Source organism: Mizuhopecten yessoensis, unplaced genomic scaffold (genome assembly GCF_002113885.1).
Source record: "Mizuhopecten yessoensis strain PY_sf001 unplaced genomic scaffold, ASM211388v2 scaffold11177, whole genome shotgun sequence".
Lineage (NCBI taxonomy): Eukaryota > Metazoa > Mollusca > Bivalvia > Pectinida > Pectinidae > Mizuhopecten > Mizuhopecten yessoensis.
The window spans coordinates 1-116919 of NW_018408918.1; the positions used below are offsets into that span (position 1 = coordinate 1).

A 116919-nucleotide genomic window follows, 5' to 3' on the forward strand; every position below is an offset into this window, starting at 1 on the left:
GTGATACAGGTATATCAGTTTGATCAGACAGATACTGGAGGTAATAAGTGGTACAGGTATGTCTGTATGATAAGATAGATACAGGAGGTAATTAGTGATACAGGTATGTCTGTATGATAAGATAGATACAGGTGGTAATTAGTGATACAGGTTTGTCAGTATGATAAAACAGACACTGGAGGTAATTAGTGATACAGGTATGCCAGTATGATAAGATAGATACAGGAGGTAATTAGTGATACAGGTATGTCTGTATGATAAGATAGATACGGGAGGTAATTAGTGATACAGGTATGTCGGTATGATAAGATAGAAACAGGTGGTAATTAGTGATACAGGTTTGTCAGTATGATAATTTAGTTACAGGAGGTAATTAGTGATGCAGGTATGTTGGTATGATAAGATAGATACAGGAGGTAATTAGTGATACATGTATGTCAGTATGATAAGATAGATGCAGGAGGTAATTAGTGATACATGTATGTCAGTATGATAAGATAGAAACTGGAGGTAATTAGTGATACGGGTATGTCAGTATGATAAGATAGATGGTATGATAAGATAGATACTGGAGGTAAATAGTGATACAGGTATGTCTGTATGATAAGATAGATAGAGGAGGTAATTAGTGATAAAGGTATGTCAGTATGATAAGATAGAAACAGGTGATAATTAGTAACACAGGTATGTCGGAATGATAAGATAGATACAGGAGTTAATTAGTGATACAGGTATGTCAGTATAATAAGATAGATACAGGAGGTAATTAGTGATACAGGTATGTTGGTATGATAAGATAGATAGAGGTGGTAATTAGTGATACAGGTATGTCAGTATGATAAGATAGAAACAGGTGGTAATTAGTGATACAGGTATGTCTGTATGATAAAATAGAAACAGGTGATAACTAGTGACACAGGTATGTCGGTATGATAAGATAGATACAGGAGGTAATTAGTGATACAGGTTTGTCAGTATGATAAGACAGATACATGAGGTAATTAGTGATACAGGTGTGTCTGTATGATAAGATAGAAACAGGTGATAATTAGTGACACAGGTATGTCGGTATGATAAGATAGATACAGGTGATTATTAGTGATACAGGTATATCAGTTTGATCAGACAGATACTGGAGGTAATTAATGGTACAGGTATGTCTGTATGATAAGATAGAAACAGGAGGTAATTAGTGATACAGGTATGTCTGTATGATAAGATAGATACAGGTGGTATTTAGTGATACAGGTGTGTTAGTATGATAAAACAGACACTGGAGGTAATTAGTGATACAGGTATGTATTAGTGATACAGGTATGTATTAGTGATACAGGTATATCGGTATGATAAGATAGAAACAGGTGATAACTAGTGACACAGGCATGTCGGTATGATCAGATAGATACAGGAGGTAATTAGAGTTACAGGTATGTCAGTATAATAAGATAGATACAGGAGGCAATTAGTGATACAGGTATGCCGGTATGATAAGATAGAAACAGGTGATAATTAGTGACACAGGTATGTCAGTATGATGAGATAGATACCGGAGGTAATTAGGGATGCAGGTATGTTGGTATGATAAGATAGATACAGGAGGTAATTAGTGATACAGGTATGTCAGTATGATAAGATAGATACAGGAGGTAATTAGTGATACATGTATGTCTGTATGATAAGATAGAAACAGGTGATAATTAGTGACACAGGTATGTTGGTATGATAAGATAGACACAGGAGGTAATTAGTGATACAGGTATGTTGGTATGATAAGATAGAATTAGGTGATAGTTACTGACACAGTTATGTTGGTATGATAAGATAGAAACAGGTGATAATTAGTGACACAGGTATGTTGGTATGATAAGATAAATACTGGAGGTAATTATTTGTACATGTATATCAGTATGATCAGACTGATACTGAAGATAATTAGTGATACATGTATGACAGATACAGAAGGTAATTAGTGATACAGGTATTTCGTTACGATTAGACATATACTGGAGGTTATTTCTGATACAGGTATGTCAGTATGATGAGACAGATACTAAAGGTTATTAGTGATCCAGGTATGTCGGTATGATTAGACAGATGCTAAAGGTTATTAGTGATGCAGGTATGGCAGTATGATGGGACAGATACTGAAGGTGAATAGTGATACAGGTATTTCGTTACGATTAGACATATACTGGAGGTTATTTCTGATACAGGTATGTCATTATTATAAGATAGAAACTGGAGGTAATTAGAGATGAAGGTATGTCAGTATGAATAGACAGATACTAAAGGTAATAAGTGATATAGGTATGTCAGTATGATAAGGTAGATACTGAAGGTAAATATGGATACAGGTATGTCAGTTTGATAAGACAGATGCTGAAGGTAAATAGTGATAGAGGTATGTCATTATGATAAGATAGAATTAGGTGATAGTTACTGACACAGTTATGTTGGTATGATAAGATAGATGCAGGAGGTAATTAGTGATCCAGGTATGTCTGTATGATTAGACAGATACATAAGGTAAATAGTGATAGAGGTATGTCATTATGAGGAGGTAATTAGTGATACGGGTATCGGGTATGTCAGTATGATAAGACAGATACTGGAGGTAATTAGTGATACAGGTATGTCAGTTTGATAAGACAGATACTGAAGGTAAATAGTGATACAGGTATGTCATTATGATAAGATAGAAACAGGTGATAATTAGTGATACAGGTATGTCAGTATGATAAGACAGATACATGAGGTAATTAGTGATACAGGTATTTCAGTATGATGGGACAGATACTAAAGGTAATAAGTGATACAGGTATGTCAGTATGATAAGACAGATACTGGAGGTAATTAGTGATACAGGTATGTCAGTATGATAAGATAGAAACAGGTGATAATTAGTGATACAGGTATGTCAGTATGATAAGACAGATACATGAGGTAATTAGTGATACAGGTATGTCAGTATGATCAGACAGATACTGAAAGTAAATAGTGATACAGGTATGTCAGTATGATAAGATAGAAACAGGTGATAATTAGTGATACAGGTATGTTAGTATGATAAGACAGATACATGAGGTAATTAGTGATACAGGTATGTCAGTATGATCAGACAGATACTGAAAGTAAATAGTGATACAGGTATGTCAGTATGATAAGATAGAAACAGGTGATAATTAGTGACACAGGTATGTCGGTATGATAAGATAAATACTGGAGGTAATTATTTGTACATGTATATCAGTATGATAAGACTGATACTGAAGGTAATTAGTGATACATGTATGACAGATACAGAAGGTAATTAGTGATACAGGTATTTCGGTACGATTAGACATATACTGGAGGTTATTACTGATACAGGTATGTCAGTATGATGAGACAGATACTAAAGGTTATTAGTGATACAGGTATGTCAGTATGATGGGACAGATACTGGAGGTAATTAATGATACAGGTATGTCAGTGTGGTAAGGCATATACTGGAGGTAATTTGTGATACAGGTATGTCAGTATGATCAGACAGATACTGAAGGTTATTAGTGATCCGGGTATGTCAGTATGATTAGACAGATACTGGAGGTAATTAGTGGTACAGATATGTCAGTATGATGAGATAGATACTGGAGGTAAATAATGATACAGGTATGTCAGTATGATAAGATAGACGCCGGAGGTAATCAGTGATACGGGTATGTCAGTATGATCAGGCAGATACTGTAAGGTAATTAGTGATACAGGTATGACGGTATGATAAAAAAGATACAGGAGGTAATCAGTGATACAGGTATGTCATTATGATAAGATTGATACAGGTGGTAATTAGTGATACAGGTTTGTCAGTATGATAAAATAAATACTGGAGGTAATTATTTATACAGGTATGTCAGTATGATAAGACAGATACTGAAGGTAATTAGTGATACGGGTATCGGGTATGTCAGTATGATAATGCAGATACTGAAGGTAATAAGTGATACAGGTATGTCAGTATGATGAGACAGATACTAAAGGTTATTAGTGATACAGGTATGTCAGTATGATAAGATAGATACATGAGGTAATTAGTGATACAGGTAAGTCAGTGCGATCAGACAAATACTGAAGGTAAATATGGATACAGGTATGTCAGTATGATAAGATAGAAACAGGTGATAATTAGTGATACAGGTATGTCAGTATGATTAGACAGATACATGAGGTAATTAGTGATACAGGTATGTCAGTATGATAAGACAGATACATGAGGTAATTAGTGATACAGGTAAGTCAGTACGATCAGACAAATACTGAAGGTAAATATGGATACAGGTATGTCAGTATGATAAGATAGAAACTGGAGGTAATTAGTGATGCAGGTATGTCAGTATGATAGGATAGAAACAGGTGATGATTAATGATATAGGTATGTCAGTATGATAAGACAGATACATAAGGTAATTAGTGATACAGGTATGTCTGTATGATTAGACAGATACTGGAGGTAATTAGTGGTACAGATATGTCAGTATGATAAGGTAGATACTGAAGGTAATAAGTGATACAGGCATGTCAGTATGATAAGACAGAAACTGGAGGTAATTAGTGATACAGGTAAGTCAGTACGATCAGACAAATACTGAAGGTAAATATGGATACAGGTATGTCAGTATGATAAGATAGATACTGGAGGTAAATAATGATACAGGTATGTCAGTATGATCAGATAGACGCAGGAGATAATTAGTGATACAGGTATGTCTGTATGATAAGACAGATACTGGAGGAAATTAGTGATACGGGTATGTCAGTTTGATAAGACAGAAACTGGAGGTAATTAGTAATACAGGTATGTCTGTATGATAAGACAGATGCTGGAGGTAATTAGTGATACGGGTATGTCAGGTAATTAGTGGTACAGATATGTCAGTATGATAAGGTAGATACTGAAGGTAATAAGTTATACAGGCATGTCAGTATGATAAGACAGAAACTGGAGGTAATTAGTAATACAGGTATGTCTGTATGATAAGACAGAGACTGGAGGTAATTAGTGATACGGGTATGTCAGTTTGATAAGACAGAAACTGGAGGTAATTAGTAATACAGGTATGTCTGTATGATAAGACAGAGACTGGAGGTAATTAGTGATACGGGTATGTCAGGTAATTAGTGGTACAGATATGTCAGTATGATAAGGTAGATACTGAAGGTAATAAGTTATACAGGCATGTCAGTATGATAAGACAGAAACTGAAGGTAATTAGTGATACAGGTATGTCAGTATGATAAGATAGATACTGGAGGTAAATAATGATACAGGTATGTCAGTATGATAAGATAGACGCAGGAGGTAATTAGTGATACAGGTATGTCTGTATGATAAGACAGATACTGGAGGTAATTAGTGATACGGGTATGTCAGTTTGATAAGACAGAAACTGGAGGTAATTAGTGATACAGGTATGACGGTATGATAAAATAGATACAGGAGGTAATTAGTGATACAGGTATATCAGTATGATAAGATAAATACTGGAGGTAATTATTTATACAGGTATGTCAGTATGATAAGACAGAAACTGGAGGTAATTAGTGATACAGGTATGACGGTATGATAAAATATATACAGGAGGTAATTAGTGATACAGGTATGTCAGTATGATCAGACAGATACTGGAGGTAATTAGTGATACAGGTATGACGGTATGATAAAATAGATACAGGAGGTAATTAGTGATACAGGTATGTCAGTATGATAAGATAAATACTGGAGGTAATTATTTATACAGGTATGTCAGTATGATAAGACAGAAACTGGAGGTAATTAGTGAAACAGTTATGTCAGTATGATAAGGTAGATACTGAAGGTAATAAGTGATACAGGTATCTCAGTATGATGGGACAGATACTAAAGGTTATTAGTGATAAAGGTATGTCAGTATGATAAGATAGAAACAGGTGATAATTAGTGATACAGGTATGTCAGTATGATAAGACAGATACATGAGGTAATTAGTGATACAGGTATGTCATTATGATCAGACAGATACTGAAGGTAAATAGTGATACAGGTATGTCAGTATGATAAGATAGAAACAGGTGATAATTAGTGATACAGGTATGTCAGTATGATAAGACAGATACATGAGGTAATTAGTGATACAGGTATGTCAGTATGATCAGACAGATACTGAAGGTAAATAGTGATACAGGTATGTCAGTATGATAAGATAGAAACAGGTGATAATTAGTGATACAGGTATGTCAGTATGATAAGACAGATACATGAGGTAATTAGTGATACAGGTATGTCAGTATGATCAGACAAATACTGAAGGTAAATAGTGATACAGGTATGTCAGTACGATAAGATAGAAACTGGAGGTAATTAGTGATGCAGGTATGTCAGTATGATCATAATGACATACCTGTATCACTATTTACCTTCAGTATCTGTCTGATCATACTGACATACCCGTATCACTAATTACCTCATGTATCTGTCTTATCATACTGACATACCTGTATCACTATTTACCCTCAGTATCTGTCTGATCATAATGACATACCTGTATCACTAATTACCTCATGTATCTGTCTTATCATACTGACATACCTTTATCACTAATAACCTTTAGTATCTGTCCCATCATACTGAGATACCTGTATCACTTATTACCTTCAGTATCTGTCCCATCATACTGAGATACCTGTATCACTTATTACCTTCAGTATCTACCTTATCATACTGATATACCTGTATCACTAATTACCTCCAGTTTCTATCTTATCGTACTGACATATCTGTATCACTATTTACCTTCAGTATTTGTCTGATCATACTGACATACCCGTATCACTAATTACCTCCAGTATCTGTCTTATCATACTGACATACCTGTATCAGGTATGTCAGTATGATAAGACAGAAACTGGAGGGAATTAGTGATACAGGTATGTCAGTATGATAAGGTAGATACTGAAGGTAATAAGTGATACAGGTATCTCAGTATGATGGGACAGATACTGAAGGTAATAAGTGATAAATACTGAAGGTAAATATGGATACAGGTATGTCAGTATGATAAGATAGAAACTGGAGGTAATTAGTGATACAGGTATGTCAGTATGATAAGTTAGAAACTGGAGGTAATTAGTGATGCAGGTATGTCAGTATGATAAGACCGATACTCGAGGTAATTAGTGATACGGGTGTATCGGTATGATAAGACAGATACTGGAGGTAATTAGAGATATATGTATTTTGTAAACAAAAGATACATACTGGAGGTTAATAGATAGGATATTTACCTTTTGATTACGACAATAAAAGCTTCATTATACTGAAACCCTGTGCTGTTAGTTGGATCGTCATCATTCGAAATTTATCATGACAGCCATGATATTTGGAGTAAGCTCTTGAACAACTCGGGTATGCAAAAAAAAAAGATGTAACTATCAAGAAAGGGAACGTTCACTTCTGCAAAGTCGAAACTGTGCAGCTTGGAAGGAACTTGTCCCTGTTGGTCACGTTTTTAGTTAAGATCGAGGAAAACGGTTTAAGCAGAAGAGACTGTAGTGCCCTTGATTTTCAAACTCCGGAGGGTATTCACAGTACGATCGAGATGGTAAAAATATCTTGTCATTTAAAGACCGCCCTTCTACAATTTATCTGAATGTGAAACTGAAAGACATGGCTAGGTTTTGATAATCTTAATTCAGCGACCTTTGAAAACAAAAAACAAATTGGTCAGAAGAAAGCACATTTTTTTCCCAAAATTATTGCTTGTTGGAAATTCTTGCCACCGAACTCAACGAAGCTATTGTCGTTCTTGTGCTTGTCAGAAGGTTTCATAATAAGAATACGAAGGCGTTCCATCAGTTTGGTATCAGGTACTGTATGTAGGGTAGTATAAAAGGTCGAAAAGTCAAGTGTCAGCTCTCTTTTAGAAAGAAACTTCGGGTAATAATAGCACAAAACAGCAGCATAATTACATTTTTAAGGAGGTACATTTGCATTGGTACATACAGCATGTAAATGTTTGAATAGTTTGTGGCATATGTCAACTGGGTTTTAACGTATAAAGGAACGGCGAGGATATAGATAAGATACGGGCCTTGGTAGACTGGGTATAACATTTATAAATGTATATGTATGGATGATCCAAATTTAATTGAAGAAACAAATTTATTTTTCATGGACTTAAGATAAGGTACAGGTGTGTAAACATTTTGAGTATATTTAGTGAAGCGTTCAAGTCACATGAGCTAATATACACATAATAGAAATTCTCATTCCTTATAAATGTGATGTTAATGAATTATACAGTCAACTAGCAATACTTATAGTTAGAGTGCAAGGTAAACCTTAATCTCTTAATCTTTAAAATACTGGTGTATATTTTTAAAATGTATTGTCGTTACTTATTATATGTTATACGATTTAACAATTATTGGGAAATTCTATTTTTAAATTAACTCTCATTTACATAATTGGACACTCAGATATCATCCTTTAGTATTATAATATTAATGACATTGAATTCTCAACCCCGATCTTAATATACCATTGAGCTGTACAACAAGTATGACGATTTTGATTATCCGATATTTAACTTTCCCTTTCTTGAGAGTAGCTTTTACTGCTTCCTAGAACCCGGTTACATGTCATGTCATGGCACTGTGTTGTATCTTTGAGCAAGATACTTGACTCAGCTTGTTCCAGTCTACTCAGCTGTAGATGAGTACGTGATTGGGCAGTGCTAGAATTGTAGAATGCTAGCTGTGAGCGCCGAAACGGCAGCACCGGCTGTATGCTCCCCAGGGAGTTGAGATAGATATTGGCTGGTTGCAAAGGCCCTATAACCACTGAATAAGCGCTAAATAAGAACATCGAATTCTTATTATTATTATATGTGGATTTCTGACGGACAAACTTACATCACATGGTTAACAAAGATGAAGGTTGATGTTGACAAGTTGTTTTGCTGTTTTTCTGTCTCTACCCAGGTTCTCGTTATTAGAACGCGGGCTACTTGGATGTGACCAAGATTTTTATGGCAGCTGTCGTCCATGAGACAAAATAGGCTTGCCCTTCCGGAACACATGGTCTTTTCAAGACTCTCTCTATAACATATTTCTTTGTTGACCTTTTTTATAAACCCTCTTGAACCTTACAACATTAATTGACCACATCGATGGTGTATACCCTCTTGACCTTACAACATTAATTGACCACATCGATGGTATAAACACTCTTGACCTTACAACATTAATTGACCACATCGATGGTGTGTACCCTCTTGACCTTACAACATTAATTGACCACATCGATGGCGTATACCCTCTTGACCTTACAACATTAATTGACCACATCGATGGTGTGTACCCTCTTGACCTTACAACATTAATTGACCACATCGATGGTATATACCCTCTTGACCTTACAAAATTAATTGACCACATCGATGGTATATACCCTCATGACCTTACAACATTAATTGACCACATCGATGGTATAAACACTCTTGTCCCTAACAATTCCAAGACATTACAGGCTAGTTCAGCGCTTTTCTCGATCAATGCTTTCAATACGACCAGCGCTGTACGATGTGCAGGACAATTTCGATCTTTCTATCAAGAGCCTTTCTTTCCTCTTAGTTACAATTTCCTGATGTCCAAATCTGCAATGTTTACAGAACATGTCGCAGTAGATTCGGTATTCAAAATCTTGCTCCAAAATTCATGATTGCCTTGCTGTATACAGACAAACTTTAACACACAGAAATGCTCGATAAAGGATATGGTCAAGTTTGGTGATATGCTATTTTTCGATGTGATGTGAATGTCGACGATTTTGCTGATGCTCGTTATTGGCCCTTGGTGTTCCGGTGTCACTACCCAAGTTCTCGTTATTGGCCCTTGGTGTTCCGGTGTCACTACCCCAGTTCTCGCTATAAGGACGGGACACTACTTGGATTTGACCTAGATTTACATTACTATAATCGACATTTCCCTTTCCGAAATATCTTTTTTGTTCTCCATCTCCTTTTCAAGGGTCTGCAGGTAAATGTTTCCTTGTTCACATTTTGCCCTTCTTTTAGATAACGAGTTTGAATTCCGGTTTTTCTATTGTTTCGGTATTCTTTTTTTTTCTATGATAGCAACTGTTACTCCTTATATTATTGTTTATTTTGATACCAGCATTCAATCCTTACTGCCAATCCTTATATTATACTATTAATTTTACTATTGAGTGTCATTTGTTGCTGCCACACTATTTATGATATGGAAAATTCTAAAACCGTAAAGTTATGATATTTATATACAGTATTAACCCTTAATCGCCATAATCATGATGTTATGAATTAGCGATAGTTATCTTATTACTATTAGTACCACTGTCAATCTTTTTAACTATTGTACTAATTATGCCATTGGATATAATTGTATTGTTGATTATATTCACAACTCTTAATTCTTATATAAACTATCAATCCTTATAATGTTACTGGTAATTATAATACCTTATTTGAGTCATTAAAGTCATATTATAATGTTAATATATTTCAACTGTCGGTCTATGTTTCTAGTATTGTATATACGAGGTCTTGGGAGGTGCGAGGTGTTGTTTTCAGGATATATATAATTTAGAGTGGTTTGGGAGAGTACCTCAAGTGTATATGAGTTTTGAGGCGGTTTGTGGTATTGTTTCGAGAAAATATGATATTCGAGGCGATGTGGAGTAGTACTTTAGTATATATGAGGCTTGATGAGGTGTGTGGTAGTCTTTCGAATATATACATGTTTGATATTTGAGGAGGTTCGGAGTAGTATTTCAAGTATAAACAGTGTATGAGGTTTGAGGTTGTGTCAGGTGGTGTTAGGAGAAGATATTATATTTGAGTCGATGCGGGGTAGTGTATCAAGCATGTATGATATTTGGATTATTACGGGATTAGCAATGCAAGGTATACAGTATATGAGGTTTGAGGATGTGTCGGGTAGTGTCTTAGGAAGATGTCATATTTGAGGCGGCGTGGGGTAGTGAATCGTGTATACATGAGGTTTGAGAAGGTGAGTGGTAGTCTTTTGAATATATATGATATTTGAGGAGGTTTGGGAAGTTCTCAAGTCTATATGAGGTTTGAGGATATATAGGGTATTGATTTGTGTATATTTGTTATCCAGAATATTTGGGTAGTTCTTCAAGTATATATGAAGTTTGAGTAGGTGTAGGTAATGTTTTGAGTATAATTGAAAATTGAGGAGGTGTGGGTAGAATATCGAATATAAATGTCATTTGAAGCGATTAGTGGTATAAACGAGGTTTGAGATGGTTGTGGGAAGTCTTTCGGGTAAAAATCCCGTTCGAAATGATGTGGAGTAGTGTTTCGGGTATGTATGAAGTTCGAGGTGGTGGGAGTAGTGTTTCCGACTTATGTGATAGTCAAGGAAGTGATGGGTAGTGTTTCGAGTATATATGGTATTATAAGTGTTTATAAGGTTTGAACATGTGCTAGTAGTATTTCATGCATATATGAGGTTTGAGGAGTGTTAGGGTAGTGTTTAGAGTATATAATATATTTGAAATGTGGGATTGATATTTTTGAGGAGGTTGGAACTGTTACGAGTATAGATGATGTTTGTGACATGTAGGAACATTTTCAAGTATATATTAGGTTTCGGCAATAAAAGGAGTACATTGTAGAACGTGTAAACATGAAGTTGGAGGCGGTGTATCGTTACATCAGGCTTGTAGCTCTGTTGTGCGGTAATACATAAGGTTTGAGATTATATAGGGCAATATTGTAGTAATACATAAGGTTTGAGATATCATAGTAATAAATTATGTTTGAGATTAAACAAGGCAATGTGAAGGGCATGCGTTATGTTTGAGGCGGTGTAAGGTTACGTTAGGTTTGTGGCTGTGTAGGCTAATGTTGCAGGTATCCATAAGATTTTAAGCGGTGTAAGGTAATATACCGCGTATACATGAAGTTTGAGGGGGGGTAGGACCATGTTTCGGGTATAACGAAGGTTTTAGGTGGTAAAAGATATTTTTGAAGTTGTGTTGCGTAGTATTGCAAGTACATGTATACATCAAGTTTATAGCTGTTTTGTGTAGTGCTGCGAGTATACGTTAAGTTTATAATTGTGTGGGGGAAATGTCGCGGGTAAACCTAAGTTTTATTATTGTGAATGGTAATAATGCTGGAATACTTATTTTTTTCGATTGTGTGGGGTTGCCGAGGAGAAGTTATTGTTATTTATGTACATGTTTCATGAGGTCTGCTCGGTGCGGGTGATCACCTAACCGGTACACCTTGCAGTACTGCGACCAGGAGTGTCAGTTGCAGGGTACATGTGATTGTATTTTACTATAGCGTGTATGATGGGTATACGAGGCGGTGATGAGATCATGACAACATTGTTAATTCACCGTAAACCAACACTATAATAGATAAGGTCAAGTGAAATATATACAGGGGTTACGAAGGGGGCAGTTTCGGGTTTGTTAGGAAGCGCGGTAGTCTAGTTGTAGAACGCATGGCTCGTGACCGAAGGGTTGCGGGTACGAGTCACGTCACAGCATTGTGTTGTATCTTTGAACAAGATACTTTACTCCGCTTGTTCCAGTCTACTCAGCTGAGAAATGTATTGGCTGGCTGCAAAGGCCCTATAACCACGGATTATAATTTGTAAACCGCTTTGAGACGACCTACGACCTAGATTGTGATAAAGCGGTATATAAGAACCTCGAATTATGAATTATTGTTATTATTATTTGTAGGAAAAATATTGCATTCGGTTAGTATGGGTTGATCTTTCACACTGCGCAGTGGACACTAATTTCGGTATAGGACTCGTACAACTAAACCCTTTACTCTATGCTATTACTTAGTGTTTGAGCTAGTAGTTTAATATTTGAAGTTCAATAATAGTGATATCTGTCTAGATTCATAGATGCATACCTGACATAGGTTTCAAACGGCACTTTTCTTAGGTTAATAGCATATAAGTGCGCTACAGGCTTCTGTTTTTGTCAACCGGAAGTTTACAAGCCAAACCGATGAAGGGGTACGGGAAATTCTCCTGACGTTTGACCCACTATAAATCCGCCAATACATATTAAAATCTACTAAAACCATCAAAGTTGAATATCTATAAATTTCATTCAAAAAAATATGCCAACAATTACACATTTAAACTACTCATTTTCGGAAGAACTGTTTTAACTGGAACAAATGTTGAGTAGGGATTGCAATTGTATGAAACACTTGCTTATTGGCTGATTTAGTTGTGTGAGTCCTGAATGAGTTTGTTTCCGGATTTTGGTTTATAATATAGACTTTATTTATTTCACAACAATTATGAAACAAGTAAGTTCAACTTGGCCCGGATGTTAGCGCCCGGTGAGGGATTTATCTCCTGTATGCTATACATTGCTAACTTTCGATGATTATTTGTGATTGTTGAGATCCGGTTCTAGTTTAAGATTGAAGTATTTTCAAACAGGACTTTGATTTAAGGTTTGAAGTGTTTAATGTTAGAAGCAAAACCGGCGTTAGACCTAGATTTATTATCCTGTTTACCAATATTTTATTTTTGAAGGATGTTACAAATGTGTGCAGGAGGAGAAGAGGATGGGGGGATTTAAAATCCCATAAATATTGCAAAATTAAGAAGTCATTAGGGCTTTTCCTGACATTATCAAGTAAACGATTTTGATCCGCGTTCTGTTGTATAGATTACATAACCCCCCTCTGTTTATCCCTCCCTTTCAAACTCCCTAATCCTCACAAGAGAGTGCTTATTCGTCCTTAATCCTCACTAGAGAGGCCAATACATTCCTAATCTTCAGATGTTTCATCAAAAGGTAATTAGACAGGATCTAATACCTTTCTTAACCTGATCATATTCTGTGTTGCTTATAATTTCAATTTTTTTTCTCTCCACATTTTGAGGTGACCTTTGTTTTCTAAGTTCAGTTTCTTGCAATATCTGATTATAATCCGATTGTCAAAGGTTGCATTCTGTCATTAAATTGCACAAATGCATTTTTTTTAACAAATTCAAACGCAAAGACGAGTTAAAGCGTTTGCGAGCAGACCGGTAGGTGCACGTGGTAGTAACTTTGTCTTATCTTCCTTTGAAAGATTCATGGCGTCTACTGTCGAACATTACCACGTAACAGTGGTGAAGCGACTATCCAAATAGCTTGGAACACACACGGATATTTTGCAAGTTTTTACATTTATTGGATATTTGTGTGATGAACACACACCGAAGTGATATATATAGTATATGTGTCTTCAGTACGACGCGATATTTAGCTGTGCAGTTAAAAACTTATTGTTATTATTATTGAAATGCACCGGAGAAAATGTAATGTAATATGCATTTGGTTGTTATTAAGATTTGAGAAGAAACATATGGTTTACGCTATGCACGTGTTTCACGGACATTTCGAGGGAATAGATTTCACGATGAGAAGCCATCGACCCAGTAAACCAAATTTCTACAGCCATTAATAACAACGATCATCGCTTATTATTATTATTATTATTATTATCATCATTAACATAAGTGGTCCACTTCTCCATCACTTTTAGGTGCCCAAGTTTATTTTTTTCAGAGCTTTCATCTTTGGTCTTTCATTTGCAGTATTAAATATGTGCAAAGGGCACGTTCAGTAGAATACGTTTATAGTTTGAAGTATAATGCGCATTTGGCTTTCGAAATCCATATGCATATTTTTGAGAACCACGTTTGGTAGAACTATTCTATAATTTTAAAGTACAATGCACAATTAAACATAAGGATATATTTCGTTGCAATGTACAGATCTTTACGAAGCTAACTTTCCATCTATTGAATGACGTGTTGAGGTCTGCCATCACTTCACTAAAAGTTTCATTTAATATTGCTATGGTATGAATCCCTGTTAAATAATCAATGGAAATACACTGTATGAAGTAAAAACACATTTTTGAACAATTGATAAATCGATGCAGAAAGCCAAACATAGAACACATTTTAAGGATCCCTGGATTGTGCTTTTTCCTATCTACGGTAACCTCCCCTTAACTTCCGTTTGGAAATCCGCTGACCAGGTAGCTCAAACGGTTAGAACGATAGTATAACAATTTGAATTCCATGGTTCGAATCCCGCATCATGTGGCATTGTTACCTATTTAGGAATCATTGGTGGTACTTAAGACTGAAAAAATAAAAAAATAATCTTTTAAGTATTACGAAATGAACAAGAGAATACCAAAGTGTCAACAAATGCATGATTCGAACTCAAAACCGATTAACAAGAAAGATTGACAAGGAAACCTTTGAAAAATTACAAGGAGACCAGGTGTTCCGGGAGGAAAAGCGCCATCTACTTCATCGACGACATCCGCCATGTAAATCTGGGTCAAACCAACGTTATGCCACATTATCACATATAAAACATATAAGACCCCTTCTATAATTGGGAGTTTATTCTCTGCATATATGTCTTCGGGGTATAGCAGAGGCCAATACTAATCTTATACTATACCACCATTGCGTTATTAAGGACTTATGTATTTTCCCTTCGCTCTTGCATACCCTTTCTGTTCGTTGATGTCTTTCAAAACGTATCAAGCTTGCAGCTGTCAGAAAACAATCGCACCAGACGGGATATCGTGCTTTCGTAGGAATAAATGAATGAATGAACGGAAGAACAAACGAGCGAAAAACAAACAGACAAAGGAATGAATGAATAGTTAATAATGTGAATGAATAAATAAAATGAAATAAATGCAACAAAATGAATGAATAAATGAACGAGCAAAAGGACGAATGGATCGATTAATTAATAAAGTAAATGAATTAAGTGAGTGAATTAATGAATGAAAATAAATAACATTAATAAATACAGAAAACCCTCTTGCATGATGACAGTTTTATCAAAATCCTGAAACAAGGCCGAAACCATTATTTAAAAAAGTGCCGTTGGGAAATACTAATTAAACATATATATTTCGTACTCGTTCATGTATTCGTCCACACATGAACTTGATAATATACATGATATTGGTTATTCAAGTGTTAATGTAATTAGTAACATTACCGTTGTAATTATTAATATGTATTGAGGTGAATAAAATATTTATGAATCAGTTGATGATAAAGTTATCATCCGCTCCGGATCCTGGTCTCGGGGGATATCGTCAACACTTTTTATTATACAAAATGAGATTAAGAGATCTTTAAAATTATTTAAAGGTAATGAATGATGCATTAATGATATAACAAAAAAACTGTAATTGGACATATTCTGATTTTAACCATTGCATATTTCCATTGAAAGTGTGACGTTTGTGAATATAGCTATCAGGCAATGGTCTCTGACAGTTCATAGCTCTTCAACGGTGGTAACAGCCCACCAAAGGAACTCATTTGACCTCATGAGGACAGCAGACGACTTGAAGCGCGTAGATTCCCGCCAGACAAGGCCAAGTGGGATTGCCATTTTCCCAGTCTATATCGGAGGTAGCCTGAGAGTGCGACCACGGGGGGACGTATATTACCGATAGAAGATAAACGTAAAACAAAGGCACGAAAAGCCATAAGACTTGCGGTGTAAGACCTACCTCAGAGTCGGGAGAGTGAGGCATAGTACTCACGCTCCTGATCACTCTACAAAATGAATAATTCATAGACAAGATTAAAGCCTTCAGCAGAACTGTGTTTCTCCCCCAGGGGTTCTAGAGGTAGTAGCCTAGCCATATCGTCATCAGCTTCACAGCACGAGGCACAGATGAATTATCTTCTGGATATATGATGTCATCCATTTTTCATCAAGCAATATTCAAATTTCAGAGTCAAAAACATGAATAAGTCAAATTGTAGGAACTGTACCTAGTTATATTTTTCATGAAATTGTAAAGATATAAAATACAACTTTCTGTTGGATATGGTATATTAAGCTGACTCTTCTGAGGCAGTGCAAGATTGTTGTACTCCACTACTCATAAGCGCTGTAATTACCGTATGTAAGGGGATGGGGTTGCTTGACATCGGGAAGGAGTTGACGAACTAATGTGAATCATGTTCTGTAAACGAGACATAATACCTCAACTTTTACACACCGATGATTTATTTCAGTACTGATCCGACGTATGCACGTTATTTTTGGTACATTCAATCGACTTGACTGGACTTGTACCAACATGAACCCTCGCATGTTTTTGTGGGACAAAGATTATACCACCTTTTTGTTTCAATCTGATGCCTCAACAATATTTGTGGTCCTCGGAAAGTATAGTTTGTTTTATGCCGACCTGACGCATCGTTAAAGTTCCTGGTAAAGAGACTCTACCGCTATGTTTGTACCGCTATGTCTCCTCCACTATATAGTTTGGTTTACCGACCCAAAGCTGCTTCAATATTGTTCTCCATCAGTATCATAAGATAAAATATAAACGTCATACATTCAGTGAATGTTCTTGTTTCAGGATTGTAATCCAATACCAAATACAACGGTTTCACAGTTTATTGTAATACATAGTCAATATCTGCCAAGAAGTCAATTTTTAGAATAGCTGATTTTATATATAGATCATTCAATACAGTCCGTATTATGTCATATGGGACAAAAATGATATTATCAAATCCCAATTTATCAAAACCGTTAAAAAAAGAATAAACAAAATGTAAACCAGGCAAAGTTATAAAATAGAAAACAATATGGCAAAACTCATCTTAATAACTCTCGCTCGAACATGTTCTTTTTGATTCGTCTAAATAGCTGTTAGTAACTCTTAACTTACATGTTTTTGTAATAATCGTATTTAGGTCCTTTACGCACTTTAAATATTGCGCGAAATTATGATTGCGCCCATCGATATGCCTGTGTATTGTTTTAATTGCATACTTACGAGTGCGCAAATTCATCAATGCGCCAATATGTTAAAGCTCAATAATTCGCTGAAATTTGAGTGAACTAAACAAGCACGTTTATACAGTATGTCATAAAATGTATAGCTTTTTCTAACAAAAATAATTCAGAACGTAACCAAAGATTTGTAAAGCGCAGTGTGAACAGAGTTAACAATACTGTAAGCCTCGAACTGACGGAATCAGAAGACCCGTATCGGATTCTGTTGGATTCGCAGTTCGTATGTCTACGCCCAAGTCTAAAAATAGCTTTGGGAATCCCCGATTCGTTTCACCACACTACAGATGAGGTTTTCCAGATGTAAGCTATAACCATAAAAACTGAGTATTTCTTTATAAAAACTGACAAAAAAGCTTGAAAGAACAAAATACAACGGTATGTTGAGATTTCTATGGGGTAACGCTTCAAATAAACATTTACAGTAGAAATTCACAGTTCAATGTAAATATTAAAACAAAGAATGACATTGAATGATATTGGAAGGGTCAAGTTTTTGAGTTATAAAGTTAGCTGTCAATATGAAATTGTTATCCCTTTTGGAGAAGTAATATAGTTTATGAGAAGTTCTTTTTACACAACTAATAAGATTTATTTGGAAAATAAAATCTTATTGGTTGTGGAAAAAGAACTTCTCATAATCCATACTTACCAACGTGAAGAAATATTTAGAAAAAAGTAATATAGTTATCATAAAAACTTACACACAGCTTGATAATTATTTAGCGTTCATCTTAGTTATATTGATATAATTTAATGTATTCGTATTATATCAGTTTATATATCAATTATTGATTACCGTCTGCAAAAAAGATACTGTTGAGGCCAAAATAAGCGCTTGGTAGTTTTCTACTTGTGTGCCGACTTTCCTCAAAATTGGACGAAACACAAAGTCAACATTATTTATTGAAAAAAAGGCAAATTAACATAGAATCCAACGGTAAAATATTGTAACGTGGAACATTTATGGCAAGTCACTGATGCATCGAGTGAAATGCACAGTTATCTGGCAGTAAGTGACAAGTATTAAATTTACTTTCACAAAAACGAGACCTATGTGCATTGCATAGTAGGAGCCGAGGGATGTATACCATCCTAATAGACGCCACACTATGTTATCGTTGTCGTCGACACACTTTTAAAAACATGTTCTATTTTTGTTTTCAACAGAAATAATTCTATTTGTTCATTCACGTAGCATTGCACGTCTAGAGATTATCATGTGAAAAATGCCAATACCGATTCAGTATTGTACAATAGAGCGCCTTGCTGACGCACACAACTGTCATACATAAACTGTTGAAAGGGAGCAGTTTGAAAACTATATTGAACAGAGCGCTTGGTTTGTCTTCCCAAGGGCGTAGTTTGAAAATTTGAATTATCATATTTGTCTTATACGTGAATAACGTAAAGTAAGGAAAACCACATCAGCAGTTACAACCGCTAGAACACGTTCAATTTCAGTTTGTATTTCGACTTCCACATATAACAGAGTCCACTTAAAGACAAATTTTTGGCTAAGTATTTCTTCTGTTATCAAGGCGCTCATGGCTCATTTTGATGCTACGAGTTCAAAATTAACTGATACATGTAATACCAGAGGTAAATTAAACGACTACCAGTGGCTACGCTTAACTGTTGCTCTTGTAATTCATTTATTGTGTTTTTGCTATCCAAAATATGTAGAAATGACTTCAAAATAAATATTTTATAAAATTGATTAAGACAATATTTTTTTTTATCATGGTTGTACTTATTAACCTGCAATGTATAGGTTTGACAAAAAAAATAAAAAAAATCCACAGCGTCAGCATTCAACGACACAATCTGAACTCAAAATGGGGAAAAAAGCAAGAACAGGTCTAAGGAGACAACACCTAAAATGAATGCACACAAATAAATGATTAAATCAATAAAAGCTAATAAATAAATGAATAGGAAATTAAGCGCTCCGGAAGGTTGTGCGTCTCTTTAACCTTGTGGTATCTGTCAAACTGTGTTTCATACTTGGTTTATTACCAACAGAAGTCGATTATTGGTTATATGCTACAAGCACAAGAAAAAAACATTTGAAGTATACACCTCAGATGTACAAATATAACTGTCATATATTATGAATAATTTTTCATTTTTGGCTTTCCTAATAGGTGCACGTTCTATCAAAGCTGCCAACCGGCAATGTTATTATAAAGTCGTAATGAAATGATGCTTTTGTACTGTAACGTCTTAATCAGTCTTCGTGTCCTTTTTTTTCTATGAATTTTCACATCATTTGGTGCTTTCGGATTGTTCAGTATACTGTGAAAAATGATAAATGTGTTATTCATTGTACAACAGACATATACATATATATTATCTTCACTTTAAACAGTACTATAACTTATGCGTGCCTCTTGAAAATAGTACCGAAACATTTGTTAAGCTTTTAAAGTCAAATCACAAACTATCACTGCCGACGAGCTGATAGGACGGAGGCCATTGTTCGAGGTTGAGACGAGGATCAATCATCGCCCAGCCACAACACGGTGGTCTGGCAATGATTGACAGCTAACTACCTAACTGTTATTAAACATGACAATAACACGTGTAAGCCTGTCCCGCCGACAGTAATACAACGGCACCACCGAGCTTCATTAGACCGAACGTCAACACCAATCTCTGATCGTTGCGTCAGAAGAACAGAAAAAACAGTTGCGTTAAGACGTAAATAATTAAACTAAGTTATTTTGGAACAAAAAAAGTATATATGCTGGTGATAACTTATGCATTTCGTTTGTAATGTCGATTCGACCATATCGAGATTAGGAATCAAATGATATCAATTGGATATATTAAGGCAGTGCTGGCTATCAATGAACGTGTTTACTTACAACACCAGTATACAAATATACAAACCTATTCATGCATGTGTAATGTATAATAGTTGTTAACACCTAATAGATTCAGACGGTAGACTCAAATACGTTGAGACAACTTGATGGCAAGGTCAAAAAACAACATGGTATTATACCTTTGTCACATAACTACATGATTATAATTATACGTGCATTCCTTCTCGCGGGGGGTCATATCGTCAGTGTGCGGTCTTGTATCTCCGTCCTCATTAAGCATACGACACGGCAAGTAAAGAGGTTAACGTTTATGAGCCTATTTTGAATTGATGTTAAAAAATGTGTATAGCTACATTATTTCTTTGTTTTAAGTTATTTATTAAAACGTATCTAAGAAACAATAAGCCTTATTAAATATAAGAAGCAATAAAAAACATTCCAAACAAAGGTTTTTAAGTTAAGGAATTTTCGAAGGGGGCTATAGCTTTGTCACATGCAAAATGTAACAATTTATGCTGAAACAATATATAAGACATTCTTGAACAATGCCAAGTGACCCATTTTATGATATTCCTATCACATTTAGCAAGTTGTTAAAAATCTGCATAGAAAAGGTAGAGAAAGGAATGTGTCTCACGTTTAAGTCAATTCATAAAAGTTTCTATAACTCCATTTATTGAAACCGTGCAAGAATAAATTCTAGCAATATTGCTTCGACAGTAAAATTTTCTGTGATTCTGACCAATAAAAACACAGAATACAAAACAAATGCATAGAATGACAAATCAGAAGGCTTGAAATATTCCTGTTGACCGTTGTCATTTAATGTGACGTAATAGAAATTTGACATCATAAACTGAAGTCCTGATCCATATTTGTAAGACATGTTGACGTTCTGAAGCGCTCTCACTGTTTGTTATGATGTTTTATTTACAAATTCTAAAAATGCAAGTAATATAATATGAATTGTTTCGAATTAAATATTTGATGTATGTCTTACTGTTGTGGAAGAATACTTCAAATCTAATTAAACGTTGGATTGTTCTGCCACACTTGTGAAATGTAATTAGTTATGGATCCATTTAAGCTGAATATGTTTCATGTTCAGTGGTGTGTATATAACTGGTAATCGATGGAATAAAGTGTGAAAACTTCATCCTGCATTCCTTCTGTTCAAGTGATGTTTTTTTTTATGTTGTTTATTATTTCAGGTGGTTATAAGGTACTAATTCTTTAACATTGTCATAGACATATAACATGCAATTACTAGACATACCCGGTAAGATGGCACATGTCGATCATTAAGTTTGCCTGTGCGAAAATCTTAACAAGGTAAACATGTTCGTGCACCAAATGGCAATGTCGTCCTTTTAAGACCCATCAGTGATACTCTAGTTCAAAAGGATAAAAGTCCATGTCTTCAATGTTTCGAAACATGTAGAAATACCACAACAGGGAGAAAAAATGGCATCTAAAATCTTGTATAACGTTACACAACAGCAGTGTTCGACTACAACAGTTCCCCCACCTATTCATTGGTGCCTCGCAGAGCAACATAAGAATGCAAAACCCATTTTGTCTGTATCATTATTAATCACATTATGTTATTTAAGTACTCCAACGACCAACATACTTTTTTTAAGCAAACAAACATATTTATTCTTAAAATAGCTTTTGTGTTGACTGTATTTCACAGAAGTATATTTGACACATGTTCTTTTTTTCTAAAGGTCGTATTTCCCATTGAACTTTCCATGCTACATGTTTTTTAAACAAGGTGTCTTGGAAGAATAAAAGCAATAGTTCGATCCTAGACCGAACGAAGTTAAAAAATAAATGTTAAATTGATGTAGAATTTCGTATGCCCGATTCCGTTGGGATTCCATAGGCTAAATAACACGTGAAGAAAGCTAATGTCAGTGATCGTTTTAATAGCTTGTTTTAAACTCCACTTTGAGAAGTACTGAACGAAGAGCACTTTGTAATGCAATATGGGGATTCGGGAATCGCATAGAAGACTGTTGTAACATCATCTTAGGTAAAGACTAGCAATGCACTGAGCTCTTTAAACCATATGCACGAGGTTCGTCACATAGTTCAAAGATAACAAAACTACTTTGAAAATTATCACGGACAACTCATGTTTGGCATACAATACTAAAATTGCTATCAAAGAGTTCATACAATACTAAAATAACTATCAATATGTACTCGAATGTCCATATGCGTTTCAGTTAAGTGCATGACATTTTGATATTCATAAAGATGTTGTTTACTTCGATTTACCATAAATTACTCGTCATTACTAATAAAGAGCTGAAATAAATGCACAAAAACAGATTAATTGCATCACGTCTGTATTAATTGCTAGATAGCGCCAGTCCTACTTAATTCTATTTTTTGACTCGCAAAACATTCTAGAAGTAATTAGGGGCTAACACAAGCATACATCACTGATTGATACTTAGACGAGGATGCTTAATTAGTGAACTGTTTTAGTAATAAAAAAATATATATATATCAATCAGACAGCTTATTAAACTTAAAATTAGGAGGAGCATTTTTTTTATAATTTCACACGTACTAAGATAAATCAAAAGAAGGTAGTAACTTGGCTTAAGATAGCTCCCTAATGATAAGCATTACAGATCCTGCCATAAAAATCAGCCTAACAGATCGGTAAAATCCTTGAACGACTTAAATCGGTTTATTTTACAAGTCAGAAAATAAAAAACAAATTGCAAAACATGTTTTCCAGTTAAACCTAGAAAAATATGTTGATGCTAGTATACTCAATAGTGTTTCACTGCGACATGGATTTTAGTAGACCCTTGAGAGCATGTTTATTACACCCGAAAATGTTTTTTAACTTTTCGGTTTTAAAGGACAGGCATATTTGACATATGTTTTGACTCCGTAAAAATTCAATATGACTTCTGAACTTGCTAAATGTCAAGTGTCAACTGAAGACCCGAGACAACGGAATAAGGATTTTTTTGATTTATTTTAAAACTGACTGACGTTTTTTCAGAACATTGCTATTGTACGTATAGACATATGTAATTATCTTTTAAACCAGATGAAAAGAAATATACTTATATTGAATTAACAATAAATATGTCCATATTTGAACATTCTACCACGACATGTGACCACGCTAGATGAGATATTCTAATTGGTAAATTACATGATAGCAGCTACGATAAAGGTATACCCTGGTCGAATATTAATCCATATTAGAGGTTGCTGTACAAGCTGATGTTAGTACATTGAAATGGGGAAAGTCGATGCAGGAGTGTGTTGAATAATAATACATATCACATGAAATGATGAACACACAAAATGGAAGTGATTTCTGCTATATCGCACATTATCACTTTGAAATACCATGCACAAATATTACTATATGTTTGAGGTCATTTATGCTGTGAAAATTAGGGTAAGTACATTGAAATGGGAGAATTGAAAGCAAATGTATGTCTTAATACATATCACATGCAGTGATGAACACACTGGGTAAGTGACTGTTCACTTCTACTATAGCGCTTATTATCACCTTCTAATCGTTATTTCTCGCGGCTATTTCAAGCCGGCCACCACCGTCGTAATCTCCAGTCGAAGCGAAATAGCAATTTAAAATGAAACATATGATAGTGTGTATCGGATCAGATATATTGGATGTTCAGCAACGTATTCGCATGGAAACTCTTCACAGCGATTACCCGCTATCACCAGTCCACGCCTGTAATTGACAATGCGCAATACATCAAAGGCACTGACTTAGGAAATATCACGGAATGTGTGAAGCGATTTGAAATTGGGTGTAAATTACAAGAAAAATTGAATATTTGTGATATCAGGCCACACCATCGCTGATGTAATCTTTTAATAAATCTCAAATACGTGGGTGTGATGAACTTTTGATTTTTTGTTAAAGCAAAGTTGTATCAATACTGTCATAAACTTTACCGAGACGGAATTTCTACAGTTTTGTACTCTTAATGAGTAGAATTGGTCGATACTATTTTCTCCAAGCCTTGATCATTCACACGCATTCACAGTTACGTTACGTCATCATTGGCTCAACATATTTATCAATTATAGACTTTTGTTGAGGTGAATATGTGGTTATAAAAACCCGATAAAGTGATATTACCTGATACTAGGTCAGTATCACTTTTCAGATCCATATTACGCATATTCATCGAAGTACAAGTCCTTAATTGTTATATAATGTATGTAAATCGTCAAGAGTAAGTGCTGCATTTTGCAATGAGCATTGTAACGGTACAGTTGAAGTGACTTCATGGAGTGAATATTAACCTGATGTTTCTAAAAATAATTACACCGAGTCATTATCACAAAATACTGCCTTCAACGTGATTTTGATCTAACCAATGAGGATGTATAAAAATGAAATCATCTAATATAATCTAATAATATACTCCTGTTTGAGAATTGATTTGAAGGTTTTGATATTGTAGTGTGTATACGAAATATACGTCAATTTGTCTAATTGTATGTTGCACTCATTAACTTAACTGAGATATTTGAGTCTTGGATCCATATCTTCCTTGTGGTACTCAGCAACGTCTTGAGAAGCCTTTCTGCAGAAGATGTTCAGGACTTGCCTTAAGAATAAATAAGTTATGGTATTTTTTAATTACTATCCCAAGGCTACTCTTTTGAGAAAAAAGAAACCCTGCTATATCCGACCGTATGTTTTTCCTAACTGCTTTCTGCTTAGGTGCAATGGAAGAGACCAGGGTTGACCTGTGGACCCCATATTAAAACACGGTACCTCTGTCTCTCTTTTGCTCAATCTTCTTTCCCTTTTCTTTGGTGTCTCCCTAAGCGTTCTTCGCGATGTGTCCCGAACGTCACTGTACCCAAATCGGGACACCTTTTTAAATAAATATCAATGTTCTTTATACCATACTATCAGTTCCAAAATTTTGTTCATTTTTTATAAATAGATACTATGCACTTTTTATTTCTATTACAGTTGATATTTCAGGCGCGTGGTTCTATAAATAAAACGCAAAATACCATCAGGGTTACGTAGGTCCCCTTTTGGGTACTGTCCCGATTTGTAGATGTTACATAAAAAATGATAGCGGATATTAATTTATCACTAAAATAGTATATGTAGTTAAGGATCCCTGTCCAAGTGAAGGCAAACACTGAAGAGTTCCACCATAGTTTCCTCGTACAAAGAGTGACCTCCCTTGATTTCGTTTTTGCTTAACTGTGACTTGACTGGACCACAACACTTCCGTTGATCAGGTTAGCTCAGTTCGTAAGGACGACAGTGTGAGGATTGGGAACCAAGACTTAGATTCATTATATAGTTTTTTTGCGATATTATACAATGTAGATTTTTTTTTTCAATATTCAAATTACAATTCAAATTGTAGCCAACACTTGTAATTTTAAACGTGTATTTATAGGGTTTAATAGATATCTTTTCGGTGAATACTATGTATGTTTTATTATTTTGACCTAAAATACCACCGATGAGTCAAATGGTGATGTAAAATATTTGATTTGTTCAGCTTTCTGCATCTACAATCAAAATAATGAATTCATGTTGCTATATACAATGTATGTTGTATTTGAGTGATTGTTAAATTAAGATAAATGTTATATACTTTACGTCATTTAAGGCATATTCATATCTGATAGCCCTTATAAGGCCGTACTGATATAATCTCCGTGTTTTGACCGATTTTTTATGTATATATTTGCTTAATAAAACCGGTCATTGCTCCCCTCTGTTCATCTATGGTGCGAGTTACTAGCAATGCTGCACTGCAGGCTCGTCACTGTGGCTTCGTATCCTGTTTATAAATAAATTTAATTAATGCGCAGTATCTCAGAGAGCACAAAATGAACTCTTACATATGGCTGTCATGAATGAATGAATAAATAAACGAATAAATGAATAAATGAAACGCTGTGTGGAAAGACGGACGGACGGACGGACGAACGAATGAACTGGTGGAGGAATAGATGAATGAATGAATGAATGAATGAATGAATGAATGAATGAATGAACTATCAATAAATTAATTGAAAAAATGGATGAATTGAATGAATGAATTTAATGAATGAATTTAATGAATGAATGAAGAAATGAATATCGTTATTTTACCTCTTTCGGGGAATATGGCTATATGGGAAATTACATTCTCGTTGTATTTGATGCATAAGACTCATCATTGACTTCCCCGGACTAAGGGCGTTACCTTTCTTTTAAAATACGTCATTTTACGGTAACAGGATCTCGGTCAATTGTTTCATATGTACCTGTTACTTTTCTAGTTTAATTATTAGGCCGCATCGTCCGAGTTATAAAAAAAACAGTACATGTTTGCGAATAATTAATTTAAACATTAATAATTTATTGTCTTTATATTGGCTATATGTTTCATGCCTTTGCACAAAATGCTTGAACTTTGAATATTGGAATTATACCCTAACGCTGTCGTTAGGAAAATAAAGTTTGGATGTGAATGTCATTTTTTTAGACAACTGAAACTTGACGGCTCACTATCGTGTATTTAATGTTCATCATAAACGTTCATCATACAGTGGAGTGTAAGTGCTTTCTACTATTACTGTCATTACGTGAAACCTATTGATTTTACGCACCGCTGTAAATTTGTCTTAAAATAACAGCTGGGTGTCAACAACAACAACAACAACAACAACAAAAGCAACTGTGCAAAAGTATTTATTTTCCCGTTTTTGTGCGCAGTTTATACGACATACATGTAATAAAAGACTATGTGACGTCATTCGAGTTAACCTCTAACCCGTTTGCCTCCACGCGTTCCTTCATCTTATCCCATATAATAAACTACATTATCGATTTGTTGATTTTCTAAATTGTAAACACTATAACATGTACAGGACAATGCTACAAATAAACACTTACACATCGTTTTTGTCTCGCCGCCACGAAGTAGCGGAAGCGAGACTAAGGTGTTGCTTTTCCGGGCGACGGCGGCGTCAAAGTATAAGTGCTCGACCAACCAAACTTGGACCATACATATATCTTAGTTAGTACATCTCAACCCATGCATCAAATGATGGATGCGGCCTACCTTTCATGGTCCATTGACTTTGTCAGCATCTCCATCATGATTAAGTTTTTGCGTTTTAGTAAGTTTCATTTCAAATGTCGTCTGCATTGAATATATTTCGCCGATATGTGCATTGATGGTCAAAGAGGGGCACATGCGAGACACATCAATCCGAATGGCTTGTTACATTAAGGTACAACACATGACCAAGTCCTTACTGATTAAAAACAGTCAATAATAACCACGGAAAAGTAAAGGTATTTAGTTACAATTTCTAACTTGAGGCGATCAATATGATGGGAGTTAATGAGTAGTTAGAGAAAGCTACGGATAAGAATGATCAGTAGAGTTTGTTTTCCATTTATAATTTCTATTATCCTGTATAACCGACCTAAATACATTCTAAGGTATCTACTCGGACTGTTTTGTCGCGGACTAATATCAAGTAGTTCAAAATGTCGTCCTGAACTTATATCCCGTAGGATTATTAAGCTGGTCGGGGTCTGACCTCCGGTAGTTGCAAATGGTGTGTAGGCAACACATATCCGTTAGACGTTATAATGATAAAATGATGTAGCCGTGTAGGTGAACTGTACATAGTACAATCATACTACAGTAGTGTGGGAGTAAAGAGATCCTGTGGTTCAGTACTGTGTTATTGTAACGTGTTATTTTTGAACTTTTAAAAATACTTCAGTTCTCTATTAATACAGAGGGAGAGAGGGGTGGGGGTGGGGGTGGGGGGTTACTTTTTTACTTTCTATCATATTAAAGAACTGTGGCCGTGTTTTGGGGACCACTTCACCATTTGGCTGCCATACGATAGTATTGTAGTCGTGCATGGGACAGTACTTTAGCACTGATAATGTAAGGTATAATTATATAACATTCCGTTATACTACTATACCCAGGTCGTGTAGACAACCACTTAACAATATTGCTGTCATAATCATGCTATAGTTCTGTGATATTGTAAGGGTCTGCTTAGACCTTTCCATTTACTATAGTTCCCTGGTCGTGTAAAGGGGATACTTTTCAGTTTGATACTGCACTGTAGTATTTAGGTCGTGTAGGGCAGTCATCATGCTATAGTTCTGTGATATTATAAGGGACTACTTAGAGCTTTCCATTTACTATAGCATATGGTAATAGCTTAACTACTTTAATATAATAATATAGGATTAGACTTAGACTTAAAATGCAATAGTTATGAGATATTGGAAGGGATGACTTAAAACTTTCCCTTTACTATAGTACTCTTGTCCTGAAGGGGGCTATTTTATAAAAGAAATCTAACATTCACTAACGTTATAGGAGACTGCTTAGAACTTTCCCTTTACTTAAGTTCTTTTGTCCTGAAGGGGGCTACTTTATTACAGAAATCTAACATTCACTAACGTTATAGGAGTCTGCTTAGAACACTCCCTTTACTAAAGTACTATTGTCCTGAAGGGGGCTACTTTATAACAGAAATCTAACATTCACTAACGTTATAGGAGACTGCTTAGAACTTTCCCTTTACTAAAGTTCTTTTGTCCTGGAGGGGGCTACTTTATGACAGAAATCTAACATTCACTAACGTTATAGGAGACTGCTTAGAACTTTCCCTTTACTAGAGTACTCTTGTCCTGAAGGGGCTACTTTATAACAGAAATCTAACATTCACTAACGTTATAAGAGACTGCTTAGAACTTTCCCCTTTCTAAAGTACTCTTGTCCTGAAGAGGGCTACTTTATGACAGAAATCTAACATTCACTAACGTAATAGGAGACTGCTTAGAACTTTCCCCTTTCTAAAGTACTCTTGTCCTGAAGAGGGCCACTTTATAACAGAAATCTAACATTCACTAACGTTATAGGAGACTGCTAAGAACTTTCCCTTTGCTAAAGTACTCTTGTCTTGAAGGGGGCTTCTTTATAACAGAAATCTAACATTCACTAACAGTAGAAGAGACAGCTTAGAACTTTTCCATTGCTAAAGTACTCTTGTCCTGAAGAGGGCCACTTTTTAACAGAAATCTAACATTCACTAACGTTATAGGAGACTGCTTAGAACTTTCCCCTTTCTAAAGTACTCTTGTCCTGAAGAGGGCCACTTTATAACAGAAATCTAACATTCACTAACGTCATAGGAGACTGCTTAGAACTTTCCCTTTACTAAAGTACTCTTGTCTTGAAGGGGGCTTCTTTATAATAGAAATCTAACATTCACTAACAGTAGAAGAGACAGCTTAGAACTTTTCCATTGCTAAAGTACTCTTGTCCTGAAGAGGGCCACTTTATAACAGAAATCTAACATTCACTAACAGTATAAGAGACTGCTTAGAACTTTCCCCTTGCTAAAGTACTCTTGTCCTGAAGGGGCTACTTTATTACAGAAATCTAACATTCACCAACGTTATAGGAGACTGCTTAGAACTTTCCCTTTACTAAAGTACTCTTGTCCTGAAGGGGGCTGCTTTATAACAGAAATCTATTATCACTAACGTTATAGGAGACTGCTTATAACTTTCCCCTTTCTAAAGTACTCTTGTCCTGAAGAGGGCTACTTTATAACATAAATCTAACATTCACTAACGTTATAGGAGACTGCTTAGAACTTTCCCCTTGCTAAAGTACTCTTGTCCTGAAGGGGGCTACTTTATTACAGAAATCGAACATTCACTAACGTTATAGGAGACTGCTTAGAACTTTCCCTTTACTAAAGTACTCTTGTCCTGAAGGGGGCTACTTTATAACAGAAATCTATTATCACTAACGTTATAGGAGACTGCTTAGAACTTTCCCCTTTCTAAAGTACTCTTGTCCTGAAGAGGGCTGCTTTATTACAGAAATCTAACATTCACTAACGTAATAGGAGACTGCTTAGAACTTTCCCCTTTCTAAAGTTCTCTTGTCCTGAAGAGGGCTACTTTATAACAGAAATCTAACATTCACTAACGTTATAGGAGACTGCTTAGAACTTTCCCTTTACTAAAGTACTTTTGTCCTGAAGGGAGCCACTTTATAACAGAAATCTAACATTCACTAACGTTATAGGAGACTGCTTAGAACTTTCCTTTTACTAAAGTACTCTTGTCCTGAAGGGGCTACTTTATAACAGAAATCTAACATTCACTAACGTTATAGGAGTCTGCTTAGAACTTTCCCTTTACTAAAGTACTCTTGTCCTGAAGGGGGCTACTTTATTACAGAAATCGAACATCCACTCACGTTATAAGAGACTACCGTAGTATATTCATGATATGGTACATTATGGTAGACTAAGTACACAGCTACACGATTACCTAATGCCTGACAGGTAGCCACTATACATCAACCAGACCTCCATGTCACGTGACTGCGACTGTGGTTTTTTCATTGAGTGTTTATATAGTGATACTTGTTCCCGCGCTGACTAGTTCGGCTGCTAATGCTGAGGCGCGTGCCGCTGTGATACTCAAGTGCTGATGCAGATTTTGTCTATTTGGACTGCTGCGTTAGAAGACATAAAGATTGTTCACAGGTAGCCGATGGGCCGTTTTGAACGATTTAATCGGGATAGGATATCAACAGGTCGGAACTGGGACTCTATAAATTATATCAAATTTCCTTTAACATCTTATAGTGGTACATTGTAAGATATTGTTAGATTTTGCAGTGTTGTGCTGCGGATAATGGCTTGCCAATGCGTGTCTACATAGCATATTACATACGGACGGAGATAACCTTCTGATAAGGCTAGACTTTGTCCAGGCCAAGAGAGCCTGTAATACACCTTAATATAAATAAGATATAAAATGGTTATTCACTTGGCAATGCAAGTCATATGCGTTGTAAATATTGAAATGTACATGTTATCTGAATGGAAGAATAATTTTCAAATTAATGATGCGTAGCAATACTGAAAGTAAAAAGCGAACAACAAAATGTAAATCGTTAAGAATACAATTTTGTATGTATTTCAAATATAAACTTTTAACAGTAGCTACTCGTAGAGGTGAATGCTAACAGAAAGTCTTGTGGATGGTTCTACCATGTTTAGTAGATTGTTAAGTTTCATTTAATGACGTTTTTAGGTTTCTTCTTCAGCCAGTAATTCAATTGTGGCTAAAAGTATAAGCTTACATCACAAAAAAACTTGAATTGTTTTGCTTGTCTGTTCACAAAAATAAGTTAGATAGCATTTTTTTGTGCATTCTATTTTGGTTAAGACACACTGGTGTCACTACGTGCATTGCCCATTCTAATATAGAGTTGTAATATAGGGTCTGTGAGGTATCGCTACACTGCTTTAACTTTGTATCATTGGGATGTCGCTACGCCCTCTTTTATTATATGAAGCTTTACATACCAAATTTCCAACAGTTATGGTCGTTTGTTTTTATTGCCATTGTCAGTGTAAGTGAAATGGTATAAATTAGGGTAACTTTTTGTCTTCAATTTACAATCTCTTCGTAAATGTTTATGGTATCTTGTTCGTGTTCAATATCACTTTAGGCAGTGATACTTTGATTAAAGCATTCAATTCTGTAATGATACTATGGTTAACTGTATGGCTATATTGACGGTAACAAATTCAATTTTGTAATGGTATTATGGTTAACCGTATGGCTATATTGACGGTAACACATTCAATTTTGTAATGGTATTATGGTTAACTGTATGGCTATATTGACGGTAACACATTCAATTTTGTAATGGTATTATGGATAACTGTATGGCTATATTGACGGTAACACATTCAATTCTACAATGTTATGATATTATGGTTGACTGTTTGGTTATATTGACGGTAACACATTCAATTCTACAATGTTATGATATCAAGGTTGACTGTTTGACTATATTGACGGTAACACATTCAATTCTACAATGTTATGATATTAAGGTTGACTGTTCGGCTATATTGACGGTAACACATTCAACTCTACAATGTTATGATATTATGGTTAACTGTTTGGCTATATTGACGGTAACCCATTCAATTCTACAATGTTATGCTATTAAGGTTTACTGTTTGGCTATATTGACGGTAACACATTCAACTCTACAATGTTATGATATTATGGTTAACTGTTTGGCTATATTGACGGTAACACATTCAATTCTGTAATGATATTATATTATGGTTGATTGTATGGTTATATTTACGGTAACACATTCAATCATGTTATGCTATCATTGTTAAACTGTATGGCTATATTGACGGTAACACATTCAATTCTGTAATGATATTATGGTTGACTGTATCGCTTTATTGACGATGAGATTCAATTCTGTAATGATATTAAGGTTAACTGTATGGCTATATTGACATGGACATTCAATTATGTAATGTATAATGGTTAACTGTATAGCTTTATTGACGGTATCAATTCCATTTCTTTAACGAAATTGTGGCTAATTGTATGGTTATATTGACGCTGATATTTTCAAATCTGTAATGATATTATGATACATGTGTAGTCGTTGTAGTAACTTTATAGTTATAATGATGGTGATCTGGAAATTGTCTGATGGTATTTATCAAAAATGGACTTTTGGTTAGGTAAATATGGTTTATGTGGACCGCAGAAAGTGATATTAACCCAAACGAACGATCTAGATGTTTTTCTTTTTCATGTTAGATGCTGGTTAATGTTTTAATTATTAAACAAGAAGGAACGCATGAAAAAATGGTCATTGGGACGTTACAATTGAAACAAAGTCATAAAGGGAATATTGACTTGATGTTGAGTCAACATCACAGATCATCGACCTTCACCTCCAAGTCAACATCTCAGATCATCGACCTTCATCTCCGAGTCAACATCACAGATCATCGATCTCCACCTCCGAGTCAACATCACAGATCATAGATCTCAACCTCCAAGTCAACATCACAGATCATCGACCTCCACCTCCGAGTCAACATCACAGATCATCGACCTCCAACTCCGAGTCAACATCACAGATCATCGATCTCCACCTCCGAGTCAACATCACAGATCATCGATCTCCACCTCCGAGTCAATATCATAGATCATCGACATCCACCTCCGAGTCAACATCACAGATCATCGACCTCCACCTCCGAGTCAACATCACAGATCATCGACCTCCACCTCCGAGTCAACATCACAGATCATCGACCTCCACCTACTTTTCATGTGTTTTAAAGCGTCTTTGAATACTTTTGCAAATAATATCATGACAATTATAAGTCTTATCCTCGCAATCACTGGAGTTACGCTCACCTGCATGTAAGTTCTCTGCATCCCTGGAGTATATCGTAGTACAATCGCAGGCACGCAGGTAGCTATTTTACAGGCTCCATGTAAAAACAACCTGTCCAATCGCTTGTTTAACACATGCTATATTCCTTTGAAGATTGGAGATGAGCAACACCTGACTTCAAAGTCGTACAATTTTACCGTTACGCTGCCACGCGATTCTTTTGATGTACCACAGCGGATTAAACTAGTCTACTTGTATAACCCATAAGGTGTCGTGTACAGAGTCTTCGATTTTGTCATGACATAGGGATGTATAGAACGTAAGTGAGCGTCATTTCTGGAATTTCGAGGATTGATACTCATCGATATTGATGTATATTGCAGTTGAACATATCTATTGACAATATTGTTTTCTGAATAAATAAAAGCACCTTTCTGAATGTCATACTGGTAATTACCTTTTTTTTGCAAATATTGTCACATAAGAAGCAGAAATATGTTTTGAACTCCTCAAATTGTCTCATGCTAGGGCAAAAAATCGACCCTTTACAATAGATGTGTTGAACCCATACATATATGAAATCAAATCTTACCGAAAAATCGATAGGATTTTTCGTTCATTCTGTCATGTAAAACATCTAATCAACTACAAAATCGAAGCACTATACATATATCACCTTGGGTTCTTATAGGTGCAACGCCTGGTAATGTTCCTCCGATGCAGATAGTATTACATGTGACCGATAATTGTTTTCCAAAAGTGCAATTTTTCCTTTGTTAGTAGGGAATATATATATAAACTAGCCCTGTCTAGTTTGTTAACAAACTCGTACTTGTTGTATAGGCAACAGACTATATATTGAGTTATCAAGTTATGTATTTTAACTTACGGAATTTGCTTCGACACAGTGAGTTTAACTTTAAAAATACACTTACTAATTGGAAACAATTTCTTTTCTTCTACTACATATGCAAACATAAATTGCGATGATTGTGCAAGTCACGTGACCCTGGACAATAAACAGTGACGTGCTATGCATATTTTCTACACCACGCTGTTTCACACGTGGGATTGCTTTTTTTCCCCTTCAATTTCATTCGGTCATAAAAGAACTCATTCTAAATCTTAAAATACTCAAACAGGTGCCCCCTGATGCACTTGCACTTGCATTTTCCACAGTATAATCATCATGCAAATCTGTCAATCAAACATATTAGCATATATGTTCGTATTCAATCGCTTCATTTCCAATGTATTGAACAAATCAGTGATATTTATACGGATCAACGAAACTGTCTGGTCACTGAAGTAATTCAAGTAACGAGGGGGATGTAAAAGTTCATCATCGTCCGATTGAGAGTGGTTTGACAATGTTACTTGGGTGTTTTGGGTTTCTTCTCAATATGGCGTTGTGTATTCCATTCACTTTTGCATGGGAACAGGAATATGATTGTGGAAAGACTGGCAATGTACCAGGCAAGGAGATATGTAAGTTTGGAGATACTTTGTTATATCTATTACAAAACATCATCATTAATTTTTAGTCAATTTACTTAGGGATATATCGTATTCTAGCTACCATTGATTCATATATGATGCTCTGATAAATCTATATTTAGATCGGTATTTGGAACAAAGTAAAACGTTGTTGCATTGGATCTGTAAATAAGTTTCAAACAAAAGTAAATATTCGTTATCCTTGAACAGTTCTGTGCACATCATGTAGATCTTCCACTGTAAATTAGGATAGTGGATATTTCTTTCAATTCATTTCGTACATCATTTGTATTCAAAATACTTCAACAAAGGTATAATTTAGAAATGCATACAATGACAACTGAAATTATCAGATATGTTTGGAAGCAGTCATATCGTATAACACGAATTTGAATTCTGATAAAAAAATATCTGTAAATATTCGAAAAAAATCTTTCTACACGCTTTCTTTCTTGCACATATACTTATTATACTGTTGCTTCTATCGTTAGAATATTTATTAAAAAATAACAACAACAACAACACTTTCCATTTTAATTGTTCCTTAGATTTCTGCAGTTGCATTTCAATCGTTGTGGAATTATTTTTCCTTTATCGTTAAATATGTAAAAAAAAAAAAAAATGGATTTGGTTTCCTGATAACACGTACAATGTAGACTATGATGAAGTAAATAGCGATGATGTCATTGAAGAGGAGCACCATTTATGACAAGGTTATTACATAATCCACATTTGTATTCACTGAATCAGACACCACATGGTAGATTATTCATCATTTCTGTAACGTTAACTACCGACTTTAAACCATTGATTTTTTATCTATCTTTTATAAATATATATATAATGTAAAAAAAGAAAACATCTTAACAACCCGTCTTTGGCGCTTTCATCTCATCAAGGAGGTTCTTCAGACTGTTTATTTGAAGCAGATATTATGACGTCATAAATACACACATATGTATATGTATTACTATCATAAAAAAAAAGTCTGTTTTCCCCTATATTTTTAATATGGCGACAAAATTAGTGCGTTTTTGTTTAATTTTATTTATTTCCATTTTTTTTATCGGAATTTAACCGCCTTGTAATAGCCAAGGTCATAGGAGGACAAAACTGTTTCGAAAGGTATTTTATAACAGAGCGTTTTGTGGTGGAACATAGCTTTTTGCCTTTCAATACTGTTTTACTATTTAAGTTATGAATCCATCCTGAATTTTTTCTCTTGCTTAATTGAAAAACGTTTGTTTTAATGACATTACTTTCAGAATCATCGTATTGATGGTGTAATCAATAATCAATCATGAAAAGGCTTAGGTAGTTAGAAGAATTTTTGTCAAGAAGTTGGTTTAAAACGACACGTTTCCTTTACCAGTATTGTTTCATTGGTTTGATCCTTTATGTATTTATATTTTTTATTGTCACAATTACTTTTTTATTCGTAATTTGAATATCTGAATAGCTTTGCTTTACTTGCTTTAACCGTTTTCTTTTTTTCTTTAAAAAAATTGTTTATTTATACAATAACGGTCTGCTACAAACATAGATTAAATCCGGCAAAATATCAATTCTTCTCAAAATATTTAATTATACAATAACGGTCTGCTACAAACATAGATTAAAACCGGCAAAATATCAATTCTTGTCAAAATATTTAATTTCTGAATATTATATACATAATTGATGTGAAAATTATAAAATACGTCAGATTGCTGATTGGATCAATAAATACTTCTTTCAATTATTTTGAAATGTTAAAATAATTTGTAACCCACATAAATCAAATACTACTATATATATGATATATTGGATCATCCCTAGGCCAAAGAAGTCAAGTGATGTATGAATAAAAGATGTGGAACCAAATTGTTATTTTCAGGATATCGATAAAAAAAAACTACTAATAAAGAATGAGTGAACGGATTTTGACCAATATACATATTTTGTATCATAATAACTGAAGAAGAAAAGTGACTCTTAAACGTAATAATATGATAATTATATATACTATTCATAAGAGTGTTTGTTCATACACACAGCAGGATAAAAACATGTCTAGACCGTCTTATCAGTATTAGCCGAGGTCATTTGGGGACAAACGCTTCAGGCCATCACTGGACAGTGTGTTTTGTATATATATAGATATATATCTTGGTCAATGTGTATAGGACGATCGTGATCCATGGCTACTTGATGGGATAGATGGGTTGTTCGTGTTTCGTATTTGGTACTGTTGACTTAAATTTCAAGACAATAACAATTTTTCTTTCTTGGATGATAACATATCGGCCTTCTATTATGGTAAAGTTAGCAGGCTCTGGAATAAGGTACTATGATATATTTTATATTCCTTAGTGTGTTTACAAATTCTGGAGTAACAACGCAACTGTGGCGTGTACATTGAACTCATTAAGTCTTTTAGTTACTACCAAGGAAAGTAGTATATGATCATGAAACTGTTTAAGCTAAAAATAAATAACTTTATTACTTATAAAACTGAAACTGGTTTCCACTTTATGACGTTAAAAGATAATTCCGTAAAACTGATTTACATAAAGTTTCGAGTGCTTTTCAGGGAGATAAAAAACTCAATTTAAACGGTTACCTCATTTTTAGTTTAAAATTTCAGTTTAAACCATGTTTGAATCATACCAGTCAACACGTACAATTACAAAGACGTTTGATAGTGATGATTAGGAATTCAGTAAAGAACTAACGTACTACTAGCGTTTTGAACTTTTTAATATATGGATTTTTCATAATAATCGAATTATCATTATTTCATATATAAGAACGTAAATACTTTCTTACTTAGTTTGACATATATATTTTTTATGTCTGCCGATGAAAATGTCCTTAACAAATACACATCCAATTTGTTTCGTATTAAATATTGCACAAACTAAACAAAATCCAAAAAAATATATTTAAAAAAGCAAATGTTACATCTGTTTTTTACTTTAAAACAAACTGAAAACTATATGAAAATTCACCATGGAAAATTTACAGAACCAAACCATACAAACAAAGGTATTGGACTTGTGCACCATATATTTCAATATTTTTATACAAGTTGATATCGACACAAAATAGTTGGCTTACACAGCAGAAGTTACTTTACGCTAGCCTCTATTGAAATAAAGGTCAACCATAACATATAACGTTTGACAAAGGAATATAAAATGGGGATACATACCTTATTTATTACATGAACTCTACAAAAAAAGCAAATGGAAATATTTAGATCTTTGTTTACTTATATACAATATTGCTGTAGGAACCTTTCTGTAATTCTAGTATTATTGTACAGATGATTTTAAGTTTCGTATTTCTAGTTGTTATTGTAAATAATTAATAAGCACACAACTTTTAGGTAATTTACAGCTACTTAAATATGTGAGATTTTCTGTGGTATTTCATGTCATTCCTTTGTATTTGTTTTCTCCTCGGTTTACCTTTTTCATTTGTGTGTTGTCGCTTAACTTTTCTTTCTATGTTATGCAGTACATATTGGCTGTTATATAAAATATTTTGTGATAAATTTATAGAAAGATCAAATTCATGGGCAATATCAAATCACACACTGCACTATTATACCAGATAAAACAGTAGTTTAAAATAAACAATCAGATAAACTGCTAGTCGCAAATTATGTGTGGCAATGTTAGTTTCGATAAAGATCGCCTGTTCAAATATCCAACCAGCATAAATGTTGTTTGGCCAAAAAGGCGATCACAACAACAACCACGACAACAACAACAACTTTTTTGTCGTGCTAATTGTGTTATGTTTAACGAAATAAGTAATTTCTATAGGCCATAAGATACGTGTATAGTCGTTTGTCATTTCAAGACATAAAAACTAAATATTTGAAAAGTTGTTTACGTTTTGATTAGTAAGTAGAACATGTAGTATACGTGTGGATGATAAAAAAAGAATCAATCATTATTCCAAACATTAGTTGATATTCCAGATTCTCCGGTATGATGAATAAAACTAGGGGAATAAGCAGACTTACATCTTTGGGCTGTGTTGTACTGTTGTTAAAATAAAGGCTAAGACTTTGTAAAGGTGTTTTGTTGAACAAGCGGAATATCCTATCATAAACAATTTATTAAAATCTGAGTTCTTATTTTAATATAATTTAATCTTGCTTGTAAGAAGCATTGTCATTGGCGTGAAAAAAAATATGTTATCATCCCATAACGTAAAACAATGACGTCGCCGTTTGTAACGTCGCTTTTGATTGGCTGATACAACAGCGCAATAATTTCTAAGAGTCCATCAATAAAAGTGGATTTCCACAGGGATTGTGTAAAGTAGATTAAATTATAAGGATTAACTTGAATATATTTTTCATGTTATGGAAGTATTACACAAAAAACCCGGAGTGAACTCTCATCATAAACCGCTTCGTGGTTTATTTAGAGTACACTCCATTTTTTTGTGTTATACCTCCATAACATGACAAATATGTTCAAGTTAATCCTTAACTATTAATTAATATGGATTTCCGCTTTTTTGCCATGGACTTTGACAGCAGGTCCATGTAAAACATTTACACTAATACTTAAGCTCAACGTAGATATTGGAATCTGTAGACGTCTCACAAGGGTATTTATTCATAGATGGTAATCGCCTTAAGTTCTCTCTTCGTCAATGTCTCAAATAGCTCCGATATCACATATAAAGATTTCGAATTTAACACAATATAAAAACTCTGTGTCTACTTTGTTGAAATCAACCGTAGTTGGCCGATTGGAATTGGTATTTTTATTCTTTAAAAGCTATTTGACAAGTATATGTTATTTCACGAATAAATCATGAATTTGGAGTTCTAACTGTTCACGCTCTGTTCTATCTTTGCAGGTAACGCCTGTGAAACAGGAACACACACATGCGACAGAGATGCCATCTGCATCAACACCAGGCGGCGCTATAAGTGCCGATGCAAGCCAGGTTTTTATGGGACAGGGAAAATATGTGTAGGTGAGCAATCGATGAAAATTTGAAGAATATATCTGTCCATGTGTACAAGAAATATCTATCTGGAAATGTAAAATAACATTACATATCTTACCATGCAATCTAGCAGTATATATAAAAACATGTAAGCAATGTAGTTCTGTCTATGTATTCTAGCAGTATATATCTGACCATACAAACTAGCAGTATGTATCTGGCCATGCTTACTTCCCGAATATATCTGAGAATGTAAACTAGCAGTATATTTCTGACCATGTTAAATACCGGTATCAATCTGACCATGTTTACAAGCAGTATATACCATGTACAATACCAGTTGTATGTGAGCATGTTAACTACCAGTTGTCCAACCATCGAATCGAACTCTAGCTGTATATGTCTGACCAGATAAACTAGCAGTTTTCTAACCATGTATATGTCTGACCAGATAAACTAGCAGCTTTCTAACCATGTAATCGAACTCTAGCTGTATATGTCTGACCATATAAACAAGTAGTTGTCTGACCATGTAATCGAACTCTAGCTGTATATATCTGACTATATAAACTAGCAGTTTTCTGACCATGTAGTCGAACTCTGGCTGTATATGTCTGACCATATACACTAGCAGTTGTGTAACCATGTAATCGAACTCTAGCTGTATATGTCTGACCATATACACTAGCAGTTGTGTAACCATGTAATCGAACTCTAGCTGTATATGTCTGACCATATAAACCAGCAGTTGTCTGACCATGTAATCGAACTCTAGCTGTATACATCGGACCATATAAACTAGCAGTTGGCTAACCATGTAGTCGAACTCTAGCTGTATATGTCTGACCATATAAACTAGCAGTTGTCTGACCATGTCATAGAACTCTAGCTGTGTATGTCTGACAATATAAACTAGCAGTTGCCTGACCATGTAATCGAACTCAAGCTGTATATGTCTGACCATATAAACTAGCAGTTTTTCAACCATGCCGTCGAACTCTAGCTGTATATATCTGACCATATACACTAGCAGTTGTCTGACCATGCAGTCGAACTCTAGCTGTATATGTCTGACCATATACACTAGCAGTTGTCTGACCATGCAGACGAACTCTAGCTGTATATGTCTGATCATATACACTAGCAGTTTAAATGTGACCATGTAAAATTGTAGTATGTATCGAACCATGTAAACAAGCAGTTGTCTGACCATGTTATTTCGCTCAAACTTTTGACTGTCCATATTAATAAGCAGGGTGTTATAACAAACCGTACTAGTACATGTCGTATAAGGTCTGTTATAAAGACGAATAACTTGCAGTGTGTGTATCAATAGTAGTAATGAAAATAGACGTTTGTAGGTAACATCAACTAGCGTGTGTGTAGTTCTATAAACTAACAGTATGTGTCTCAATAGTTGTAATTTAAACTTGAAGTGTGTCTCTCAATAGTTGTAATGTATACTTAAAGTGTTTGTCTCTCAATAGTTGTAATATATACTTATAGTGCTTGTCTCTATGGTTGTGATATATACTTTCAGTGTGTGTCTAAATGGTTGTAATATATACTTTCAGTGTGTGTCTCAATAGTTGTAATATATACTTTCAGAGTGTGTTTCAATAGTTGTAATATATACTTTCCGTGTGTCTCTAAATGGTTGTTATACATACATATAGGACATAGTGTTTGTCTCTCAATAGTTGTAATATATACGTATAGTGTTTGTCTCTATGATTGTAATATCTACGTCTAGTGTTTGTTTCAATGGTTGTAATATATACGTATAGTGTTTGTCTCAATGGTCGTAATATATACGTATGGTGTTTGTCTAAATGGTTGTAATATATACTTTCAGTGTTAGTCTCTATGGTTGTAATATATACGTATAGTGTTTGTCTAAATGGTTGTAATATATACTTTCAGTGTTTGTCTCGGGGATTGTAATATATACGTATAGTGTTTGTCTCAATGGTTATAATATATACGTATAGTGTTTGTCTCTATGGTTCTAATATATACTTTCAGTGTGTGTCTCAATGGTTATATATACGTATAGTGTTTGTCTCTATGGTTGTAATATATACGTATGGTGTTTGTCTCAATGGTTGTAATATATACTTTCCGTGTTTGTCTCTTTGGTTGTAATATATACGTATGGGGTTTGTCTCAATGGTTGTAATATATACTTTCAGTGTTTGTCTCTTTGGTTGTAATATATACGTATGGGGTTTGTCTCAATGGTTGTAATATATACTTTCAGTGTTTGTCTCTTTGGTTGTAATATATACGTATGGTGTTTGTCTCAATGGTTGTAATATATACTTTCAGTGTTTGTCTCTGTGGTTGTAATATATACGTATGGTGTTTGTCTCAATGGTTGTAATATATACTTTCAGTGTTTGTCTCTGTGGTTGTAATATATACGTATGGTGTTTGTCTCAATGGTTGTAATATATACTTTCCGTGTTTGTCTCTTTGGTTGTAATATATACGTATGGTGTTTGTCTCAATGGTTGTAATATATACTTTCAGTGTTTGTCTCGGGGATTGTAATATATACGTATAGTGTTTGTCTCAATGGTTATAATATATACGTATAGTGTTTGTCTCTATGGTTATAATATATACGTATAGTGTTTGTCTCTATGGTTCTAATATATACTTTCAGTGTGTGTCTCAATGGTTATATATACGTATAGTGTTTGTCTCTATGGTTGTAATATATACGTATGGTGTTTGTCTCAATGGTTGTAATATATACTTTCCGTGTTTGTCTCTTTGGTTGTAATATATACGTATGGGGTTTGTCTCAATGGTTGTAATATATACTTTCAGTGTTTGTCTCGGGGATTGTAATATATACGTATAGTGTTTGTCTCAATGGTTGTAATATATACGTTTAGTGTTTGTCTCTATGGTTGTAATATATACTTTCAGTGTTTGTCTCGGGGATTGTAATATATACGTATAGTGTTTGTCTCAATGGTCGTAATATATACGTATGGTGTTTGTCTAAATGGTTGTAATATATACGTATAGTGTTTGTCTCAATGGTTATAATATATACGTATAGTGTTTGTCTCTATGGTTCTAATATATACTTTCAGTGTGTGTCTCAATGGTTATATATACGTATAGTGTTTGTCTCTATGGTTGTAATATATACTTTCAAAGTGTGTCTCAATAGTTGTAATATATACTTTCAGTGTGTCTCTAAATGGTTGTAATATATACTTTCAGTGTTTGTCTCTTTGGTTGTAATATATACGTATGGTGTTTGTCTCAATGGTTGTAATATATACTTTCAGTGTTTGTCTCGGGGATTGTAATATATACGTATAGTGTTTGTCTCAATGGTCGTAATATATACGTATGGTGTTTGTCTAAATGGTTGTAATATATACGTATAGTGTTTGTCTCAATGGTTGTAATATATACGTATAGTGTTTGTCCCTATGGTTGTAATATATACTTTCAGTGTTTGTCTCGGGGATTGTAATATATACGTATAGTGTTTGTCTCAATGGTTATAATATATACGTATAGTGTTTGTCTCTATGGTGGTAATATATACTTTCAGTGTGTCTCTAAATGGTTGTTATACATACATATAGTACATAGTGTTTGTCTCCATGGTTGTAACATATACGTATAGTGTTTGTCTCTATGATTGTAATATATACGTATAGTGTTTGTCTCAATGGTCGTAATATATACGTATGGTGTTTGTCTAAATGGTTGTAATATATACGTAAAGTGTTTGTCTCAATGGTTGTAATATATACGTATGGTTTTTGTCTAAATGGTTGTAATATATACGTAAAGTGTTTGTCTCAATGGTTGTAATATATACGTATAGTGTTTGTCTCTATGGTTGTAATATATACTTTCAGTGTGTGTCTTAATGGTTGTAATATATACGTTTAGTTTTTGTCTCAATGGTTGTAATATATACTTTCAGTGTTTGTCTCAATGGTTGTAATATATACGTATAGTGTTTGTCTCTATGGTTGTAATATATACGTATAGTGTTTGTCTCTATGGTTGTAATATATACTTTCAGTGTGTGTCTCAATGGTTATATTATAAATTAACAGTCAGTTTGTAGTAGTTGTAAAATATAAGCTTGCAGTGTGTAATTTTAGTTGTTTTGTTATATAAACATGACGATTGTTTGTCTTTCAATGAAACTAGCAGTATATGCTATTCTATATAAACTAGAAGTGTGTGTCTTACTGTATCAATGAGCATTGTATGTCTTAATAGTTCCGTCATATAATCTAGTAGTATGTACCCCAATACCTATAACCTGTGTCCTTTGTGTGATGTCGTTATATATTCCGTCATAGATTAGTTTTTGCACGTGTTAATTTCAAATAGTTTTTACATGCTCCATGTGGATACCTAATAATGTGCTAGTAATGTGTGTGATATTGTTGCAACAGAAATATTTATAACTATAGCTTTATTGATTTCATATGTTGCTTTATATATCATGAGCATGATGATACTTAAATATCTGTAAATTATCTATCAGACAAGTAATTCAACAGAGATCACATACCTTACTTTCGTAACAGCGTGTCTGATTAGGTGATATTGATTAAATAAATGATCATGTTTGCTTCGCTCGCTTATTTCCCAAATTTGGAGGCTCTCTAGTCAAATAGGCAAGAACTACCACAACCGGGTTCGGAATGACGGAAGCAGTCGACAACGTTATCATCTTGGATTATTGTTTTAATCCGGCGTAATAACATATTGTATTCCCCTAGTGGTAGAGAAACACGATTCTTTGTTTCTCCTCTGTCTTTGCCCGAGTTGTTAAACATGATCAATCCAGGAAAAACGAAGACTCGAGCTTCCCTACATGAAAAACAAGGGCAATAAATATATAATAAATCATCCGGCCTTCAGCCTCTGGAAAATAATACCGCCCCGAGTCAACAGTTATCCATGGGTACATGTACCTAAAAAGTCAAAAACTGTGTAACATCAGATGAAACTGTTGCAATCACGTTATATTGAGCGTATCAAACAAAACCAAAACTCAGCATATACATTTGAATAAAAACGTTTGAAAATTACAATGAATCTTTCTATAATTATCTGTACACGTGAAGACAATTAGAATGCCATTTAAAAAATAAAGCTGCAGATGTTCACATTTTTGTGATGTAGTTAAATGCCAAATTATCCTATCAATAAAGATTGATGAACATTTACCCAAAAAACCTAATATCGGTAAGTGTAACCACAAATTGTTGGTAGCTTTACGTTTAATAGATCTGGAAACAACATGGAGAATAACTGATGTTTAATGAAAGAGAAAATAACAGAAAACAGAATTTGAGGTTTTTGTAGTAATTTGATAGAAAAACTTTACTGACACATGTCACGAATCATTCTATGTACAAATTGCACATGTCAAAAATAACAGCAAACAGCAATGGCAAATACAGTACAGTGTTATATAGATTAGAAAATTTAAAAAAATGGAAATGTCTTCCCTATTTTTCTTTTTACCTAGTGCATATTCCAGGCTTGCCTGCTCTCTGTTCCACTGTCTCGAGACTCAATCCTTTGGCAATAACACAATGCATGACTACAAAATTTCCCAATCCAACCATCATTTTATCAAGCTTGTCTTGTCTTCTCAGAAAAAAAACCCACCTCAAACAAACGTAGTTAAAACATCTCTAGTACGCCAAATGGTAAATTAGGGTTAAAGTAATTACTAAGATCGATTTCATGTTTGCATTGTTTTTTTTTTTTTAAAGTTTATGGCATGTTGTACCCGTATAGTGTAGTTTTATGAGAACATTACCATATTTGTGATAATGTATTAATTAGTAATCAACGATTTAAAGTTAATAACCACATCTTGACGAACAATTGTGATTATTATACTGTAAGTGATCATATTTTTGCGGTCTTCTTATTTTAGCGCTTTTGCGCTGATATTCTTGATCTTCAATGCTCTAATCTATTAAAATTCCATAATATGCTAGTATTTAATATTTGTATTTTATATTTCAGATGAAAATGAATGTGATTATGAGAATGGAGGCTGTGTCCATTTCTGTCAGAATCAGAGTGGAAATTATACCTGCAGCTGTAAGGATGGGTTCGTGTTGGATAGGGATGGACACAACTGTATAGGTAAGGGATGGTTCGTGTGGACAGGGAATGGACACAACGGTAAAGGTAAGGGATGGTTTGTAATGGGCATGGATGGACACAACTGTATAGGTAAGGGATGATTTGTAATGGGCATGGATGGACACAACTGTATAGGTAAGGGATGGTTTGTAATGGACAGGGATGGGCACGACTGTATAGGTAAGGGATGATTTGTAATGGACATGGATGGGCACAACTGTATAGGTAAGGGATGGTTTGTAATGGACAGGGATGGACACAACTGTATAGGTAAGGGATGGTTTGTAATGGACAGGGAATGGACACAACTGTATAGGCAAGGGATGGTTTGAACTGGACAGATATGGACAAAATTGTATTATGTCCGGGATGATTTGTAATGGACAGGGATGGACACAACTAAATAGGTAAGGGATGGTTGGAAATGGACAGGGATGGACACAACTGTATAAGTAAGGAAGAATTTGTTATAGACAGGGATGGTGCGTTGTTTTCATTTCCTATTGTTGTTTTGATAAAGTTTCTGGGTTTAAAATTGATTTCTGATTGTGTCCATTTATTTTGACGATATTTATTTTCTGCTTAGAAATCCTCTAAATAAAAAAACACCAATCAGCCATCGGCTGTTAGCATTCCTTAACTCACTCATAGATATGATACACATTTTCAAACATATCTCATCGATTTCCTTCATGAGTTTTCATGAATTTCTTAAATTCCATTTGCCATAATATTATATAACACTCATGAAGTCCTCCAACAATATTATCTAATATATATCTGGTACACACATATATATATATACATGTAAATATCAATGTTCTCGCAGTAAAAGACGTTTTGTGGATGATAATGTTTAAACACATTCATCATCGACATTTGTTCAATACAAAACACTAGTTGTGATCAATAAGCCATATATATTCTGATTTCTGATGAACTGGGGTCAGTCGAAGTCCTAATCCCAGTCGATTGCACGTAATGATATACAGAAAATATGGTATTGAAGGGCAATAAAACTAGAATACAAGCCGGGGTCAACAGTGTTATGTGTATATAAGGTGTATATTTATGTTTCACACTGGTATATGATAGCCTACAACCAGGAACATAAACACTTGCATCTTTGTAGCGTTTAACTTCAATTCATATGATTTATTTCTCTTTGAAAATATATCGGAATAGAGCGAATCTGTTCCTCGTATAGATGTCACCTGTTAGATTATAAACTGCGTATTGTGGCAGTCCTGCTATTTCTCACACATACTTACACTGCTTCTTTTTCATATTAGGTTTTATTTTGAAACAAGCAATAACGCCATTTATACAAACTGTTAGAAGTGTCACTCAGTACCATGGGTTCATAGAATACAGACGCTTTGGGTTTTTGCCTTTCTAAGTAATGTGGCATTAATTGTTCTGTACGTGTCAACGGCGCTACCAAATCTAAATAGATAACTAGATAGCAAGTGATGTTTTTAATTAAAAAATACATAGAGATACCTTAGATAAATGTTTCCATTTTCCCCCTTTAAAATGGGTTTGTTTATGAACGTTTTTCGGTAACTGGCAAAATAAGGTTTCCACCTAAATTCATCGATTTGTTTGTCAGTAACTGAGTGCATTTTGGTCTTTATGAAACCGAGAATATATTTACCATCCGCAACAGAATTGAAAAAGCGAAATAGGAATTAAAAGTAACAGATGTGAATTCATGAAGATATGGGTTATCAAAAATGACCTTTTCATGTTTAACTCTTTCATTAAAGAAAAGTACTTCGCTCTGTTCAAAGAAAATATAACAATGTTTGTAGGAATCTCATTGCATAACAGCATCAATTAGGGTATGTCTATTGAAAAACATACAGACGTTTTTTTGCATATCGTCCTTTCATTAGGTGCGACCATAAGTACAGTGGGTCAAATCTCTCATTAATTTCGGTCCAAAAATAATTAGAAGGGTACATTAAAGTGTAAGGAAACCGTACTTAGAACTCGTCGAAGGTGTAAATGAAACATTTACACTGAGGTCATTGAAAAGTTATAAGGAAAATAAGACCAGGGTGAAGTTGTTCAAAAGATAATTAGCTTAATCAGTGATTAGCACAAATTTTAATGTTTGATTATCTATAAAACAAAGTCATTGAATTAGTTACAACTTTTTAGGTATAAAATATTTAGTGAAATTAACTTACATAAAAAAAAGGTGAGAGTTTACCTTGTATACTGACAAAATTATTAAAGGTTGAAAATTGTCGTAAAACAGTGATTAAGCTAGCAATCTTTTAAACAACTTGGCCCAGATGTTTTTGAAGGTTAAGCGTCTCCTGCTTTCTTATTTATTTAATGTCACGTTCTCAAAAGTATGAACATCAGCAAACAGTTGATATTCATATCATAAAATTAAGATAGTATTTTTCCGATGAAAACAATGGAAGCTTCATATTCATATATTGTCGTTAGCGTTCAACATCTATCACGAATATAGTGATATTCGAAAATATATCGAATCAACTTCCGTGATAGATGTCGACCGCTGACGGACAAACTTATAACACAGGGTTTCCGTGATAGAAGTCGACCGCTGACGGACAAACTTATAACAAAGGGTTTCCGTGATAGATGTCGACCGCTGACGGACAAACTTACAACACAGGGTTTCCGTGATAGATGTCGACCGCTGACGGACAAACATATAACACAGGGTTTCCGTGATAGATGTCGACCGCTGACCGACAAACTTACAACACAGCTAGGGTTTCCGTGATAGAAGTCGACCGCTGACGGACAAACTTATAACACAGGGCTTCCGTGATAGAATTCGACCGCTGACGGACAAACTTATAACACAGGGTTTCCGTGATAGATGTCGACTGCTGACGGACAAACTTATAACACAGAGTTTCCGTGATAGATGTCGACCGCTGACGGACAAACTTATAACACAGGGTTTCTAAAGTTGCAAGTTGGTGAAGACTATGGACAAGTACAATGTATTATAGTCACCATCAGGACCTCGCAGAGAAATATACCATTTGTGTGATATGGTACGGGGATCCGTTATGGCACTGACAAAAGATTGTAAATATAGATAGGTGTTTCAATTGGCGCAACGATAAGTTCTTGTTACTTAATGATTTTGTTTTTTCAGATAAAAATGAGTGTTTAGAAAACCTGGGAGGATGCCAGGCCCAGTGTGTCAACACCCTAGGTAGCTATGAATGTCGGTGTAATCAAGGCTATTCATTGGCTCCAGATGGGCGTACATGTCAGTGTAAGTACCCAACACGCATGCGTGCAATTTATGACATGTATTACAGAATATTCTCTCTTCCCTTCTTTACACTCCTAGCAATTAGTACTTACACTATTGAAGTCTAGGATCTGGTAATAGTGGGGTTTTTTGGCAAAAATCGATGTTAAACTGAAGACTTTATATAGAGAAATATATAGCAGCAACAGCAATGTGGAATCTGGTGTAATAGTAATATATTCAACACTAAACAATGTAGGCGATAGAACGAAAATCGGTTGGCCCTGGACCAGTTTAACATTAAGAACGTATCTGTTATAACACTTCAGTGAATTATCCCTTCATAATGCTAACTCACGAAAAATAAATGCTAGTACATGCACACCCATGCATGTTTTCTAGTAATAAATATTCATGCAACAGCGATATCAGAAAACACGATTTTAAAGGCGCAAAGATGCGAATTAATGCAAACATATAATCTTAGCACGGCAGAGATCGGTGCAGAGTTCGTATTATTACTTTGAAAGTTTAGAACAGTAAATATCATGTTGGTAGACCTATGTGTACTATCATCTGACATACGGTAAATTCAGTTTGTTTATGAAGTCAAACAAAGTAAATATATTTACTCCACAAGTTTCGTCTATTTAAGAATGTGTCTTTAAAACATTTAAAACGTCACAAATAAGATAAAAAAAAATCGCTATAGTAGGTCATATATACTTCAACTAGTATTTTATGTAAATCATGTCAGAACAATTGGTTAACCCTGAACGTGATATCAATTGTTTCGTCAGCTAAAGATATAAGGCTTAAAGAAAGTTAGATCACAAATACAGTACAAGTATTAACGCTGTGCCCTTATACAGGTCACATAGTTGCAGGAAGAAAGGTAATCTAATTTAAATTTTAAATTAAACCTTACTCAAACTTAATCATTTAAACAGCAAGGTTCATTTCTCACGAAGGGCCGCTTGTATCTGGAGAGACGTTAAATGGCGATTGTTCCGTGCACGTCTATCGGTCTTATTACGGTCACTCAGTAGAGGTATTTGGATGTTTGATTTAAGTAATAACCGTATTTTATATTTAAAATGACTTTACATTCGTGCAATGTTTCAACAAGGGGTCGTAAATAGATTATAATCGCTGTGTACATTGCTCACATAGTTTTTTTGGTGTCGTGGAATAGGAACCGTACCAGTTCGTGTGTACAGGGTTCGGATCGTGATCAATTTCACGGCGAATTAATTTGGGGACTTAACACATACACACCTGTCGTTACCCGCCATCGATAAAGGGCTACACAATTACACTCCACTAAACAACCTCACCTTACTAATTGTGAATAAGCTAGAAATAGAAATCCAGTGTTAACTCGAGAACTCAAAGTACAAATATAGGGTACGAAACACCCGAAATAGACCCGGATCGCTAGATCTCGTCTGCTTTAGGTAAAGGCGACTGCGCAATTAGGACATGTCTGATAAACTTATATAATAATCTTGATGTATGCGGCATAATATCGTCCAAACAAACCACTCACCCGCGATTGATTTGTAATCAAACCGTGATACAAAAAACTGTAGAAAAAAAATAATGTAGAGAAACTACTGTAAACCGGGAAATTTCCGCCGCAGTTTATTTCGCCGCAGTTTAATTTTCGCCTTTTCGCCCTCCTCCTCGTATCTATCATGACAGCGAAGATTTGTACACAACAAGCAATATATAGTACTTACACGTGAAGGGCGAAATATAGATTTTATCAGAAAGTGGCGAATATTTTACTGGGCGAAATGCTCCAGTATACCATACATGTATGTAATACCATACATGTGTTATACTTCACTATAAAGAATATACCACTTTTACCCTACAACATAACTTTTAATTTTTGTGTTTTTACTAATGCAAATATGTAATACAGCTACTCCATTATGCATCATATACAAATAGGCAATACTTTGATTATGTGTTATAAAATAAATGTTATTTACATTATGTTACATCTAAATGAGGACTCACAATTCCTGTAAAGCAACATTGGCAATGTGTAGGATTGACTTTGGACATGTACTGAGTTCTACCACTAAAATTTCGGCTTTCTTTTTCTGTTATTATTTTGTTTGATAACTAATTCAATTGATAATAAATGAAAGGCTGTAAAATTCAGTGAAAGGTATGTTTCATACGGAAACAATTTGCAGAGAATTACACAAATGTATACATAGTTTGTGATAGCACCAAGTAGAATTCTGTCTGGAAAAACATCGAAGGCAGTGTTCTTTGAACTGAGGAATAAAAAAGAGGTTGATAGCAGTGTTGTTATAGAAAACTTTATTTTGCTATTGTATTAAAATAATGTATTCTTTAAGTCTAACTGTTTAACAGATGCAAAACATACAGAGATACAGGTAGCATACCTTTTTATAAAAATGAAAAACTGTAATGACTGAATGCTCTGCTTCAATAACAAGTATAGAAATTCCACAAGATTGTTCCACTCTTTTACATAACAAATACTTAGGATTAGGACATGTTTTAAACGCTTGTTTTCAAATAGGAAATCTGTATTCTACGCAAAAAATAGATGAAAACTTTTAAATAAAATGAAAATCATGCTATATATACATGTATCCTGGATACATCCTAAATGTGTATCGCCACCAGATGTAATGATCTCAATATTGATCGTCTTATAGTCTTTCATTGATGCTAAAATCTGTATCTTCTATGTTTCAGATGGAACATACTGTCAAGAGAATTTCCAATGCCAACATTTCTGCCACACCCCTTCCGGAAAACTGGTTTGTGGATGTCGGGAAGGCTATAGACTCGCTAGCAACACACTCGACTGCATTCGTACGTAGGTTTCAATCTTTGTAGGATCAGTAAATAATAACAAATTTTCCATGAAGTTTTCCTCAAGCCATCTTTCCTTGAATGGCCTTGTATTTTCCTTGATCTTATTATTCAGGAGTTGATCTTTGTGATGCTATTACTAAACGATACACAGGATAGACTGTTTTATTTTATCGATCTGTTTATTTTACTCTCCTGTCCGTCTCATCGTTGTTCTGCATTACTTTGTAATTTTGGTTGGTGATGTCACATCTCGTTAATATGGTATGCTTGAACCGTCGATGTCAATGCCTCGTTTCTAAATGTGATTAGTGTCAACTTTGGCTCTAGACGACATCTGTTATGTGTGATTAGTGTCAACTTTGGCTCTAGACGACATCTGTTATGTAGCATGTTTGATCATTGGCTCTAGACGACATCTGTTATGTAGCATGTTTGATCATTGGTTCTTGATGCACCTCGGTTGCTTTTCATGTCTCTGTACTTTACTGTCTTTGGACCTTGACCTTAGGTGTGTTTTCTCTCTGCTGTACATTGTTTGAACGTTGACTTTAGGTGTCATGTCTCTTGCTTTACTGTCTTTGGACCTTGACCTTAGGTGTCTTTTCTCTCTGCTGTACATTGTTTGAATCTTGACCTTAGGTGTCATGTCTCTTTGCTTTCCTGTCTTTGGACCTTGACCTTAGGTGTGTTTTCTCTCTGCCGTACATTGTTTGAACGTTGACTTTAGGTGTCATGTCGCTTGCTTTACTGTCTTTGGACCTTGACCTTAGGTGTCTTTTCTCTCTGCTGTACATTGTTTAAACCTTGACCTTAGGTGTCATGTCTCTCTGCTGTGCATTGTTTGAACCTTGACCTTAGGTGTCCTTTCTCTCTGCTGTACATTGTTTGAATCTTGACCTTAGGTGTCATGTCTCTTTGCTTTACTGTCTCTGGACCTTGACCTTAGGTGTCTTTTCTCCCTGCTGTACATTGTTTGAACCTTGATCTTAGGTGTCATGTCTCTCTGCTGTGCATTGTTTGAACCTTGACCTTAGGTGTCTTTTCGCTCTGCTGTACATTGTTTGAACCTTGCCCTTAGGTGTCATGTCTCTTTGCTTTACTGTCGTTGGACCTTGACCTTAGGTGTCTTTTCTCCCTGCTGTACATTGTTTGAACCTTGACTTTAGGTGTCTTTTCTCTCTGCTGTACATTGTTTGAACCTTGACCTTAGGTGTCATGTCTCTCTGCTGTACATTGTTCGAACCTTGTCCTTTGATGTCACGGCCCTTTGCTGTACATTGTTTGTACCTTGCCCTTTGATGTCACATCTTTATGCTTCACTTTTTTTCAGCCATTGTTTTCGGTTGCATCTGTTTGTTTTGTTTATTTTAAACCTTGACCTTTGAGTACACATCTCTCTGCTTTACTGTGTTTGAGTCTTAACCTTTGATTTTACATTTCTATGCTCTTCTCTGTTTTAACCTTAACTTTGATGTCACGTCTCTTTGCTGTGCTATGTTTGAACCATGGCTCTCTGCTGAACTATGCTTGAACCTTGATCTTTTCTTTTATGGCACGTATCTTTGCTGTGGTATAGTTATACCTTGGCTGTTGGTGTCACATCTCTTTAAAGCGATATGTTCCAACACTCGCTTTTGATGTCTAGTCTACCTATTGTTCTTTGTTTTACATTGGTTGTTGACGTCACGTCGCGTTACTGTTGAAAGTTTTAACACTTCTTAATGTGACGTCTCTTTACTGTGGCAGGTTTTGGTTTTTAACCTTGGTTGTTGATTTCATGTTTGAATAAATATGTTGCGCCTCTTTAGTGTACTATCCTTGAACCTCATTTGTTTGCGTCACGTTGTTTATGCGCTATATTGGACGCATACTTGTGGATGTCCGGTGCAAACTGAACTCCTGTGTGGGAAGTTATCTCTCCGCACCTATTTAACTGCCAGTATATATGTTTTTAGGATCGGCGCTTTAATTGTCCTAGATTCTCAGTAAACGTGCACATTATGAAAAACCTTTGTTTCAATGCCAAGCAATTTAAATTTTTCCTTTTATCAACCTCTTTACTGACGTACTTTGATGAAAGTTTTCTATTAGAGGCGAGTCTTACCACTGTATCATTTCGGAACTGAAGCCTCAAAATGATTTTAAAAATCGATGGATAATACCTCAGAATGACTGTGTCTAGTAATTTATTTTCTTATACTACAATTGAAAATGCGTTGGTTTTTTTTATATGAAAATAAGCGTTAGTGTTGTAAGGCGACATGTTTACTGTTGTATTGTGGGTACCTTTGTGACTCGTGAGATATAGGACGACATGTTGACTGTTGTATTGTGGGTATATTTGTGAAGGCATGAGAAGTAAGATGACATGTTGCACGCTGGGTAGTTATTTGTGACCGCGTGAGATGGATGTCGGGCTACATGTTGACTGTTGTATTGTGGGTATCGTTTTGTAAGGCGAAATGTTGACAGTTGTACTATTGGTATCGTTGTGTTATTTTTGTGTCGTAGAGACGTGCGGAGCCGGAAATGGTGGATGTCAACATAATTGTACGGACACCCCGCTGGGTCCCACGTGTTCCTGTGCTCCTAAATACATTCTGAGGGACGATAATCACACATGTATTGGTAAGTTATATTCAAGGATTTCACGAGTGTGGCGAAAAAAAAATGAACAAGATAAACAATAAGGGATAATACCTTTTTTGTATTAACTTATTCGTAATTTTTATCTTGAGATAAGAAATTGCTTTTTATGATAGTCAATATGGTCATAAAAATACATGATACTATTATATACAGAATTAGTTAAACACTTTTCTGAAATATAATCATCTATATCCAGAACAGGCAGTCAGTAAAAAGATGGTCAAAATGGTCATACAAAGGAATGGTTCAAATATATACAGAATTAAGTACATATTTTTCTGTATATAAATCATCTATATCCAGAATAGCTAGAAATAAGCCAAGGTATAAATCCCTTACTTTTGAATTTTAATGTGTATACGACAGCTTAATATTGAAAATTTCACAAAGGATGTCATGATTACGAACCCACTTTCATCCTTAAGTTACCAGGTTATGAAATACATTATCTGCATAAACCATAGGATGAATAACCTTTTGGCATTCTGTTAATCTGTTTTAGCGCTTACCAATATCGAGCAGTTAATATTTTTTCGTTTCGCGTTCGAGAAAAAAATGTATAAAACATATAACAGTCTTAGTTTAACAGACATATTGATTTATTAAAGGTTGCTTTAAACTCTAGACATGCCTTTCATGAAATCTTCATTAACTTAGCACAGATTAAATTTCATTCCGATTTTTTTTGTAATAAGACATCGTGTTGACTGTTTTGCAATGACGATGTTAAATTTTAGGTACCAAGTCCATATCAGAATCACATTTGAAACCAAGATTTTTTTTATTTAATTAGATGAAAAAATACTATATGGGTTGAAGAACGTTTAAAGGGAAGTAACTGCGACTCTCCATGCATACTTGCACTTTTGATGTTTTGACAATGGCCTTGTTCGGCTAGTTTATTTACACAGAATTTTATTTTACAGCGTCCTGTGAAGTTAATAATGGTGGCTGCGATAGGAAATGTATAGACACCAAGGCTGGTCCTCAATGTTCCTGTCCGCGGGGTTTCAAATTACACCAGGACGACAGGACTTGTCTAGGTAAGTTTGGTGACGTGACGTCATTAATTGGACATGGTTCAAATCCCTACCTAGAAAAAGAAACCAGTTTACCACCGTACGCAATATATATATATTATATAGAGGTCATTCCTGGTTGACTAGGGATGACGAAGATTATATCATCAAAGAAATATAGACAATAATTTGAAACCTTATTAAACATCTTCATGATTGTGTCCTAAATTGTACAAATACAAATATAATATGTGTTAAGAACGTCATCGCGAACAAATCAGGTTTGTAAGAGATATGATTGTTGCCAAAGTGATTTAACTTTATTGTTCGTTTTCCAATTGTTTTATATGTATTTTATTAGATATAGATGAGTGCCAGATCGCTAATGGAGGTTGTAGCAACGATTGTGTTAATACCAAGGGAGGATATGAATGCGTGTGTCCGAAAGGCTTCAAAGTGCACGTGGACCATCACACATGTACAGGTAAGTAAGATATATGTTATTGTCAGAAATGAACATTGGCAAACGATCATATTTGGAAAACTTACTCACCACAAAACTTACACCATCAAAATAAACGTTGTTATTTATCATTCCAGATGTTGATGAGTGTGAACTTAACACAACCTGTGACCAAAGGTGTGTTAACACGCCCGGGACCTTTCATTGTACCTGTAAGTCAGGCTACCAGCTATATGGCGTCACACACTGCGCAGGTACGTCAAGTATACTTTCAAGACTGGTCAGCTTGGCCACTGGTTAAAAAATGATAATAAGATAAAAAGAACAAATAAGAAAGGGGTTCTGCCATTTTGAACATATTTTTTAGTCGAAATGTTTTAGAAATAATACTACAAGTAAAAGTATTTTTAAACATTTTCTTCAGGTTGATAAGTATGGATTATAAGAAGTTCTTTTTACACAACTAATGAACTGTTCTATGTGACGTTTTCGATGACTAGTACGATATGTACACTGTCACCTTCCTCAGACAAATGGCCAGTGAAGCGTATGCACACACAGGTGTAAAATGTGAACGATTTGTCCATAAAATCGATGTCGATTTCGGCTACGCTGAAAACCTATGTACAATAGATTATATATGTACCGAAATGACTCATTTTCATCCATGAAAGTAAAACTATACTGTGTCCGTGGTAAATGCGCATGACGGAACAATTATCCAATGCTATAGTTCTTAATAAAACAGTAGGAAATGTTTCTTAAGATCAGCATTTCTTCTCGTTGTTTCCTGAATACCAGTGACATTTCCTCGACTGATAGGTGTTTGCCCCTACGTGTTACAGTTACATAACCTCCAAACCACTTGTAGCAAACGTGTGTACAAAGTCTATTTAAAGGATCACATAAGTGGTTTTCCCATTTTACTTACTTTAAAAAAAAATGTCATTTCAAGCTTTTAAATATAGTTCAAGTATTGAAATACAAAATATTTTATAGAAACTATGACTCCATCTAACCCAAAACAGTGAAACATGTATTAATTGATACACATATTGTATTATTCTACTATTTTATTTTAATTAACCAATCTAATGTTGTATATGTTTTCTTGACAGACGTAAACGAATGCGCCCAGAATAATGGCGGTTGCCAACACATGTGTCGGAATACAGACGGAGATTTCACGTGTCACTGTCCAACTGGCTTCAAACTGCACACCAACCGAAAGGACTGTGTGTGTAAGTGCACTACTTCCCGTAACGACGCACGCACGTGGATACCAAGCATTTCATTCCATGTCTTCAGAAAGTATTTCTGTTTGGTTATAAACCCTTAGTTCTAAAATATCAATATCAGGACCATGTTCCATCTTTGTAAATGGCATTGACTAGCAGACTCTCGAGTCGGAAGGATAAGATAGTAGCCTGGCAGGTTACAACACTTTATATTGATATATCATTGAAATCTTAAATTGGAAGTATGATTTTTTTAATCTATTCAGTGCGCCATTTTACTTAAACTGTATATTCGTGCCAAAGCAAGCGAGAACTTTACAAAAACAAGCAAGGAAATTATCAGTAAAATACAAAATAAGGAAACACATATTTCAGTCGATGCAAAAAGCAAAAATAAAGTAAACACTAATGAATCACCGGTGGTACCAAAAAAATAGGAATGAATCCATGTATGAGGCCTTCAGAAACATGTCGACATACCGAAAAGGGAAAATATGCATATTACTATTTTTATAATTCAACAATTCAACAACGTTTTGTTAAATAACATGTTGGCATGAATAGTGTTCGGCTACAAGATAACGTCCAACCTCGGTAGGAGATAGTTAACCTACATGCTGGCAAATAGTTACAGATTCGTATAATTGTGAACTCGTGATTTACCATAAAACATGATAAATGTATAATATCTTCAAAGAACGTGTAACTTTAACATGATATCATATGAATATTTCTGATTTAGCTGACCAGACTTGTCTTCCCCTTCGTGCACCTGCCAAATCGACAATGACGTGTGTCCAGCAGGATGGTGACCAGGTATGCACAGTGAGGTGTGACGCGCGAACTTATCCCACTAGCCCTAAGGAGGAGAACGTATACAGATGTGGAGCTAGCACGGGCTATGATTGGTTACATCGGCTTTTGAATCAGACGTTATCATCGTGTTCAGGTAATGAATCAAAACATCAACACGTTTGAATTAATCTGTTTCGAAGACAATCCGGAATTTACACCAGATTCGCATTAAAATCGCGTTCAGGGCACATATTCATGAAACCGCTCTCTTAATCAAGCATGGATTCTGTGCTCAAACTAATTTTCTTATAACTTGCTTAAATCATTTGATATGCACAAAAAGTCAAATGCAGACATTAAAACCGGTTTTTGGTTTCAGTCTTTTAAAGTTCTTCCTGATCGTTGACAAATATTGGTTTTTATTAATCTATCCTCGCAGCAAGATATTTGGCTTGAGCACATAATCTGAGTTTGCACACAGTTTCATGAATACAGGCCTAGGTTGTTTTGCCACACATACAAAAACGTATTCTGTGAATCAAATGTTATTGACATTTTTCAGTTACTAATATCAATGATATCAAACTCCCATATTATTTTATATCCTTTACATAACTTGCATAATATTTTTCAGAATCGGCTGAGGTCCCCGTTATTAAGAAAACGGCAAGAATTTTATTCATGGCGAGCAAATGTCGAGTTCGGCGGAGCATTCGGGAAGAGGTTCGACGGAATATAACTGCTCAGTTAGGTATGAAGTGTATCTGTTTCTGTATCCTGTCACCTTTTACGCCATCGATGTATCTTTTAACCCTTTCACCCCTATGTAACTTTAGTAGACTCTACCTTGCATTGAAATGGATGAGCCTATTATGTTCTACAATGGAGAAAGGGTTAATATAAGGTTAATGGAACCAACAATTTAAACTACATTCTTTCCAATATAATGTATCATTACATGTATTGTAAAATATGCGTTTAAGACCTTCTAAAAAAATATTTAATAAACATAACATGTTTCCAGGTATTTGACAGAATGATAGTTGTTCAAAATGTTAATGGTTGACAACAGAAATAAAAAACAAAAACAAAAAACCAAGAAAACTGCAGGGGTTGAATTCGGAACCTTTACGTTACAAAGCCCACACTTCACCAATGTTGTCATACAGTAATAATACAATAACAGCATCAAAATCAATGTTAATACTTGACAAGGGATGTTCCTCTAAGTCTTAACTCCGTTACGTGCTTCATCGTTTATATATAGCACTCCGTGTCAAACAACCTCTGAGTGAAACTCTTCTTCGCAACTAAAATTGATACGTTGGTACCCTTAACCCTAAACATCAGAACGCTACGTTGTAAATACATCATGATAATATGTATCATAATCACCATTATCATCTCATTAGGAAGTATATTTTCTTATGAATATCGACGTTTTTCATTATAATGCTAAATAACCCTTTCACCACTGTAGACCATAATGGGCTCATCCAGATCAATGCATGGGAGAGTCTACTAAAGTTTATAGGGGTGAAAGGGTTAAAGTGCATTTTGGTGTCGTTGACACTACTCCGGTCCTCACTTTGAGTACGTGATGTTGTTTGGAGTTGCAGAAGACACTAGACCTTCCACTTAGGCCCGTATTTATACAATTGTTCTTATGCTCATAATTACATTCTGTGCTCAACTTCAATTTCTTTTCCGGCAACAAATTAATAAATTTGTTCAAAGACAAAGAAGAATTTGGAGAGACTTAGAGCAAAAATATCTTTACAATGTTCCCTCTTGACTTTTTGATTTTTTACATGATTTAAGTGAGATATAAAATTGGAAATTTTGTAAACAGAATCCATGCATGAGCATGGGAACGGTTTCATTAATATGGGACCTGGTCTTGATCGCTTGAACTTTTTCAAGGGTCTCCGTGCAAAACTTATCTTTATTCATACTTTGCCGTAGTTTTATAGGTTCTCTGCTCGAATTTCGGTTGTATATACACTTTTTTTAACAGAGCTGAAGAAGTACCGTTGTCGTCGTAAATGCAGTGTTAGCTCCGTCAACATTGACTGTGATACCCGGAAGTCACGCCGACTGGTCCAAGACCTCAAGGGGGCGCTCGTGGCGGCGGATATAGAAATAGAAGTGGCTCCATTAAAAACGAAAAGTAAGGCTATCTTACATATTTTGGTAAAATTTCAACAATAACAGCGAAGCTCAATTTCGTTACCATAATAATATATAACCGAGTATGTAACTTTTGTTTTAATGTTATATATGTAAATATTTGTATCATAATTTGTTTTTGTTTTGCAGAAAAATGTGATTATAAATGTACAAAAAAACGGACAGAACGACGAATGAAGAAGTTATTAAAGAAAATAAAGAAGTTCATCAATAAATCTCAGTTTGTTGTGAGGTGAGCACATCAGTTTTTGACACCGTAGTCGGGTAAATATAATGTTTTTAATGATAGTGAGGAGAACCAAAATATTACCATTCTCGAGTTATTTAATCATAACATGTATGAACATCGAAAATCATTTTATCTTACATCTAAAAAGCAAAACGTAAGACAATTTTAAAACTAAGAATGCTCATTTGTATTTGGTTTTCGCTGAACAGACGTTTTGTATGTTCAAAAGTTACTCCTTAATACGTAGAAAAAGACCTTTTTGAATGTGATCTCACATTGCTTGATCTAATTTTTACGTAATGTTTATTTGATATAATGTTTTTACAGTTACGACGGAGAAGGCCGTGTGGTAATTAGAAAGTCGTTCAAATACAAAAAGGCTGTAGCATATGTATGTCCCGAAGGCAAAGTGATGGCTGGTGACCAGTGTGGTACGTATATGTCCGTCTTGTTATGTCCCCCGAACGAGTTTTAGGGTGTATGGCCTTTGGTGAGTTTTATTTAAAGGTCCGAATACGAAACTAGGGAGTTCTTTTTTCTTCTGATTATTTTTATCCCGCAAATGCTTTCTTGATTTTTCTCAGAAACTACTGCACGAATACTTTTGAAACTTCACATGAGCATTGATGGAAATGTGCAGATTTGCGTAGCATGTTTTCTAATTTTTCAATCTGTCATCAGACATGGCCGTTGTGGCCTGTAATTTATTGACACAATTTAAGGTGTACGCCAAGGTGATGCAAACTCTCTATGTCTAATTTTGAAAGGTGTATATGGAATTGTACGTTTTTACAAATGCAACATTTGCGACTGCGGAGCATTTTCAGGGAGTTATGGAACGATCCCCGTTACAATTCAGTCTTCGTCATTCATGTATTATTGCTGTTAATAATTTTGTATGTGTTCTTTCTAATTCTCCAAAGTTTTCAAATACTCAAACTATTTTAAACTCAAATATGTCAAAGTATATTATTGACTTATATTGTTTTGATTGCATGTTAAAACTACTTATTGTTACAATTTGATTCCATGACATGTTATGGTTGTAGTTGCCTGCAGCATTGGGTCGTACTTTAAGCGGAAGTTATCAGTGTGTGTACCGTGCTCAAGAGGGACATATCAGGACCAGGAAGGACAGCATTCCTGTGTGAAGTGTCCCCGACGTATCCCTGGTGTCGGCATCCTTGGAGCTAAAAATGTAATGGAGTGTACAGGTAAGATGCCGATTGAAAAAGAAGACACAAAAAGGTTGATACAACATTGTCTTAGAACCATTGCAATATCAAATGAATACGTATAAAATGCTAGCCAATTTGATACTCATACTTGGTTATTGGAACAATGCTGTTTTACCTGGATTGTTACAGCATTAAACTGCTTTCAATTAGCAATCATAAACAATATAAAAGCCAACTGGACAGAGGCATATTTAATGAAGCGCGTCAGTGCTTCATGTCGGGTTTGGCTCCGTCATGTTGGCATTCATAATGCCTATGAATGCCAACTGGAAGCAGTTTAATGCTTACATTTACCATTTTGTAATCTGTTAATCTCGTAGAAAATCTTATTACACTCATGATTCATATTAAACATTTAGTTCGAATAATTTATTTATCGCATATGCTTATTCAAAGAAGAAAACAACCATTTATCCAGGGAAGGTCATATGTATCTGAGATAACAATCATGACGTCATAGGAATGATGACGTGTAAAATCGGCTAATGGCTTTCATAATACATAAGAATGCCATCTTAAGTTAGTAGGGTTATAACCTACATCGTGATATGTATCTTTGATCGCTGTGTTTACCTATAATGTTACAGTATTATGTGAGCCCGGAACTTTCTCCCATGATGGCCTCAAACCCTGTACTCCTTGCCAAGCAGGAACGTACGGACCGGAATACGGACGCACATCCTGTTTCCCATGCGGAGGAGGATTGACCACAAATGGCAATGGCGCTTCCACATTTGCGGAATGTTCTCCAAGAGGTTCATTTGTTAATAACCCACATCAATTTGTGAACAATTTCTACTAATATACCCCCTTTTATGCTGTATATGGTATATATTATCATGTGAATAATATATTATATGTAATACTTTGATATACTTTTTTTTTACCAAATTGTAGGCAGAGTATTAAATATATTATTCGTGTTGTTTTGTAGGGACCTACTTTATTATGAACAAGTGTTAATAAGTGTATTGATACCTAGCGGCACGTTTTAAATCAGTCATCTAGTTTTGTAATTATAAAGTAGCACGATAACGGTCGTCAACTTCCAATGATTGATTTGAAATGTTGTTGCATTTTATGAATGTTCATGGTGTTACAATATGTTAACATTTTGCGTTTATGTAATTGTAGTTACGTGCTCCCCTGGTCATTTCTATAATGTCCAGACCCACACGTGCCAGCAATGTCCAGTTGCAAGCTATCAGCCTGATTCGGGCCAAACCTTTTGCAACGCATGCCCAGGCTCCACCATCACGGATTCCCCAGCAACGACCAACAGTTCCGAATGTAAAGGTTCGTTCGAACAGATTTAAAGTATACTCTTGGTATGAAAAGATCAAAACGAGCCGCATTAACAGCATCAAGTTCTATATTTATGTATTTCTCGATGTACTTTACTATGGTATTTATTAGCATTATTTTTTCATTTTCAAGTGTGTATTGCAAATGACAGTTGTTAACTTTCCCTTTCTTGCGAGTAGCATCCCTATTCCCCGTCAAATGTTCCTAAAATGTCTCAATTGATTTGGTATTAAAGAGCTTGCTATTAACTTGACTTTTGCCACAACTACAGCGTATATCTAATACTGTAAAAAATGGAAATTTTACGATCTGGATTTGTTCACGTTTTTCTCATTGAGTAAGCACGAATTTATCTACAGGCGGATTTTTTTTATTAAAAGATTATATGAATTTAGGACATGTTGAATGTTTAGAATTCTGACCATCGCCAACTAAAAGATTCCTCACTGCGTTCAGTTTAAAGAGTCGTATCGAAAACATTTTCCACTCTTACAGTAACTGGAAGTGACATATTAACCTAATTATATGGCATGTTACAGATGCAACGTGCGGGGGTACGATTGGTCGGTTACAGGGATTCATACAGAGTCCTAACTATCCTGGGCATTACCCCAACGATATTGAATGTGTGTGGAGGATTAAACCTAGTAAAAAACGCCGGATACTCGTCATCATACCAGAGGTATTTCTGCCGAGAGAAGACCAATGTGGCGACAGCCTCGTTATGAGAAAGTCAAGTAAGTTTTTCAGCTTCTTACTGCTATAAACATGGTCCCTGACCTAATCTGTCAAAACAAAAGGGTCTTCATCTAATTCTAAAATAAACATGACATGGTCCTTACCAGGTGGAAGTAACAAGTAGCGTAGCCAGCGGCACAACAAAACAAAAATGTTTAACATCAACATAGTACTTTAGGTCATTCCGAATACCACAGTCAAATATGGTCCTACGGACCAATTTAACTCATTTTATTACATTTTTGACAGTGAAATATCAGATTCTATCAACTTGATAAAACTGATATCTTTCACACTGCGACAAATATCAAAAGTGATATTTTCACAGCTGCGCACTCGTGAAAAATATCAAAATATAGGCCACACTCGTGAAATATATTTGTTATTACTGACACCATTACATATTCTCTATATAATCTTAATCAACAACACAGTATGTTCTTTGTAAACAACATAAAGTTTTATGATATTAAAAAAACACCTCAGTATGGTCCTTAAAAACATCCTTAAATTTCATTTCAATCATCACGAATAACACAACGTTATAATGTATTATGATTATGACAAATGTCATTAGAAAACTGCAGTTTTGCCTCTCATTACTTGTCACTAAATAACAAATATGAAATAATAAGTTTTATCAACTTATATCAATGCAAGTTGATGGCCCGGATGGAAGCGCACGGGAGGTCTGTATGTGGGAGGATACTGGAGTACCCCTAAAAAACCCACGTGGCCCGCAGATAACCTTCAACTTTTCACAATAAATCCTGAATCAAAACCCGTTCGTCATGGTGAATGGCGAGTGCGCTTTCCACTACACCACCAACCACCTATTAACCTGGTAATATGATTATGTGAACATACACATGTTTATAATATCAGTAATGTTATTATGTTGTTACAGAGAAGGCGTCGTCATTGACAACGTATGAGGCGTGCGAGAGTACCGAGAAGCCGATAGCATTTACCTCACAAACGCACAGACTTTGGATTAAGTTTAAATCAGACGGTCAGAACTCGGCAGCCGGATTCTCCATTCCATTCGTTACATATAATGGTAGGTATCCGCATTGGCACAATCTGGGGCCCGTCTTGAATCATCCAGAAAAAAATTGCTGCGAAACGTCTTTTAAGCTCATTGCTCTTTGTGCTTTCATATATCAGGTTATTTACGCGTCATCCATTTGGCGAGTTTGTTCGAAATCCAAACATATGACGTAAGCCAGGCTAGATTCAAACCTTGGCCCTTGATCGCTTACCAACTGTGCTACCTACCTAACAGCGGAAGTTCCCTGACCCATAACCTCTCCATTTATATCCAAAACGAAATTAAGGGCAGGTAATTACTGTATTATGAAACCCTACAGAGGACTCGAGTATTTTGCCTGCAGCGTGAAAATATCCGTAACTTATACGACATTAATTATCTTCGTACACAAAAAAGTAAGACACATACGGATTTTCATTTTTGTATGTATTATATTTTTTCTGTTGATATTTTACCAGAGGATTACCAGCAATTAATAGAGGATATAGTCCGAGACGGAAGGCTGTATGATTCCTACCAGCACCAGTCGATTCTCAAGGTCAGTTAAACACATATATCCTACTGGTAAATACATTAGTTTTACAAATTACGTATGTTTGATAAAGCTACTAAACTTAGCAGCCTATACTACTGACGAACAGAAGGAATCATCCAACTTTTAAACTACTTTACTGCTTTCATTGCATTTAACATGCCTTTCAATTTTATTATATTCTATAACTGAATAAGCATACGTAAAATTACATAAAAAACTATAATTCTTGATCTTGATGGGGTTTTACACTGCTTAAAAGACTGTTAACAGTAATTGACTCTCTATAAAAAATATCTAAAGCACTTAAAACAAATCATTCATAATATGTAAAAAAAAAAAAAAAAAAAAAAAAAAAAGGACCAATATCCAATTGTAGAGGCAACACTCGTTATGAACACAACGATAGGTGTAACCAAACATTTTTTAATTGGAGACAGGACCCACCTGGCTTTTAATCATTTACCTTATCCTATGCATTGAAATGTATTCTAGAAGTAAAGCAACGTCTAGATTAAATATTTGTTGCTAACGCTATACCTAATGCAAAAAGGTCGAAAACGAGCGAAGACCACATATATTTATTGAGATATAGATGTTAATGTTGATGAAATTGGTCCAATCTGTTGATATGTTAAGGAAAGCGAACAAAGACTTTTGTTTGTGGGTGTGTGATATTTATTCTCAATACGAGACAGTAAACCCTCTTAATATCCTTTACATTTTTAATCTAGATGCTCTGTTGCATAACTTCACCATTTATTGTCCTAAAATGTTTAGTCTGTTCTGTTGACAGGACAGAAAGATGCTGAGTGTACTGATGGAGGTGATAGCCCAACCTTACCACTACTTCAAATACGCTAACGCGTCTCGCACGATGATGCCAGAGTCTTTTATAAAACTTTTGACATCTAAGGTTACTCGGTTCCTGAGCACCTAATTGCTCACAGATTAAATACGTGCTGTAGTGTCGTTTGTACGGGATAAAGACCTACAATTATAACAGGAGAGGCAGGTACCGCTTTACGAGTCGCAAGAATCGAGGAAGGTACCAAGGTGAAAGTCGCAGGATGTGAGGATTGGAAAGTACCACTTTGGGAATCACGATCGGTGAGGGAAAGGTACCACTTTGGGACTAGTTACCATGAAGACATTTGTTCACTTTGTGTATATGGATCAGGACTTAATAAAGACATCGAGTTGCTTTCTTTAAAAAGATAATTTGGAAGAGGAGGTTCCGAACGTGATGTGGTAGTTCGTTTGAGGATTTTTTGTTGGATCTTCCTTTCCATGATGTAAATACTCGTACCTTCTAAAGGATATGTCAGTCGATTGATGTTGTAACAGGCGACTCCGTGGAGACAGAGTAGATCAAAATTTGTTAATATATACCGAAACCGCACTTTGTAAGACAAAGGAAGGTTTTATACGTGTTGTTTACCGATTGTAGGTTATAAACCAGTAACCAGGATGGTTTGGAAGATGTATCAATGGAGAACATGTTTCATTCGTCAAATCTGTTTAACAACGTATTTCTTTGGACGATATCTATCACCATGGAAACAAGAAAGTTGTAATTGATTGCAGTCAGATGGACGAAGTGCAATAATTTGTTGTGTTGTGTTGGACCGAAGCGAAGACTCTGATGGCCGTGCACGTCCCTCTAGAACTGTTCTTTATGGATCGATTGGATCTATGAATTGGTTTGCTCTATGCCATTACAAAGTGCTGCATATAAAGATGCTCTAGAATATTGCTTTTAACAAACATAGTGTTTTGAAATAGTTATATAACAAAGAATTATGGTTTTTGGATGAACTCGTCAAGACATCAATCTACAGACTATTTCTCTTCTGATGTACAACGTAGTAACACAATAGATATTTGTGTAGTGTATTTACAACAAAGAAGTATATGTGTGCTAGTTCTGTACTAGAAACGTAAGATGCTAATTTTCCAATGTTAACTACAATTTCGGTTTTGCGTAACCTAATAACGTTTCCTCATTACAATGGATATGAGAAGGATGCATATATTGAGAAGAAAATTAACTCAAATCATAAAGTAACAATATTGGTTATTTTACAGCGAAGATTTTTATTCTCCTACAGGGCCATCATTATTTGGATTTTCTCTTTTTCTAACAATTTTTGCTATCATTAAGATTCATGACAAGTTACATGTTGATATTCCGAAAGATCACATTCAGACAAACCACGTGATAAACAGTTTAAAAAAGTCGTGATGAAAAATATTTTAGCGCAATATGAGGATATGTGGTTAGCTATTGGTCAATATATCAGGTTTTTGAAGAGGTTTTTAAAGAAAAAGCCTTAAAGGTAAGTATGATAACGATCATGTCATTTTAATTCTTTATTTGTTTTGATAATGATGAATCAAAACATTGAAAGCTTAAACACAAAGGCGTTGTTCTGTTTCTTAGGTTCAAGTATAATATGATCAAATTCGCGACGTTTTATCTAGACTTTGCACCCTAAACGCATTTAAGATTTTCAGAATTATGTATGTTTAATTTTTTTATACATATATTCAAAACTCAAGCTGCACAAATCTGGGTAAATATTGGTATACATGTTAGAAACATCTCTTTTGTCAGAAAAGAGACCGTAATGGCGGCAGTTCATACACGGTTGGGTTGTTTTGAATTGCGTTTACGCTTTCCTAGATTGGATTAGCCATATCATATCGAACTCGAGGTATTTGTTGTATTGTTTTAATTTATTTCACTTTTGTGAGTTGAACTTTCAGTGTTAAATGTTAACAAATAGGTGTAATTTTTGTATCATTATATCATTGCTATGCTGCGTCATTTGCTGTTTTTTTCTAATTTATGTGCATATACTATATATGTGTATATTTTGAATATAGACTAACTGTATACTGCTCCTACAGAAAAAAAACTGAGAATACGTTTTTATTATACGTTTATTATTCTGCTTACGGGATACACACTACTGTTGTCAGGTAAGCTTTTTATCAATAAATGTTTTGGTAGCCAATGACTAAAATAATAATTTATAATCGTCAACATTTGTATACAGTTTAAAATTACCGCCACATGTAATGTCCACAATGAAGGTAGAATAGAGAAATTTTAACGTTTGAACTAAATATCTTCTGTGTTGAGGTAAAGCCAGTTTCTGTTGTTTTCATTCATTAATTTTAACTTATGTATTTCTGTTTGTATACATATTATGTGCATATATAGAGAGATATTTAATATTGTTAGATATGTATGCTATCACTGTGGTACAACAGGAGCAGTTATGGTCAAAATGGCCATGACTTGTACAAATTAACATTTATTTCCTTTAGGTGCTTTCCAAGTAGTAGGTAGAAAACTAAGGCGTCAATAATAGTGCGTTGTTTATGGTTATGTAATAAACATGTAACTATGTCGCATCGACTTAATGTAAATCCTTGAGATAGAAATTTCATATTCAAAATGACATAAACCTACTCTTCATAATAAATGCTTGTCAAGAGTTTAATATTGTTTTTGTTTATATTTATCTATTTATCGGAAATGAGTTATTTCTTTGATTGGTATTATCATAAGTCAGTTTGTTATCGCATCACATGTTGACAAAGCGTAAATTCTGTCTACCGCTTGATAGGTTGCCTGTTTTTTGGTTTTTTTTATTGTTTCTATTTCTGTTCTTGGTATTCCGTCTTTGCGTATTGCAGAGTTGTCTTCTCTTGTGAGCAGGGATTGATTGTTACGTCATTGGTTTGTGTGAGAAAATTACGTCGTTTTCTCAGAAATTGATGACGTTACTCTCACAAACAAATGACGTAACAATCAATACCTGCTCACAAGAGAAGATAAATCTGCAATACGAAAAGACGGAATTGTAAGTCTTCGAAGTTTGCTTTAACCTTGATGGTAACAGTTATCTCTTTTGAATATTAGCATGGTTTATAATCTACACACTTCACAAGTATTTAATTAAAAATTTAATTAAATTTAAATTCATAAATTAAGAGTTTTACGCACGTACCCCTCTGTTTCAACAGTAGTTAAGGCAATTAGGATATCAAACGTTTTTAGCCCTAGCATCATTGCCATATGATGCCGTGAGGTACCAACAAGAAAAACTATATTATAACCTTTGTCACTATTCGAAATATCTGTTTAAGTCCTTCTAAAAAGAAATATTCCATAAAAACTACTTGTCGTCATGCATTTTACAGAATTATGCTTGTTCGTGATATTTTGGGGGAAACTACAAATCAACCACAACATGTAGGGCTCGAACTTCGGACCTTATCATTGAAAATTGTACACTCTTACAACTGTGTGGTATCGATGAACATATATCTACAATATCTATAAAGTATAATCTAATGTATCAGATGTAACATATTTTCTATATGATGAGGGTTTTTTGGAGCCTTCCTTCCTATCTTAAGTGCGAGAAAGTTAGCCCTCATATATTGCTATGGACGGGTTAACCGCTGACAAATGTAATGAATAGCGATTCGATTAATCTCCATTAAATAAATAATAATTTGAGAATATGCTGTAAGCTACAGTGTTGTTAACAAACAATGCATGTACCTATCAAGGTTATATTTGAACAAAGTCTGATATTTAAGAATTATAACTAGTTTTAAATACCAAAACCAATGATTAAATATAATTGATGTGGTTGTGTATTCAGACAAGTGAAAAAGATCGTGTTGATTCTCAGGGGAACTATCTTACATGCGTATATTATTTATATTGTCTGATATAACCATTTCTAGCATTTCATTAACTAGGTTATGAGGTATGTTAGGGTGAATTTGTCATTGTATAAGACTATTTAGAGGTAGGCAACTGTTACAGTTCTAGAAATATTTGAAAAATCGTAAAGTATTGACATTTAACGGGTTAGATACCTTATGCACATGTCCCAAAACCTAACAAGTTATCTCCCCTTTGCTGTTAAATCCGGGTTTATGGCATATTAGATAGTAAAGCTTTTGGCCACTGGTTCCTTTTTGTAAAACAGCAGTAAACATAGAAATAAAAAGGTTAAAAAGCTTACCTCTCTCAGCCTTTAATCATACTGAACTTTAATGCTTAGGAATAATTATACATTATTTGAAGTGCATAAATGGCCTATGGGAGCTATGAGATAATGAATCCACCTGTCGTTTGTCTGTAAGCTGACATGTTTAAGCTGTTGCCTAATCTTAGCGTTTTTCGCACTTAAAATATTGCGCTAAATTATGAGTGCGAATATAATGTTTATTGTTTTCTATTGTATATAATGCCGATCCGCGAATTATCTGTATAAATCGATAATGCGGTAAAATTTGAGTACTCTTAAATACGTATGTTAACAGTGTGTGGTTATATACTTATAATTTCAGTTAAAGTATATAGTTCATTTATTATTGAGACAATGACGTTATCAAACCAAAGAAAAAAACTTATGTGTAACAAACACTTTTTACCATTACTAATATGACATTTTTATTATGAAATGAGAATACATATTTCTTGAAATTGAACAAAGAAATGCGGTAGGAACAAGCTGTTGTAAAATCTTGTGGTGAGGAATGACACCACCCTTATCAAGTAATGGATAATCGTGGTCTGTTATATCATCATGTGTCTAGTTGTAATATGTTATGGCTAGCGACATTTGTTATAGCCCGTTAAGACGTCTATAGGCTAGAAATGCCCTCATGTAGTCTACAATGTATAACGGCGTCTTCAGGCCGTAACAGAAAAATGTAATGTAATGTTAAAACACTTTTAAAGCAAGTGATTTCGATTCTGTATTACATGAAATGTTCGTTGATTTTGGGGAAGCTTTGCAAACGCGAACATAAACACAACGAAAAATAAGTGATATACTTGATTACATGAGTTATCCACGAATGCTTGTACCACGAAGTGATCTTAATAGCTTGAAACCACGAAGGGAAGTACCCACCACTATTTCATGTTATTCAGCAACTCTTAATGTAGATAACAGGTTTGTGGATGAACATATCATTATTCTCACCGTACATCAAGTTATTCAGTCGAAATATTAAGTTTGCGAAAGGGTTATAAATTCGTGTTCGATTTTTCGCATTTTCGTCTCCATGTTAAGCTTATGACTTAGGTTAGTGGCATGTGATAAGAAGTTAACGTTTTATTTTCGCAGTATCGTTTTCGAATAAAGCGAAAATTATACACTCGCACAAACCTGCCAAATATACGTATGCACTGCATTAGCTTTCATTACTGGACGACTAGCGATCACATTCACGTGAATACGAAACACATAAGCATGAAATATTCTGCCACGTGAACTGAATTCCTTTAATATGAGTGGAAGTAGGTTCACACAGCTCTAATTTTTCAAACGTCATTTTTTTTAAAACTACTGTTATTGTATTACGTATTTGTGCTTACAAAGTAATATTCATTGTATCATTATCTTCCGTAATTCATTTAATTTTGTCGCAAGAGTCATGAGCACATCTTAGTATAATGCACCACATTTACATATCTGGGATGAAAAACACTATCTCTGAGCTGAATATTTACGAACACTTTCTCCATGGCCAGTTGTAAACACGGGACACAACTAACAAGCTTGCACTGCCGCGATTTTTTCTGTGAGATATAAACACTCTCTCTTCTGAGCTGAACTTTTACGAACACTTATTCCATGGCCAGTTGCACACACAGGGACACATCTTACATTCGAGATGGATACATTTATCTTTCTAGCATGCACTACCTCAATTTATACATCTAGGCTTGGTATTATTCGTAAACAGTATCCTTGGCCATTTGCACAAACAGGATGCATCTTATAAACATGCGATACTTCGTATTTTATTTCTAAGCGGCAAAATCGTGAACATGAATCATATCTCCAATGTCAGGTGCACACACAGGCGCTCACCTTACACGCATGCTCTACTCTCCATGATTAGCTTTACATTGAAACATTTCTCGGACCATGTAGGGTACATTCCAAAATGTCAAAAAAATGAATCAAGTGAACCCACCTATATTTAATCTTGCTTATTTTAACTTCTACCAGCAAGCACTTGTGTTCTGGGTTTTTTTAAAGACATAGTAACGCGGATGTCACTCTGTCATTCATAAAATTGTCTCAGCAAATATGTGCACGATATATCCGTTACGTGCGAGCACTTCCGACACGTATACCTCTTGTGAATATTCTTCGTCTAGGGCTTCCTACAGAAGACTGAAACAAGAGGAGATAACTCTTGAGTACCACAAGCACATATAATGTAATGTTTGCTCTTTTCAAATATTAGATTGAAAGTTCATCTTTGTTAGTTGATAAATAGTTCATGTGTAAAACAACATAAGAATCCACAACCTCAGCAAAAGCAAAAACTATTACTTTAAATATGAGGTCACTTTTTGTGCGTCTTTGGATTCCAAGACAGGAATAAAACAGCGGGAAATATCGTTTGAATTCAACGACACATTCAAGGTACTATTTACTGTCTGAGCTATAACTATTACAGTAAAACTATAGGCTAGCTTCTTTTGTCCTTTTTAATGCATTACGAAGTAATAAAATTGAAATGATTTTCAAAGAGAGGTGAACACACGTAATTCATCAATGATTCATGTAACAGAACCAGATACAAATTAGTGTATTCTTCTTTATTTCTTTTGATCATTCGTACTTACCCTAAACAATTGTCGGCTAGCATCGTTGTTGTTTGTCCGATAGGCATCATCTGTCGAAACAAAACCATAAACGTAATTCCCAATCAGAAAATTATAACACCTTCTCCTTACATAAGGTCAATGTTTTCCCAAAAGATCACAGTAATAGCAATAAGAAAAAGCTTAACGTTTCATTTTAAAGAATCTTTAAATCAAATTATCTTCAAGGATGATCGTCGCCATGTTTAACGGTCATGGCATATTTACTACAAACTGGTTTTATGATTACATCATATGTCAAGGATTTAAAAAATGAACTAATTACTTATTGTTTCGACGTACATATTTTAATTTAAGTGAATGTGATTGCATGTTATATTCTCTTAAGAGATTATTGGTAACGAGGTTTCCTATATACCCGATATTTGAAAGAAAAAATGTCTTTTTTTCCATCACTCATTTTTATATTTTAGCAGAAATCGTATGGTCTTTCAAAAGTTTTGCAGGCGATTTAAAAAATAATAATTAGTTTTTCTGTGGATTTGTTACAAACCACCCGGGAAACATTTTATTTAAATAAAAAAACAACAAAAAAACAACAACATACAAACAAACAAAAACATGATTGAAAAGTCTTCCATCTTTAAGTTTAATGAGTTTCACCATTACTTGCATTATCATATCAAACAATACGCATGTTGCTGTTAAAATTCACAACTTTAAAACCAAGTTCAAATACTTTGACAGGGAAATTGACTCTTAGTCTTTTTTATGATCCGTTTTATATTCAGAAAAGCGAATATTCATCGAAATTTGGAAAGCAACGGAAAAAGTAAAATATGGAAAATATGTTTTTTCAAATATACGAACTTTAAAGTAAAAATGCTTGGCAAAAGTGCTTACTTGCAACGGACCGTACAGTAGACTTCGGTGTAAGCGTCTGTCTGAAGTTGAACTGAAATTTAAAAAAGAAAAAAAAAACATGAAATATCAGAGGTACTGAAACAAACTTACGCGTAAATAAGAGCGTTTATATAAACTAGTTCATTGTCCATTAAGTCCGTCGCTACCCTTAATTGAGTTATGTCGCAAATAGAAAAAGTCACAATTGCACGTTCTTGAGTTATTAACAGTTTATCGGCATCACGCCCTACTGAAGATTATAGGTTTAGGATTACAGACAGTACCCGAACTGTCTTCTGGTTGTAGTCAAAATGTCTGCCGGTATCATTCTAATTGTTTCCCTATTGTGGCCAGTATCTCCAAGTGTATATAAAGTGCCTCCCTCTCCTCCACAGCTTATCTCGCTTTTGTATCTCACGACTCTGGATATTTCCCTAAAATTGTTTCCAGGATTAGTTTGGTTTGGTTGTAATTTGTTTAACGTCCTATTAACAGCTAAGGTAAATTAATGACGTGCCTCCATGTGTGTAATGTATGCATGCTTGAGAGTATGTGTGCTGGAGGCGGGGCATGCAGATGTATTTGCCTCCTTGCGATAATGCTGATCTGATGCCAACTTTAATGTTCTACATCACTGAAATACCAGGCCGAAGGCACCCAGTACAGTATTCCACCCGGTCACATAATAATAACAACGGATAAACCAGTTGCTGTGATAACCCTAAATGCTAAACGTGAAGCAGGGATTAACAACTACCATTTAAAGACTTTGATACATTGTATGTACCGGCCTGGGGACAGAACCCATAGCCTACCGAACCTGGGCAAATGCTCACCACTAATGCCAGAAGTGACGTATAGCCAAGCAAGGCACTAGGAAACAAAAGCGTATGATTGATCTGTTACTCTTTGATAAACCGACGGATCAAACAGAGTGGAAGTTAGCATGGCACCTTAGCTTTATCTAGATAAATGTTATTGGATACATTCAAGTTAAATTGAAAAAATGGAATATTGAAAATATGCATGTTTTCAAGAAACAAACACGAGAAACACACTTTGATTTCCAACAAAAACATTTGTGGTTGGATTTGTCAAACACTAAAGTGCACCGCTATTTTTTTAAATAACGTTGCAATTTGATTGTTTGTAAACTTGACAAGAATCGCCACTAGAATCAAAGGTTCGTTGCCAATTATACTGCATCATAACCACTTATATTTCATAAAATATATATAATGCAACTTTATGCAATATATGTATCACATAAGTGTTATATAGAGAAACCATTATACACGTGAATAGATCATTTGAAGCACTATCGTCAGTATTTGTGAGAAATGAACTGTTTTACAATAAATGCTGTTTTCGTATCCTTCCTTGCTATACCTACACGGTCATCCCTGCCAAAGTAAAACCTGAGTTCCGTCATCATCCTGTCTCTGATGTCCAGACTGATGGATGGCCGAGTTGAACTTGCACGTAATGGCATCACAGATATAGACGGCGTGGATGATCGGACAGACCGCGTACGTGAAGAGCTGGCGGACATTGTTCGGAGGTTAAAGGTCGTCTCGTGTAACACTGGTGACGAGCATGTGCGATAGCACACTGTGACGTCTCTTAGGTACTGCGGCTCCATGACGTCACCTGCACGTTGAAAGGAACCAGTCGTTTAATAATATAAACATATTTGAATATAACACCATATGTCACTACCCATATATCCTCTTTCTGCAGAACTAGCTGGAAAAATTCGATTATTCACCATCAAAAACCATTGGAAGTATTTGAAGATATGTTGAAACTGTTAAAAAATGAAATTCAAGACTAATATGCTGATTTAACAACTAATCATCATTAAATTCCAGTCACCGGTCACTATGTATTTTACATTTGAGCTAAGGAGCAAAAGCCAAAATATCTTTTGAATCAAAGACACCATATCACAATAACTATGAAATAAATTTGAATGAGAATATTTTATGTATATGAACTAAAATACCTTCCTGGCGTCTAATTACAACCAATAAATGTCAGATTATCAGGAATAATTGTGAAGTTGTATGGTGTGTATAATTCAGTTTTGCTTTTGTTTTGTTTTTGCGTTTTTCTTCGATTCTGATCTACAACTCTTTAAACGTATTTCAAGTAACAGAAGTGCTGTTTACTGCGCAGAAGTAAAACAAGACAAGTATTTATCATAGCATGACCATACATTGACAACACGAGGAAATAAACAGAAACCAAAACAAAAGACAGCCGGAAGTTCCACAAGCAATGGGAAGTTAATCTAAACGTTCCGGAAGGGTAAGTTTAAATTGCACCAGATGCGGTATATGTTGTGTCCTCTTTTGAATTAGTTTAAATTTTATTTGAAACTACATTAGATTTATGAAAATGACGTCATGCTGATTTGAAAAGATAATGTAGTTTAAAATATCTTACATGTATGTAGAAACCCCTTGTTAGTGGTTAATTAGTAATCTTTTCGGTAATTATTATACATTGTATTTGGAACATGGAGAAGTGATCATGTATGGTAATTTAAATTATTAAATTTCATTATATTTAAATGTAAGTAAGTTGCGACTGTACAGATGGAAATTCTACTGGTATGAAAACGCTAGCGTTTTACGTCGAATATAATAGAGCAAAATTATCCATACACACACATATTTATATAGATATTAGAATTTGCCGGAGCGAAATTTTCCACACAGCAATCAGTTTTATAATGAGTCACAACGGGAACATGTCTATCATTTACAGTATTTTGTGCAGCTACATGTATATCCGCCACTGATTGCATATATTTCAATTTAGAACTCCAAAAAGAGATAATGTTCTACTACCTACGAAATGAAATGAAATAGATATTAAAAATTATCACAATTCTTAATTGTTTATAGTAAAGTGACCATCATCATCATCATCATCATCATCATCATCATCATCATCATCATCATGTATGTAAAGGTGAAGATATAAAACTGGGAATTCAGGTATCAGGCATTTTCGGATATCAGAAGGTAACCGAGATACCATGGGGACTTGAATTATTTGATATTGAAGGAAAGAACATAATCAATATATCTAACCGTGAAGGGTCGGGCAGGTAAATAGGTAAATTCTCGCCCCGGACTGAAGTGAACCAATTTGACTCTGTAAGGGGTAATATATCGTACTACGCCATATCTATGTAAGGCACAGTACAATGAAGGATTGTTTGCCTCACTGTATAACACGGGAAATTATATGCCAATTATAATTACATATACGTCAGTATTGAAGACATACGTCTTTATAATAGAACACAAATGTTATTAAAACCCAAGGTGAGGCAGTGTAAATATTTAATCGAATCCGTTAAAACACTTCACTTATAACTGTATGGTTTGTATTAAGGTCTAAACAAACAAATGAGGCACTATTTTTTTTAAATCTGGATATTTAAAAATAACATGAAGTATGACAAAAGAGAAGTACCCTGTCGTGATCATACTACACCTATATACGTATGTGATATACGTATACAAATGAAACAAAACATATATGCACACATTGTTTCTAAATATTTAGCAAGTTTAAGTTTCTTATGATAATAATAATAATAAATATTGTTTTGTGGTTTATTTCTTTGTCTCGATAAAGGAGCGGATTGCTCCGACAATTTGACAACATCATATAGTTTACACTGTAAGAATTACTTCCTTGCCTCCAATAGTAATAAACATATATATAAGTTGAAACTACCCATTCTCTACCTTACATGCAGAACGTTACATCAGTCCTTTTATACATATAAACAATAAGTTCCATCATCCCTAGCCAGTGAAACAATGAATTCCATCATTTCTAGCTAGTGGTACATTCCCGCTAATACAGTAAAACAATACAGTTCATTACCTGTAACTAGACGAACAATAAATACCACCATTCCAATGAACAAACATCCCATTACTAACAGTCAAAGCATTAATATGTGTCATCAGTCATACAATGCAAGAAGTGCAACAATAGGGATAATCAATCCACGTCATAGTTTATCTATTAACAAAAATGCTGTGTTAAATAACATCACAAGCTGTTTCTTTACGAAACATCCAAACCTTCATAACTGGATACGATTTATATTCATACTCCTGATTTAATACTGAAATAAATATTACACGCGAAATTAAAACAAAATATCTTCGATTTAACATAAATCATATGTAATTTCTTTCAATTTAAAAGAAGTCTTAAACGTTTAACTTTTTCTATGAAACTCTAATGTTTGCATGTGAATCAGTATTTGTCAAAAGTACAGGTATATCTATGTAACTGTAATATAACATGAGCATTTTAGTTCAAAACATCCGCTTACTTACCTTGGTATACTTTTGATAATGGTCCGCAATCGATCTTGTTCACCCCAAGCTGTTGATTTTCAGCAAATCATACCGATCAAATCTTCGTGTACGTTCCAGATAGCACATAACATAGGACTGGTCCTTTTTGGTGTCGAATCATCCAAATCAAACCACAAACATTGTCCTCGGCAAACTCTAACTGAACCACACCTGGAAAACAACCTCGAACCACAGCTGAAAAATCTCGATCAACTCTCTCTAGACTATGCCAAGTCAATATTATGGTTGAGGCGATAGTTCGGTCCTGGCGTGTAAAGGATATTGCCAAATAAACCTGATTGTCAGCTTTGTCAGACTCGAATGTGATTTTCACGGCTTTGCGTTTTAACCAGATCGGGTTCTTTTCACTTATAATGACATTTTGACCCTGGCATTCATCGTAGTCTTGTTATGCTATAATTGCCCCGTAGTTTTCCGTGATTCATTTTAAACCTAGTATAACGAGTGGCTGTGTTTACATAATGCCTAATATATCCGCATGAATAGGTGGGTTTTGTCACCTTTAAATATCACCCCGCTATCCGTCAAAACAATGTAAGCTTTTCTACTTAGGACTGAACAACTCAATTTTAAAGACGGTAATACACCGTCGGTTGCGAGTATTTATCGGATCGTCAAATCACTTACTACAAACAAAACCAAAAACTACACGTATCGAGATTATATTATTTAAACGACATTTCTAGTTAATTTTATTGTTTTTCCTATTTAATTGTAGGTAAGTTGATATTTTAAATCTGATATCAATTGCGTATTTTAATTAAGAAACGTATCAATTATCAAAAAAAAAAAAAAACATTTTCATACACTGTAGTAATAAAAGGGAAAATACTCACGAATCAACCTTTCAGGGGAAAAGAATGGAATTATAACTAAACAAACCACGTGTTAGATCAATATAGTAGGATGTAGGTTTCTATCAGAAACTTCTCTTTTCCATTCTAAACAATCAGATGCAGAAAGACAAACAAAATTGGATTTTTTCCAATAATATTACAATTGAAAACGCTTTGGCTTAAAAATCAGTTATTTGTATTAGGTATTCCATATAAACCACGACAGCATTTATAAATGATTTCTTTCATATGTGCCTCTGTAACATTCTGTTCATTACTATTTTTGGAGGTAGATGTTTTGTTTAATATTATAATGTGTTGAATCGTATTGTTGTTCATGATTATATGGATTTACATACGTTTCAAAAACAAACATAGACATTTATTACTCGAACTTAATTCATAACTTGACACGAATAGCTATAAAAAGTTGAACTGAGAAATAGTGTTTGAACTAAATTAAATCAATTTTTATTTCTGGTGGGTTAAACATATAATCTGTTTAGCTATACAGGTATTCAGGCTTCTGTACGTGGTGCGAGTCGGTAGCTCAATATACATGATAGATTTGGCGTTATTTATAATGTACTTCATTCAAGGGCAGCTTATCGCCGGATTAGTTGTTGTTCAGTGTGATATATAGCAGGGAATAAAATGTTATTAAAAATCCAATAGAAAAGAGCTACTCAAAAGTGTATGGCGTGTAGCAATGGCGGCCCCAGAGATCGAGCTTGTTTATTTATCCTAAATTTCATGGTCAGGGGAGGGTTAAAAAGAAAGTTACAAGATGTGTTGGTGAAGGGGGAGAGTTAATGTGTGTCAGAGTGTGTGTTTATGTCAGAGTGTGTGTTTGTGTCAGAGTGTGTGTTTGTGTCAGAGTGTGTGTTTGTAACGCGAGGTGAATGTTGCCAGGATGTCATAAATAACATAGCAACTGTAAACTTATGCTGTAGCCTTATAATTCGTTAGTCACCGAACAACTTATAAACAGGAAGGAGATATTGCTTGTTACTGTATAGGGATTATTTCAACCTTATTAAAAACAATATTAATAGACAATCTAAGCAAATATGCATAATATTTTAATTCAACAATGTTTTCTTTTAAACAGGATCTACGAAAGACAGACCTTTTCGTTTGCATTGAATTACGGTTCAAAATGCATATTATATGATATATATAAATCAATGAACAATATTGTATTTGTTACAACTACAAAAACGCGATGAAAGGGAGATAAATCTTATATGTTTGCCTTCATTTACTGAAATATTTAATTGTATGGAATCATCTATTGTTAAGTTGATATGAATTAAAATTTCAATAGATGCATGTATATAGAAATAAGGAACAATAAACTGGTATCAACTCATTTGCGGTCGTTTTTTTGAATATTGACTTAAAACTTCATGCCTTAAAAACTGACAGAAACATTCAAGCAGTATGTTATAATGAATCAATCTCAATGTATGTAAGTGACATTTGAATTATACCGCATTGAGCTGTCTTATCTGGCTCTAAAGGCTAGTCAGCTTTTTCCATGGTGTTTCGTCCGTCGTCCGACGTTCGGCTTTCAACATGAGCCTTGGTTTTAAAAGACTGCTTGTCACTAACGGTAGTTCAAATCGGAAGTAGTTCGCAGGGATTAAATTTCGCGCAATGTTGCACGGTAAACAATGGCAAGTGTTTTATGATAGCAATGTAAAATCCTTTACTTAATCAGTGTTTAATCGTCATTATTTGGCATTAAAAAATGTAAATAGGTCTTTTTTTCTGCTGGTATATCCATGGTATTAATATTCGCCTGGTATTTAATTTCGCGGTATCTTTCGTGAACGCGAATAATGCAAAACTAAATCCCCCGCGAAAATGAGCAAATATGGAATTTTTCTCGAAGCTGTCAATGAAATCCTCAAGTCAATACAGATACAACTTATATTTTATTCAGTCAGGATTACACGATTTTGACCACAAAACTGTTCATAATATGTACATTCAGACTTATCCTAATTTGTAGGGATATTTATTAGACTGTAAGGGTTTATATCAACAATTAAAACAATGCGATCACCAAATGATGCTTCAAGCCTGTGCATATTAAAGTGTTATTTCTTAGATGCTGTGTAGTTCGACAGGTGGCTTGAGACACAGAAAAGGTGTGGAATAAGGGACGGAAACGTACATAGCAGATTGAAAGAGAAGCGACAACATCTACATGTATGTGGATGCCAAGCAATTTTCTACTACCAAAAGAATTGTGAATTTTGAAACCTGCAAGTTGGTTTGGGTTACATGTTCTTACTTTGAAGGCTTTTTCCATTTAAGCATATAGCATCATTCGGGGATGACATTAGTACCGGGTTTGATATAAACCGGTAAAAGATCTAATAATGCCCACTTCACATCAGGCTTGATCCAAAAAACATCTTGTCAGTTGTTCTCAGGTCATGTTGCTGACACACCAATCAAATTTCTAATTTACAAAAGCATCAGCCGATTGTCAGCATTCTCAAGTGATCTATAAAGATCACAAAAAGACGATAAAAGACCAAAAACTTCACATTATGTATCTATTATTGACATGTTGATAACAAACAGGACCGGTTGAACATTTCGAAAAAACGTGTCCGGGGCGCAAGGTTCTCGAATCAAACAGCTAAAAGTACAAATTGGAAGATAATGAACGGCATGTATTGGTAGAAGTTTAAACAGATGATTAATTTTTATGCTTGTCAGTTAGTGTTACTAACAGATCAAACACGACTACCGACTGTTACATGGGTATGACTTCAAAAATCAGACACTCGCAGGATATTCACATTCATGAATAATTGGGCGTACATTGAAGGACATGAAAGCAAATTAAAAAAAAAAAATCATAAATAGATTTTATTTATTTCATATTTCAATTCAGTTTGTTCGGATTCCAATGAACAGGGTTGAAGGACTTGTTAAACACAAATTATAGAAGTGTTTAAAAAAACATAAGTCTTTGAGCTTATCGTTGATAAACTACATGTGATATACATTTGAGATACATAACGATTTACTATTATTTAATATTAAAGTTTCGCTATATGCACAAACAATGTACGTATTGAACATGTCACAACGTTTCAATGCCGACTGGTCCCTTTGTAAAGCTAGAAACGTTGCGACACGTTTAATACACACATTGTTCATGTAGAAAGTAAAACTCTGATATTACATATCTCTAAACTGAGGAATCTTATTGAAAGTACAAAATACAATTTAATCTTTAACTTAAGCCTGTCATGACTAGTTAACGACATTTTGTTGAAGATGTTTCTTAATTCTCATAACTTTAACTCCCAAAGTATCCCCCGCTGGTTGCTTAACATTTTCTGACTGACCTATAGCCAAAGATCGAATTATTATTATCAAAGTACATGCTAGCAACCTAAAATAGCCGTATGAAGGTAGTTATTTCCCTTGATGTTGCTCTTTATTTCAGATGCTTGGAATACTATATGGCGGGCACGAATCTTATATCATGATTCTGTTTGCCGATCCTGGAGCCGCCTTGGCTTATTAAACCTTTTTTCTACTAACGTTTCCGATTTACCTTCGTTGGTAGATTGACTATTCTGGCTATTTAACCTCTGTCACTTTCCTCCGATTACTAATATTTTCTGATTGAAGGCATTAAACCAGGAAATTGGTCAACTGATCAAACTTTGAGAAAGAATATCTGTATTGAACACTTTGGACACCGGTGGCTTGTTTAACAGTGTTTTGGATTAAGCATTTAGAACTGCAACATTCCCACGACTACAAAGTGACTATGATTATTAATGTTTATTTACTGCGGGACAGACCGCAGTTGTAACGGTTGTATACACCTGGGACCAAAACATGATTTTATCAATATAATAATAATATACTTATCAAAATAAGCATTAAACATTATCGCAAAAACCTTGCAAAAGTGATATTCATTGGCGACATATATACAAATGCTACTTTAACCGACCGAATTATCTGTTGTTGCCGACTTACCTCCCTTGAGTTACTTACCAGTCTCGCAGTGTGTTCCTATGTAGCCCTCGCTACATTCACAGAAGGTGTGAGTACCATCGGGGAAACAGGAACCTCCATTCAAACAGGGTGAATGTGCACACGGGTTATCGTAGTCTGAGAATCACAAACCAATAAACAGTATTAATATATGCATGCAATACTTTTGACTCAAACTCCTTTATACGTAACAGAAAGAATAGGTAAATTCGAGAATTTCATCACGCCGTAATCAAGTAGTAAGGGATCATATTGCCTCTATTTCTCCATCGTGAAGCAATTTTGCTTGAACTATTACAAAGTCAATTAGTTTCGTCTTTTTACTGAAATCGATATTAGAACATTCCGTTCAATGAAAAAAACTCACTTTTTTTTTCAATTGATGACATTTTAAAACGCACATTAACAAAAAGATAAATGCATATATTAACATAATATTATTATATCGCTGTTAGACATCCTTTCTATTAGTAATATAGACTCTGCCCTGAGTTAAGGAGTCTGGACGATTGAATCTGATCGATTGCATCTGATAGTTAATAAGTACTACAATGCTACATACCGAATCTGAGGCCCAAAGCCGCCCCTTGCACGTCGTGAATGATCGTTGGAGGGATGGCGTACCCTCCACATCCGCCCATATGGAGTTCAAAGAAAAAGAAAAATTCTGGAGGCAAGTACCTAGGCTTTGGGATATCGTGAGCATGGGTGATCCAGTCGTGCATTAACGTGGAGTCACAGCATCTGCCATAATTGATTGGCAGGTGGTCGTTATGGTTAAAGTAAAAAGCAAAGTAGCTGTTCGGATTGCTATCGCAGTTTGTGAACAGATAGTCTACACCATTTACCCTGTACCCCTGTTGATTTCGATTTTGCGCCACACTGACCGGCAGGAAACCCAAGTAGAGATAGGGCGCCATCTGCTGGTGGTTGTATGGGTTGGCATATCCAGCATGTGTGTTGTACTGGAAGGATAGAGGGATCTTGCTGTAAGTTGAAATCTGTTCCATTTTCGATTCTTTTTGAATTCCCACCACGTTAATGTGACGTATCATCGCATGCGCCGTGGAGGTATACAGATCGGCGATGTCGACTTGTACTGATGTGGTGTTGATAACGTAGGTGTAGCCGTAATCGGCGTAGAAATCACAGTAAACCGTGAATGGCTCCTGCTTCCGGTTCATGATCTCGTAGACACCGCTTACGCTATGAGGGTTGTTAGCATATATTTCCTTGCAAGAATCTAAAACGACAGTTATTATTCACATAGGGCATCGTGTTCTGCACAATCAAATTATTTCTTATAAACATGTATATATATCAAATGAATTAATGAATGCTGATGAGGTTAAAGGAAGGATGGTGAACCGACAAATAAATTCCGTAAGCATAACGTCTTTTTTCGTAAATTTCCGTCACATATTTCAGAAATAATGTATATTTATTGTGATTGATTTATATATTTAATATATAATACGATGTTTCTGTTTAGTAAAATATTACATGAATAGTATCATATATTAAAGGGTTTAAATATCATATGATACATGTATTAGATTCATGTATCTTATATAACAATATGGCATTTCTATATATATAGTAAAAGATATAGGTCAAAGAAGTAATGTAGACGGTCAAATCTCATATAACACTGAGATAGATATATTATCTATAACACGGTAACATATGCGTATCTAATAATACAATTTATATTCATCAAGAAAGCGATGTCGATATATTTTGGTTGACTTACTTACGGAAGAGACCCTGCACTACAACCAGCATACATGATACCGTGAACAGTAGAGTATACATAGCTTTGGACTGAAACATTCGTAAACACAACATAAAGAAAATCAAAAAACAATATTGGTTGTTTTAACATTATCTTTATTTCAACTATGAGTGAATCATGAGCAAAAATGATTAAAAATCCAGCATATTTCAAGTCGCTTTAGGCATTGCTATTTAAAAACAACAAAAAAGAATTGCATACAGATGAGGGAAAATATGTGCTAGATTACAGGTTTTTCGAGCTGCAAGCCCTCAGGATAAATCGAAACAATTTTTTGTCTGGTGATTAACACAGGTTGTTTGCATTGGAGAATAATAAAATCTATTACCTGTAACTGAGCGAGATCGGGTTATCTCAGTCGAGGGTTAAGATTCTGTACCAAAATCTTAACCGAGGCGTAAGCAGAGGTTGGGGTGTTACAGAATCCTAACCCTATCTTGCTCCGTTACAGGCAATTGATTTTTTTCTCGCATCTTTTCGTTCGAAAAAAATGTTTTGCTAAAAACCTCAAATGATAATGACCTCTTCACTACTTAAGCTACATTTGAATAATTCCGCGTAAAAAATGCTGTCCGTTCTTACATAGATGACAACGTATTTCACTGTACAACATCAACTATCTAACAACATCAAAACTATACATATAACAACAACACAGAATATTTATAACGCAGATTGTCAATTTCAAGCAGTTAACGCGCGGATGAATACATCGCAGTGTAAAATTCCGCGAAAGATCTACGAGATAGAAAATCTAGCATGGGGTATGACGTGGGATATCTCTGTCTGAGGTGCGAGAAGAGGTTCATGTAGCACAACCAGTCAGTTCATTGTTTATGTTTTTGATAACTTGCACTGTATGAAGAACTTACATACAATAAAGTTAATTAGTAGTGATATAATCATTTCAGCTGTATCATTATGTACAAATGTAAACGATTTTATGATACTATATTTACAATTTGCATGGCATTGTCACTATATAGCCTTTTTGAAAGCTGTGTCGTTGATCGTCTGCTGGATAACCGATACATCCGGTAGTGAAGCGGACGTAAAACCTATCAATCAATCAATCAATCTGTGTCGTTGATGGGACTTTAATTACCATGCATCACGAGACACAATTCTTAGCGTATTAATACACTCTGACCGGAACTACAATATCGAATATAAATAAACATGACGGCTGCTGAAATATCGCTGGGCATTGTGAGATTTGACAATGTCATTGAAAATTTATGTGCAAAATAAAAAACAAAAAAAAAACAAAAAAAAACCACTTTTATTACAACGAAAACAAGACCAAGGTCTGCAATATCGTACAAAATGCACATCGTTTGAAATCACCGATGCCGGCAATGGAAACAATTTTAACGCTCATGCAATTTATCAGAAATATCGTCTGTTACACTGCACTGATCAACAGGGGTTCGTTACAAATGTCTGAAATGCACATATTCTATAGACCTACTGACACATATGTTACACATCTACTGATATGAGTCACAGCACACATAAACATTTCAGACATTTGGAACGAACCTTTGCTCCGTCGCAAGATCACTCACTTCAAACGCTATCAGTTTCACGCGTCTCGCATCCACGGTCCCTCAGTTTCTAACGACATGTCAAATAACGACGCTGTTATAGAATCTACCGACTGTTGTCAGGTTCCAATACAATCAACAAATAAATTCACGCCTGGATTCTTCACAAAATGAGCAAAGAGAAAAGTACGAATTAACTTCAAAATTCGAAACAATTTCAAATCTAAGTTTCAACTCAGAGTTCTATTGAATCTTAAATCACCATATAGACATATCATACGCAATTGTATTGATACTAAATTGTGGAATAAAAATTGAAGTGTTTGTTAAAATTTCAAAGTACTTCTTTGTTTGCCAATCAGCACGCGACAATACGCTGTTCAAACTATTGAACGAAATTGTGTGGACTGTCGATAAGGCGGGCATTTTTAATTTTAAATATAAATTTTAAGTTAAAAAAGAACATAAGAGGCAGAGAAAACGCGGATTATGTTATTTTCTTGCAAAGCTGTGTCATCATACAAAAACAGTTCAATGCTTAAGTATTACATGTATATAAAAACACAAAATACTGTGTTTCTGTTTAGTTTTCGCCTCCGGACAATACATTTACTGTACTTACCATTGTCTTAGTCATAAGTGACATACATCAGCCTATCGAGTGTAAACCTACACAAATGAACATGTCTTATCTCATTAATGACTAGTGCGAGAGATAAACGTCCTTACACAATTATTGACCCCTAGAGTCATTATCAGGGTTAGGTTATAACGTTTCCTTTGTTTTTCTGAACGGTTTTTAATACTTAATACTCCTTGAAAAAATCACATAACAATTTCATATCGTAAATTTGTTTTATATCTAAGTTTGTATACGCCTCAAGCATAACCGAATCAACGGCAATGTTCTTGCCAACTCGGCGTACTTTATACCTTAGTGTACGTGAGATTAACTCGTCTGACGAAAATGATAGAGCACCTAACATTCTACTCATCGTTACGTCAAACACGATTATTCCATTTGCTGTGCTGCATTGTACATAACCTTGTAGAGATAGTTTCTGTAAGCATAAGTCCAATGTATGTATGATAAAAACATTGATATCGGACATCCAGTTTCCGGTATCCGGACCTGCAAGACCCAGACAGGATGGATATACACTACTTGTAGACATCCACTGACCGGAAGCAGACGGACACTGTGTTATGATTGATCTTACGTCTATGCATACAGTCGATGCATCTACAAATGAAGATGATTAACTACTTAAATACCAATGGCACCTTCACACCATTCTACAATATCATACTCACTCATTCATTTGTTAGACAAATAGCCATTACAACTTTTGGGTTTCAATTGATATTGTAGATTATGATAAACATATGTTATCAATATGACGCTTATTTCAATGGGACAAATCGATTCGGCTCTGCTTCTTTTCTTTTTTTTACATAATCATAAAAATGCGAACTTGCCCACTGCATTGAATCTTGATGACTTCATCTATCTATCGCCTGATAGAATGTTCTCTTTTGCCAATACTATTCGAGTCAACAACATTAGATTTTTCTGTAGCTTGATTTATGATTGTTGATCTAATTATCTGGTAATCTGAATGCCACCGTCCATGCCTTGCCGATTCAATTGTCATTTCGTACATTTTTAACAACTTATAAGTGTTTATACGCTGATAGTATTGCCTATCAAATGAATATTTTCTTGCCAACTCGTTATACTTTACTCCTTAGTGTGCAAACGATGACGGTGTACAGAGTACATAAAGCTCATCGAAATATCACGCATGAACATTACATTGGCGGTGATATATGAACCTGCATATGATGTTTATATGATGTTGTTGTTTTTTGCATTATGACAACGTTGACATCAACCATCCTGTTTCCGGTATCTGACCTACAAGACACAGACAGGATGGTGATACACAAACTGTTTACAACCCTGACCGGAAGCAGACGGATACAGTGTCATCGACTTAACCTCTAAGTATACAGCCGATGCACCTTCAAATGAAGATGATTAGCTAAAACAAATACTTCAGCCCTTGTAGAAATGGCGTCAACAGACTTATCACCCTAAGTTATTCCATGCATTTTGTAAACTGAGATACCCAGTGACCGGCACCCTGTGTAGTTGTTTAAATTATCCTTAATACTGAAATTTGTGCAACTGGACAAAAGTACAAAACTAAAACTAAAAGTGAGGTGCTGCCAAGAAAGGTGCAAGGAAACAAAAGGAAGTAGAGCGAACTATAAATGTCCTGTATGGTGCAATGGCTGCATACAATATAAGAATGTTTTTGATCACTTTGGTCCCTCTAGGCACAAATGGCAACCACCAATTCTTCAAGGGTTCCAACATTAGTTGTTTCAAACAACATACAGTGGCAAGGCATGTGTATGTTTTCTCAATTTTAAGTACGCATGCAATTTAAAATTGTGCCTTAACATTTAAAAAAAAATCAAAATCATATACAGAATATATAGGTATTTAAATGGATAAGTATGTTTATTATTTCTACTTTTCATACATTTGGTTTCACAACTGCATCGCAACTTCCTATGTTCGTAGCAATTTACCAACTTATTGCACCAATTATGGTGTGTCTAGTTTGTCACGTGACAGTTAGGAGAGATATCCTAACATTTCCTCGCTAAATCAGGCCAGTGCCCCACATTATCGGTATCTTTCGAGGAAACAAATTGTAAATACACATTGAGCATACATTAGAACTGACGAAAAGGGCACTACATTGTTCTGTATGCTTAGTAAAAGCTTGAATTCAGTACAAAGATTACGCAATAACTTTACTCCTTAGTGTGCAAACGATGACTGTGTACAGAGTACATAAAGCTCATCGAAATATCACGCATGAACATTACATTGGCGAAACATAGGCACTGAAATGACAATAGTTAGAAATGACAATTGAATCGGCAAGGCATGGACGGTGGCATTCAGATTACCAAATAATAAGATCAACAATCATAAATCAAGCTACAGAAAAATCTAATGTAATAATGTACAAAGATTACGCAATAACGTTTGCATCAGGTTTTTTAAGAATGTACACCTATACTTATTGGGTCAATTTATGGAGCAAGTTTTAACTTACATTTATTAATGCTGAAATTCCTTTATCGGCAGGCGTCATAGTAAATAATACAAACATAGATAAATTAATCTATTAGACGGTGTTTCTTTCATTTTCTGACAAGCTATCCCTGGATCAAGGTACGAGTCTCTTGCCACTCCAGTTAAATGTGTAATTGTTTACGCCAAAAATATTCTGTCCTCGTCCCCCGAGCGATATTGTGAACAATGTGTTATTCTTGTTGTCTATTGCTTGATATCATTTGACATTGTAATTAATAAAACGAACACAAGCTTTGAAAACATAAACAAAAACATTCGAGTGTTAGCCACTGCACATAACCCTAAAAATAACCCTAACGAAAACAGATCGGGAAGCAACATTATCTTCCGTGCATAATGATAACCCTACGGAAGTATCTTTATAGTTTGACAGGCATACGGATGTGTTCGATAATAATAATAATATACAGCATTTATATAGCGCCCCATATAAGTTGTAAAATTACTCTAAGGCGTTTTACAACATATGGATAATAGTCATGGTTATAATTGTGAAAACAAACAACAAAGGCTTGCAATCACTTCCATACATTTAACAAGCAATGTGCACATAATTGAACAAATAAAAGGGTGGTATTTACATGACGTCTTTGCAAAGATTCTAAAATGCAGACGTGAAGAGGTGAGTTTTTATGTCCCTCTTGAACTTGACCAGGGTATTTGACTTCCTAATAGCAGATGGTAAGCTATTCCACAACGTAGCCGAAACCCTCCCAAAGCATCTGTTTCCGTAGGTCACAGTACTAGATTTTGGGACACACAACAAAGATTCTCCCTCCGACCGCAGTGATCTTGACGGCTGATACAGGGTAACAAGTTCATGTAGGTACTGAGGAACTGTTCCATTCAGTGCCTTGTATGTGTATACCAGAATTTTGTACTGCGACCTGTATCGTACAGGTAACCAGTGCAACGATAGCTTTATTTAAAGAAACAATTCGGTTTGACCTCGTCCATTTTCTAAAATTATTTTGTATTAGTTTCATTCATATGCTTGGTAACTTACACAACACTTATGTTTCATACAAATGGATTTTAGCAGCAGCATATTTTTAACGCATTAGTTGTACTTAAGGTAAAAGGTTCTGCCACAAAAAAATATAGGTTGTCAGAATTTGAAAAGATTTTAAATGGAAATTTATGTAAAAGGAGTGAACTTTGAAAAAAACAACTACAATTGTTTGCAAAATAATGTCAAAAAAAATGATAGTGACATAGATTAGTATTGTATTAGTGTTTATTACATACTTACTAATAAATACTTTTTTCATGTATATGCGATACGACACAATTGCTCTAACCCATATCAGCCCTCGCCGTATCACACCCCAAAACCCGTATCAGCCCCCGCCGTATCACACCCCAAAACCCGTATCAGCCCGCAAAACCCATATCACATCGTTTTGGAAAAAAAATGTTTTTTTTTTGAATTTTTAAAAAACTTAAAATAAATCATAAGATAGAAGTTTTTATTAGTAAGTATGTAATAAACAGAATAAAACACGCCTTTTTCCATATAACACCCAGTATCAACCCTCGACCAATATCAGCCCTCGGGCCTTCGGCCCTTGGGCTGATATTGCAGTCTCGGGTTGATACTGGGTGTGATATGGAAAAAGGCATGTATTATTCTCTATATATAAATTGAATAAATGCTGAAATTGTGTAAAATAAATTATCTATAAACGATTAAAAATTAACATTTTATAATAAAACCATATACACATAGTAATTGCATGCAAGAGTTATCTTTCTTGAAAAACTTCACAGTAGTGAAATAGGTAGCCGTTTTCCTGAAGTATAGAAAAATGGACACATGTGACTCATTGACAAAAAAAACCTGAATTAATGCCTGGATTGCTTTGATATACTTTAATATTGAGAGAACACACTGTTCTGTCAATAATAATCATTCAATATTCATCAGTTTAAGATAAAACATTAAGATATGGGGAATTTGTGATACTGTCTCCCTACATTGGATTTTCAACTAGGGATGTACTTCCTATTTCCGTTTATCAATACACTCATTCGACCTTAAATCACTTTGCAACATTACAACTATGTCTCAATACATGTGTATCACAAATGTAGTTTAGTAATTAGCTCCGTAATATCCCACACCTTCCGTTAAATTGTCGTAGGCATTAGATCAGCAATATAACTTGGCATGTTCGTTTAAAATGTATATATTGCGTTGCTGTTTATTGATATACGCACTTTATTAACCTGATCAGTTTAGGAGACATTTTACTAATACCACGAGAATGGATAAGGCATTTTATTTCTACCATGTCACCTCTAAAGCAATCAGAACTAGACTTACAACAACAAAGGCACTGGTTCCACAGATCCACAGCCCAAGGTCTGAGTGGATGTGGCTCTTGGACTCAAAGTACAAGAATAAGATTCCTAAGGGGGTCTGGTTCTGCTCCACACTTTACAACGGTGGCCTGCCAACCATCTCCCCGTATGGTACAGAGCGAGTCAGGATGCCCATTGAAAAGGTTTTGGGCCAACTTGGTGGAGGTTTTAGCCTATATCATGCCAGGGACGCTCAGGTGCAAGCAAACACTTATGTCCGACTCATGGTAGTAAAGGATGGAGATGACTTTGATTGTTTAGAATACATGGAAAAAATTAATCCCAGAAAAAATGACTGGCTGCAGCTTGTTTCAAATTCGGAGTTTAAAGTTGCCAAACGACCAAAATGGGTGGAAATATATTATCCCTATGAAGTTGATATTACAGACGGCGAATGGGATAGTTTGGACTAGTAAGTATTGATAGCAATCATCTAAAAAAACAAAAACATACCCATTTTAATTTTAACATAAAAACCAGAAAATGTATTATTACACTAAACTTGTGTGCATTTGCAGTTTAATTTTTTAGTAATAATGATTTCAGAATGGATTTCAGAACATTGTAATTGATAAACTCTTGTTTTTACAAATGTTAAAGGTGATATTGTTCTTCTCACAAAAGGAAGTAGTTGCAGATCGAACTTATTTTATTTTTTTGGCTGCGAATCTTTATTTATTTCATTTTTACTAGTGTTATTTTTTTCTCTTTTCTGTCTATCAAATTCGATAATTCTTATATTGTATGCACCCATTGCACCATATAGGACAGTTATAGATCTCTCTACTTCTTTATGTTTCCTTGAACCTTTCTTGGTAGCACCTCACTTTAAGTCTTAGTTTTATACTTTTGTCCAGTTTGGCAAATTTCAGTATTAAGGATAATTCAAACACTGGTTAACCCGTTGTCAGCATAATTTGACTGGATGGAGTAGCACAGGGTGTCTTTCACTGGGTATTTCAGTTTGCAAAATGCATGGAATAACTTAGGGTGATATCTTTTTTGCCTTATCTATAGTTTAGAACTATCTTCGAAATCATACTCATTGTTTAATCGAAAAAAAAGCTAACCTTTCACTGATCAAGAAATTTGCTGAGCAAACCGTGCATACTAGCATTAACGACAAATCGTACATACAAGAACTAACGAAAATAGGGCTCCCTTGTTAAGGAATAAAAAATAACCTAATACATTTATAAACGAAAAGTGAGACAACAACTTCAAACTATTTCAATTAGGTATAGAATAAGTCCGTATGAAAAATGTTCATATATTAATTCTTGTATTTAAGAAATTGTATTGATAACCCGTGACGTGTGATATTTGCATGTATCCTTATGTGCACAATACTCCTTTTTCAAAATATGTTATGCATCACACTGAATACTCATGCTTTAAATGTAAATGGATTAAAGTTAATTGATTGCCAATTCAGAAGTAGAGAACATCAACGATAAATTACTTCTGGATAAAAATCGATCTTAAATTGAAATAGAGAGTGTTTTAGTAATGAAAGAGGAATATTTGCACATTGAATTCAATTAAACATCTTCAATTTTCTTACAAAATTGTTCGAAAATGTATTCTCTTCATTATTTCATATTAAAGGTCACCGACAATACATGTTGGATGACGTCATAACATTTCTAAGCAGACGACAGCAATATTGACGACGACAACGATGACGATGATGGCGACGACGAGAATTGGATATCCTTTTAATGAAACACTAAGAGCCTCTGTTATCTTATATCTACCCACACGTATATGTATTTTAACAATTGATATGTAAATATGTCAGATATGTGTAACCTCTTGTGTAGATATGCATTCAACTTGAAACATGAACTATTCATACAGACAAAATGGTGTTTTTATCTTAACGATACAAATACGATTTTTTCTGAAAGCTATGATAAATTACATTCCTACTTTCGTTATTTGTTATTTATTGTTAACCCGAATGTACCTAATTAAAAACGATTATTTCAACAAGACTGCATTGTACACGCTAAATTTTAATTGTATATCCATATATATTTAAAATAAAATATTCAAATGCATTGGTTTTGTGTTTTGTCTGAGTCACTGCTAATTATATATTTTCCTATTTGTTATTCCAATATAACCATGTACTTTGGGCTACTCTTTGAAATCTTCCGAAAATATTTGTTGAATCAGAGATTTATTTATAGCATCTGTTGGGGGAGCTTTGCTTGCATTACTCTCTCAAGCTACAGTTTAGTGAAACTATAATGTAATCGTTTTTTTATTTTATTTATGTCGGGTCAGTTGATAAGCTATCAATTTCAGTATGTGCTTTATAAATGCATACCCTTACTTGTTCTTGTCAGCTTGGCTGTAATATTGGTCACCAATTCTCTAGCGTAAACAAAAAAATAGAGGTTTTTTTTTAAATCATTTTCAAAAAACACGGTAATTGATTTTTTAATTTTAGATTTAAGATATCAACGGATTTCGTATGTGTGAAAACATTCTGTAACACGTTTGTTTATATCTGGTTTTTCTGACATACTATATTATTGTTTAGTTCTATATCTGATTAATTCAAATACCTGTATAACAATATATTAAAAGGTGTATTACGTTTTGGTTTGGTTTGGTATGGTACCTGACGACTGTCCTACGTAGGCCTTTAAACCTGCGACCCATTGATGGAGGACCAGTGGTAGCAGAATGCCAGACGCTTTAACCACATGGCCACGGCATTACCGTATTACTCTGCATATATTACAAAATTTAATGGAAGTTTGAAGTAAAGTTTTTAGTCTTGTGCCCCAATGTATGAGTGAATATGACGAGGAAGGTCGAGTCACTTCAGAATACTGTTATTCCCCCATCCTCCCTCTTATTCTGTTAAACAATTGTTGCTAAGACGATCACGAAGATATCGTAAAGACGTACTTTATATATCTGTTCCTTTCATCTATTTATTTTAAACAGTTGTATAACAATCTATTGAAGGTTGTTATGTTTTCCGTGGGTTACATCTGGAGGTGTGAAGGAAAGTTATTAATCGCTTGTACCCTGTTGATTGATTAGATGAGGCAAGATAAGATTGGGCTGCTTTGTTGCCCTATGGTTTCTTACTTTACTGAAATGCTCAAATACAAATGAATGTTTGACGAATTGTATTTCAGGTCTAGTTGCAATGGCACCGAATTTCGAAAACCGGTGTGATATACTGTCCAATTTTTTTTTTTAATAATTTCGTTTTGGTCGTGTGTCAATAAGTATTTGATGCAAATGTTAAGACTTAGCAGTTGATGAAAAAGTACTTATTAAGTCCCGGCGGATGGAAATATCAATTCATGTCCAGAGAAAATTTCTTAAAATAGTTAGGAAGAAAAATAAAAAATAAAGTACACAGAGTTGCGATATTGGTGTGTCTTTACAGTAAAATTTAGGAAATGATTATTCTATTTATCAATACCATAAGTTCTAGCTATGTTTTAGACAAGAATGTTTATTTTTAAATGACAATTTAGGATCATATTCGTTAAAGACAAAATAAACAACAAAATAATGTGAAACATACAGTGAATATAAAAATAAATTCAAGTGAAAAATGTTCCAAACGTTGTACGGGTTATTTCTGTTTAACAGGTATGTGCCTCACAGCATTGAGTATCACTACTGTACTACTGCACTGGATCTCAGTGGTATGGGCATAGGTTCATACAGAATTTGGACGAAGTATGGAACCTAAATGAACATTTTAATTGTCTGTAATTCATTAGTTAGTTCACTTTTTAAATTGTTTTCAAATGTTCAGTATTTTCATTTAACACTTTAAGCAATTATGTAGTAAATTATGCATGGGAGAAAATCTCTGCAATATAATGATGCAATTCCCTATCCTTGCTTACTGCATATAATACACCAGTAAACAATACACAGATTAGTAAAAATAGAAGCAGAAACATAAAAAAAAATCAAACGAAAACAAAACTCGATCAAGACAAAAAAAATCATAATATAAGAATACTTTAGGAGTTGTTAAACTCGAACAACTTGCATTAGTCGAATCTCCGTTTATATTAATACATAAACTGATTCATGACTGTCTAGTGATATACAAGAGGACATGATAATGGGTTTGAGATGGTGATATTTCTTTTTTCAAATATTAAAATTGTTAGAAAACTGTTTTGGTTTATAGTCTATATTTTACAAATGCGACGTGTCGCCACAGTGGCGTCCTCATAGTATCTTATATTGTTCTTTACGTTTGAAGTCGACTAGCAGTTTATATTTCAAGCTAATGTGAACCAAAAGGAAACACAATGAATGTAACAATGACTAAAAAAATTATACTGGTGAAACCTGTTAGTCATCCTTGTCTTTCATACTCATGGCTGTTTTCTTTATCATTAATCCATTGGTGTGGAGAGTGATAACGTAAATTTAAGAAACACCTGTTTCCGGTATCCTGACCTACAAGACACAGACAGGAAATTGAGTTGATACACTTTCTGTTTACGTGTCCTGACTTTAAACAGATTGACATAGTGCAATGACCGATTTCAGGTCTGGAATTGTTAGGGTCAAATTATCTTCAGACGTTTTGTCTCTATAGATCATATATAGATGTAGATTTCTTTTGTAACTAAATTTCATGCAAACAAGTAGTGTTTTGCATTGATTTTTTGCGCAAGAATGTTAGTGTACACTTCAAAAGGAAATAATGAACGTGCATCACTCACATAGTGTAGTGTCTAGTTCCGCAGTATCCTGCCCCCCTCTCCCCCCNGTTAATAGGTCATTGTGTTAACTTTATATATACACACTCGATTAAACAACCTAGGACTAAGGACTAATCATATACGAAAACATGGATATAGTACGACAGTTCTACCACGTCACTTCTCTATGCAAATCTCAAATCATATCAGCAAAAGCACTGATCCCCCAGGTTCACAGCCCATCGCATGAGTGGATGTGGCTTTTGGATTCCCAGTACAAGGAAAAGATTCCTACCGGACTCTGGTTCTGTTCAACACTGTTCAATGGTATCCTACCGAACCAATCTCCGTATGGTGAAGAGCGCGTCAAGATTCCCATCGAAAATGTGTTCAGCCAACTTGGTGGCAAAGTCAACATATATCAAGGCAAGAATGCATTTGTTAGTGGCAACACTTACGTCAGACTAATGCTTGTTAAGGAGGGAGACAACTTTGCTTGCTTAGAACACATGGAGAAACTTAATTTAAAAGACAATGTCTTTTTAAAGTGTATTTCTGAGTCGCAGTTTCAGGTTCCCAAACGACCAATTTGGGTGGAAACGTTCGTCCCGTATGAAATTGATATTTCGGAAGGTGAATGGGACAAGGTTAACAAGTAAGTAAAAATAACAATCATCATAGGTAAAACATTGTAGAAAACAAAGACTCTGTGCATACACTGTTTCAGGTGAACATCGAAATATAGAAAATACACAAAGCTCATCAAAAATTTTGCGTGCAATTTCGTACCATTCTTTAATATAAGGGACTAAGTGCTGATTTCAGAATATGTTTTTCAACAATGGACGCTTCCTACGTGGTTTGAAAACACATTGTCTGTTCGGGGAACTATAGATATGGGGACTTAATCAAACTATAAAAGATAAGATTTGACTAAAAGATATGTATTCAGCATTATTTAAGTATGAGTATATTTTTATAATCTTGTTTTATATCTAAATAGAATTGTCTTTTAAATTATGGGTATACATAATGACTTATTAAAACAGCAAACGATCTTTAAAGCGTATCCATTTAAAGCAAAGCCAATAAGCAGAGCTTTACTCGTTTATATTCAATTATTGTGAAAGTTTTTTTAATTGTAGTTGATATGAAGCATATACGTGTTAAGAACTCATTTTACTAATTGTATAAGAAGGACTAATGGACAATCTGTATATCTTTCAAAAGTTTTTAGATCAGAGGTTGTATCTTAAAATATTCTCTCGCCCAAAGTCTAATTTCAATATGTAAGAAAATATCGGTTAAGATATTTATTAAGTAAATTGACTACATAGTTAGAACAAATAAGTATGTTAAAATGATAAATGAGTATATTAAAATGATAAATGAGTATATTAAAATGATAAATGAGTATATGAGTCTAATCAAATGAGTATATTCAAAAGGTAATTTTAAACTATCTAGGTATAATGGAAAGATACATTGTTCGGAAGGAGACACAATGAAAAATGTTTTAATCGTTGTAAATAAATTATTATTTCCACATCGAAATGAATTAGATATATCAAAATGTTTTCTGGGCAAGGATCGTTCGAAAATTGACTATCTTAATGATTTCTATATTACAGGTTACTGTCGATGTAAAGGCTAAATGACGGGGAGAAAAAACTTCCACTACAAATTATGATACATTATCATATCAGGAACTACTCTTAATTAGTATCATCAGATGACCGTTCAAGCTACCTCTATGACGTATTGCAGTGTTAAAGACGCCACATGCAATGCCTTAACTGATCCAAACCATGTGATTAAACCAAAAAGTTAATGTTTGATTCCATAGTGGTTCGCCGGCTTTTGTCAATACAGCACCATTTGTTTCGGAAACATTTAACAACTGATCGAATATAGCTGTATCCGCCATGTTTGTATGTTATATCCATATATTCTTCAATTAAAATACTCAAATGTATTGGTCTTGTGTTTTGTGTGAGTTACTCTGAATGAAATAGTCTCCGATAACTTCCCGACATATTACAGGTACTGATGATGATGGCGAGTACCAGTATTGGTCAATGTATTACATGTTCATAACGTGTTCTTTGATAAGCTATAACCAACAGTATCTAAATTGAAAAAAAAACAAAAAAACATCCATGGTATTCCCTAAACCATGTAAAACTAGGTCAAATCAAAGTAATATCATGTCATCATAACGAGGACGTGGGGTAACAACAACAAGGCACGTTAATGAACACAATAAAAATGTCTCTATTGGCTTTAATCATCATCTTTGATCACCCAATAAGCTCGTAGTTTCCTCGAATTTAAACTAAAACAGTACATATACAATCGATTTCAGTTCTCAGTTACAATACAATTGTAATATGAACAACAGAATGTTAAAAAGGTGTTGGTACCAGTGTACAGTAGCGTACGGTAACCATTTGTGATATTTTTGTTCAATGAATAACCCCTGTAATATCATATGTATCAAAATGTAAAAACAAAATTTTAAATTGCATACCCATGATGAAGTGGGCTATGTGGGCTTCATAATTTTTCAAGAAAAAAAGTTACATTTGGTTTGAGACTAAAGTTTTGACAATTTTCAACTCTGTGTCTACACAACAAAGGCTAGCTTTTCAATAAGTCGATTTTTGCACAAATCCACTGGAATTAGCTAAACCGCGCATATTTCTGTTACAGAGTATGTGATATTTACTTTAAGACAGGTTTCAATAAATATAGTCCAATTTGCGAGAATCAAAATTTGTGTTAAAAATCGTTGTGTTTCTTTTTTTGCTTTTTTGTATGTGGTTACCGTGGTTCTCAAGTTCTAGATCTCGGGAAACTTGTCTGGAAACAATTCTTTTTCTAAAAGATGTATTTTATGAATCCACATTCAATGTGTATCAGAGACATGCCCTTCATATTTAGGATCATGCCAGTTCTATTGTACATTGCTACCTTATATTAATATAAAGTTCTATAATCTATTAGAGGTCAATAAATATATAACAAACGATTGTTTTGTGAATTGTCCTCCATAAATTACTTCTGCAGTTGAAAGTTAAATAATTGTTCTCTTGTTTCCCAATACATGACCACATGTGATGACGTGTTTCAGGTCAAATGACCATTGCACAAAATCCTACTGTAAGGATAAATTAATTTGCTATTAGTTTTGCCAAACAATTATTACCACGAAAATCATTGTGGATATAACAAATGAAAATAAAATCGACCTTTTCTGTAAGGACCAAGCCCTTTGTAAACAGATAGAGAAATGAATCGCATTACGTTCAGTGAAATGACGCCTCCAAGCTGTCATTACATGACAAAAATATTCATGGACATCGTGATTTGACTTTAGCTGTGTGGACCTGTGTGACCTTGCAAAGAAGTAAACTTATTGTACTGATACTGTCCATATGAACCTGATTTATATCAATACTAACGAGGATTGCTCTGAAGATCATGACATTAGTGAGAGATGATGAACGCTGACAGACAACCTTCCTAACACATTGTTCCAAGCTGAACAGGCGGGCTGTGTGAGTATGTATCTAAATGTATGTTTATTACACAGATTCTCGCTTAACAACTTTTTTTTATATCCTGGACCAGGTAAAATGTTAGCTCCTATTTGCATTCTATACTTAAGTTCTGAACATAATACTCATGAAACGTCGTTTGAAAAGGCCATTGTGAATTTGATAGGAATACAAATTGTGTGTTGTAAGTCAAGGTGTGCCTCACAGAAGAAAAGTAGTCACTACAGTACTGCCATGCTAGCATTTAGTGTTCAATATTAGCTGTTGTTGTTGTTAAGATCCAGTAGGTTATGACAAGGTCCAGCAGTTCACGAGACACAGCCGATGAGGAACTCATGTTATGTTAAGATGGCTAGAAATTGTATAATAGTTAGGAAGGTGGCATACTGGCGATCTCGTTGTTGCTACAATCCGAACTCCATTTGCTCCATAGGAACTTTGTTATGTAACGTCTGTGTAAGCAATTAAATGTATATGGATCACATTTAGTGTCATATACATAGATATAGCAAGTTAAATTATACGTAACAATCCCTTTAGACCAGAAATAGCTAAGGCGATATATCATCGTGTTATTTCAAGAAATCAAATTAGTTATAGCGTATCATCAAAACCAAATACATTGAAATGATTAATATAACTCCTTTTATGATTATGAGCAAAATGATTAACAAATTACCTGAAATTGATTTGCAAATGCATATATTTTCAACATGAGTAAATTATTTTGGTATAAAATTTTAAGTAGTTGTTAAATTATGCATGAGAAATCTTTTAGATATAATGCTTCAATTCCCTATCCTTGCAGTACTATAAATATTGCGCTGGTAAACACACAAAGAATAACAATCATGGTGATAAGAATAATAAGACTAGTTTACCTTAGTTGTCGGTTAACTCGGACTCACAGGAGAATCGACCTTTCGTATATATTCATGCCCTTATTAAATCTGGTATGACTAACCTATCCAACAGTCTGGAGACTTGGGTTTGAGATTATGATTTTTTTTATAAGATATATTTTGTTTTATAATATATGATATATATTTTTCAAATGCATAATGACACTTCTCGGTCATCAGGGTATTTGCCTCTTTTCCATTCGATGTATGGCGACTAACAGTCTATAATTCAGATCAAATTGACACTTAATCCTCTTGGTTGAATCGAAAATAATTACTGAATGTAAGGACGCTCAAATAACTAGTATACAGTGACAATTGATTAGCTTGAACTCGTCTGAGTCGAGCATTCTTTCATTAAGCCATGTTCTGCATACTTATAGCTGTCTTACTAATTATTGATACATTGTATGTATTACGTAAACGTTGTCATAAGACATTCCTGAACCCGGTATCCAGACCTACAAGGACTGAGGTCACAATTAAATGCTTCCGGGTTCAGTACCCACGAATGAAGTCCCTTAGGAATATAGGTACTTTAGTAAAAACTATACTATGCCTCTTAGAACTTGGTGTTTGCGTAAAAGTTTGGTGTTAAAATACTGTGGAGATATCAATCTAACAATTTCTGTGTCATATTTTTATATTGTGCCTTAATTTTTTGTGCAGGGTGCTGTGTGAAAAGTCCTGTGTTTACCTCTACTCCTGACCCGGAAGTTTCAAGTTTATTTCTGACATTGGTGACACATGCAGACGATTATCTCAAGATAAAGGCCAACATGCTATGTTGAAATTTTTATATTTTACTCCCAAGATGTTGCTCTTGACCAGGTTAGATGGAAAATTGACTATCGGATATTGGGAATTTGTTATGAAATTAAATGTTACAATGAAACATATAGTAAAATTAAATGTGGTCTTAGTACTACAGACAGGATGGTGACACACTACATGTTTACCTCCCCTGACTCGAAAAAGACGAAGATATTGTCATGATCGATCTCAATCTCTACCCAGAGTTGCCGTTCCTTACACTCACCTAGAGTGTGAGTAGGGGCAGTGTAAGTGAGTGTAAGGAACGACAACTCTTGATAGAGATTTGATACATCTTCTATCTAAGTAAAATCTCGATGCACATTGAAATGAAGACAAAAAAATAAATAAAGTACATGTACTCAAACCTACAGCGTTAACTTATATTGTTTTAGCTGCTTGTAAAAATGACTACATTTGACATGTGATGGCGTTCTCGCTTTCGTAAACTTTTTGTACGAACAGAACAGATTTGTTCCAATATTGAGTTGATTAAATAGCCATTCCAGCTAGCTAAAGCCACATTCACTTAGTATGGGAAATGATGGTTAACGCAATCGAAAATACTCTGTTGATTATATTATCGCTATTATACATTTATGTTTATTACTACTCCACACTGTAATGTTTCACTGTCGGTCAATCGAAATCAGCAATACAGTAATGCAGTGCTAAAAAATACACTGATAGTAACATAAAACATGATGACGAGTTTTTTATACCTATTTTGAGGTATCGTCTCAGCCTTGTTTGTGTTTTCCTGCCTCCATCGGTTGTACCTCTTTACTTCCTGTTGTTACATGTATGTTCATTTGAAACACGGTTGTCTCTTACTTACTTCATTGCCATACGCAGGTGACCTTTCAACCATCACTCAGGTGAAGATGGCTTTTAGGATTAAATAATATTTCAAGTAGATCCGCTGTTTTATTCGTTTACCAGTATTTATATGATTATGGATGTAATATATGCAGAACATGTTTTGTTTCAAACTCTAAAATGGTGTTAATAAAACATAATGCATCTAAATTGACTATGTTATGCGATTTAAGTTTGCAAAACAAGTTGGTACTCAAACTTTGTTCATAGAAATAATTTTTCTAAACTAACAATAATATACGATATAGGATTGCAAATCACGTTTAGTATCGATCTCGGATAATTTGTCAATAACAATGTTCCAAAATTGACAATCACATTTTGCAAAACATTTTATATAGTTTCTTTCACTAACATGTTAATTTCATTCCGAAAAGAAGTGATACGAATGGAATTCGTACGAGCATGTCTTTCGACAAAACTTGTTCTCAATAAATCATCATTAAACGCACTATCATTATGTGTGTGCTCAGAATGTAATAATGCAAAAAGTGTTTAATGAATGTGTATCCCTTACATAGTTAAGTATATAGTTCCGTATTAGTCTACCCTTTAGATAAATTGTTGAAACGATTTTGGATCGATTATTTAAACTGCATGTTCGTGTACAAAGCGTCATTGTGATGTATTTTGTCCATACATACTTGGCTAGCCTGACCGGTTTCAGAGTAATCTTGCTAATTCGACGAACATGGAAAAAGTACGATTTTTGTACCACGTCACTTCTCCTGTGTGCAAGTCTTCAATCCAAAAAGCTAGCAAACTTCTTCCCAAGATCCACAACCCAAAGTCTAAGTGGATGTGGCTTTTGGATCCCAAGTACCAGGACATGATTCCAAAGGGGGTCTGGTTCTGCTCCACACTCTACAAAGGGGACCTGCCAACCATCTCCCCGTATGATAAAGAGCGCGTCAGGATACCAATTGAAATGGTGTTGGGCAAACTTGGCGGCAAAATCAAGATTTATCTTGGCCAGGAAGCGAATGTTAAAGATAACAGATATATCCGAACCATATCTCTGCATACACATTTCTCAGCTGAAAAATTAATTCAAAAAAACAAACACAGTTGATTTTATTTTTAGATGAATGTCTTTATTTCCTTATTTTTTATTTATTCTAAAAGGTAGCATGGTGTATCTAAGTGTTTATGATTACATTATTAAATCGTCTGCATACCAATAGAAAGTCTGTATTAAGTCAGATGGTTTTTAATCAAAAATTGTACAGTTGAACCTCGTCATCTCGAGGTCGGCGAGATCATGAAACACTTAAAGCTACTGAGTATTAGAGATAAGGGAGTTTCCTTGCTTGGTTTAATCTATATTCACTTGGCAAACGTCCAATTTTAACACGTTCATAGATTCATGTTAATATCTGCTTTTGAGTGCAAAATGCTTGACATCAAAGAAGTAAGCAAAATTTTCCTTTATCACCTAAAGCTGACTTCCGTTCAATTAGTGGCTTCTATTTGCAAATTGAATCACAAAAGCATTGATAAAAACAGATAAAACAAAAATAGATAAAAAAAATCTGTTTATAGAACTAATCAAATGAAAAGTTGTAATAAATTAAAACTAAATTACGCAAAAAATTGTTCCATCGTATAAAGTCAGTTATGTTAATACCCCTAAACGATATAGAATTGCCAATTTAAGTTTATAAGTAGATCAATAAATACTATTAATACTTTGCTTAACTCATTGATAAGTCTCGCGTTTAAACCTTTGCAGTTTTAACCTATGTGAACCCCACTGATTTTGTTTCTATCTATATCAATAAGTAAATTGAAAGCCGAGTTTATCAAAATAGCATTACCTTCGGGGAAAATCACACGAAACGTAAGGAGCAAAAATTTAAATAATTTAAATCGATGTAATTAAAGAATGTTTACCTCATTCAATAATATTATATCTCCAAATGTTTTCTAAACAACGGTTGTTTGAAATTGATTGTCATATTTTTTTTAACAATCTAGATTACAAATGACGTCGGACACCATGTATCACTGGAATATTAATCTTGACCCAATGGGTTCGAGTCAGCGGGATTTTACTTTATGCATTTTGACAGAAGATGAATACAAAAAGCAAATTACAAATATGAGTAGCCTCTTGTATGAATTTGCTTTGTTTACATTTTGAATTGTCCTTACTGACAGAATGGTGTTTATTAGAAGTAACTACCCTTGTGGTCAATTTATCAACTAATGATTGATTTATTATTAAATTAACTACTACTGCTTCTTCTACCTGTGTTCACATGTTGCAGTTGATTCGGTATGCAAGTGCTTGCTCCGAATATCACGACTTCCATAAAAGATATCGACTGCTGATGGTCAAACGTATCACACAGGTTTTCTAAAGATGCAGGTTAATGAAGCCTATGGTCAAGCTGTATGGTCATCATCGTGATATCATAGGGAAACATGTTATTTCTTTGTATAATATGAAAGTTAAGATAATGCTTATAAGTGTGCCTTGTGGATGTGTTATCACTACCCGAATTTTTCGATACGAGGACGAGACATAACTTGATTTCGACTAAGAATTAAATGGCGGGTGTCATCGATGAAACAGGATACGCTTACCCTTCTCGAACATTTTAAGTAATGGTCAAACAAAACTCGCAGAACATACAGATTATGACAGTTGCATAGGACATAATGACGGGTGTTCACACTTATGTTAGAAGGACGAAACGGCTGTATGGTGCATTGCAATTCGGTTTTGGAATACGGTATGAATTACCTTCTGTAGCCGTGCTCACACGTGTGTGTCTAACGTTTATCTGCCTATCGGTGATGTCTTCCTTGTTGTATAGTCATGACAATCATGGACATTTTGTTCTCTTGCCAACTTTATTGACATACACTGGCGACTACACATTTTAAACAGCACTCAGAATACAAGAAGTGATCTTAAAAATATGTCGAATTCTATAGACGGCTTAGCATAAAAACTACACAGACATGCCACAACATTGTCATGTAATGGCGAAAGGGGTGTGTGGAGTGTGACGTTTTAGACTTAAACGAATCATTTACAAAGTATTAATATAGTTTTTTATCTAAATATCAAAAACATCTAGGGCTCAAAATTATGTTAATAAGCATAATGCTTCTAAATTGACTATACTAAACGATATCAGTTCGCAAATCATGATTGGTCTCAACTCGTATAATTTTACTAATGAAAAACGCTTCCAAATTAACAAGTCTATTGGAATGTTTTTAAATCTTAGTTTGCAAAACAAATTATTCTTTTTTATAATTATAATTTTGTAACATGTATTTTATTAAAAAAGTAGTGAAATGTATTTATTTTCGCACAAAAATGTATGTCCTTAGCTCTCAATAAGTCATGCATTGACACATTTCAATTATGTGTTAATTTTGTAGGTTTTAATGTACAATTGTATACTTAAAAAGGATATAATGAACGTGTATAACTTCGGTATATAAGTATTTAGTTCCGCTATATCCTACCCTTCAGATGATATAAAATTGCATGTTCGTGTCCGATTCGTCATTGTGTTCTCTTTTAGTCATACATACTTGATTAGCCTGATCGACTTTAAAGTGAACTGTTTTAACGACGAACATGGACAAAGTACAAAAGTTTTACCATGTCACTTTACCTTTCTTTAAAACTAAAATTACTAATGGGCACAAATTGATCCCCCAGATCCACAACCCATCACAAGAGTGGATGTGGCTTTTGGATTCCAAATACAAGAATAAGATTCCGAAATTAGTTTGGTTCTGTGCAACGCTTTACAACGGTGACCTGCCAAACATCTCTCCGTATGGTAAGGAGCGCGTCAGGCTGCCCATTGATAAGCTTTTGAGACAACTTGGTGGCAAAGTCAACGTTTATCGTGGAAAGGATGCACAGGTCAACACCAACAAGTACATCCGACTGATGCTTGTCAAGGAAGGTGACTACTTTGATTGCTTAGAACATATGGAAAAACTGAATTTCGAAGACAATGACTTGTTGAAGTTCATTTCTGATTCTGAGTTTGAGGTTGCTAAACGACCAAATTGGGTGGAAATAGCTTGCCCCTATGAAGTTGATGTTACAGAAGGTGAATGGGATACCCTTAACAAGTAAGTAATTATGTGTCAAACATTTAAATAAAAACATTCTAGAAATCAAATTGTGTGTGCATACAGACTTTTTGGTTCAATATAGAAATTTAGAAAGTAAACATAGTCCTAAAGTGGTGAAGATGTGCGCATTCAAAATTGCAAGCTGAGGAGAAAGAGCTTCAGCAAGGAAAAGGTCGCTACTGCATCAGTTATAGTTGCTCAGGGAGTAGACTAGGGTTTTTTTACTGAAAAAAAGTAACGAATTGATCTTTCTCGAATTTCATATGAATGTTCCCTTGATTTTGAGAGCTCAAGTTTGTTATTACCTTTCTCAAATTTCATATATAATTTCCCCATGGACAATAGTTTTCCATGTTCCATTCTGGGATTTATCGAAGAAACACGATTGCAACCAGGCAGTCATCTTTGATTTGGACAGTTCAAGTTTGCTTTGCTATTTATGAAGTACTTTAAAGTTGAGCATGTTTCGTTGAGACTGCTAAATGAAAAAAGATAACCACCAAGCAGCCATTGAATGTTGACAATTCAAGTGTGTTATCATTATTTATCAATATAGACTGGACAGATCTTTCTTATATGTAGGTTTCCCTCAGGCTATAGTTATTTTTAACATAAACGTTACATATCGTTCTCAAATTTAACTTAGATAAAAAGAATGCGTATCAGTTAATTTCAGTTTGAAACTATTGTTCATTTCACTGAATGTTTGTGCATAAATGAATAAATGGAATAAAGTGACTTGACCACCGTCTGTGAAAAAACACTTTACAAAAATCTATCTACGACTAATATACCTTAGGAAAAACACATTTCCTGGAATAGGTTTTTATCTTTGTGAATAAAATAATGTTTCCGTTTTCAATTAAAGTAATATCATCCAAGGATTTTTCGAATATGTTCGATTGAAAATTGATTGTCTTCATTATCTTAATATTATAGGTAACACAACAGAGCAAGGTGAATGTCGTAATGGATATTTCTAAGTGGATGACGTCTTCTTGAGGAGTAAGACCAGTGGATAACGACTACATGAAAAACAAAGGACATACGCTATTGAATTTATTATCATACATACATAAACTGCCTTTTAAACTTTCTATCATCTGACTTTCGCGACATTAGCACAGCTCGAACTACTCTTCTGTCTCACCTGATCGACATATGACAATGTCGAAAATACCTCGGTTTCGTACAATGTACATGCATTCTTGGGAATTTCATTATGGACCCCATGAGTTGGAGTTATCTGGGCTGTATTCATTTCAAATGACATTAACGATTGAAATATAAGCATAGTCTCTTGTATAGGTTACTATTCAGCTTACATCCCGTAGTGACCTTTCGGGCGGCAGATTATTGCATATTTACTAGTTAACAATGAGTGACTGCCGTGAACTGAAATCACGTGATCTCTCATGCTAACTTCATGACATCTTGCATTGTTTATGATATATCGTCACATGCAACGTTTCAACGGGTTTGTGCCATGTGGTATAATCGAATCTAAAGGATTCCTTTGTAGTTACCGGCTTATGTTTTCGAATATTACAAAAAAATAGTCGTACTATAATAAACCTACTTGAAAACAATACGTTAAACAGTAACACATTGTAACCGCTTTCTTTCTTAGTTATACTCATATCTTGTTCAATTAAAATACGCAAACTGCATTGGTCTTGTGTTTTGTGTGAGTCATTCTAAATCACAACCTTCTATTATTTCGTGTTATTCCAAAATGACCGAGTACTTTGGGACAGTCTTCGATATCATCTAAAACATCTTAGGTATTAATGAACCTTTTAATTGAGTATCTGTAGAAGTGCTTAATGCACTATTATGATTAGCTGCTATTTATTGAGGATATTTTATGTGACTACCTTTTAATAACAGTAGTTTGTAAATGCTAAACCTTAGTCTTTGATATTAGCTTCACTGACTTTTATTATCAATTGTCTAACGTTAATGAAAAAAGTGACTTATTTAAATCAATATGCTAACTGATAAAAACGAATTACATTATGGAATTATACATATGGGCGTAATAATACTAGCTTTATTCACAATCCATGACTTGACAAATGATAGAAATAAGCGGGGGTCACATTGGAGAAGAAGACGAAAACCCTTCCGGTGAAATACGTGTATTCACTTCCGGTTTTGTTTGCTGGATGGTACTTTGTCCAAGTGTTACTTCAGTTCCTGTTGCCATTTCGTTTTGACTTTAATTTAGAATGTTTACTGTATTAAAAAACATTTCAGATCGGTTTAGTATTCATCGTTTCATTGACTTATACAATGCAGACTAAACGCCTGCAAGTTTTAGGATTGGTTCACAATTTTTTTTTTTTAAATAATATGATTGCACCGTTTGGTTTGTACACCTAAAACTGACATCAGACTATACACGTACGTTAAAACCTTTCGTTATATATTAAAATATCATTTCTTACTAAATCTTATGCATTTTATCTCTTGAAACGACCACGTGGTATGTAGCTGTCCAAAGAATAAAAGTGATGTCACATATTTATGCGATATTCCATTCGATGTTTCTGTAGGCGATGTAATAAACACAAATGCTATCGAATCTTGAATGAGTAAGGTTGTGAACAACGATTTACATGATTTTAACACAGTAAATCACAATCAAAGGAGTGATATCTTTTTGTTGCAATTATTAATTTCGCTAATACCGTTTCGTCTCTTTAGATGTTTCTTTCAATGTGATAAGTACATAGCTATTTCAGACGGTCTTATAACGCCAAATATAAAAAATCTGCTGTTACTCTTTGTAAAGATATTTCTTGTTTATTTTATTTAACCCAATGTTCAAGCTGAAATGAGTTCACAATAGAACGCTATCTTTCAACACTGATATTTCTTTCTGTAGTATTTGAATTTGTCATATTGCAATAAAAAACGAGACAAGAGAATACCCAAGTGTCGACAATACAGTATTTTAAACTAAAACTCGATAGCATAGGCAAAATATGAACAAAGGAGGGCTTTACAGTGTAAACGACTCTGTACAAGACTGGGTTTCAAACTAATTAACACAATGTTAAAGGAAAAATTGATTACCAAAGTTTATGTAAATGAATAACTAGACATAAAAGTGAGTCATAGGAATAAATTGCAAACGCTGTAGGGGTGACTTCCCCTCGTCAGTATTTTTGTCTGTCTCAAAGCCTTTATGGTGACAATTTTCCGTGAATTCCCAGGATTCAGATGCTGTACCCGTACGTGAGATTTCAGTGTGGTGTGAATCAGGTTATGGCGGAGGTGTGGCAACAATAACCTGTATTTAATGTTAGGATATACCTCTTTAACATATAGTGATGTATTTAATGCTAGGATATATATCTTTAACATAAAGTGCTGTATTTAATGCTAAAATATACCTTTTTAACATTAAGTGCTGTATTTAATGCTAGAATAAACCTCTTTAACATATAGTGATGTATTTAATGCTAGGATAAACCTCTTTAACATAAAGTGCTGTATTTAATGCTAGGATATACCTCTTTAACATATAGTGCTGTATTTAATGCTAGGATATACCTCTTTAACATAAAGTGCTGTATTTAATGCTCGGGTATACCTCTTTAATATATAGTGCTGTACTTAATGCTAGGATAAACCTCTTAACATATAGTGCTGTATTTAATGCTAGGATATACCTCTTAACATATAGTGCTGTATTTAATGCTCGGGTATACCTCTTTAACATATAGTGCTGTACTTAATGCTAGGATATACCTCTTTAACATGTAGTGCTGTACTTAATGCTAGGATAAACCTCTTAACATATAGTGCTGTATTTAATGCTAGGATATACCTCTTAACATGTAGTGCTGTATTTAATGCTAGGATATACCTCTTTAACATACAGTGCTGTACTTAATGCTAGGATATACCTCTTTAACATATAGTGCTGTAATTTTGAAGCCTTGATGTATTATTAATGATGCGCAAGTAAACAATACCAAGATAACATAGAGAAAGAAAACCCAAACATACTTGATAAGGGTACTGAAGATAACAATAACGATTCATTGTTATTTTCATTTCACTAATACATTATTAGTGGGTAGAATCATATGCTTGATTTTGTATTGGAAATTTGTAATTTTGTTTCCGTCATACAGTTAATTGTATCTTGCCATCATCTCAAAAACAGATTTCAATTTTCCTTGGCTATATTTAGAATTTATCATGACACGTTCAACAAACTTTCAATACATAAATCCTGTTTGCTTAACATGACCCAAAGAATATCCTCCTTTCACTTCGTATTTAAACTTAATTATTTTCTATTTTGTTCCTATACAGCATACGCTTGCTTTCACTTTTTATCAACCTTACTCTCCAATGAAGATGTTTTAATACTATTCCTCTTAATATGATCTTTTCTTTTCTGAAATGTGAACACATAATGTTTATAAATTCCACATACTTGTCTCACACACTCTGATTAGTCTAAAATATCGAAATACGTTTGAAATTAATTGTCGTTTAATATAAATAACGATTATTAAAACAATATATATAATAGCACTCAGAAAGCCAAATAAGCCAATCACTGTGCCATATGGTTGTTTTATCAATTAGGGAATCATCACCGGTACTAACTGATTCTCCTTATGAAAATTACTGCAGATAAAGACCATCGAATAGCTATACATTTGGTTGTTCAGTCACATATTGCTATTGGCGTACTTCCAACTGCCCTAGCATGCACAAACTTGTTTGTAAGCTGTAAGCGCATTTAATCTGATAAATTAGAAATTAAATTTAATTAATTAATTCTGGCAAAACACTGTAGCTATGTAGTTACCTTGCATTTAAATCAAAACATGTATCCTGATTGAAAGCATTTTGCTCGGTCATCGGCAAACATTTTGTAAATGAGTCTCTTCCAAACTATTCATACATATCCTGTACAATTCCTGTTTGCGGTATATATCTCCTTTACTCAAAGTGCTGGTAAAGAGTACATATTACGTATGAAATAAACACTGTGTATGCAACTAACAACACATGTCAATAAAACTAACGCTTCTAAATTGACAATTATATACGATCATATTGTGCAAATGATGTTTATTCTCGACCGGGAAAATTACTTATAAAAATAATTGTTCCAAATTAACTTCAATTTGCATTATAAGTTTCTGCTCGACCACGAATAAAGATAAATCTTCAAAATTGACTTCAAGGTACCATCCATTTTTTGCAGAACATGGTTGTCCCCGAACTCGAATGAAATAATTCTTCCAAATTGACTTAAATTCGATTATGTTTTGCAAAAAACATCATATACTTCTGTTTGATCTAGACTAAATTGATAGAATGAATTTTCGCACAAGCACGTTTTCGGCAAATTGGTTATCAATAAATTATTTGTAATCGCTATAATCGTGTGTTAAATTTGCATATAATAATGTATACTTAAAAAGGATATACTGAATATTTTAACTAGTTTCGTAATATTCTGTCCTTCCGATAAGTTGCAGATGTTTGTGTACCATTCGTCATTGTGTTGATTTTTATTCATACATACCTGATCAGTCTGTCCGGTTGAAGACGAACATGGATAAAGTATGAATTTTCTACCACCTCATTTTTTCTCCCTGTAAACCTAAAATAAAAGATGAACGGAAACTGATCCCTCAGATCTACAATCCCCTCGGATGAGTGGATGTTGTTTTTGCAGCCCGAGCACAAGGAAGCGATTCCTAAGGGGGTCTGGTTCTGTTCAACACTCTACAACGATGACCTGCCAACCGTCTCTCCGTACGGTACAGAACGGGTCAGGATACCCATTGGAAATGTTTTGGGCAAACTTGGAAATTTCAGCATATACTGTGGAAAGGATGCCAAGGTCAGCAACAACTCGTATTTCCGATTCATGATAGTACGGGAGGGAGACTACTTTAAATATCTGGAGCACATAAAAAAAGCTTGATCTTTCCAACAATAACATTTTGAAATATATTCATGGTGAGGGGTTTCATATCCCGTCGTGTCGGTGGCTCAGTGGAGACAGGTTACGCCATGCAGAATTAAAATTACTTCAAGTTTAGGACGACAAAATGGAAAATAGAAATGTATTATGATCGAAGTCAAAACATCATGTCTGGCATCGTGTCCTGGTATGTATTTCACATTTACATAGTCCAATATTTTTGATACAGTAACTCTTTAGCGTAAAATGTGAAATACATACCAGGACACGATGCCAGACATGACGTTTTAAACATTGCGCCAAAACATATGCTGCGGGACTAGACTCTACTCGTATTGAACGAATGATTACACAATTAATCATGATGGATTACTTAATTACAATTCAAACCGAAGCTATCGCCGCAGATCCCTGGAAAAAAATAACAAAAGTAAGTGTTGAAAATCTTCATTTGAAATTTGGCGGTACCGGTAGTGCTCTGACGAAGCTTTTCCCTTGTGTATGTTTATGTGTGTTGTGACCCATATCAGTATAGCATATGTGTGATTGTAACGTGGCCCTGTGGTCCGATGCTGGAAACTTGGAGACTCCAGGTCATACAAGGATACCAGACTTAGATTTCACGGGGTCCGATTTTCACACAGAATCCACTTTCAAATCTAAATTAGATAGGCCTATACTGAAAGAGAATTAAAGACAATACAATAAATAAAAAGCAGATCGTATCTCGATCAGCTAATTTCAAGAAATCCGGAAGCTTGATAGACTCGCCTATGAGTATTATTTACATATTTTCGTAATGTTTCAGTGCTATAACATTTACACTTTTTCCATATCTACAACATATTTCAATATCACAGGTGTGGCATTGATCCCAAACCCCATGGTCTGTATATATACTATACAAAATATACAGACTTCCCCCTCTTTTCAAGGCGTAAAATGGAATCTTGAAGTGCCCTGAGGTTAGTTATTTGTCCAAAAAATGTCATCTGATGAAGTGAAAAAGAAATTATGAGAGAACTAAACATACAGTTTGGAGCAAACTTTACTTGGTATATAGTGCTTTATAGTGCACGTGAAGTGAACAAGGAAGTGTACTAAACTTTTTTTATCGATATTTTAAGAAAAAGTCGGACTGTCCCACAAACCATTTGAATCTTGGAGACTTTTTCGAACATTTTAAAGCTGTAAGTAGTGGCCATGATGATGCTACTGATAATCCAAATACTTCAGACTACGACAATTCACAGATTTATGACGAATTAGATTCTCCTATAACAGATAAGGAAGTATTGAGTGGTTTAAAAAGCGCTAAATTAGGTAAATCCCCCGGTTTTGGAACCAATAATGCTATTTTTGCTTTACATGGTATAATTAAGAAAATGCTTTCTAAAAATCGTAAGCTTTACTGCTGTTTCGTTGACTATCGTAAGGCCTTCGATAGTGTGAATAGAAATAAATTATTTTTGAAATTTTTTCATAATGGAATCAGAGGAAAATTATTTAATATTTTGAAATCTTTATATGAAGGTTTAAAGTCCTGTGTGAGATATAAGTCTGAATTGTCTGAATTTGTTTCGTGCTCACGAGGCTTGATGCAAGGGGAGGGGTTATCTCCCTTCCTTTTCTCCATGTATGTGAATGATTTTGAAAATGAACTTATTAATACTTCCTGTGACGCTTTATTCTTAAGAGATATTTCTCTGTTTCTTTTTATGTATGCAGATGATACTGTCCTTTTCTCAGAATCTGCCTCTGGCTTGCAGAAAATGTTAGACTCCTTAAAACAATATAGCGACAAATGGCAATTGACAGTCAATATGGAAAACACAAAAATTGTTGTATTTCGTAATGGCGGAAGATTACGAGCTGCCGATTTTTTTTACTTTAATGGCAATGAAACAGAAATTGTTGATAGATTTAATTACCTTGGTGTACTGATCAGCTTTAATGGTAAGTTTACAAAAACTCAAGTAACTATTGCTGAACAAGGTCGTAAATGTATGTATAATACGTTAAGAATTTGTAACAATTTGTCCCTCAATGTAGAATCTAAACTTAATGTTTTTGATGTCTATGTTTCCCCCACTCTTAATTACGGTTGCGAAACATGGGGTTTCAATATTGCGGACAAAGTAGAAAAAGTGCATGTCGATTTTTTAAAAAGAATTCTGAATGTACAAAACAGTACTCCATCTTTTATGGTATATTTGGAATTAGGACGTCTGCCTTTGCATATCATCAGGAAGTGTCGAATAATCAAATATTGGTTGAAACTAATTAAATGCGACAATTGTTTTCTTAGGTCAGTTTATGAAGATATGGATGAATGTAATCACAGAAACTGCAATTGGCGCTGTCAAGTTAGAAAATTATTATTGTCTTCTGGTTTTGGTAATGTCTGGTTAACTCATTATGTTGATAAATGAAAGGGTATTTTTACATTGTTTCAAGCAGCGTTTGACAGATGTTTTATTCAAACAAGGAATGAATTTGCTGAAAGATCATCCAAATGTTATTTGTATAAATTCCTGATAGATAACTTTACGTTACAATTTTATCTAACAAAGTCTATTCCAGATGCGTATCTTAAACTTATTTTGAAATTACGACTTTCATCGCATCAGTTGTATGTAGAAGAAGGTCGGTATCGTAATATTCCGAGGGCGAATAGGTTATGCCGTTATTGTAATCAAAACCAGGTAGAGGACGAGTTCCATTTTGTTCTGATTTGTCCACTCTATGTTGATATTCGTAAAAAGTTCATTAAAAAGTATTACTGGAGCCGCCCATCTTCATATAAACTTGTCCAGCTGCTGGCTGTACATAACAGAAAAGAGCTGTGTAATTTAGGAAAATATCTGCAATCAAGTTGGTTAGAACGGTCTAGATTCCAACCTTAGGTTATTGTGTTTTTTATCACACTAACATTTGAGTACTTGTTTATTTCCAGGTTAACACATATTGTTTTGTCCATCCCCTGATCACTACATCACTGTATACAAATTGT

The 116919-nt window shown here is 34.5% G+C and overlaps 6 protein-coding genes across 6 annotated transcripts; 4 read left to right on the forward strand and 2 right to left on the reverse strand.

The window, feature by feature from the left end:
- The first annotated feature begins 35276 nt into the window (after positions 1-35276).
- Positions 35277-69738, forward strand: LOC110440286 (signal peptide, CUB and EGF-like domain-containing protein 1). The gene is made up of 22 exons (XM_021483259.1): positions 35277-35528; positions 40404-40523; positions 46536-46658; positions 49810-49932; positions 52657-52776; positions 55291-55407; positions 56355-56471; positions 56809-56931; positions 57048-57164; positions 58029-58151; positions 58891-59097; positions 59578-59694; positions 60961-61113; positions 61263-61365; positions 61690-61793; positions 62412-62576; positions 63188-63355; positions 63735-63896; positions 64445-64642; positions 65551-65703; positions 66153-66232; positions 67023-69738. The coding sequence occupies exons 1-22, from the start codon at positions 35411-35413 to the stop codon at positions 67164-67166; spliced, it is 2955 nt and encodes a 984-aa protein (XP_021338934.1). The 5' UTR covers positions 35277-35410; the 3' UTR covers positions 67167-69738.
- Positions 69739-72609: 2871 nt separating this feature from the next.
- On the reverse strand, positions 72610-79739 carry LOC110440304. Its single transcript, XM_021483280.1, has 5 exons — positions 79166-79739; positions 76186-76442; positions 74793-74844; positions 73911-73960; positions 72610-73452 (listed from the first exon to the last, which is right to left on the reverse strand). The coding sequence occupies exons 2-5, from the start codon at positions 76432-76434 to the stop codon at positions 73384-73386; spliced, it is 420 nt and encodes a 139-aa protein (XP_021338955.1). The 5' UTR covers positions 76435-76442; positions 79166-79739; the 3' UTR covers positions 72610-73383.
- Positions 79740-82604: 2865 nt separating this feature from the next.
- LOC110440259 lies at positions 82605-85897 on the reverse strand. The gene is made up of 4 exons (XM_021483223.1): positions 85839-85897; positions 84644-85324; positions 84082-84198; positions 82605-82699 (listed from the first exon to the last, which is right to left on the reverse strand). Exons 1-4 carry the CDS (start codon positions 85894-85896, stop codon positions 82692-82694), a joined length of 864 nt encoding a protein of 287 aa, XP_021338898.1. The 5' UTR covers position 85897; the 3' UTR covers positions 82605-82691.
- Positions 85898-92742: 6845 nt separating this feature from the next.
- LOC110440290 lies at positions 92743-95022 on the forward strand. The gene is made up of 2 exons (XM_021483262.1): positions 92743-93377; positions 94574-95022. Coding segments are annotated over exons 1-2 (510 nt in total). The 5' UTR covers positions 92743-92868; the 3' UTR covers positions 94575-95022.
- A 2747-nt stretch (positions 95023-97769) lies between these two features.
- Positions 97770-99686, forward strand: LOC110440301. The gene is made up of 2 exons (XM_021483277.1): positions 97770-98326; positions 99303-99686. The coding sequence occupies exons 1-2, from the start codon at positions 97821-97823 to the stop codon at positions 99316-99318; spliced, it is 522 nt and encodes a 173-aa protein (XP_021338952.1). The 5' UTR covers positions 97770-97820; the 3' UTR covers positions 99319-99686.
- A 7699-nt stretch (positions 99687-107385) lies between these two features.
- On the forward strand, positions 107386-109387 carry LOC110440262. Its single transcript, XM_021483233.1, has 2 exons — positions 107386-107935; positions 108878-109387. Exons 1-2 carry the CDS (start codon positions 107427-107429, stop codon positions 108879-108881), a joined length of 513 nt encoding a protein of 170 aa, XP_021338908.1. The 5' UTR covers positions 107386-107426; the 3' UTR covers positions 108882-109387.
- Positions 109388-116919: the final 7532 nt, after the last annotated feature.

What these genes read in the sequence shown, in the direction of transcription:
- LOC110440286 (XM_021483259.1), top strand. Translation starts at nt 35,411, where the DNA reads ATGTTACTTGGGTGTTTTGGGTTTCTTCTCAATATGGCGTTGTGTATT. An exon ending in GACAGGGAAAATATGTGTAG is followed by an intron (nt 40,524 to 46,535) that starts GTGAGCAATCGA and finishes TTTATATTTCAG; the next exon opens with ATGAAAATGAATGTGATTAT. An exon ending in AAATGTAATGGAGTGTACAG is followed by an intron (nt 62,577 to 63,187) that starts GTAAGATGCCGA and finishes ATAATGTTACAG; the next exon opens with TATTATGTGAGCCCGGAACT.
- LOC110440304 (XM_021483280.1), bottom strand. Translation starts at nt 76,434, where the DNA reads ATGGAGCCGCAGTACCTAAGAGACGTCACAGTGTGCTATCGCACATGC. An exon ending in ACTTTGGCAGGGATGACCGT is followed by an intron (nt 74,845 to 76,185) that starts GTAGGTATAGCA and finishes TTTAAATTTCAG; the next exon opens with TTCAACTTCAGACAGACGCT. An exon ending in TACTGTACGGTCCGTTGCAA is followed by an intron (nt 73,961 to 74,792) that starts GTAAGCACTTTT and finishes TTGTTTCGACAG; the next exon opens with ATGATGCCTATCGGACAAAC.
- LOC110440259 (XM_021483223.1), bottom strand. Translation starts at nt 85,896, where the DNA reads ATGTATACTCTACTGTTCACGGTATCATGTATGCTGGTTGTAGTGCAG. An exon ending in TGTAGTGCAGGGTCTCTTCC is followed by an intron (nt 85,325 to 85,838) that starts GTAAGTAAGTCA and finishes CTGTCGTTTTAG; the next exon opens with ATTCTTGCAAGGAAATATAT. An exon ending in GGCTTTGGGCCTCAGATTCG is followed by an intron (nt 84,199 to 84,643) that starts GTATGTAGCATT and finishes TGTGATTCTCAG; the next exon opens with ACTACGATAACCCGTGTGCA.
- LOC110440290 (XM_021483262.1), top strand. Translation starts at nt 92,869, where the DNA reads ATGGATAAGGCATTTTATTTCTACCATGTCACCTCTAAAGCAATCAGA.
- LOC110440301 (XM_021483277.1), top strand. Translation starts at nt 97,821, where the DNA reads ATGGATATAGTACGACAGTTCTACCACGTCACTTCTCTATGCAAATCT.
- LOC110440262 (XM_021483233.1), top strand. Translation starts at nt 107,427, where the DNA reads ATGGACAAAGTACAAAAGTTTTACCATGTCACTTTACCTTTCTTTAAA.